This window comes from Esox lucius, chromosome 6 (genome assembly GCF_011004845.1).
Source record: "Esox lucius isolate fEsoLuc1 chromosome 6, fEsoLuc1.pri, whole genome shotgun sequence".
In the NCBI taxonomy this organism is placed as follows: domain Eukaryota; kingdom Metazoa; phylum Chordata; class Actinopteri; order Esociformes; family Esocidae; genus Esox; species Esox lucius.
In genome coordinates this window covers 4,800,742-4,944,920 of record NC_047574.1, presented here as the reverse complement: position 1 = coordinate 4,944,920, position 144,179 = coordinate 4,800,742, and the positions used below count along the sequence as shown (strand labels likewise).

The following is a 144,179-nucleotide window of genomic DNA, read 5'->3' as shown; positions in this document are numbered from 1 at the left end:
GCAGCCAAGCCTGGCCTGGGGATACGACACGGCCACAATCAAATAATTTGTGACATGTTGAGAGAGTAGTCATTGGTGCAACCGTAGGCTTTGCTGGTTTTATTTGAGTACCCTTTGGGCCTATCCCTGTGTTCTTGTCATGGGGCAGGCTATATTGTATTTACTTGAATTGAGTCAATTTACAAGGAACTCCGAAAGTGTTCTTTTGGTTGGTGCTCTCTCTCTTTATGGCTCTGTATTCCAGCACTTAATCTGGGATTAAAGTTCATTTCGTAGTGATTTTCTTCCAGACCTGTTCTGTAGCCAATTTCCGTTCCTGCAAATTTCCGGGGGGCTTTTGCCATTCAGTCCTGTTTTCAGCATCTGAAAGGCATTGCTCATTTGGATTCAGATTGGGTGTTTGACTTATCCAAACAACAACTTTCCACACTTTGGCAGTAACAATTATTTGGTCGCTACTGGTGGCGTGTTTGGGGTCAGTGTCGTGTTGCCTGCTGAAAGGGAGTCTAATTAGTTTCAGAGGCATTTGGTTTTTGTACAGTTCACGATACATCCATCCCATGATTTGTCACTGAACAGAAGTGAAACAGTTCCAGTGGCAGCCATACACCCCCGGCGTTATGACTCCTTGTACTATGTTTTACAGTTGAGGTGGTTTATAGGCATTTTGGACTTTCCTCTTTCTAGCACACTGGTAAAGGTTTATCTTTGTTTCATCAGTCCATAACACTTTGTATCAGAACCCTGCAGGATATTCTAGGTAGGTTTTTGGCAAACAATAACCTGGCCACAAAGGGGCCCAAATTACCAAATGACACATTAAAAAGAACAATCACATTCAAATAGGACGTGAGCACATGGCTTTGGTGTAGTTTCCCTGGCATTGTTTCAAAAGTAAATGCAAGCACTTTAGCATTTCTGCCACTAACCCCATCCAAGTCCTCACCATCCAAAATTATTTTAAATGTATCGTGAAGCCGTGAAGCTCAGCATGTCCCATTGTAGTAATGTTACTAATCTAAGCATTCTTCATGCATTATGTTCAAAACGTCTATAAGGGCCTTTATTGACACTCACTGTCAATTTCAGATATGTTTGGTTAATTTGGATACGATACATGAAAAATGTTTGGCCAGCGCAGTTGGATAAGATTTGTGCCCAAAAATGGAAACTGCCAGGAAAGGTATTCTGATTAAACCATATCCACTGACTGCTTATGGGGTAAGGACAGCAATCTGCCACTATCCCTTTAAGGTGTATAGTCTAAATGTGTAGTGGTGTACTTTCCTGTGTATGGTAGTCTTTTACATATTTCCTTTTGTAAAAAACAGTTGTCTATGTCTGATTTGTATACAATTTATGCATGATTCTGATATATCTTCATCACGATGCTCATTTTGACTTGCCTTGCCACTCATCTGGTCCTCTGGTTGTCAGGCACCAACTGCAGATGTGAAATGCAAATGAAAAGCCAAGAATAAAGACTACACATTGACAGCTATCTTGTGAATGGACTAACAATGCAAACAAGAACACCTGCTCAATAACAGACGGTGAAACCAATTTTCCAAAAACCGCTGAAACCATAAATGGGAGAACTCCTGTATGTACAAAATGTGGCTATCTGCTAGCATCAGATTGAAAATTACAGTATGAACAAATGGCGCAATACATATAAAAGACTGTTAACCATGCTATGGTATATTTAAAGTATTAATATTTATTGGGCAATTGTGTAATGACTGATTTTACATTCACTACTTGAATGTTTTGACTATATTAGTTTTTCAAATAAAACTTTTCATTCTGGCCAACTGTGTTTTTTTTTCTTCGTCGTACGTGTTAATTGTTCTGAAAATGTCAATTCTGCATGAACAACTGTGCTCAAACAGTCGAGGAAAACTGTAAATTCTGTGCACCTTTTAATGTTCCTCTACAGATTAAATCAAAGGCAAATGGTATTTTATATTTAAAATAGGATGCTATAGACATCAAAATTATGTAGTAGGACATGGTACCTACTGTACACAGCCTTTCAAAACATGCAAAATAATGCATTTATTTTATTTTATTGTGTAAGGTTTTCTTGGTTATTATGGTGAACACTATAAACCAAGTGTAAGATGTGGATGGTAGATACTTTTTTAAATAGGTTATTTAGGTTGTTTATGTTGCTTAGGTTGTTATTGTTTAACATGAAATGCTAGCCATATAAACCATAGGTATTGATTATTTATTTAATTAGTTGTTTTTCAAAGTTAAAATGAGAAGATTCCCAGGGAACATGAGAACTCATCAAGAGACTTGTTCAAGCAAATACACCAAATATTTTATGAATTCTGTTAAATAAATTCAGTTTTCCATGTTGCTGACCACATAATTATTCCTGGACGAAGTAACCAGTAGTTTTAATTGGCTGAACTTCCTTACCTTCACGATCTGGCCAGGGGCGGTGCTTTAATGGGCGCGGTGGGGGGCACCCATTAAAGTCTGTATTGTTTTATGATTCCATAATGCACCACGGGGGGGACAACATCAGATCATGCCGGGTAGCTAGCTAAAGGTCTGCGCTGTGGAAGACAGCTAGGGGAGGTTGAAACATTTAAAACTGGAACATAGGTATGTCTGCCGCTCAGAAGAGGAAAGAAAAGCAAGACATTCTAGAAACGAAACAATGATACGTGTCCCTGACAAATGTCTTTGGTAAAGCTTTCGCGCAGCAGCTGCATTTTACGGGTCGGGTGTGTCGACTCCTTCCACCTCATGATTATAACGCTGGGAATACCGGCGTGAAATCAGTTCACATGACTAACATCCTTTACAATTAGCCCACACCCATGCAGGCGTTGGACATTTGGGCAGCGGAATCAAACAACCAACAGTCTAAACCTGCAAATGTTTGGTTACTTATCAGGTTTGGTGTGTCTAGCATTGACTTTGCTGACGGCTACTCGGTTGAGTAAAACCTGTTTGGTATTAACGAGCCCTTACGGTCGGCCCAGCTGGATGCATGAGAATACTAACTAACTGTGAATACTAACTGTGAATACTAACTGTGAATACTAACTGTGAGCTGTGAGAATGTCTGCCTAATAAACATCAATGTAAGAGTAGCTGCTGTATAACCGAAAGCTAATGGAGATTTTCGTGACACGTTTTGTCTCCCTGCCTTTTTGCCATCATTGCCCTGTGCGCTTGTGCCCCAGTGGAATCCTCCAGTGTTTGGCACTCAGAAGTTTAAATTGCTTTCCCATTGCGTAATAATGCGTCCTTTCCCTTTGTGTGTTTAACAGAGTCGTCAATGCAAAGCAAGCACCCGTACCTCAGTGATCACAGGGATGTATGGCAATCATCCCTAGTCAAATAGTTGATTTCTCAAAATGCCTCTTCTGCGTGTAACTTAAGGCTGTGTATCAACACAATGTCAGGTACTCCATTGCTAAACTGACACTTAGAGGTGATTCAGTGCATTGTTCATGTTCTACAGTGTATGTGTCATTTTTCACGAATGAGGTCTCTTCAAAAGGAACATTCCCTTTTAATGCTGCATGACTGAAAAGTGGTAACTGATCTGTTAGAATCTGGACGGACCACGGCAAAGCATGACATCCTGCAACAGAGCAAAGTAACCCATCATCTGATTTCCGGGTCAACAAAGATTACTGAGTAGATTATACCGTGATGGTCGTTTTTATTGCGTACCAAATGTCTGTAATCAGACTCCAGTTTAAAACCTCATTTACAACAAACGGCACATCTTCAGTAGAGGTTAGACTGAGCCCTAACCCTAACTATAAGTCTATAGTCGTGTCTCGAAAAAGAAATTTGGATCCACACTTTAGCATATATTTACTCTATTTATATTTGTTATGAAAGGTAAATAAATCGCTGGAGGATGCCTTTGAATATCTGTACTCCAATCTGTGCCTACAGCCTGCCGTGATTGAAGCTGTGGTCAGGTGTGAACGTTTTGGGACTCTTAAATCACTGAAGTATGTCATATTTTTACACCTGACGTACCTACGATCAGATATTGATGGATATATTCTGGCACATATTTGAGTACCGAGTCCTCTGCGACTTTGTTGGTCGAGCATGGTACAGGCAATGTCAGGAGTGTGGGTCTGATTCCTGAGTCCATCAGTATATGGGTGCTTCCGCTAACTCTCGTCGGTTTGCCGCTGAGACCGGCTTCCAACCGGATTCAGTCAGTGCCTTCTCTCTCTGTTACTATCAGTTACTGCATTTGCAACGGGTGAGATCAGCTTGGAGCTTTAGGGAGCAGCAGACTTCAATATAGTCTGTGTTTGCTGTCATCACCATGGGTAACAAAAGAGGGACTATCATAGCATGCCAAATGGACAACTTTTCATCTCACTCAAGGCTTTGAGGACAACAATAGGGGGACAAAATACAATCACGATAGTGGTTTGATCTTCACTAGGATTCATGTCAAAAGAGCCATAATTACGGGCGCGATTCAATAGCTTTCCACGCTGTTCTCGAAAGAGACCGACTGGAATATTTAACATTGCTTCCTTTGGGAAATATTTACACTCAGTAGGAAGGGCTGATTATATCAATTTGCAAACTTTGAAAGGGAGTTGATTATTGGGTCTCTTCCATGATGACAGTACATCCACGGTGCACAAGGGGTAACTTAATGATGAGTATGAAAATGATGTGAATCCTATATTATGGCCTTCACAGTCACCAGATCTCAACCCAACTGAACATTGATGGGAGATTTTGGAACAACTTGACAGCTCTCTTCACCACCATCATGAAAACACAAAATGAGGGAACATCTTTTGGGAGAATGGTGTTCCATCCCCGGCAGAATGGATGCCAAGGCAAACACAAGCTGCCCTGGCCACACTTGGTGGCCCAGTAAACCTTACTGAGTCACTTTGTTGTTTTTTCCTTCAATCTTTCGTACAGTATATTTGGTGACATGTGTATCATTATTATGATCTGTTTACAGGAAATGCTGGCAGAAATTAAACAATAAACACATCATCAGCCAAATGCCATCAGCACGGAACATCAAACATTTACGTGCCCCAGTGTATTTGTTCAAAACAAGACTGATGTCAATAAAGATTGAAATGTGATTGCGTGACAACAATGGGTGCTTTGATTTTACAGTCATTTGTTGTTATCCAGCCAGACTCAGCCTGGTCATGCCCTTCGCCAATCAACCACCATTTAAATGTGCACATTTTCATTTAAAGGATAATTACATTACATTGCTTTTCACACAGTGAGAGGCAATGCAATTCAACAGCTTAATTTAGCTACATATAATTGTCGCTGCATTTTACTGGAAAATAGCTGTTATGTTCTGATTATATGCACAATCAGCCTCTCTCATTTTAGAAATGCCGGCCCTGACAATAATGTTATGCAAGCCTATGCATTGGTCTCATCTATGTATTTCTCATTACAGAATGCATTTTAAGGGACTTGACTGATATCACACTCATACCAGTTAACACCAAGGCCTATCTGCTATTTTCTTGCTCTCTCTTGGATCTTCCCACCGCATGAAAGCTTTTGTTGTTATAAATTGCAGAGGCACCAACCATAACCTCAGATTGAACAAAATGGATTTCCAATGTTAGACAGAAAAGAAAAAAACGGTTTGTGAAACCATCTTGTCGAATAGGAAGCGAAACCACTCTGGCCCGTGAAAGAAAAAAACTCTTACTCATTTAGTGATTTGCTCGACCATTCTACAGCACGTTGCTAGAAAATGCAAATTAACCGCACACAATCCGTGTCATAAATGGCACCTTATTCCCTGTGTACTGCACTACTTTTGCTCAATAACAGTGCTCTTTAAAGGGAATAGGGATCCAGGTGGGATCAGAGTGAATGAGATTTGTCAATGTTTCATTTGAGCCACTGTATATTTTCTCTCGCCAGACATAAACATTCACTGTGGGTACAAGGCTCACTTGCAAAAAATAACATGTTCTGAATGTGTTTTTCCCTGACTGAATAAAGGAATATAAACAAAATAATAAAAGACAATGAACTACATAAATAGGTCTGCTACAAAAATTGAGGATTTGCATTTCCATGACAAGCTATCAGATTGAATAGATGGCTTTAAATGGCTTTATAATGCGGGTCCTGGGTTGGCTGATAAGCTAAAGGATTCAAACAGCAATACGATAGAGAAAATGGGCGTTTCAAGGTATTTTCACTTTACCTTAGCTCTCCATAGGATGGATGATTCTGCACTTTTGGCTTTGTCCCTGCTGACAACTTATTCACTGTAAAGTGAGGTGCTTCTGAAGAGAACCCCATTCCATTTAGGATGTACCATACTCTTGATTAATGTCAGAGGGTTCCATCTCTCTCAGCACAATGTTAGCTTTGATGCAACTTAATGAAAATCTGCCTGGTTAGACTGATTACAACCCGAGAAAAAGGCCATTACGTAAACTATTCTGGGAGAAGCAACACTTTCAGTAATTTGAGTGTTTCTAGCTAAACAGTAACATCCAACAATTTTCACCTGTACAGACAAATTAGTTATCCACTTGAACGGACAGCCTTGGATCAATTCTCACCTACTTCTGCTATGCATGGATAAAATAAAAAATAGGGAGTACCATGAATAATAAACCAGTAAAGCCTTTTATCCACAGAAAGCTTATGAGATACAGTAAACCTGGTCAAATTTGTGTCGGACCTACTGAATAAGCAGAACACAGGCTCAAATACATCATCAAATATGTTTTTTCTCCATACTTAAGTATTCCATTCAAAATAAAACGTACTATATATATATATTATTTGAGTGAATGAAGAAGACTTCACAAATAAATAAATATATATTGAAATAAGATTCATGACCATCAGTACCATATTGTTCCTAATGGATTAGTCCATATCTGTCAGTCCCTGGATGATGATAAAATGCACCATTCAAGTCAAAAGCCACAGACACGTAGTCTAGTTCAACATGTGTCCTAATCAGACAAACACACGGAGAGTTATAAGCAATGTTCTTGTATATTACACATTCTGTTTTAAAGTGCCGTTTAGGTTCAACACACTGTACAACGTGAGAAGCTTGACGAATAGAACAGAATGAGAGCGTCCTTGTTGAATGTATCACATTTAGATGAATAGGAAAATTATGGCACAGAAGTAGAGCGATTCCCTTTTGCTATTCGCAGTCACGAATGAAGCAATTTGCAGAAGGCATCAATAGCACTCAACGAGGTGGTCTATGAGATGCACATGATAACTTTGAATCCATCCTAACGACGCCCAGTGAGATTGAGTGGAGTGTATGACCTCGATGCAGATCAGAATTTCGAAACATTCTCTCCATGGGGACCTGTAATTTGTAAGAACATTTTATATAATGTTATTCATGATGCACAATGTGCTTTAAAAATTAAAAATGAAAGACATATACAGTGCTGTATCCCAGATACTACTGCTCTGGGATTCCACTGAAGAATGCAGACATTATTTTACAGCAGTACATCCAATTGACTTTCTCTAATAATGTTAGAGAAACACCATAAAGTGTCCCTGTGCTTGTGTTGATTCTCCATGGTCCAATCATTTATTACAACTGTGACTGATATGATACTTTACCATATCATCACTACTGGCAGACGTAGTGTTAACATCTACTACTACTACACCTACTGCTAAATCTACTACAACTACACCTACTGCTAAAATCTACTACTACTACACCTACTGTTAATATCTACTACTACTGCACCTACTGCTTATATCTACTACTACTACTAGTAGTCCTAAAACTACTACTACTGCGACTAGTGATCCTACTTGTATTACTGTTAATTAAACTCCTACTACAAACCAACGTGTATGCCTTCTCTTGGTGAAATAGGGCATATTTGGATAGAGGAAGTATGGAAAATAACATAAAGGATTTTCTTCAATTTACACAAGTCCTTGATGCAATAACGGCTATGGACACAAATCAATCCATTGGGGCCAGCCTGCAATGGCCTGGTCAAATGAATTGTTTAGCATTGAAGACTTTTTGATTTAAAGAATCATTACTGATTTCAGGAATCATTACTAACATCTGGACTGTTGATTATGTACTACCACTGAATGGACATTTTTGAAAGATGTCAAGTCCACCTAAGATTCAGTGATAAATGGTAATTGTATAGATAAACGATTTGCACTCTGAAAGTTGTATTTTAATCTGCACCACCTAAAACCAAGCCATTTCAGATATATAATCTGAGTTTCAAGGACTACAGCAGTTACTATTAGATTTTAAATTAATGTTAAATGCAAAACAAAACAAAAAATCTGTGTATGCTCTAATTCTAAGAGCCATCACCGAGACTTAATCAACCTCAATACGACAACTTCCTCTGAATATGATTGTGTTTATAATGTCATTTTAAAAAGACGTTGCTGGATTAGCAAAGAAATTGAGATTTAAAATTAGATGCCATTACAGAAATAGATCCTGAAAGTTTTTATTAACAGTTGAAAATAAAATACACATTCTGCGTCATTTTGTTTTTTACTGGGATATAATTGACATGCCTGCAGCAGTTTAAACACTTAAACATCTAGATACTATTTTCCACCAAAACCTTTGTTTTATCACAGGTGACAACTTAAGGACTGTTATTATGTTTTGTATCAAAAGGTGTGATGGGTGTGTGCGTTTGTAACAGAGATGCCCTCTTTTATGTTAACTTACAAAGTCTTCTCGCAGAAACCTTCAGCATATCTGACGTCTGACAAGATAAAAACAACGACATAACATGAAAATATGAGATTGGATGCTACTAGATACACTGAAAGTTGCCTCGGAGCAAGGAACGATTTCCTTGAACGTCCTCACGCTCAATGACGGTGGCATTTCTTACAGAAACGAACATGGGCTTAAATGCCTTCTGACGATTAATTAGTTTAAAGCCTTGCCAGGGGTTTTGCTGGAGCTGAAATGTACCTGCGTCCAATGTCATATATTGTTCCTGTTGTTTAGATGTTGGAATCTGAAATGTTGGTGCTCGCCGTTATTGCAGTATTTTTTTTTACTGTGCTTTTATCTGAAAACAGGGCACACTTGAAATAGAGAACGTTCTCAATGGGTTTTCTCCCTCTGTAAAACAAGAATACAAAACAATTGATAATGCAGTCACTACTACTGCTACGGCTCAGAGTAGCTGTGTATTCAGTTTTGACATAGGCAATACAAATAGCTCAGTGAAATATACAGTATCCTGTGTATTTTATTTACCTGGGTGTATTTCACGCAGGCGGCAGATATCTTTCTGTCTGAGTCAACCCGGGTATCCGTTCACCCCAGGCCTCTCAGTCTAACACCGCAGCTCCACTGCTGACAGCTAATAAACAAATAAATAAAAAGTACTGTAAACACAAAGGTGAAGAGGCTATAGTACATACCCTTACAGCTATAACCATGCTGAATCAGGAAAAAGTCAGGATGTCAGGATGGCATAGTAGAGCATCTATTTGACATTACAGAAACACTACGACCTTCAGGGTGAGGGGAAGGGGCTGGGTACAATCATATGGTGGTAACGCAACATGATTACATAATATGACAAACTAAGGTGGTGCAACACAACATGATTACATAATATGACAACGTAAGGTGGTGCAACACAACATGACGGCAACACAACATGGCGACAACGCAACACGGCACACATCACGACGGCAACACAACACGACATGCCAAACACCGCACAACTGTTGTCACAGACAACAGCATGAAGGACAGGATAGTCCTGGAGAAGCTTCAGGAGTTCGAACAAGCCTTCAAGATTGAGTCTTGCAAGAATATGGCAATAGGGAAAAAAGTACCTGGATTTAAATATTTCTGCAGCTTTGTCCAGTCACTAACTGCAGCAAACTGAAAAGCCGAGCAACCCCGGAAGTATATAGCTTTGTGGACCATTAACATAATGATATAAAGCAGATGGCTGGACTGCTGTAGAGGATTGGAGTAGTTTTGTCAGATTGGGGGGGGGGGGGGTGAGGCCTAAAGAGGCATCAACCTGTGGCTCTTGCATTAGGCACACAAGGATTGCCAGTTTGTCTGGAGCATTGGTGGCAAATATGATTGGCTGAATGGTAGAGAACATCTAGGAGCTTGAAAGCTTGCCGGCCCGTCAATCTATAAAATACAACTCCATAATGTACAGTAGCATGGTAGGAAGTCCATCTAAATCAGAATCTGCTCAGCAGATCAGGTGAAGACAGTGGCATCTCCTGACTGGCTGAGTAGTAGTAACAGTGGACTGTCGCCTGGGAGACACATGTGGTTTGGTTGTAGCACTTCCTTAAAACCTGCTAACCTGTGTTTCTCAGTGTTTTACATCTTGTGTAATGACAGTCAGGGAAAGCCACTGTCCATTTGACTTAATCAGTCAGAGTAGACAGAAAAGTTATAATTATCTAATAGTTACAGAGGCACATATATGCATGTTGAGTATGACAAGTCATTTCAATCTAATGCAAATCATGTCTGCTTGGAATTTGGGGAAGTCTGGGGATCTTCAATGCTGCAAACATTTAGTACCCTTCCCCTGATCTGTGCCTTGACACAGTCCTGTGTCAGTCCTGTGTCAGTCCCGTGTCAGTCCCGTGTCAGTCCCGTGTCAGTCCCGTGTCCTCATGGTTTGGGTTTTTGCTCTATCAATGCACTGTCACCTGTGGGACCTTATATAGACTGGTGGGTGCGTTCCCAAATCCTGTCCAATCCAAAGTTGTAGAAACATCTCAAAGATGATCAATGGAAAGAGGATGGACCTGAGGTCTATTTCCATTCTCATAGCAAAGTGTCTGAATTGTTATGTAAATGTGTGATTCCTGGTTTTATTTTTCTTATAAATGTGAAAGAACTCATGTGTCTGAATAGGTTTCTCACTTATGCTGATGCGACATGCTTTTCCCAAGAAGCAATGCTTTTTTCAAAGCAGTTACCCTTTAAGTTCACAACAGCTCCTACCTTCTCTACAAACGAGTGATTGTATCTGATCGGATGCTACTCTGCACCCAACAATGACTCCCTTCTCCTGTTTATGAATATCATGCTGGAACGTTGAAGAGTAGAGAACCTAGTTGACATTTCACAGAAACCCTTTGACCTTTGACCTTTCACCCCAGGGTGAAAAGAAAAGGAGATGGGGAAGAAGGGTGAGAAGGCCTGCTTCGTCATTCGGGTGACTTCAGATGAGAAAACTGTGTGTATTACACATTTAACAAAGACAACATCTACTACCACTAATAAAAATATTAAAAATGAAATTACTTATTAACATACAGCACTAACCTACATACCTGTCCTGATCTTCAAACTACCATAGGATATTACCATAGTATTCCAGACATTGCTGTTCATGAGTGCACAGATTGCTCAATCTTTCAGGTAATTTTAGCTTCTACCATGTCTCCACTAAATCATTCAATATGATTGAATGGTTCTATGTACCCACTAATCACTGCCCTAAGTTGTGATAATATGTATAAATCATTCCTGAATGAAGCCGTATAATATAAATGACCTAATTGTCAACATCATTCAAATGTTTTAAAGGTGCTATCAAATTGAATGCACTCATGGATTTATTTTGAAGGTTATACTGTGGCTTGTAAAGACCATCTCAAATGTAGACTACTTGAAAATCCAGAAACATTATTGTATTTCATTTTGTTCAGATGGATCTGGTTCCAGGTATACAGTGGATATAAAAAGTCTACACACCCCTGTTAAAATGCCAGGTTTTTGTGATGTAAAAGAATGAGACAAAGATAAATCATGTCAGAACTTTTTCCACTTTTAATGTGACCTATAATGTGAACAATTCAACTGAAATCTAACTGAAATCTTCAAGCGGGAGAAATGAAAAGTAAAAACCTTACATATAAATAACCTGGTTGTATAAGTTTGCACATCCTCTTATAACTGGAGATGTGGCTGTGTTCAGAATAAACCAATCACATTCAAACTCAAATAGAAGTCATTACACACCTGCCATCATTTAAAGTGACTCTGATTAATCACAAATAAAGTTCAGCTGATTTTCCTGACATTTTCATAGTTGCATCTGAGAGCAAGAGCCAAGGTCCGCAGAGAGTTTCCAAAGCATCAGAGGGATCTCATTGTTGAAAGACATCAGTCAGGAGAAAGGTACAACATAATTTACAAAAAGAAAGCATTAGATATAGCACGGAACTTGAAGACAGTCATCATCAAGTTGAGAGAATATGGCACAACAGAGACATTACCAAGAACTGGATGTCCCTCCAAAATTGATGAGAAGACGAGAAGATAACTGGTAAAGGAGGCTTCCAAGAGGCCTACAGCAACATTAAAGGAACTGCAGGAATTTCTGGCGAGTACTGGCTGTGTGCTACATGTGACAACAATCTCCCGTATTCTTCACATGAATTGGCTATGGGGTAGGGTGGCAAGACGGAAGCCTTTTCTTAAAAAGTCCCCCAAAACATGTGGGAAAATGTGTTATGGTCTGATGAAACCAAGGTTGAACTTTTTGGCCATAATTCCTAAAGGTATGTTTGGGGCAAAAATAACACTGCACATCACCCAAAGAACACCATACCCACAGTGAAGCATGGTGGTGGCAGCATCATGCTTTGATGATTATGAATAGTTCCAAATACCAGGCAATTTTGGCAAAAAACCTTCAGGCACCCATTAGAAAGCTGAAGATGAAGAGGAAGTTTACCTTTCAGCACGACAACGACCCAAAGCACACATCCAAATCCACAAAGGCATGGCTTCACCAGAAGAAGATTAACGTTTTGGAATGGCCCAGCCAGACCCCAGACCTGAATCCAATTGAACATCTGTGGGGTGATTTGAAGAGGGCTGTGCACAGTAGATCTCACAATCTGACAGATTTGGAGTGCTTTTGCAAAGAAGAGTGGGCAAATATTGCCACGTCAAGATGTGCCATGCTAATAGACTCCTACCGAAAAGAAACTGAGTGCCATAGTTAAATCAAAAGGTGCTTTAACAAAGTATTAGTTTGAAGGGTGTGCACACTAATGCAACCTGGTTATTGTGAGTTTTAAATTTTTCCCCCTCAAAGATATTAGTTTGTTTTTCAATTGAATTGTTCACATTATAGGTCACATTAAAGGTGGAAAAAGTTGATTTATCTTTGTCTCATTCTTTCACATCATAAGAACCTGGCATTTTAACAGAGGTTTGTAGACCTTCTATATCCACTGTATGTCCTCAGTGATATTAAATGTGTTTATTATCTGAAATAGGAGAAAAACTTAATTTAGGGTTATTTTTTTCATTGCCTAAATCAAAGTATTGATTCTCATAAGGTTGTAAATTTTCCTCTGGGCTTAGTTGCTAGGGGAATATAGAGAATGTAGTAAGAATTGAATGGCAATTACATTCACCTTTCCCTCTAAAGGTACGGCACAGAGAGAACCAGATAGTCGTACTGTAATCATTTTACCCTTTTGACAGGATGTGTTGGAAAACAAACAAGGTTTCTCAAACCTTGAACTATCTGATTCGTTTTCAAAAGATTTCATTTTGTCAGCAATTCTAAACTTGTGGATTGTCACTTTCAGGAGTCAGACAGATATGCTGAAAATAATGTAATAAAATGGAGCAAGTGCCATCTGTTTTGAGAACAGCGTGATGCATAATTCAGCTTTTCGAAGACTCTCTCCTATCACCCACTTATAATTGCCCTTTTTTATTTGTGAAAGATCTTATCATTAACTTAGAATTAGCCTGAATGACTTCTATTACAGTTTGAGAGTTCATTTTCTCTCAAGCTGACCTCTAGTGCTCAGACTGTGCATTACTCTGTAAAAGGTTACACCACATCAAAACACCTGCTTAATAGTTTGACAGGACAGTATTTCAAAATGATCACATGTCCAAACACATCCAGTGGTAATGCCTCAGTAACCCAACGTCCCAGATGGCAGTCTATTCACTTCGCAGAGCACTACTCCAACCAGAAAATCTCTCCCAAAATAATGCCCCCTTGCTAACACTGCATCCGCAGAATTCTGCCATGGCAAAAATGTACGTTCTCAAGGCTTCTAACCAAACCAGAGCCTGACAGAACCAGTGCCAAAATCGACAGTTTAAACACCATCCTCCGGGGAACCCATTCACATCGCCTTAGAAAACCGCGAGCTTACTACAAGATAAAAGTGTCTCACGTTGGCCCTTGGTGACCGGTAAAAAGTAGCTTACAGATAGATGTACAACAGATCTAGAAGTCATTTGGCACCTGTTGAATTGTCACATCCTCTCATCCCTCTCCATTAGAGCATGTAGTGAAATGCCCCGCAAGCCTCTGGTATACATGACGCCACACTGGAACGGAGGGGCCATTTGGGACGTTGCATTATTACGCACACTTAACTATGGCATGCGCATTGTGACAGATCTCGGGTGAACGACCCGTTTGAATTTCTGTGTTCTGTTAAATGGACAGCTTGTTCTTGTTGTGTAAGTGTATTTGCATTCCGTCTCTCGTGGAGACGCTTCACCACTGCGTATCGGGTTTATTGTGATGAGTGCACGTGCCTTGCTAACTCTGGCAATGTACAAATGCCCCTGAGCACAATGTCTCAATTCCATTTGTAATAAGCACATCCCTTTTTGAAGAACACACACACATACATACACACACTGCACTATTTTTGACCATAGACCTATTTTATATTACGGTATAAATTGAGAGATTGCTGTGGAGTTGTTTTATATGGCCTTTAAAATGATAGACATCTTGGGTAAAGTACTGTGTACTTGTCTTGAAAGTCAAATGAAAACTAAGGCCATTTATTTAGGAAGTAGGCGGTTTAATAAAGCAAATATACAGTATGCATATATATATATATATATATATATATATATATATATATATATATATATATATATATATACATGAATAGAAACTAGACAAAGTTGACAAAAACTCCTTATGAACTTAAAACCCTCCTAAACAATAATTTAAGAATCTTAAAACTCAACTCGGGGCATCTCTTAAGATTGACAATTATGACCTATAACACAACCACTTAGCGTAAAACAAATAGTCAAGGGAATTATGTTATACCTTGAACAAAGGGAGTCAACTCAACTTTACATATTGCATAAGGAGAATAAGGTGTAGGTTCTGGTAGCTCTGACAAATACCAGAACATATTTCAATCCACTTAAAATACTGATTTAATCCATTATGTTTATTTTAGCTTTTCAGTTTTGTTAGTTATCCACGGGACAGATTGCCATGCAGTCTTCCCTGGAAAGTGGAGCATTCAGGCCAATATTGATGTGCTTTTTCTCTGTTCTTCTAATATGAAAATCTCAATGCCGCTCAGATCAAAGCAGAAATATTGCAGTAAACACTTTTTAAAAAGTGTTTCTTTTTAATCTAGCTCAACACACAGTGCCCTCCAGGATTTTGTCATTCTTTGTAAAGATGAGCAAAAAAGACTATGAAAAAGCTTATTTGTTGTATATCAGCTTGATCTTACACTTAAAATGTAAGAGGAATCAAATCTTTATTTAATTGAAGTCAAATTCTTCAAAGAAAGAAATAATGATTAGGCAAGAAATAAATATTTTCTTGCCTAATCAGTGCACCACAATTATTGGCACCCCTGCATTACGTACTTGGTTCACCATCTAGTTGCCAATAAAACAGCACTGCGTATTCTCCAATAATATTTAATGAGGTGGGAAACCACAAACTAGTAAGGGTTCTGAAAGCATTTATCCATTTCAAATCTCTTCAAAATCCTTTATCCTTGTTGGTGGAATTCTTTTCAGCTGACCCCGATGGTTTTAATGAGGTTTAGGTAAAGCGACTGGGATGCGCACTGCAAAAGGTTGAATCGGAGGTGAGTGAGCAATTTGTTTGTGTATCTGGAGGAATTCTACGACTCACTTTACTGACGCATGATCCAACTACAATCCAGTTTTTGCCTCCTTACACAGGCAGACAGTGGGGAGAGCAAATATTTGATACACTGCCGATTTTTCAGGTTTTCCCACTTACAAAGCATGTAGAAGTCAAATTTTTATCATAGGTACTCTTCAGCTGTGAGTGACGGGCCTGTTAACTTCAGATGGGCCTGGACATGCGCTGGCTTGAGCAGGGGACCTTGCGTGTGCTGCAGGATTTTAATCCATGACGGCGTAGTGTGTTACTAATGGTTTTCTTTGAGACTGTGGTCCCAGCTCTCTTCAGGTCATTGACCAGGTCCTGCTGTGTAGTTCTGGGCTGATCCCTCACCTTCCTCGTGATCATTGATGCCCCATGAGGTGAGATCTTGCATGGAGCCCCAGACGGAGGGAGATTGACCGCCATCTTGAACTTCTTCCATTTTCTAATAATTGCCCAACATTTGTTGCCTTCGCACCAGGCTTCTTGCCTATTGTCCTGTAACCCATCCCAGCCTTGTGCAGGTCTACAATTTTATCTCTGATGTCCTTACACAGCTCTCTGGTCTTGGACATTGTGGAGAGGTTGCAGTCTGTTTGATTAAGTGTGTGGACAGCTGTCTTTTATACAGGTAACAAGTTCAAACAGGTGCAGTTAATACAGGTAATGAGTGGAGAACAGGAGGGCTTCTTAAAGAAAAACTAACAGGTCTGTGAGATCCGGAATTCTTAATGGTTGGTAGGTGATCGAATACTTATGTCATGCAATAAAATGCAAATTATTTAAAAATCATACAATGTGATTTTCTGGATTTTTTTTTTTAGATTCCGTCTTTCACAGTTGAAGTGTACCTATGATAAAAAATTACAGACCTCTACATGCTTTGTAAGTAGGAAAACCTGCAAAACCGGCCGTGTATCAAATACTTAGTCTCCCCACTGTATATTATACACTGGCATGCATAGCAATTGTGTAGTTTGAGTAAACTATTCCTTTAAGTTCCCTTTCTGGGGATGTGATGGTGAAATTAAATTAAATCACTTTGTCAGTATCAAGGACACCTTGGTGTTGAAAATGAACAGCAGGCGCTGACAGATGAGACTAGAAACAAAATAGGAAAGGCAGACATCCTACCACACCAGTTCAGTCATAAACGGAAAATTAAAAAAAGACAGACAGACAGTTATAGACAAGGGCCGACAAAGAGAGTGATGGTGTGAGCGAGGGGGGTTGTAGAGTGCATGAATATCTCACAGCTTGTCATTTCTGCACAACAAATACAAAAGACCACATGAAGAGAAGCAACACGCAAGTGCGTGGCATTTGTTTAGAAAATCCAGAATTATAACTACACCTAAGGGACATCACTGACCTCACCAGGCCCAATATCCACTAAAAACCTGAGGCCATTGAGGGAATAAATCCGGTGTTTAAAGCAATAAATTTTGTCTTGCTGTCTTGTGTATCTGTGAGCATCTTGTTTTGTCTCCTCTCTGTGTTCTTTTCTTCTGTTTGTTTTTTCTGTTCTCTGATTTTTTTCGGTTTTTAATCATGAACTTGAACTGCATGTGTGAAGATGTATACGCAGGGCCCAGCTGTAAAAGAGATCTTGGTCTCAGTCCTTGTTGAAATAAAGGTTTAATAATAAAAGTTAAGAACAAGTTGGTGTTGAAAATGGAGGCCAGACTGACGCCTCAGATTAAAAACAGGTTTGCACAATTTCATTCATATTCAGAACATATTGTATTACTGTAATTAGCATGAAAACGAGAGAGAAAGCAAGAGAGAGTGACAGAGAGAGGGAGAGAGGGAGAAATGGGGACAGGGAGATACAGACGCATAATGGAGAGAAAGAACGAGAGAGAGAGAGAGAGAGAGACAGAGACAGAGACAACTTCAAGGACAGTAGTTGGCAGATGAGTAGAGATGTGAGAAAGCTCTAGGGACATATGGGTCTATATGGGGAGTAATGTGAACGTTACCATGACTCAAAGCTCTAGGGACATTGGTCTATATGGGGAGTAATGTGAACGTTACCATGACTCAAAGCTCTAGGGACATTGGTCTATATGGGGAGTAATGTGAACATTACCATGACTCAAAGCTCTAGGGACATTGGTCTATATGGGGAGTAATGTGAACATTACCATGACTCAAAGCTCTAGGGACATTGGTCTATATGGGGAGTAATGTGAACATTACCATGACTCAAAGCTCTAGGGACATTGGTCTATATGGGGAGTAATGTGAACATTACCATGACTCAAAGCTCTAGGGACATTGGTCTACATGGGGAGTAATGTGAACATTACCATGACTCAAAGCTCTAGGGACATTGGTCTATATGGGGAGTAATGTGAACATTACCATGACTCAAAGCTCTAGGGACATTGGTCTACATGGGGAGTAATGTGAACATTACCTTTACTCAGACATCTCACCTGAGGCAAACCACCTGAAAGTCCGAGCAGGCTCATTTGCATGGCGTACTGCAATACACACATACAGACACACACAAACAGTTCATTTTCAAAGTCCAAAGTCAACACTGTTGACTTGTGTCTTAGAAGGAACCATATTCCTTGTGATTTCATATGAGGACTCCACAGTAATGCACTATTTGAGGAATGAGCCCTGATGCAACAGTTCATTATGAAAACAATGATGATGCCCCTTGAATTATAGATCATAGATATAAGACGGAGGTGTTGCATATTTTATACGCATTTTCTAGCTATGCCCTATTTCACTCTGTTTAATCAGTGCACTTTGAGGTAACTGTACATCGATTAGGATCCTGACTTCTTTGCGAAGAAAGTTTATTGATCTATAGACGGCCCCCGTGACAAACCAGTGTGTCGTCCCATTTAAATGTTTTTTAAAAGTGGCATTTTAACACTTTTAAAAAAACTTCTACATCTAGAAATGCGACCTGTTTGTGTGTGTAAAAAACAGGAATATAAATGTGTGGTTTGAGCTATAAACTATTTTGAAATGAAAAGCTAATATTCTGACAAACACGGCAACAACATGATGTCCACAGGCCCAACAACAAAAGAGCTTTGGAAATCCTAGAACATTACGAATGGTATATTGACATCTCAATCTTTTTGAAATTTAGTGATTTAAAAAAATTTACTCTCAAAATCAGTTTTCTTGATATTGGTTTAATGTTAATGTGATACTGGTTTTACATTCTTTCCCACAGCATGATGCTGCCACCACCATGCTTCACCTGTAGGGATGTTTGTGTTGAGGCGTGGGCAGTGTTGTGATAAAATCCTCTTTCTTGGATCACCCTCCTATACAGGCCAGTTTTATGCAGAGATCTTGATTTAGTTGACCACTATACAATTCCCAGCCACTGACTCTATAGCGCCTTTAAAGTGAATGTTGGTCTTTCCATGACTTCTCTCACCAGTCTCCTTGTGGTTTGAGTGCTGAGTTTTGAGGACCGGCTTTCCTTGGCAGTGCCTTGGCAATAGCAACATACAACCAGGTTATCTTTACTTTTTAGAGTTAAATGTATTCAAACTTTGGACTTTTTTTGCCGGGGTGACGCAAGATCGCCATCAACATTCGCCACCCTGTCTTTAATAGAAGCCTTGAGGCAGTAGATTCAACGGGACATTTTATTAGATTTTTTGTATGAATCGTGATGGCCCTACAGCAATATTTCAGTGTATGTTAACTTCATAAAATTAGAGAATTGTAGGGAAGGCACTGTAGCGTTTAAAATAGTGCATAGAGTTCTGTGGTTTCTAACTCCACACGGTCGTAAAAGATGAGGACAGAGCAAACAGTCCTTGCTTTGTCCTCAGAGGACAGAGTAAAGCAACTTTGTATGGAAAGTTTAAATGTTTTTGCATTTTCTTTCTTGCTATAATCTATCTCTCTGTGTGTTTCTCTCACTTTCTCTATATCTCTGCCTGTTTCACTCTTTTCCTCCTTTTCCTTCCCACTCTAAGCCGTTTCCTCTCTCTTTTGTCCCCCTTTCTCACTCTATCCATCGCTTCCTCTCTCTCTCTCTCATTGATATAACACAGTGTTCTGTTTTTCCCATTCATGAATAATGCAGAGAAGCACTCCAGCTGACTCTGTAGCTGATGTCTATTTTGACAACCAGCTACAAACTGTCACCTGGATCTTTGATACAGAAAATGCCAGAATAGAGAGAGGAATCTGACAAACACTTCCTATGCATCCCAATGCATTTTGAAACTTAACCGTCACAGATTGTTTGCAATCAACTATTTAAATGTATTTTTTTTTTGCAAATGTAGATATTTTAAAACATTTTGTATACAATTAGATGCGTCCAAATCCATGCTATGAAACTGTAACCGCAAAATATTTTTAGTTTGCCAGTGATCATCACATTTGATTCATGCAGACAATGGCTATACCTGGATGGAGTCTTCTAGAACAGTGTTTCCAAATCCTGGTCCCAATTGGGTGCGCCTTTTTGTTTTTGCCCTGGCACTCACACACCTGATTCAAATGTTGCACTTACACGCTAAAATGACGTAACCAAACTATCCTCAGGTCTTTCATGTTTTTTATTGTATTTTATTTCTATTAGATGTTTGTAGGTACTATTTGAAGTTCCTCCAAACTATTCCATATGTTCCCAAATGTAGAAATCATTTTTTCCAGGGCACCACTGCAGGTAATGCGATTACAATTCTTATGAAGAGGACAGGATAATGATAACTCATCTTAGACTATTATGTACTGTGTAATGAAGGATTACGGAGTTTGATTTAAATACCATTAATGTGGTTAATTGTGTCTGGATATGCGTATGTCCCGGGAGGGTTTTAGGGAACATAAAAGCCTGTTTTTTGAATATGAAAGAGGGATCTGGCCTCCGAGGGCATGATATAACCCTACTTGACCTCCGGGATGGAAAAGCTTGCCTTTTAAAGTCTTGAGTTTTGTTTACATTTATAAATGGATAGCAATGTATACATTAGTGGTGATGAAAGCGACTGCTAATTGAACATACAAGTGATGATATTATACATGTATAATTATATATATTTATCAACTGTTTTCTATTTTACAGTAGCCAGAAGGGTATAGCAGTGCAGTTGGAGATTGGACTATGTCTCCAAATGGACCCTATTCCCTATGTATGTACGCTGGGCAGAAGTGCACTACATCTGCCTTATTATGCTTCGGTCACTTTACCCGGTCGTTGATCTAACAATGTCATTTTCCTGGTGTCAGGCCATTCACAATATGGCAAAATATTGATATACATGTGTAAAAATATTACTATCTAAAATATTGAATGAATTATGTGCACATAACGTTAATGATTAACGTTAACTTTACACGTATATTTTCTAAGAGTTATGGGCACGTTAAAGTTTTGATAGAATTTATTGAAGACTAAAGAGAACTTTTTGCTGTATTTTTGAATGGTCGGATAGAAGGAAGACAATCCCAACATATTGGTATCTCCCTTGAGTCCAGGAGTAAGAATATGGACCCAGTCATGGACTCTTAGGGCTGAAGACTGCAGTCAAGACAGATACAGTCTGTTGTGTTAATGCCTAGTTGCGCAAGTTAATTGGTTCCCCTGATCAAGTGCAGAGTGTGGGTGGTGTGAAGTGTTTGGATGGCGGGGTGTCAGTTATTGTAAGCTGAAGCTATAAAGTCTCTCGTCGTGTGGCCTTTTCAAACTGTAATTGGGGTGCAGAAAAGGACAAGCAGTGGATCCACTCATTCAGTCAGAGCCGTCTCTCTCTCTCTCTTTCAATTTCTTCACTCTTGATCACACTCCTATCCATTCTCTCTGTTTATCTCATCTTATCACTCTCGTCCTCCCTCATCCGTTTTCTATTGCTCTCAATTACGCGCTCTCCTCTCGCCACTCTCTTTCTCTCTCTCTCTTTGTCCCATTCCAAACCCATTCATTTTTTTCTGGGCTTTATGCTGCCATCTATTTAGCTTTTTTTTTCTTCCAACCAGACGCGGACTATCTTGAGAACAAATTAATAATAAAACCAAATAAAACCTAGAAGGCAGAGTGACGTAAGCTGCTTCGATGGTCCGTCTCTAAGATGGATTAGCTTGTGTGATGGTGACTGCGTGGGTCAGATGTTTTAATTCTTTGTGAGGGACCTCATTCATTATTGACTTTTTTGCATTCTTTTACAAAGAACGTTGCAATGAACTAAAAACATCCGGACAAACAAATAGGCAAATCGTGGTGACGCACAACAAGGGTTTGCAGAACCCCACCTTGAAAGGACAATCGTCGGCCCTCGTCACGGATGTGCCACTGCAGCAGACAATCGTTCTGAGATTCACTGCTATCAGCTCAAAACAGAAAGCAGCTCTGCTGTGTACCTGATCTCCAACACTGGACAAATTAGCTCACCGAAAACACTGTGCTGATGGCAGAGTCAGGATTTGGCACAAGCCAGTCTGAGTACATGGACCTCTCTGGCCTGGTGTCAACGGAACAGACTGGTGGACCTGTCCTGTCTGGGGTCAACGGAAAGAGGTAGTGGACCCATCCGGTCTTTTCCTGGCATACGTCAGGTCTCTTGATGGCGACTGAGCACCTGTTGACCACCACAGCATCTTTAAACACTGTTGCTAACCAACAATATAACCACAGAGCGCGGCCCCGGGTCACCGACAAGGTTCACTTGTGTTGTGGCATTAAAACAGCTGGGTACTTCCTGGAAGGTACAAAGCATGTATTTATTCATTTGTTGATATCCAGGTTGATGGAACTGGGGATGATGGATAACCGGGTTAGCCTGGATGCAAGCCAAACTTTTGATTATTTCAAGAGCCTGTGTTAGCTGTCCCTTTAAAGTGTTTTCAGATAACGGCATGTGGTCCGATCATGACAGTGCAAGTATTCTGTAGAACTGTACGGAGTGTGTCTGTGTGTGTGTTTGTGTGGCCGTTTGTGTGTGTTTGTGTGGGTGTTTGTGTGTTGTGTAGCAGTCGTAAGATAGAACTGCATTACTGTACGTCGCCTTGAAGCAACTTGTTGGTGGTATAAGGGGCATGTGCGAGGGTGTGTGTGTGTGTGTGTGTGTGTGTGTGTGGACAGCTGTAGTGGACTGGTCCGGCTGAACTCTTTTGGGCCCCGTTGTATTCCCAGTCCACCAGGCTGTCACCACGGTTACTATCTCAAAATGTCTCTACGGCTTGTGTTAATAATTCATCACTCTTAAGTGTCTTCATGGGTTGCTTCCATCCTGAATCACGCCCTACTCCCTCTGTAGCAGTGCGATTTCTTTTGCCAGGGTCCACAGAGCTCTGCAGAGCCTAGGGTGCCATTTGGGACTCAGTTGTGTTAATGCCTAGTCGGGAAGTTAATTGGTTCCCCTGATCAAGTGCAGAGTGCGGGTGGCGTGAAGTGTGTGGATGGCAGGGTGTCAGTTATTGTGAGCTGAAACTATACAGTCTCACGTCACACAGCCTTTTCAGACTGTAATTGGGGTGCAGCAAGGACAAGCTAGGAGGTAGATCAACTCGCCACACATGCTCTCTCTCGCTCTGTGTTTCTTTCAGTCTTTCCCCTCTCTTGATCCTGAGATAAATCCAATGAGCTTTTTTTTGCTCTGGGAACAACGCAAAATGTTTTAGGGTTTGATTGCCTGTCAAAGTACACACTTCTCCCATAAGGAAGTGTATAGTTAACTTAATTCAGTAGTTAACTTAATTCAAATGTTAATGCAATCCCACATTGCATTTCCATTTTCCACTTTTGCCGGCATTATTTCAGTCAATATCAAAATGTAAATGCAATCATGTGGTTTAAATGTTAATGACCTGGTATACACATTCACTGTCGATATTAAAATGTTCATGAAAAGCCATTTTGCATTTCATTTTCAAAGTCATGCCCGCTTTGTGGTTAACAAAATTGTTAATTCAAATGTGAAAAGTGAGAAACAGCACCCCCCTTTGCAATTTAATTTCCATGCTCTGATCCTGTTTTCCTTGCTTAATGAAATTTACACTGCATTGCAATGCAAACATATTTTCATAATGTACTCTCTTAAATTTGCCAACACTAATGGGTCAATATCATTGTTAGTGATCGCAGAGAATTCAGCTACATTTTCAGTTATCATTTTTATTCTGTCATGAGCATCTGACCAGGAAATCAAATTGCTTTCAATATAGTCTGCGAAATCCAACACTACTTGCACTAGCCCGGCAGTTCCCATTGTACACATGATTGTATGATTGTAGCCTACATATTTCCAGTTGGCATGTTAAACAGTGTCCTGCCTTCAGAGAATAACTGACCATAGAACAAGCAAATGCAATCGCATTGCAATGTCATGTTTATTAAGTTAGGAAAACAGCGTTAGAGCATGGAAACATTTGAATTAAGTAAACTGTACTCCTCCGTACTCCCGGTCAAAGACACAGCCACAGTATATTATTACATTACTTTTACTATAGTACATACAACTTTGTTGAACAGCGCAACAACAGGGAAATAAATGAAGATTCTGACACACAAACAAAAAGTGTGTGTGAAGTATATTAGACTGTTATGTCCAATTTGTGTGATGGATTTGGGTCGACTCCTCTCAACCGTTCTTACATATAGTAACGCCCATAACCAAGTCCCACTCGTGACACCTACCATTCTGTGGAAGAGTATATTGGATGTGTGCCACGATGGGAGTCCATTGAGAACAATATGCCCAACTGCATCTGGATTTAACATTATTCCAGTCTAATTTACTTAAAGACACAAACCGGGATTTTTCGCCACCCGTTGTGCGATCGTGTGTGTGCCGGTACGTACCCCAGGTCACCAAAAGCCCTCGTTTTCAAACTTTCATGAGATATGATAGAGATTCTCTTCGTAGATTATGCACACATGAAAAACATGAGTCCCAAACTGCATCTTCAAGGCAATATATTCCCATCTGAAGGGTGGCTGAAATGTTTGCTTCGATATATATTTATTTAGCGCCTAAGTCAAGCACACAACTAACATTGGTTTGGGCTAAGAAGCATGACAGTGAAAGCTAGAAAAGTAGGTCCAGAAGAGTAAAGGAATACGGTTGTATTCACAAGCTACACACAATGCATAGCGCGTCTGAAGCACTGCATTTTAAAAGGCGCCAGGGTCGTTAAGCGGGCAGTTTCATCAACCGCGCGTTGTTGCACCCAGGTGGGCTTTGAAGCGCGGGTGGCTGTTGCTCGGCAGAGCTGTCGCAATGAAAGGGTAAAAGTGTGACCACTCAACCAGGACGTGCGAAAATTAAATGTACACTGTGTCATATCTCCCAATCGATTACATTTCACAAAGTCAGCGTGTTCGGTGTGATGGAACGTTGTTGTAAGTAGTGTTGCAGTGCGTGGGGGAGGGCCGGAAAACCCCGTGACAAACAGAGGCGTTTTTACATGGAAAAAACTGCTGGGCCACAAACCATTTCAAAATATAGGATACATACCAGTGAAGCTACAAAACTCCCTCTTGCTACTGATGTGTTTATTTAACACATCAACAAACAGCGTGGCTCCACAAAACACTTTTAACGACAGAGCAGCTTGCTGCTACCAGGTGTTGTAGTACACATACTGGAGAGAGAGAGAGAGAGAGAGAGAGAGATAGAGAGACCTTCTTGAGTAATTGCTCTCCTTCTCTCTCACACACATGTAAAATTACCACTGTCACATTTACAAACCTAAATTAGGAAGTAAACCAAGCTCAGAACCAATGTGCCTACAGGGCCATACGCAAACAGCAATGAGCTCAACACCACTGAAGGCCACAACAAAGCAGAAAGACAACTTTTTAGGGATACAGATCCATTCTATGACAACAACCTTAATAGATAAGCATGGACACACTGACACTCGTCACCATCTATATCTATCGATCCAGCCCAAAAATATGACGAAGGCATGGACCAGCACCACAAAGGCAGGATGATAAAATATGCTTTCACTCACCAAGGCTGAGGGCTCACTTGAAGAGAAAGGTGGCACGGCGGTTTTCCTCTGGGCAAACTTTTCGATGTCTTTGGGAATTAAGTCACGTAGCTGCTGAATCAGCTGGCTTTCGATGGACAACATGGCCAATGCGTTGAGTTGAGGTTGTCCCATGATATTGCGAGGGAAGGATTTTACCCTCTTCAAGGTGGAAAAGTTCCTCTCTGACTCGGATGTTGTCATAGATGTTGTTATGATAATTTTCAGCAGAGTGACGGTCTCAGCAAAAGCCTCCTCTAGGTTGTTCTCATGGATGGATCTTAAGAGAGACAGGGTCGACTTACCAGTGTGAAGCTCAGTGTGGCGGTACAGAGTGGTTGGAACAGCTTTTCCTCATTTCCTAGAGGCCATAGATTCACCGCACAGTCAAGCTCAGGTGTAGGGAATGACAGGACAAATTGTGGGAAGACGGAGTTGTCAACCAGCTTGGCAGCAATCAGGCGGTCACTTTGTGAAAACCTCTGTTCCACCTGGGAGATGACTGTGTCGCATGCCTCCTTCATCACCGGCACTGTGTTGGTTACTCGTCGGCCTAGTTCGTCTGTTCCATCCTGAACGGTGCCAGCCCATTCATCAGTTTGCTTCCGCATATTCTGGACATTCTCCTTGAAAGGGGTGAGCGCACTGCTAATCCCAGATGCATCAATGTTCAGTTTTTGCAGAATGTTGTATAAAACATAAACTTCCGGCATAAGGAAGAAAAAGACTCAGAAAGGCTTGGTCCCGGAGTTATTTTGACAGGCCATATGCTTAACTTATGGTGGCCTCATCCCATCCTGGTTGTGTGCGTATGAGCTCCATACACAGGAGCAGCGCAGCACAGTTTTCCCTAACTGCATTGACAGTTCTACTTTTAAAGTTCCATCATACAGCGGGTGGCCTTGGAATGCGTCTCTGTGTTGCCTCAGCAAGTGCCGCAACACGTTAAATCTGCAAAAAACACCTTCAGGATGCTCATCAGCTGGTGAGCATAACAGTGGCAATGTGGGCATGTGGGTATGTCTCTTTCATTAGCGTCTTTACCCCTCAGACATTTCCACTCATTACAGCCGCACCATCATAAGTTTTAGCGATCAGCTTTTCTCCCAGCTTCAGTGCTTCCAGCACACCCTTGATGCTATTATAGAGGTCAAATCCAATTTTATCTTTGACTTCCACAAACTCCAAAAACCTCTCTGTCACTGTATTGTCAGGCAACATGTATCGCAACACAACCACCATTTGTGATTTACAGGAGACATTAGTTGTCTCATCTGCCTGTATGATACCAATGATGTCTTGTCCCCTTGCTTGGCCAGCTCCTCCCTGTACACTTCAGACATACAGTCAGTTAGTATTTTACAGCGCTAGATGTCACAGTGCCTCTGAAGTCTCGAATCGCCCTCATTTTCCACACAGTTTAAAACATGTTATGATCCGACTGAGAACGTACCTGTTTTCCTCCACCTGTTTGTTATGCTGCTCAATGGAGCACCAGTATGCACTGTCAACTTGGGCTGCGACATTTACCCTTCCAAGTAAGCCCAATTTCACAGCATTGTCCAGATGACCGCTGCTCTCATGTTTTGCAATCCTCTCAGAAAGATGTTTAAAATCTTTGTAACCCGTCCTCGACCAAGTACCATCTCCACCAAATAGCTGATATGGAAAACAGACGAGTGCCTTCTTTTGTTAAAACCACGGTTACTTTTCCCAGCAGTTTGAGTGTCGCTTTACTTCAAGTTTTTCCTCCAAATTAGGGGTTTCAAACCGGTGCTCGAGTATGAAATCCACTTTATTCATTTTCTCAAGTTATTTGGCGTTTGTGAAGCTAACAAGCTAGCTAAGACAATCTACCCTCCCCGCTCTTCTTGCCGACTAATGTTGGCGGCAGACAGACAGACAGCCAATCAGGTCTGAAATATGAAATTACACTGTAGTGGGGCTACCGGCTGTCAGCCCCACTTGTCATCAAATTTGTGTGATCTACATTGACCACACTAACATTCTGAGCATACATATTAATATTTTCACACGTACAATAATAGATAGTCAATTATAGGAAGTAATCTTTGAGAAATAAAAATAACATAATTTTGTTGCAGTTCTTTCTGTTGACAACAGGCGGGGCTGTGCCCCACCTGCCCCTAATGACCAGTCGCCCCTCTGTATTTTACACAACAAATCAAAATAATTTAATAACCTGACACGTATTTCAGCTGTCAGGTCATTCAGGCGTCATAGCAGTTATTCTGTTATCATATGCAGCCACTGGTGTATGTGTGTGTCTGTGTGTGTGTTCACGATGTGCTTCCCAAACGCCACCCTATTCCATAAACACTGCATTACTGCTAATCAAAAAAGGAGAACACTACATTGGGGGCATGATGCAATTTGGGACTGGGCCATGTTTGTGGAGATTTGTGGAGATTGTTAACTTCAAGTCATAAAAAAGTGGTAATGTATCATTAGGTCTTCATGGAGAGGCTGTGGGCACTGCTAAAAGCTCTTAGAGCTCAAATTTGATGTCTATCACACGCTCAAGTGGTTCAATCTTTACGCGCTTCAGTCTGAATTCGATTTAACGCATTGAATGCATAAAAATTCATTTTCCACGGTCTGCTCGAGGAGGCAGGGAACACTGACACAAAACATTGTTAATAACAAAATGAATGATATCGACAAAGTTTTAATTAAAATTAAAATTCCACAAATCAATACAGAGATATACTATGGAGGAATTACTGTAATAATATATTTTTTCTTCCACACAGAACAGTAGGCTAGCATATTTAGCCCGGTCATGTGTAACTAATGTTCAGCATTCAAGACAATGGAAGCTGCAGAGACAGTGGACTGAGAGTTATTACCATTGAAGCCCGTTGACTCAAGATAAATAACACTTGACCTGCAGAACTTCTGTCAGACTCACCAAAGTAAAAGACTCTTACAGTCATGACTGACACACACACACACACACACACACATCCAATGTTATGTGCGATTGCAGCAGGGTGTGTCAACTTCAGTGCATTCATCCAGAATCATAGACGTTCTTGGCCAGGATTCCGACAAGGTTGTTTCAGAAGAGCTACAAATGCACACAAGCGGTTGATGGCACGGCATTCCGCCCATTCTTCCTGCCGTTCTACGAAGTGGTTTGCTGAATCCACCCTTTTAAGAGCTGTAGACAGTGCCTCGCCAGACTCCCAAAGATAAAATAAAGAAGCAAGGAAATGGAGGAGGCATATTCACAGAAATAGACACACATCCAGAGGGTCGAATTTTCTTTGAAACGAGCAGGCCTCACAGAAATGCTGAAAGCAAATTGTCGTTGTTGATGGACTGGCTGTTTTGGTGGCAACAACAACATGGCAGTTTGGATCAATGCAACCTCCGAAGTGGTAAGGAGGCAACGGAACGATCAAACCAGTCGAAAACTGTGTGCCTGCGTCCCAAACCACAACCTATTCCCCTATAGACGGCATTCATTTGATGAGGGCCTGAAGGAGTGCACTGAACTAATAAGAGGGCTCTTTTTGGGAGACGACCTGTGTTCAACCGGAGCAGTCACTCTGCAATGATGTCTGACATGTAATAGGCTGTTTTAATGGTTGGTGATAACACTGTTCACACACACACACATAGAAAAACATTCCAGCACTCAGCTTCATGTGAATTCACACTTGGCTGTCTTGATGAATATACAGAATAGATCATCTTTCATCATCTCTCTAGTTTTTATTTTTTTAGTGTTGGTTTTAATGGTTTTGGCTGCAAATACAACTTTTTTACCTTTAAATTAAGTGTATTTATCTGTTTAAAGACCCAGAGGAATGTGCACATATACAATATTAATTCAGGATTACACAAAATGCATCCGATCCATTTTATTTCCAATTTTATCAAATACCACAAGCACAGGATCTGGTCTCATGCTCAGTGCACAGTGGGTTTATTAAAACGACAGGGTCGACTTGAAGATGTGGTCAAAAGGCAGAACGAGGTCCAAACACTCCAAAAACCATAGAGAGGCTGGAGCAGAGAAGGGAAATCTAGAATTTCAGTCTAAAAGGTCTAAAGCGAGAAACACTGGTTGGTTAACGGGGATGCCTACTATATCACTGGAAGAAAAGGCTTAGTAATGTGCTCTGAGGAGCAACAATATCTCACAAAGTGAGAGAACCTCCACTTAATGAAAGGGATAGGGGCAGAGGTGCAAGAAATAGGTGAAAAAAATTAAGGTAGTGAAGGGGGGATGGCTAAACTGAGCATAGATATACACAAAACCAGAACAGAAACTAAGCGTAGATATACAATCGGCTAAAACAGAAACCCAAAAATATAGAAGTATCCTTAAATTGGATCAGAAGAACATCAAAATACAAAACCAGAACCATAACTGAAGACAATCAGGAAAAGCAAAACAGAATCTTAGACTGTGCAAAAGTCTTAGGCATCTGAAAATCAAAATAAAGTCATTTATTTGGATAGTAAGTGTTTACAGTTTTTACAATCACTTTGGCACTAATTTCAGAACCTTGACGTCATTTTTCAAAACTCTAGACACAAAACTCACAACGAATGATCAAAATGCACATTTTTCAAAACTCTAACACTTTTTTCAATTGCTTGGATACAATACACATGAAACTAAGATCATTTGTTCATTTAACAAAAATCACCTGTTCAATATGACACAACTTAACATCAAAGCACTACTATTTCAAAAGGCAATTCACACATTACATTTCCGATGAGTGTCTATTCATTTCATTACAATGATCCAACTATCAATTGATACAACTGCTCAAAATGATAAGTAACTGTTGAATTACTTGTAATGTATAGTTGTATGGAAACAGACAAACAATATTCCATGTTTAGATCATGAAAGTTTCAAGATAACGAGATTAATTGTCACTTATTAGACTACATTATCTTTGGATGTAATATTTCATCATCATTCTTTATCAGACACCGTTTCTATGGTCCTATGTTTCACCTTTTCAGACTATTTGCAGTACTGACAGTACTGCACTGTATGGATGCAGGCCGTTCTAATTGCTTGCCCAATCCTGCCAACTCGTTACTGATGATTGAGTTCACATTGTGGAACGAGAATACAAACAATTGTTTGGGACTTGCAACAACATAGTGATACATAACATGGAGCCGGCAGGTGATCCAGGTCACGATGGAGGTCAAGCAGTGGTGGGAGGAAGACGAGGAAGACGTGTTGGTCAAAGGAATGGCAGGGGACCAGCACCCCTTCTGAGAGGTGGTCATGGGTCTCGTTTGAGAGGTGTGGTGGAACGTGGTAGAGGACAAGGCCACGGACCAAGACTGCGGCAGCAACAGCAAAGAGTGTCCAATGAAATCCAAGCAATAGTTGTAGACCAATGTCATAAATCATGGCATGACAATGACTGAGGCGGCTACAATGATGTAACCAAACCTCAGAAGGTCAACCGTGGCCTCAATAATCAGAACTTTCCCCAATGAGAACCGGCAAGTTGTCAGCATGCACTAAACATCCTGCTACTTTCAGTTGTCAAATGACGGCATACCAATGTGTATCACAGAGTAGGTGATGTGACCAAGTGTCTTCTTACTGTAATGTTCCCTGTAGAATTGAGACTAGACCAAATAGGGGAGGCAGAGGCAAAATTCATACTGACCAACAAGAGCAGGCTGTGGTAGATTTGGTTCGGGACAGAAATGATATTCGCCTTACAGAAATTCGCCAGCATTTCTTGGACAATGAAGACATGTTAAACAATGTGGAATCCATATGTTTGCTGACTATTGCATGCATGTTGAAAAGGCACCAGGTGTCTTTTAAACAACAATACTTTGTGCCTTTTAAAAGAAATACAGACAGAGTGAAGCAAATGAGGACTGAGTATGTTCAGGTACGTTCAGCTTCAATCATGGCTGTTGTAATAAAATTCCCTAAAAATTCTACATTGTATAGTAATCAGTAAATCTCTTTCCTAAATGTATTTTTAGAGGGTGATGGAGCTGGATGCTGATGACAACCATCACAAATTCATATATTTGGATGAGGCAGGCTTTAACCTGGCCAAGACAAGGAGGAGTGGTTGAAATTTCATTGGCCAGTGGGCAACCATGCAAGTACCTGGACAAGGTGGGGCCAACATTACCATGTGTGCGGCTATATCAGAAGATGGTGTGGTGGGACACAGACCTCATATTGGAACATATAATGCAGATCTCCTTGTAACCTTCCTTGATGAGCTCGATCAGGTCTGTAGAGCTGATGGCGTGACCCATGTCATTGTGTGGGACAATGTCAGGTTCCAACATGCTCATATGGTGCAATCATGGTTTCAGGCTCATGCACAATTTACCACCCTGTATTTACCCCCATACTCTCCTATCCTTAACCCCATAGAGGATTTTTTCTCCACATGGAGATGGAAGGTTCATGATAGGCCACCTCATGAACCAGTCTCTCTTCTCCAGGCCATGGATGACGCATGCAATTATATCTCGGCAGACCAGTGTCAGGCCTGGATTCGCCATGCCAACCTGAGGGTTTTTTCCTAAATGTTTGGCTAATGAAAACATCCATTGTGATGTAGATGAGAACCTGTGGCCAAATCCACAAGACAGAGTTGATGAAAATGTGGAAGTACAGTAATCACTCCTATGTTTTGCTTTTTACAGTACAAACAAGTAAGTTGAGGAACACTGCATTTGATGTTTTACAGTACTGTCTTTTCTTTTCTATTTCATAGCTAAATATTTTGATTTGATTAAAAGAAACCTATGTTGTGATTGTATGGTTTTTCATCAATATACTTCAGATATTGTTCAATGGTTCAACTGTGTCTGTAGTATTCTCTCTACTACTGCAGTACTTTTACAGAGAATTAAATGTACATGTAGTACCATAATGAAACATGTATCACCTATTTTGTTCTACAATATTTAATGATTGTACGAACAATGACACTGTGAAACTATCGGTTGCTTGTGTGTGGTTGATCTAAATTAACATTTCAATGGTATTTCACAATGAATTAGTTTTTTGAACCAATGATTGTGCAAGTGCAAGATTTCTTTAAAGATATGAATGCACAATGCAATGTTTTGAACATTGGACAGCCTGTGTTACAAGTGATGACCGTTTTGAGTTTTGTGTCTAGAGTTTTGAAAAATGACGTCAAGGTTCTGAAATTAGTGCCAAAGTGATTGTAAAAAACTGTAAAATAAATAAATGGCCTTAGAAAGGAAGCAAATAGGTACATTACTCCAGACAGCAAGAAAGGCAAAGATGCACAACTCCCAACAAATTTGAACAAAAGCACATATTGATTCCATTAAAACCAATAATTTCTGTAGCTTCACAAGTTGAGAAATTGATTCACACATGCGCCACATCGTCTTGACACCTATCAACTCAAGAAGGAACCAGCATTTAAAAGTTTCATAGTGTGTTTTTGCATTAGGCGGATCGCTCTGCAAATATATTGTCTATGGACGTTTTTGATTGTTTCCTTCCGATGTTCCCATCTGATGGTTTCCTTCTGATTGTTTCCTTCTGATTGTTTCCTTCTGATGGTTTTCCTTCTGATTGTTTCCTTCTGATTGTTTCCTTCTGATCCCTGTAGCAGTGAGCCTGACTATTAAAGGTAGTTAAGGATAGCACCGACAAGTGCAGCGTTTAACTTATAATGTCATCTCTGCGAATGCAGGATCATTGCCTTTACAGAGCAAGGTAGTTAACACTAATTGCTCCTCGGGCGCTCGTCATGGCAGCTCTCAGCACCTCTCCAATTCGGAGGGGTTGAGTTAATTGCCAACTCTCGTTAGACCGTGAGTGCAAACGGATTGACAGGCTGGGCAAACAGCTTTGGTTTAAAAAGCTAGGTTGTCAACATCGAATTGGATTGTGTCCCAGATGTGACATACCATACACAGAAGTTTACTTGTCCTGATGTCACATGACGGTTGCCTGTATAGCCTCAGTGAACATTTTGCAGAGCAATGAAATGGCTGGTGTATGTGTGGGACATCTCAGGATACTCAGCCCTTGAGACAGTTAACTCCTTGTGTAACTCATTGCATATTAAGTAGGAAAATGTTGTTATTGTGGCTAACAATGAGGTTGTTAAGGATTCGTTGACATTGCTGACTTAATGGCTAATTACGTTCAATAAAGGCCCAGGTAGTTACTTACGCACACGGTAAATTACTTACGCACACGCTAAGTTACTTATGCACATGCTTAGAAACCATTAATCAGTGATTTTTATGGTTACCTTCAGAAAAAGTTTTACTAAATCATGTATTAGTCAAACTGGCACGTAACATACAGTATATGTGAAATTACCGCCATGCTTTAATATAGCCTTCTCCTTATTTTTCATGGGCTACAAAGAGATACAGTTTTTTACAATCACTTTGGCACTAATTTCAGAACCTTGATGTAATTTTTCAAAACTCTAGACACAAAACTCAAAACGGTCATCACTTGTAATATAGGCTGTTCAATGTTCAAAACATTGCATTGTGCATTCATATCTTTAAAGAAATCTTGCACTTGCACAATCATTGGTTCAAAAGATTTATTGTGAAATACCATTGAAATGTTAATTTAGATCACCCACACACAAGCAATTGATAGTTTCACTGTGTCATTGTTCATACAATCACTAAATATTGTAGTACAAATTAGGTGATACATGTTTCATTATGGTACTACATGTAAATACATCCCTGTAAAATTACTGCAGTAGTAGAGAGAATACTACAGACACAGTGGAATAATTTAACAAAATCTGAAATGTTTTGATGAAAAACAATGCAGTACAATCACAACGTAGCAAAATAATTAGCTATGAAATAGAAAAGAAAAGACAGTACTGTAAAACATCAAATACAGTGTTCCTCAACTTGCTTGCTTGTACTGTAAAAAGCAAAACATAGGAGTGATTACTGTACTTCTACATTTTCATCAACTCTGTCTTGTGGATTTGGCCACAGGTTCTCATCTACATCACAATGGATGTTTTCATTAGCCAAACATCTTGGAAAAAACCTTTGGGCATGGCGCATCCAGACCTGACACTGGTCTGCCGTGATGTTATCCATGGCCTGGCCTGGCATGCGTCATCCATGGCCTGGAGTAGAGTGACTTGTCCATGAGGGTGCCGATCATAAATCTTCCAACTCCATGTGGAGAAAAATTCCTCAATCGGATTAAGGAAAGGAGAGTATGGGGGTAAATACAGGGTGGTTAATTGGGCATGGGCCTGAAACCATGCTTGCACCATATGAGCATGGTGGAACCTGACATTATCCCACACAATGACATTGGTCACACCATCAGCTCTACAGACCTGATCAAGCTCATCAAGGAAGGTTACAAGGAGATCTGCATTATATGATCCAATACGAGGTCTGTGTCCCACCACACCATCTTCTGATATAACCGCACACATGGTAATGTTGGCCCCACCTTGTCCAGGTACTTGCATGGTTGCCCACTGGCCAATGAGCTTTCGACCACTCCTCCTTGTCTTGGCCAGGTTAAAGCCTGCCTCATCCAAATATATGAATTTGTGATGGTTGTCATCAGCATCCAGCTCCATCACCCTCTAAAAATACATTTTGGAATGAGATTTACTAATTAGTTGTTATTACAACAGCCAGAACATACTCAGTCCTCATTTGCTTCACTCTGTCTGTATTTCTTTTAAAAGGCACAAAGTATTGTTGTTTAAAAGACACCTGGTGCCTTTTCAACATGCATGCAATAGTCAGCTAACCTATGGATTCCACATTGTTTAACATGTCTTCATTGTCCAAGATATGTTGGCTAATTTCTGTAAGGCGAATAACATTTCTGTCCCGAACCAAATCTACCACAAATCTCTTGTTGGTGAGTCAGAATTTTTCCCCTATTTGGCCTAGTCTCAATTCTACAGGGAACATTACAGTAAGAAGACACTTGGTCACATCACCTACTCTGTGATACACATTGGTATGCCGTCATTTGACAACTGAAAGTAGCAGGATGTTTAGTGCATGCTGATGACTTGCCGGTTCTCATTGTTCTGATTATTGAGGCCACGGTTGACCTTCTGAGGTTTGGTTACATCATTGTAGCCACCTCAGTCATTGTCATGCCATGATTTATGACATTGGTCTACAATTATTGCTTGGATTTCATTGGACACTCTTTGCTGTTGCTGCCTCTGTCTTGGTCCGTGGCCTTGTCCTCTACCACGTTCCCCCACACCTCTCAAACGAGACCCATGACCACCTCTCAGAAGGGGTGCTTGTCCCCTGCCATTCCTTTGACCAACACGTCTTCCTTGTCTTCCTCCCACCACTGCTTGACCTCCATCGTGACCTGGATCACCTGCCGGCTCCATGTTATGTATCACTATGTTGTTGCAAGTCCCAATCAATTGTTTATATACTCGTTCCACAATGTGAACTCAGTCATCAGTAACGAGTTGGCAGGATTGGGCAAGCAATTAGAAGGGCCTGCATCCATACAGTGCAGTACTGTCAATACTGTAAATAGTCTGAAAAGGTGGTACATAGGACCATAGAAACGGTGTCTGATAAAGAATGATGATGAAATATTACATCCATACATAATGTTGTCTAATTGGTGACAATGAATCTCGTTATCTTGAAACTTTCATGATCTAAACATGGAATATTGTTTGTCTGTTTCCATACAACTATACATTACAAGTAATTCAACAGTTACTTATCATTTTGAGCAGTTGTATCAATTGATAGTTGGATCATTGTAATGAAATGAATAGACACTCATCGGAAATGTAATGTGTGAATTGCCTTTTGAAATAATAGTACTTTGTTGTTAAATTGTGTCATATTGAACAGGTGATTTTTGTTAAATGAACAAATGATCTTAGTTTTATGTGTATTGTATCCAAGCAATTGAAAAAACTTTTGGAGTTTTGTGTCTAGAGTTTTGAAAAATTACGTCAAGATTCTGAAATTAGTGCCAAAGTGATAAAAAAGGTCAATAAAAGGTCATGGAATTGGTGTTGGAATGTAATTTTATTTGATCTGTGATAGTGTATATAAACTCTTAGCGGTGAATTGTCAGTGGTCTCTGTGAATTGTCAGCGGTCTCTTTGTGAAAACGTAAAGCGTGGGGCAGAGAATATTGCCATGACAACCAGGTCTAATGGCCTGATCGGAGAAATTACTTGTGCATCCCGAGTCCGGTCATGATGAAACAGAATCCAGTTCATAACAGGCAGCAATAGCTCTAATGCTTTTGATGCTATTTTCTAGCATGTTTTGGATTTCACATTTGCCCCATAGACTTGTCCTTAATTTGCAAACGCTGTCATTCTATTATTTCCATTGTCATATATTTCCATAAATTATTGGATGGACTTTTGTCCCATTCAAAGCAATATACAGACATAAATATGCCATATGTTGTCAAGTTACCTAAACATCATGGGCTGAGAATGAGTTAGTACATCATCTTCAAAGTTACTGTCTACATTAACATTGGTAATGAACATGTATTGTCTACTCAATAAGGGGGAAAAAAATCATTTTGACTCATCTTTGTGATAGTTGTCAGGAGCCTTCAACTTGAATAAGACAGGATGTCAATCCAATATCCATAATGCAATATTTATAGTCTGTATGACATCCTTCCATTTTAAGATCAGTTAAGTTGTCAAAGTTGTGTTATGTAATATCCAATTAAATCTACCTATGGTATCCTGCTTTGTTAAATATTGAAACAGTTTCCTTTTACATGAATATTTATGCCCATTCTATTATGTAAGTAAATTACAAGTTGGTGCCCTGTTTCAGATCTGATTCAGATGAACGGGACGTTAGATGCAGAGTTTAGATGTGAATATGCTATGCCAAGTGGGATAAAGCCATCAAAAATGTTGCTCTGAAATCTTGCCAACCCCAGTACCACACAGTATGTTCGGAAAACCTTTGGAATATGATTTGGCGTACGGCTCTCCTACTCCTACTGTCTATTTGGAAGTCTCTTACTTTTTCAAGAGTAAAGGTGCTCCATATTTTAGAAATGGAAATGGTTATGTCTTGAATGTCTGACATAAGGGATAGCTAATCCCATTGAGAAGCTAATGCACTGTCAGCCTGTTGAGTTTTATATCCTTTAATTAATTTAATAGCAGAAATCCTACAGATTCAGTCAAAGTGCTTATGCCCATCGCCTATGAAGCGCCGTTCATTTGACAAGAATCTCATGGGCAGATTTGGGGGCTTGCTCTCCCCTAGTGGTCCAGCACTCACTAGCAGTTGGGGCCCCCCTGGTTGTCAGGGGCCCTAAACAGTCGCTTATGTCGCTTATGCCTAGGGCCGGGCCTGCTCATGGGCCCTGATCAAAAGTAGTATACAGGGGATAGGGTGCCATTTGAGGCGCAATCACAGAATGTTTAACAGTAAAGGTGAGTGAACTCAAATCCACTTTACAAAATGTAATGGAGGAGAGATTAATGTATGCATACTGATGCTTCAGTGTCACATACATTTTTCCCTAGTTAAAACAATAATCAGAGGAACCATCAAAATATTGGTGATATGTATAAAATTCAGGCTACTCTTTTGGCACTGAAATATGTGGCTTTTAATAAAAACGAAATATCCTGAACAGCTTCAGTTCACATACTGTACATTTAAGTAGACTAACAATGACCTTGACATAGGTTCTCAGACTTGTCACTCTAACAGCAACGCTGCTTTCCTTTAATGCCTAGAATTAAGAGACATGTTATCTTGTTATAGAAGGAAACCAGAATTTTTTTTTACATACAGTACATAAACAAAACCTCATTAGGAGTTTTGCTGCAGGCATTTCATGAAGCGCCTCAACATTTTTTGCATAGTTTTCCAAACTTGAACTTGAAAATGCATTGGATGTTAATCATTCCTTTATTTCACAGTCTTACATTTCAAGCGTAATTCTTCCAAAACATTAACAAAAACGTGTTGTACAACCTGACAGAATTCCACATTTATTTCATGATTTGTCATGTCCCCTTTGTTTTCCTTCTAAATATTGTTTTTCAAAGCTCCATTATATGTCTATGAGGCAATGGTTGTCGACACATTACCTTCCATCACACAGCACCAAACCCATCCAAATTGCGATGTTTAGTGCGTCTCATTAGAGCTAATGAAATATCACAGTCACTTAGAAGAAACAAATCAAATATTACTGAAGCCATTAGTGCTGATGAATGCAATGCGTCAGAGCACATTGCACGCAAAGCCAATACAGGCAGGCGGGTGGGACAGGAATATGTTTCACTTTGGAGACTAATTTGTCAGATGTTCTGCTATCTTAGCTATCAGTTCTGGTGAAAAAAAAGACAATTTCCACAGTGACTTAAGACGATTGTGTGGCCAGTTAAACCTGCAGGTCTTCAGAGTATCAGGATTGCCGCATAGGAAATATAGAGAGTGATGGCCGACGCGTGGGAGAATACAAGGTTTTGTGTGTCTGCATGTGTATTGGGGGGGTCAGTGGTTTCCTTATGAGAGAGCGGGATTAAGATCGTAAGAGAGAGAGAGAGACAATAGATAGAGACTGGGATCAATGGAGAGTGACAGTATGGACGGATAGACAGACAGATGTGGTGTTATGAGTGTGTTATAAGTATCAATGGGATAGCTATTCATTTGCACCGCGGTCATCACACTAGTGAGCCTTGGGTCCTTTATTGACCTGTCTGGAAGTGTCTCCTACTTATGGACAGCCAGGGAAATGAGCAGAGCAATGCACACAGATAGTTCAGGCACAGGCAATGAAGCTAATTGTTTGGATTGCTGAATGACGTCGACGGTGATGGGTGTGCAGATTAAATGGAGATGACAAAGCAGAGAGTGTACTGTGTTGGAGATGGTCCATATTGATTGAATTTGCAAAACATAAAGGAATGGTGATCTAGTGACAATGAACGGGTTCCATCCTCTCTAACTAGTGGACGACTTGGCCGTGTTCCAAATGACAACTTATTTTCTGTAGTGCCCTTGGATCCCTGGTCAAACTGTAGAAGGGAGAGGAATAGGGCTCCATTTGAGATGCAGGGCTGTAAGCGCTGGCAACCTTTGTGCTTTTGCGGTGGCGGGTTTCCCGATGCTTTCAAAATACACGTGCTAAAGCTCTTACGCAAACCAGCCACGCAACTGTCATTAATCAAAACACTGATGTTCAATGGAAGAATAAATCTTCTAAGCATAAATTAACAATGCATTCATAGAAAGGGAGCAGGGGTTGCCCAGGAAAATAACAACAGTCATTCAGGAAGAAAGGCTCTGTGAAAGAAGCCCTCTTAGAGGGGAGGCTCACTGTTGCTCTGGATTTTCCCCAGACAGCACCACAGTCCTTGTCGTCCTCTACTTCTAAACAAGGTCCAGGGAGTTCTGTTTAAACTTGGGGCACTTCATCTGTAATTGCGTGAACATTGTTACATTAAAGAAAAGGAAAACACACTCCGGTAGCTTCACGAGCATTACAACAGCAAGCCGTCTTTAACAGTGACCAAGATGTAAGCTCATGTGCATTCGCGATACGAGCAATTCAGCAGAAGTACGGCATGTTTTCAAACCATTCTCTTCTCTCCCACTTTTGTTCTCTCTCTTGCTGTCTGTCACACCCTTTTTCTCACTGTGTCCTCTTTTAGCCACCCAAAGACATGCGTTTGTCTCTCTTCCCCCCTCCACCCTCACTGCTCACATAGTCCAAGGCGTTGAGGACCTCATAAGGGGGGTGGCGGTTGTGGAACAGGCCTTTGGACCAGATATATTCTCTCCAGAGCTTATTCAGCACCGTCACAGCTGCTGGTTCACCTGTCAATCATGACAATTTAGCATATTTATTTGGCCTGCCAACTGTGCCTTCTGTGGTTTGGCGCTGGTCTATAAACTTTGTTGACATAAGGGGGAAGACCGGGGAGCAAAATAACACTGTTAGCCTTTTGCTTATTACTAAGGAAATTATACTTGAACAGCTCCAAAGTATGTCGGTTATTTAGCTCTCCAGTTCTCTACATACTGTGCTTACGGAGCTGCTGGGGGGAAATAAAATAATGAGGAGTGAAAAAGTGTTTCTTTCAACGTCTTTGTGTGTCTGTTCATATGTGTGTCTAACTTGAAATTGGCGGTTGAAGCAATAACAAAATATTGTCCCCTCAAGACGTAATACAACTGTTGTTCCAGGTTCGTGATTTATTTCAGCTCACCCGCACAGGGGTTCAAACCAATAACCCTTTGGTTACTGATAAGATTCATTAACCACTGGGCCAAAGGCCTGTGCCTAAAATCTATTGATAAATGAACCAATTATAGGTCTAAAAACTTAAAAACTGATGTTCTTTAAACATACCGGATACTGTAAAAAGACAGCATGTTGTCATTATGACCCAAAGAGAGGAGAATCTGGATGTCCCGAAGGCTGACCGTCCCATGGAGCTTCCTGGAACAGCAACAATGCAACTGTTTGGGACGTGGCCAGAGTCTTACGGTCGGGAAAACTTGGCTTGTGTCTCAGTCTTTGGAGACAGGCCAGAGCGCGGTGACCTGTGCAGGACATTGGAGTGGTGCTCAGGCGGAATCACAGCGTGGGCCAATGACTGCCTTTCGGGAAGTTGCGGTCTCGCTTGTCAGTGTCAGGCAGCTATGGTAGCAATGGCTTCAAACCTCAGGGGATTCTTGATGCAATGGGCTGCACTAATTGCTTTGTGTCAGAATGCTGCAATTAGCCACATTTGGGCCAGTAACTCTGGTTACCTGAAAACCATATGTTCCACATATTGTGAGTCAAATGCAATAGAGTTTTTTGCCAGGGCTGTAAATGGTTGCTGCTCTTAATGGGACCTGTACGTTTCCCGGTCTGATCTGAGTGGAAACAGAAGCACACATACACAAAGGGTGTTGTTGAAGTGGAACTTGTTGTCCATGATGGTTCTCCAATGTTCTCAAAGTCACTGATTTGATTGGAGGTGCTTCTCATTTGACCTCTAAATGGAACAGGCCACTACTGAGAAGCTGATTCTGTACCAACCCCTCATACTGGTTTTAAAGTGTGTGTGAGTTTCTGCATGTGTGAGAGAGTTTGCAGTTAGTTTGATAAAGATGGTCTTGTAACCTAATCTGCAAAATCATTAGTCCCCAATTTCGTTTTAGTTAATGTTTGATACTCAGCCATTTACACAGCTTGTGCAAATGGCTGCCAAAAATATTCACTGCCAAAAATATGCAAAGCACAAATAATGTACCAGGATTACATAATCAAGACCCTTTTTCCTTTTCAGCCTTGGTGGTTCTTCCCATTTACACTGCAAATAAGAGTCCTCCTCCAAAGTCTCTGGCTTCTAAGCCTATGTACGGACACCAATAATACAACTATGTACGGACACCAATAATACAACTATGTACGGACACCAATAATACAACTATGTACGGACACCAATAATACAACTATGTACGGACACCAATAATACAACTATGTACAGACACCAATAATACAACTATGTACAGACACCAATAGTTGAATTATATTTAACGGTTACAATATAAACATGACTCTTGAATGAGTGTCCTTGTAAATAATGGCCCAAACTGAGAGAGTGAATGTATGTATTCATGAAACCAAGTAGGAACACAGTAATGGGGAAGAAAACGCCAGAAGTATAATTTTGCTTACTGAAAGAAGCGAGGTCACGTTCCAGGCGATTCTGTGACATTGCCAAGGTTTCACATAGTAATCGAGACTGAACAAAACACAGTATTTCTCTCATAGTTCATTGACCAAAATAGTTGGTCATATTTTCTGTATTCTCCTCATACAATGTTACTTTCGAGTCGGATTTTGAGTGAGTAAAAAATAAGTGAAAAATCCTAGAGAACACATGGTTTGTATATGGTACTGATAAGTCTTCCGGCTGTTAATTTCCCAGCCACGCTGTATTGTTCCAAAGGTTACATCGCAGAACAGGCTTCAGGTGCACTAATCACTTACCAGGTATCTCTAATTACTTCATGACAACACAGCACCTGTTACAAATTGGATTCTTTTGCATATTCTCACAACCATGTTTGTGGAGTCCAACAATCCGTTGAATAATTAATACAAATTTAATGGGCACAAGTGAGTGATAAAAAGGCCTACGTCTGTTCTTTTCTGCATGACAGACCAGTCCTTGGGAGGATAAAGTCTTGTGGAATTGTCAACCCAGTCTCCAAACATGCTAGCCTACAGCTAATAATACAGCTAATCCATTCTCAAAACATGCTAGCCTACAGCTAATAATACAGCTAATCCATTCTCCAAACACGCTAGCCTACTTCTAATAATACAGCTAATCCATTCTCCAAACATGCTAGCCTACTTCTAATAATACAGCTAATCCATTCTCAAAACATGCTAGCCTACAGCTAATAATACAGCTAATCCATTCTCCAAACATGCTAGCCTACCTCTAATAATACAGCTAATCCATTTCTCATAACATGCTAGCGTACAGCTAATAATACAGCTAATCCATTCTCCAAACATGCTAGCCTACAGCTAATAATACAGCTAATCCAGTCTCAAACATGCCAGCCTACCTCTAGTAATATGGCTATTCCAGTCTCCAAACATGCTAGCCTACCTCTGATAATACAGCTATTCCAGTCTCTGAACATGCTAGCCTACAGTTAATAATGCAGCTATCTAATCAAAGCATATACTGGAGGCATTGCAGAAATTAAACTTAACAAATGTTAACCCCACTGGCCGAAATTGCTTAGTTATAAAGCCAATGTTTATCTGCCTGTGGCATAATTGTGTTTGTGTGAGTGTGTATGTGAGCATGTGAGTGTGTATTTTAAATAGACTAGGTGAAATAACACTCCCTCCAGGATCATCAAGTCCAGGTCTGCGTGCCAATTCCATTCAAGTCGGTCTGAAGTGGGAACACAAAGGTCTCGACGGCTCCAGCCTCATGTTTTATTCCATGTCACCTTATTGTGTGATTGATCGTCTCTTCTTGACTCCAACCCAAATGGCACCTGGTTTCCTAATGACTGCCCTAGTTTTGACCAGAGGCCTGTGGGGCCCTGTCAGAAATAGTGCACTCTACAGTTAATAGGGTGCTGTTTGTGACCCCTCTCTCTCTTCCAGTCAATGATTAATTCACTCAAACGCTGTTTCTCACTTATTTGTGCGTTAGCGTGTGAAGATGATCAACCAAGTGGAAAGACATCTTCTCACTCTATTTTTTCGGCCTCACAGACAGGCAGTCGAGCAGACCCATTTCTTAGTGAGTGTGGGATTGCATCTGAATGTCCCACAGTGAGTGAGAAAGAAAAACATCCACCTCCGTCACAGAAGACATACGGCAATTGCCTATTAGAACGCAACTACCTCCGCCCTAGAAGAAACAAGGATAGTGTCTATTAGAATAGATGCACCTCTGTCCAAGAAGAAAGATGGAAAAAAGACAACACATGGAAGATGTCTATTAAAATACATCCACCTCTGTCCAAGACAACACAAAGAAGATGTCTATTAAAATACATCCACCTCCGTCCAAGACAACACATGGAAGATTTGTCTATTACAATAGCAGAGGATCTAGGATCAGTTTGACCATCTTAGATCAAAAAGAGAACAATCCTATGGACAGAGCCATGGGACCTGATCCTAGATAAGTAATCCTACTCTAATACACTTCATGAATACAGATTGTGTTACTGTATGCTACAGCAGGGGTGGATGTCCAGTCAACTTGACTCCTCAATAACAGCTCATCGCTGAAGCAATACGCCCATTCCCATCCTTACCACACTAAGAGGTAAACGAGCTGCAGAAAGCACATCCGAACGTCCTCAATTTCCGGTCCGTAAGTTTCTCCTGTAGTGACACACCGCCTGTGTTCCAAATGGTACACTAAATAGTGCATTACCACTGGTGAAGGGTAGTGCCCCAAACAGGGGGCATGTTTGAGAGGCGGTCCCCGAGGGCACCTCACGGTCTTCTCTTTATGCCTTAGTTAGCAGTTGCATGATTTCAAATGGAGACCTCAAAGTGTTGCTACATTTGCTTGTTAAGGAGGCTGTAATTGGTTGTCAACAGGGTTGATTTCCACTCTGTTGATTACCTTGGATTATGGGAAATAGTTTAAAGACAGAAATGTGTGTCCTCTGTAGGACAGGTCATCCATGCAGTCAGCTCCGCACAACACTAAGTCGATTGACAGAGATTGTTATTTAATGGCTAACCATAAATATTTATATTCTCCTTATTTCTTTAATGAACGTGAACAATATGAATGGTAGCTGGTGAACGCCATAGCTTAACAAATAAACATGTATCACTTAGCAGGACTGTCAAAAGTCCTAGACGACTTTGGAGACAAAAGTTTGGACATTATTCATTTCCTTTCATTGGGATACGGTGTCCTGCTGGAACCAGTTGGTGTCACCTGTTTCAAGGAGGACAGGGAGAGAGACAATCAATCCCACATGGGCACCCAAAAATCAGTTGCAACATCAAGGAGTTTTTCATGGTCAAAAAGTGGAAAGCCATTGACTGGCCGAGCCAATCAGCCCATCAGAATCCCACTGAGTCTGGCTTTCACATGCTGAAGACAAGACTGAAAGCAAAGAGGCCCCGAAAAATCAGCAGAAACAGAAGATGGCTTTGGTACAGGTCTGGCACAACATCAATATCATCATGCGTTATGTTAATCTGTCAAAATACCTTTTACACTAAAGTTGGGGAGGGACTATGCACAATATGTTTTCTAAAATGGTTTATCAATTATGGATGAAAACACCCTCAAAATAAAGCTGGCAGTCTGCGCGTCATCCCTACATCCAGTGAATGATTTATTATCCAAAGTGCTGGAATACTGAGACAAAAAATGTTGTCACTTTCCAAATATTTTTGGAGTTCGCTGCATAGTGACACGTGGGAATTTATTAGCATTTTTGGGCCAACAGCTCCTAAAGTAAAAGAGATGTTGGACTTTTATCATATAAAAGTTATATAACACGTGACTGTGAAATTAAATATTTATCAAATATTTATCAAATTACATAAATACTTGCTAGGGTTGCTGTTGGTCAGCTGGTGGAGCATGGCACCCACAATGCCAGGGCTGTGGGTTTGATTCCCATGGGGCGCCACTAGAAGAAAAACAGCATGAAACTATGTGCACTCCTGTAATAGTCTCTAAATAAAAGTCTCAGCTGAACAACTGGAATGTCTAAGTGATGCTGGTAGGGTGGATATAGTCAAACTCAGTAAACCGTCATTTTAAAAATGAAGGGCAAAGCAGTGAAGTCTGGGACCTGCAGTTCAGCTGATTCACTGTGATGTTGCTGAAAGCTCCCTGATGAGAAGAAAATTGTGAAACCCTTATCTAACATTGAGCTTAAAGTGAAATGCTCCTTTAAAGGTAGACACTAATACTGCCACCATTCAATCAATGGCGACCTATGTGCCCTCAGTGAGCGCGGGTGGCTTATAACTTTGTGTGAGAATATGATATGAGGATAATATTAGGTCGCCATATTTGACCCTAAAATCTTTTCTTTCTCAAATTTTAAAGAGTCTTGTAAGACACAGAGTACTAGTGCTAGAAAATCCATGAATGAGTCAGACATGTGATAAACCTCCATTGTCTCCTAGCAGATGGTAATGAATGATGAGTGATATGAATTCTGAATTTTATAGACTGTGTTTTTCAGTAAAAAGAAATAACAATTGAGTAATCCTCATTGTTATGTCAGTGGACAGTGGACTGGATTATTATGGGTCAGTTTTCCTAGCATTTCTCTGGGGAGGCATTTGCAGAAAAGAAAGGATGGACATAGGCTGGAGACTTACAGGATATTTGTTCACCTTCCTCACAAAACATCCTTATATTTTAATGTTACCCCTCTATATAGTTGTCCGTAGAGTTTATTTGAAATATGTTCTAAATGTGAGATCTGCAATTTCATGAGAGGGGTTCAGAGAGTGCGGGGTGGGGGGGGGGGGGTGAGAGAGAGGGAGGGAGAGAGGAAAATTAAGGAAGGAGAGGATGGATGTGAGACTGTAAGAGGAGGAGAGATAAGAGAAAGTGCATGATGAAGCAAGAGAGAGAGAGAAAATAAGGTAGACCTTAGACATTTTAAAATGATCTTCTCATGTTGCTTTGACTTCTTTGAACGAGATGACTTGACAGATAGTTGATGTCAGATGTCAGTCACAATAAATAAGATATGCTGCCCCAGAGGTTTTATTGTCTCGCCTGTGAGAAAGCACAGCGTCATCAGTCCTGTTTTAAACAGCTCATTCTTCGTGTAGAGATCCATCCATGGGACTCTTCTGAATAACAGCATTAGCCATTTGCGTGGTCACTTGCATGGGGCTAGGTGAACGTGTTCGATCATAGTAAGAGGATGCAAAAAATACAAAAGTAATGAAATCATCTGGGGATGTCTATCAGCTGCAGACACCAGGCAGTCATCAAACGCAAACGCAGCCAAGTATTAAATATGTAGGTTTATTTAAGTTTCCGTTTATTTGTCCAATTATTTTAGTCCCCTAAAATGGGGGGGCAATGTATACAAAGGGCTGAATCCTACATGATTCATAGTTTGTGGATATATATGCCCATAGAATTAAAGTGGTCACTCTTTCTGCACCTCTAAGCCATTGTTGAGTTTCAATTCCCTTGTGCTAAAGGGCAGAACCGAAACAAGAAACTATTTGATGACGTCATTAACCTGTTGATGACATGGAAAAGGTCATGCAGAAGTCAGGCAGACACTTAAGATGCTGGCACCCTAGCAAAGTATTGATGCCTCTCCAAATGACCACGAAATAAAAGAATGCATTGTTTCAATATTCCAAACCTATTCACTGGTAATAAATGTTGGGAAGCCGGTGCTCAGGAGATGGATTTCTGTGTACCAAGATAAGAGGCTAACCAGCTGCGGATGCTCCACTGCCTAACGATTATTCCTCTTTCTCTGCCCCCGCAACCTATCCCTGTCCACAATCTCCAGGACGGTGCTTCTGTTGTTGGCACATCACCGATTACCTGTCCCCATCTTACTCGATTTCTCTCCTCTGTACAGCTTTTATCCCTCAGCCCAGCACTGGTATTCAGGAGCTACACCAGCTAGCTGTCCCTCTCTTTCTCTTTCTCTTCCTCCTGCTTTTGTTCAAGAGCTACACCTGCTACCTCTCCCCCTCTCTCCCCCTCTCCCCCTCTCTCCCCCTCTCCCCCTCTCTTCCTCTCTTGGCCTATTTCTTCTGCTTGCTGTCCATCTTCTTTCCTCTGATCGTTGTTCCTCTTTGTTCTCCCCTCTCTGTCTCCTCTACCCAGCCACCCATCCTGGGTAGCTCATAACTACCATTCCTCTGTCTTAACCCTCTGTCCCATTCCTCTGTCTCATTCCTCTGTCTCATTCCTCTGTCCCATTCCTCTGTCTCATTCCTCTGTCTCATTCCTCTGTCTCATTCCTCTGTCCCATTCTTCTGTCACATTCCTCTGTCCCATTCCTCTGCCTCATTCCTCTGTCTCATCCCTCTGTCCCATTCCTGTGTCCCATTCCTCTGTCTCATTCCTCTGTCTCATTCCTCTGTCTCATTCCTCTGTCCCATTCTTCTGTCTCATTCCTCTGTCCCATTCCTCTGTCCCTTTCCTCTGTCTCATTCCTCTGTCTCATTTCTTTGTATCATTCCTCTGTCTCATTCCTCTGTCCCATTCCTCTGTCTCATCCCTCTGTCTCATCCCTCTGTCTCATCCCTCTGTCTCATTCCTGTGTCCCATTCCTCTGTCTCATTCCTCTGTCTCATCCCTCTGTCTCATTCCTCTGTCCCATTCCTCTGTCTCATTCCTCTGTCTCATTCCTCTGTCTCATTCCTCTGTCCCATTCCTCTGTCTCATTATTCTGTCTCAGTCCTCTGTCCCATTCCTCTGTCTCATTCCTAGGTCTCATACCTCTGTCCCATTTCTCTGTCCCATTCCTCTGTCCCATTCCTCTGTCTCATTCCTCTGTCTCATTCCTCTGTCCCATTCCTCTGTCTCATTCCTCTGTCCCATTCCTCTGTCCCATTCCTCTGTCTCATTCCTCTGTCTCATTCCTCTGTCCCATTCCTCTGTCCCATTCCTCTGTCTCATTCCTCTGTCTCATCCCTCTGTCTCATTCCTCTGTCCCATTCCTCTGTCTCATTCCTCTGTCTCATTCCTCTGTCTCATTCCTCTGTCCCATTCCTCTGTCTCATTATTCTGTCTCAGTCCTCTGTCCCATTCCTCTGTCTCATTCCTCTGTCTCATTCCTCTGTCCCATTCCTCTGTCTCATTCCTCTGTCTCATTCCTCTGTCTCATTCCTCTGTCTCTCCTATGCACATCGATACTCATCTGCTGAGGGTGGTCTCTCTCCTCTCCTGACCTTCTCTGCTTATCCCTATCTGCCTCCCGGTCTCTCTCCTCTCCTCACCTCCTCTGCTTATCCCTATCTGCCCCCTGGTCTCTCTCCTCTCCTCACCTCCTCTGCTTATCCCTATCTGCCCCTGGTCTCTCTCCTCTCCTCACCTCCTCTGCTTATCCCTATCTGCCCCTGGTCTCTCTCCTCACCTCCTCTGCTTATCCCTATCTGCCTCCCGGTCTCTCTTTCTCTTCACCTCATTTGCTCATCCCTACCTTTCTCCCTCACTCTCCTCTCCTCCTCTGCTCATCCCTAACTGTCCTTTTATCTTTCTCCTCTCTCTCACTCATCCTACATCTCCCTCTCTCCTCTTCTCCTCTACTCTTCTTGTCCCTCCCTCTCTCACCCTCAGCTCGTCCTGTCCTCTTCCCTCTCGCCTCTGGGCCGTGTCTTTCCCTCCTCCTCCACACCGCACAGTCTGGCTACCTGTCACCATCAGGATTAGCATCACGCTCCTTCTCTACTGCTGCTAAAGATAGAGATCACAGAGGGCGCAGCTGTTGGCGTCTGGCCCGAAGAGACCTGAGCAACCCCATCTCCTCCCTCTGCGCCAGGACTTTTTCTGCTCTGCTTCTCTCGTCTCCTCACACCTCTGCACAGTCTTCCTTTTCTACTCTTCTCTCCTTAGAACTATACTCAGTGCTCCCCTCTACACCCCTCTACACCCCACTACACCCGGCTCCCCCACAGTGGCTTATTTGTCTATAAAGGGACACTCTGAACTCGTACATTGATCTGATCCAGGGACAGAACTTCAAGTATACATTTTCTCTTCACTTTTCTTTTGCCATCTCTCTGGTCAACCTGGTCTCAGAAGGATTACGCAGACTATTTTACGTACATTTTAGCCAGGGTTTTTTTTAAGATATATTACGTTCAGTAAAATAACGTTAGAGTTGGAATGGAGGGAAAAAAACTGAAAACCCTGTTTCAAACCGGCAACTTTCCACATTACAAACAGGTGCGCTACCCAATGCTCCAGTGAGGAACCTGCAACCAGCGCTGGTGAGTGGTGGTGTCACAACATATATGTTTAAATATGTTTGAAGTGATTTTCTTTGCAATTCTAGCCCAAACCATAACCCTAACCTTAACCCCAGTGCTGTGATACCTAACCATAACCCAAACCCTAACCTGAACCCCAGAGTTGCGAGACCTAACCGTAACCAAACCTTAACCTGACCTTTTTTGTTTCCTAACCGTAGCCCAAACCGTAACCCTAACCTTGAACCCAGTGCTGTGATGCCTAATGTTAACTTTAACAATAACATGATTTTATAACATATTCTGGCGACCTTGGTGTTGCTTTTACTCTTCTGAGACATGCTTATCCAGTCTGGTGTTTGTATGTTATTTTACGTTTTAAAAGCGCTCGTAACATTTGATACGTTGTAATAGCGTTCGTAAGATGTGTTACCTTTGAATGATTTCGTAATGTATCCTATGTTTTGGTGGCGCATTGTAATGTAACCTAACGTAACGTCACATATCATACGAAATCGAGTGCCGTGGATTTTCGTAAAGTAGTCTACGTAGGTTCCTGAGACCAGGTTGCTCTAGTACATGGTGATCTTTGTCTCATCTGTGCGCAGTGTCTTTTTCCAGAACTCTGCAATCTCTTTCCAGAACTACGCAGGTGCTTTTTAGGCCATTTGTTTTTGTCACTAACCTGTTTCACCTTGCATTTCTACCTCTGTAGTTCTGCTGGAGCAGTAATCAGTGTATGGAAGTGACTGTAAAATCCACTCCTGCCTCCTGGATAGTGTCCCTTTGCTTTTTTATTATGACAGGCATTCTCTGGTCATCCACTGTAGAGGTCTTTCCTGGCCTATCATGTTGTCTGTATTTGCCAAACTCTTTCTTTTCCCAAAAAGTTCCTTTTGAATGTGAGTAATGTGTTGCTCATGACTCTGATTGATTTATTTTGATTTATCTGAATCATGATGGCTAGCTTTACATGCATAGACACATATTTGGTCTGCATTTGGAGTCTAGAGAACATTAATAGACTCCAAATACAAATGCATTGTTTAGGAAAGAAAACTATAAAATACATGTAAATGAAATACTGTATATAATACAAGCCGTAATCAGATAAAAAATTATGTTCACATCTTTCTTGTGCGCGTTTACTAACACTGCAAACAAACCCACCTGCCAAATACCAAACAGCTGTGAAGCTAACGGTCCAAAAAAACTTGGCACCCTAAAATGAAGGGACTACGTGCAAAACATGCTATCATTTCTAACTGGATTATATGATATGGATGCCAGTACCCAAAAATTAAAGCTGACAGCCTGCTCTTTTACCCCATGGTCAATTTATGATAAGTCCAATTGTCTACTGGATCCTCTACTACAATGGGGATCTGGCCAAAAAATATTGACCTTTATTTTAACAAAGAAATCAACTGAGACCAAGGTCTCTTTCACTGCTCTGTATTTCACCAATAAAAACCCATCCACAAAGGGGAATAACTCGTGTTAACAAAAACCAAAAAATCTCAAGAAATCACAACTGATAATAACAATTGAAGTCATTAGACATTTAAATTGTCTTATAGGCATTAAAATGTTTAACTTAAGATCTCTCTGAATGGCATTATCTGACTGTGGGGCAAAATATTCAAAAGTAGTTTTATCAAGTTCTGAATAGGCCTGTGAGTACTATATAAAGTCACTATAAATGAGTCCACTATATAAGGCCACTATGAATGAGTTCACAATATAAGGCCACTATAAATGAGTTCACAATATAAGGCCACTATAAATTAGTTCACAATATAAGGCCATTATAATATAAGGCCGCTACATAATCACTGGTGGTATGCGTAACATCTAACCTCCCACAGTGTTTAGAAATGAGGAGACAATATGAACCGTTTTTGGAATTAAGCATGAAAATGGGCAAAATTGACAAAATTAAGCCATTGAGTGAGTTACCAAAATAAATATATTTTGTATTTATTTAGCAGACGCTTATACAGAGAAACACTTGCAAGTTCATACATTTTCGTACTTCCTGTTTGTTTGTTTTCTTTGTTTTGTATAGTGTCCCTGCCCACATGGGAATCCAACATGGAACACTGGCATTGTAAGTACTATACTCTAACAACTGTGCCATACAGGGTCGAGCCAAGATAAATTATACACACAAAACAAATTGGATGAAAACTTCTCTCTTGAAATAAAAGTCTCTTGAATTATATTATGGGTAGAAATCCCAATTCATATCCGTCGTTCATTATGGTTGATGGGCAGTTTATAACAAAACCGTTCCATGTTGGCAATTACTTCAATGACTGTTTCACTACTGGGATAAATTCCGATGTGAAGTGGCAACAATGAAAAAATATATTAAATATATTCTAGCTGACATTGAATATCATTTTAAAAAATGGTGACATGTCTCTTTCTCTTTATCAAATTGTAGATTGTTTGTGTGTTTGTTGGATGTCTTCATTATTTTAAGAGTGGGCAAACAGGCGGGCAACACGGCTTCTGCGCAAATAAAAAATTGTCCCTTGAATCTTACGTTATTTTGTGGAATACGATTAGTCATGGCTAACTCATGTTTGATGGTTAGATTTGCGCTCAACAATCTCTACTGCTAATCCTTTGAGCATTCATAATATAGTGTTAATACCGTTGCAAGGGTGACCTCACAGACAGAACTGGTTCTTGGCATTAGTACCATAAGCAGTCACTTAAGGGCCCCCTACTGCTAGGCACCGCTATGGAAGGGGGCCCCAAATAAAAAAAAATTCAGGGCCTCCAAAAGGCTAGAGCCGGCCCTGCTCACAGTCTACCAGTACTGAATTATGTCATACCCATTTTCATCACCAGGCTGTGTACAAAATATAGACCGCTACAAGCCCATCAGGAACAGACATACCCCCCACCTCACTGCATACAGCTCTAATTCACCATATACACCACACTTTAGAGCTATATTCTTTCAAACGTATGTGCCCTCAAAGTTTGAAAATGACAGTTCAAGGTCAGAGAGAGCCTCTTCGTTAAATTTCATTTCCAACAGGCCCAATGTCTCCGGCTTGTGTTCCATTAATATAGTATGTTCCAAATGGCGCCCCATACCTGATAGCTTTGACCAGAGTCTGAGGTCCTGAGACAGGGTGCTATTTGGGACACAGACAATGTGTAATGTAATACTGATTTACATTCAGAATTATTTCTGTCTCTCTCCTCTTTATCTCTCACTCTCACTTTCTCTCTATTTTCTCTCCATCTATGTGTTCCCATCCTCCTTCTTGCTCCATTTCTCTCAAGTTATTTCTCAATTTTTCTCCTCTCTCTCTCTCTCCTTTTTTTCTGTCTCTCTTCTCTTTTACCAGTTAGCCAAGTATTGACAAGACACATGACAAGGGGTTTATATAGAATTACACATTTCCGGGCCTTCTATACACTCTGCACCCCTGATTTTCAAACCAGTAGCAGTCTGGACCTTGTCGGGTCAGATTTGAATACCTATGCACTAAAGAATGCATTATTCAAGTGGCTTTTACCATAACAAATATATTCAAAAATCTTTAACGTTCAAGGTGACCAGTGTGTTTTATTTACAGTAGACTCAGTGTGACTTCCATAAAGGTTAAAAATAAATCAAATGTACAAAACCTTGCTAGTAAATGTAGAAAAAGGCACAATCTTGTTTGACGGCTCTACAGCGGAAGCATTACGACTGAGACCATAGTAGAGATCATAGTAGAGAATATAGTAGAGAATACAGTAGAGATCATAGTAGAGATCATAGTAGAGATCATATTAGAGACCATATTAGAGATCATAGTAGGGATCTTAGTAGAGATCATAGTAGAAAACATAGTAGAGATCCTAGTAGAGACCATAGTAGAAATCATTGTAGAGAACATAGTAGAGACCATAGTAGAGATCATAGTAAAGTTCATAGTAGAGATCATATTATAGATCCTAGTAGAGACTATAGTAGAGACTATAGTAGAGACTATAGTAGAGACCATAGTAGAGATGATACAGTCGCAGAGATCATAGTAGAGAGACCATAGTAGAGACCATTGCACATTTTAAAGTTTTGTTTCATGTTAATTTTGCATGATATTTCTGGCTACTGGTTTTCTAGTTTGTTTCCTGTAATACTTTTGGTTTGGAGTGTTTACTAAGCTGTTTCTGGAAAGCAGTACATTTATTCTGATTGTACAGGGTGAGTAAATGTTAACTACTAATGACTTGCAGGAACTGTATCTTGATTGGACCCATTATTCACATATGGACAAAAACACTCCAGGCACAGGAATTCTGATTATTTTGTGTATTGTAATGATTTTAAATGCTTCCACTGATTAAAAGATTTTGAGCAAATCAAATCTGTAATGTATTTTTTTAAAGAGGAAAAATGAATCAAATTGTATCAAATTAAAATACAATACATTTACTTAAATAGATAGGGGTCAAATAGAAATGAGGACGAAAATGCTAATTGAAAGTAAGCATAAAGTATTCTTTGGTATGGGTTCCTTTTCCACAAGTAGCATCCGCACACTGGATGACCATTTGGAGTTACAGGGGACTTCTTAGGTTTCTAGAAATGTTTCAGTGTTTCTAAATCCGATCCGAACACTGTAGTTCTTATTGACACTTTTTGGGAGATGGATGGGTTGCTGCATGTGGTAAATGGTTTAGTATCTTAGTGTGAGTACATGAGCCCCAATAAGCCTTGCCCCTGGCTATATTAGTTTCATCAAACTAATACGCAATGCATCATCTTTTGACATGTTTCTTTTCTCGTCAGACTCCTAACATGAGAATTTGTGGGGTGTATAAAACCAAAGCGTGGTCCAATACTGCAGGGCTGAAATATAAATGGATCGACAACGCCACGGGAGTAGCACTGGGCTCTCACCGTTCATCCAGCGCACGCAGACCTGTCAAAAACACATCGTGTCCAATATTTCCCGGAGAAGCAGCAATACGTGTCGGTCAGATGCATTTCTCTGTGTGTTCCGGTGATCCCAGGGCAGTCACGTCCGTTGTTCTGTGTTGCCAGTGACAGGAGAACAGCAGACACCAGATGGATAGACAGCATTTACACTATCCCATGGAGACCTACTGTACGCAGAAGCAGGCCCTCCCCTATAGGGGGAGCGGGACCATGGGGAAAACACAAGCTGAGTGCTATAGATAGACCAACCTCTGTGACAATTAAAGTCAAAGTTTTTTCTGCTGTTGTTGTGGACGTAAATGAGGGGGAAATGATTGTCCGTGTGAATGGTACTTCGAGGGTGTATTTCACTAGTTTCCCGTACTTATGTCTTTCTCTTTCTGGTCTGTCTGTGCATCTCTCGATGTCTGTTTCTCTCTCTGACTCGTTGCCTGTCTCCGTTTGTCTCTGTCTCCGTCTGTCTCTCGCTGACTTGTTCTGTCACTCTCAGTCTGTCTATTTGACTCGCTGTCTTTCCCTCTCTGTCTCTTTATCACCCTCTATCTCTATCTTGCTATGTCTAACTGTCTCTTTCCCCCTCTCTAATACTTTTAAATTGAATTAAACTACATGATATATCTAGTATAGCGAGTAGTGGTGTTTAAAGTAGCTGTGATAAGACGCCCCAAACTGTCTTCATCTTAAATCTGGAGGACGACTCAACGGTGGGATACAAAAGAAAATGTTTTGATTGATGATGTGACCTGTAGTCATCTAACTAGCTGGCCCAGTGCATTCATTTATCTTAATATATATGCAGTGTATATTGTGACAGGGAGAACTCAGGGAACAGACACATGACAAGGGGTTCAAAGCCCCAATGGGCGTTTTATTAACGGAACCAGAACAAGCAGGGGGGGGGGTTACCGCTGGAAAACAAGCCGCTTGTCCAGGCTGGCCTCCTGGAGGCGGTGTGGGGGGTGCTGGACACTGGCAGTCATTGCCTTGGCAACCTCTCCAGCCTTCTTCTCCCTGCTTTCTGGTCCCTCCTTGACACTGGGCGCAAGAAACGATAAAGGAGGTATTTTTTCTGTCATCCAGGTCTTCCCCTAGAACTTCCCCTAGAGCATCGCCTTCAGAGGCTTGTATTTCAGCTCTTCTTCGAGCCTGCTCTCCTGGGCCCACTTTATACCAGCCAAGACGAGGTCCTGATGGGAGGCAGCTGTGCAGGCACTGCTGGTTGCTCCCGAAAGGTTCCAGAACCAGACAGCCTTCATTGGAGTCGTTGGTGCTGCGTCAATGCAGCAGGCAAGGCACCTTCGCGCCTCAAGATATAAAATCTGAAGTGACGGGACTAGAGGGCCTGGAGCTCCACAGAACATAGCTCAGCGGGCAAACCCTGATGAGGTACACCTGCAATCCTGATGAGGAAGAAAGAAGAAGAGGAAGAAGAAAAAGGTGTCATAGCAATGGGGGTGAACACTATTGCAGTCAATTATTTTCTGTTTTATATCTGATATTAATTTAGAATATTATGAGAGAATGGACTTTTTCTGTGATTATCAGTGGCAAAAACCTCTGATTAAATTAATGTTGTTACATAATAAATTGTGGAAACAACTTAAGGGGTCGAATACTTTTGAGAGCCATGGATGGATGGATGGATGGATGGATGGATTTTTTTAACTAAACACGTAAAATTTAACATGATAGAAACATGTATTCACAAGACTAGACAAAATTAGTCAAGAACTTATGGAACACCAGTTGAAGTCTGAGAAAGAAACACTATATCTGATGCACAAACACTCAACATATATGAATGACATAACTATGTCAAGTTGTCTTGATGGTCTTTATAGCTTTATTTTAATTCTTTGTTTAGTATATTGCTGATATAATCTCACCAAAATTCTCGCCTCGATACAACACACCGATACAATACATTTTAAGTTTGGTGAAAATAATTTCCGCGCTAACGGATAAATGACAAGGCTAATTGGCACGCTTGCTAAGGCAAGGCAGTATGTCAGAAATTTGAATAAATTAATGTCAACACAAACATCAACCTGGATGTGGAGGCAGATATTTGAAATTCAGACTGGGAAGCCATCGTCTCCGGTCTGAGCAGGTCCGTCAACAGCTATGAAAGGCATTGACATTCCGGTAGTTCTCTCTTTGTGCTACAAGGTACCATTACTCAGTCACTGCAACCCAGCGGTATGATTTCCTCTTCGACCTTACAATATCCTTTAGGAGGCGCGCCAAGGTAAAATGGATGCCATGCCACAGACCTGAAATATAACGGCTCAATACGAGGCTTTCAACCAGCCAGCGTTTCATCTTGAAAATAATCCTGGAAGGGCGAAGGGTTATGATTTTGCTTAATGTCATCCGTGCGTCAGTTCTATTGATTCTGCTGGCTTGCTGGCTGTGTCAATGGCCATATGATTACCAACCGCCATGTTAACCCTGCACTCAGGGGGCTAGGATCTCATGCCAACATAGAGCACTGGGTCTCTCTGGCGGTCTGGTCTGGTAGCCATAATAATGATGGCTGGACATTTCTATTGAGACTCTTCTATGTCTGCAAAACGTGCTTCTCGTAGTCCAGCAGCCTGTGAAAATGGCCAGCAGGAAATCAATGAACTAATCAATCATCAATCAAATATATTTCACAAATGCCTTATGTCAGCTGTTGTTTCCAAAGTCTTTTGCAGATGCCAGGCTTAAAATCCCAAAGGGCAGCAGTGCATTGGCAACTAAAATGCCCCTAGGAAATACAGCTTATATAGATGTTCACTTACCTTAAGAATTAACGAGAAATGTCACCTGTTTTTGCATGAGGCTTAATTTTCATTATTTTTGTGCTTGCTGTTTGTCCCTTAGACCATCTTAAATTACTTTGTTTTATTACATAGACAATTAGTTGTCTCATTTCGCTGACTCTTTACTTCCTGTTATGCATTATCATTAAATAAAATGATGGGATTTTTACACTGCCTTATGATCTCCCACTCATTCTAGCTCAGAAATAAATTTACGTTCCTGTCTGCCCAGACTAACTGGAGAATGTATGGGGTAGCTGAATAGTTTAAGTTTCAGACATACAATGTGGGATTAGCTAGTTGAATAAAATCAAAGCGTCCAGAACAACTGGCTTGCTGATGTTATGCAATTACCTGTTCGCCATTATAACACACAGCCAACCATTTAAATGATATTGCAATGCCATATTGTAAGTCTCACTGTAGCTATTAAATAAATAAAAAAATTCAGAAATGAACAGAAAGTCATGGCTTAATGGTTCCCAGAAGTTCTGCTGTGTCAAATGCAGTGCTAAATCCACAAACAGGCCCCTTGTATTTTGACACTGTTTGGTTTCAGAAATGTTCACTTCTGAAAAGTAACTTATCTTGGTTTCGTACACTCTAAAAGTAAAAGTTTATTGGAGTACTTTTACTTTGATACAGTGGGAGAACCATTATCAGTTCTTCAAGCAATAATGTAAATTGGTATTTTAATGAGCTATTTGTACGAGCTATTTATATTTGAAACATACAAACAACATAAAAATATCTACCCCAAAAGGTTTTTTAAATGGTTTAAGGAAACATCAAAACTGACTTAATTGCAGAACACTTTTTAACGTTTTTTGGAGGAACTCATATAAGTTTTCATTTAAGAGTGTACGAATCAACTGAAAAGCGATGACATCCTCGTTCAGTGGTTATGAAATCTATAGCTGTCCCCTGTTTTTTAAATATTCCACAGATACCAAATCTGATGAAACTTCATCAATCCTCTGAATAGTTAAATCAGTTATTTCAGTGCAGCAAAATTGTGAAATGTCAGGGGCACCTTTCATTGAATCGTGTTTTGTAACATATTTGAAATCCGATGTCAAGTTGCATCAGGAACGATTTGGTAGAGCAGATACATGATTTCCCAAAGAGACATTTCCATGTGAAATGGAAGATTGCAGAGATTGAAAGTGAAGCAGCTTTCTGCTTCTTTTCAAATATGATTTATCTTGGATGTACCCACAGGAATGGAGAAGTAATGGTTACATAAGATCAAACATCTCCTCATCTGACTGGCAATTTACACATCCAATGATTGACTAGTTGATTGATTGGTTGATTTGTCCATTGAAGGATGGACAGGTTTTATAATAGTGTCATATATATTTTCATTATGCCCAGCCTTTGGGTTGGGTGCATTGTCAGTATAGGAATAAAAAGTTCAAACAATTAGGTAATTGTCATCATTTGTGACAACTGCGACCTCTGCTGGTTCACCTCCCCCTGCAGTGGGCGGGCCCCAGCGGTCGACGTCACCGGCCTTCTGACACCACCGTCTGCTCATCATACATTTCACCTGTGTCCCGTTTAGTGCACCTGTTCCTCATCATCGCTGTTTCCCCCCGGTATATATGTTCCCTCTGCTCCCCCTGTCTTTGTGTGTGATTGTCTCTGTCTATGTAGACAGAGCTGTGCGACGCTTCGTGTATATAGATCCATTTATACGTGTTCACTCTGGATAGAAATAAATATCCTTCTACCACGCCATTCTCCTGCTCCTCCTTGTTCCACCCACCGAAGCCGTGACAGAATCACACACCAAACTACAACAAGGATATGGAGCCTGAAGGAGCCACAGGCGAGGTCGGTGTTGCGGAGGCAGTCCAAGTACACTCAACAATGCTGGCCAGCCTAGGCGCTGCAATGGACAGCGTACTGAAAGCGGTGCAGCGCCTAGAGCTGAGCCAGCGGAACCCCGCAGCACCGGCCGTCTCTACGCCTTCCCAAGCCACGCCGCCCAGCACGGGAGCGATGGCCATTCCGCTACCCAGGGCCTACGACGGGGCGGCGGACCGCTGCCAGGGTTTCCTGCTGCAACTGGACATCGCGCTCCAGGCTATGTATCCTGCGCCGACCGAAGCCCAGAAGATCTCTTCACTCGTCTCCTGCCTGTCCGGGAAAGCCCTGGAGTGGGCCACCGCCGTGTGGAACTTCGAGCAGCCCACCCAGGGCAGCTACGCTGAGTTCACCCGCCGCTTCCGAGTCGTGTTTGACCATCCGCACGAAGGGAGAGAGGCGGGTGAACGACTGTTCCACCTACGGCAGGAGACGAGATCGGCGCAGGAGTTCGCTCTGGAGTTCCGGACCCTGGCAGCGGGATCGGGGTGGAACGAGCGGGCTCTGATCGACCACTACCGGTGTAGCCTACGCGAGGACGTCCGGAGGGAGCTGGCTTGTCGAGACGTGTCCCTCTCCTTTGACCAACTGGCGGACATCTCCATCCGTCTCGACAACCTGCTAGCTGCCCGAGGACGTCCCGGTAGAGGCCCGCCCGTTCCACCCTGCCAACCCGTCACCGCCGTCCCCGTGGAATTGGGGGCGGCTGCACTGCCGGGCAGACGTCGGGGAGGGCAGGTGCGGAGTGCCTCCAGGGGGCAACGAGGCCGTAATACTGCACCACGCCGCACCTCCCTCCCTGAGGCAAGAGGCGACAGGCAGGGCACTTCCGCATCACCCCAGGTAGCACATGCACATTCACCACTAACCTCTTCCCTCTCTATGTGCACTGTCCCTGTTAGGTTCCCCGGCTTCCCGCGGCTCTCCCGGTGTAAGGCGCTGGTAGACTCAGGCGCAGCCGGAAATTTCATGGATAAGTCTTTTGCCCTGCGGTCACGCATACCCCTCCAGGCCCTCGACACCCCCCTGCCCGTGAGAGCTCTAGACAGCCGGCCACTAGGGTCAGGTCTGGTCACGAGTTGCACCGTTCCCCTCCTCCTGGTTACCGACAACCGACACAGTGAAACCATATCCTTTCACGTAATCGACTCACCCACATTCCCAATCGTTTTAGGTTTCCCCTGGTTGTCCCTACACGACCCCGTCATCTCCTGGTCTAGTCGACGTCTGTCGGGGTGGTCGCGGAAGTGCCAGGGTAGGTGTTTGGGTGTTTCCGTTGGCTCGACCTCGGTGGAAAGTCCAGACAGTGCGCCCGCCGTGCCCATTCCCCCCGAATACAGGGACTTGGCTACGGTTTTCTCCAAAGCCAAGGCTGCTGTGTTGCCACCACACCGGCTGGGGGATTGTGCGATAGACCTCGTTGACGGAGCCGCACTCCCGAAGGGTCACGTGTATCCACTGTCTCGCACCGAAACGGAGACTATGAACGCCTACGTTACGGAAGCGTTGGAACAGGGATACATTAGGCCCTCCAAGTCACAGGTCTCCTCGAGTTTCTTTTTTGTGAAAAAGAAGGACGGTGGTTTGCGCCCGTGCATCGATTACCGAGCGCTGAACAAGATCACCATTCCGTTCCGCTACCCTCTCCCTTTGATCTCTGCGGAGGTGGAGAGGATGCACGGGGCCCGCTTTTTCACTAAATTAGACCTCAGGAGTGCCTATAACCTGGTGCGTATCCGGGAAGGAGACGAGTGGAAAACCGCTTTTAGTACCACATCTGCCCATTACGAGTATTTAGTGATGCCGTACGGGTTGATGAATGCTCCTTCAGTCTTCCAGTCCTTCGTCAACGACGTATTCCGGGACTTGTTGTGCGAAGGAGTGGTAGTGTATATTGATGACATCTTGATATTCACTGCTACCCGCGCCAAACATGTCTCGTTAGTGCGCAGAGTGCTGGCTCGACTGCTGGAGCATGACCTGTACGTGAAAGCCGAGAAGTGTCTGTTTTTCCAGTCGTCTGTGTCCTTCCTGGGATATCGCTTTTCCAGCACAGGTGTGGCGATGGAGGAGCCTCACATTGACGCCGTGCGTAATTGGCCGACCCCAACCACGGTTAAGGACGTGCAACGTTTCTTAGGCTTCTCTAATTACTACAGGAGGTTTATCCGGGGCTTTAGCCAGGTCGCGGCTCCGATCACCTCCCTTCTGAAGGGGGGGGCGACCCGGTTGCGGTGGACCGTGGACGCGGAGCGGGCGTTTGTGGAACTGAAACACCGTTTCACCACCGCTCCGGTCCTGGCCCATCCCGACCCGTCGCTCCAGTTCATCGTGGAGGTGGACGCGTCCGATTGTGGGCTCGGTGCCATCCTCTCCCAGCGGACGGGGTGTCGTAACACGCTCCGTCCCTGTGCCTTCTTCTCCCAGAAGCTCAGTGCGGCGGAGCGGAACTACGACATTGGTGATCGTGAGCTGCTGGCCGTGGTTCGAGCTCTGTCGGCGTGGAGGCACTGGTTAGAGGGGGCTAAACACCCTTTCCTCGTCTGGACTGACCACCGGAACCTGGAGTACATGCGGGCAGCGAGGAGGCTGACCCCTCGCCAGGCAAGGTGGGCTATGTTCTTCACCCGGTTTGTGTTTACTCTCACTTACAGGCCGGGGAGTAAGAACGTCGGGGCTGACGCGCTGTCCCGCCAGCATGACACGGAGGAGAGGCCAGTGGATGATGCTCCCGTGCTCCCGGAGTCATGCATCGTGGCACCGGTGGTATGGGAACTGGACGCGGACATCGCCAGAGCGCAGCGCGACGAGCCCTCTCCGCCCACATGCCCTGAGGGCCGTACGTATGTGCCGGCGTCTGTCCGCGACCGCCTCATCTACTGGGCGCATACATCTCCCTCCTCCGGTCATCCTGGCATCGGGCCAACAGTGCGCGCCCTGGCCGGTAAGTACTGGTGGCCCACTTTAGCCAAGGACGTGAGGGTATACGTCTCTTCCTGCTCGGTGTGCGCCCAGAGTAAGGCACCCCGGCACCTACCTGTGGGCAAGTTGCACCCCTTGCCCATTCCACAACGGCCATGGTCCCACCTTTCGGTTGATTTTTTGACTGATCTCCCCCCTTCCCAGGGCCATACCACCATCCTGGTCGTTGTGGATCGGTTCTCGAAGTCCTGCCGCCTCTTGCCTCTGCCCGGCCTTCCTACTGCCCTACAGACCGCGGAGGCCCTGTTTACACACGTCTTCCGGCACTATGGGGTGCCCGAGGACATCGTGTCTGACCGGGGTCCCCAATTCACGTCTAGGGTGTGGAAGGCATTTATGCAGCACCTGGGGATCTCGGTCAGCCTGACCTCGGGCTACCATCCCCAGTCCAACGGGCAGGTGGAACGGGTCAATCAAGAAGTGGGTAGGTTCCTCCGGTCCTACTGCCAGGACCGGCCGGGGGAGTGGGCAGAGTTTCTGCCGTGGGCGGAATACGCACTGAATTCTCTGCACCACTCCTCCACGGGCGTGACGCCTTTCCAGTGCGTCCTGGGCTACCAGCCGGTCCTGGCGCCGTGGACGCCGAGCCAGACCGGTACCCCTGCGGTGGACGACTGGTTCCGGCGGGCAGCGGGCACATGGGAGGCAGTACAATCCCGCCTCCGGCTCGCTGTCCGCCGTCAAAAGACCTCTGCAGACCGCCACCGCGGGGAGGCCCCGGTGTATCGGCCGGGCGACCGGGTCTGGCTCTCGTCCAGGGACCTGCCCCTCCGCCTGCCCTGCCGGAAGCTGGCCCCGCGGTTTGTGGGGCCTTTTAAAGTCCTGAGGAGAGTCAACGAGGTGACATATCGGTTACGCCTTCCCCCCGACTACCGTATTAACCCCTCGTTTCATGTGTCTCTCCTCAGGCCGGTGGTGGATGGTCCCCTCCAGGGGTGTGAGGTGCGGGAGGTGCCCCCTCCCCCTCTGGACATCGAGGGGGCCCCGGCGTACTCTGTCCGCTCCATCGTCGACTCGAGGCGCCGGGCGGGGGGCCTCCAGTACCTCGTGGAGTGGGAGGGGTACGGCCCGGAGGAGCGGAGCTGGGTTCCGGTGAAGGACGTCCTGGCTCCCGTCCTTGTCCGCGACTTCCATCAGCGTCGGCCGGACCGCCCTGCTCCGCGCCCCCCGGGTCGGCCCCGGGGCCGGCGTCGTCGCGCGGCTGGGGCCGCGCGTCAGGGGGGGGGTACTGTGACAACTGCGACCTCTGCTGGTTCACCTCCCCCTGCAGTGGGCGGGCCCCAGCGGTCGACGTCACCGGCCTTCTGACACCACCGTCTGCTCATCATACATTTCACCTGTGTCCCGTTTAGTGCACCTGTTCCTCATCATCGCTGTTTCCCCCCGGTATATATGTTCCCTCTGCTCCCCCTGTCTTTGTGTGTGATTGTCTCTGTCTATGTAGACAGAGCTGTGCGACGCTTCGTGTATATAGATCCATTTATACGTGTTCACTCTGGATAGAAATAAATATCCTTCTACCACGCCATTCTCCTGCTCCTCCTTGTTCCACCCACCGAAGCCGTGACATCATTTCTACAGAATAGTTCTGGATTCTGCAGATTTTTTTACCATGGTTTTACAAGTCATGAAATGTGCAGTAAAAAAAAAAAAGGCAAATCTCCCCTGAATCACAGGCCATGCATACAGTAGTTTTTTTTTACAGTAGTTTTTCTTACAAGTGATACAGGCTTCATGATCATGCACTCTTAGAAAAAAAAAAGGGTTTGAGAACAGTTCTTTGGTTGTCTCCATAGAACCCTTTTTGGATTATTTTAGCCATCATTAGCAATCATACTGTATTTCTGTGGGCCATCTTTCTTTGTAGCGAAGGTTGTGTGTGTTGTTGTGTGTCATTATACAAACGTTGCATTGTAACTGATAACAAAAAATGTGGGTTGTCACTCAACTTGCTTTTATTAGGTGCCTTTCTCAAATGGTGGTTGTGTGTTTCATCCTAGGTGAATGTCTTTTTTTGTTGTTCGGCCCTCAGACAAGGCAGTACAATTTCCTAATAATTTTACTCTCCGTTTTATCATCTCGCTGCCCCCCCCCCACCCCAATCATCCACTTCTCCCCAAAATCTCCCTCCAGCAGGCAGGGGCACCAAGGTCGATCGTTACCAACAAAAAAAGCCCTGCCACCTAAACAGTTTCTTTCCCTGTGCTATGGCCCTCGAGAACCACAATCTGTCCCACCGAGACCAATTAGAATACTCTCAAAATCAAGTCACACCTCTGAACTGTTAACCAGCTGAACTGAACTGCTTTTAATCTCCCTGTATCTACAGTAGACACACTGTAACAATACTGTAAATTAGTACATCCACTGTACATCCATGCCTGTCATGTTATATACTTCTGCCTAATGTGGGAAATTAAGTAAATGTTTTTTATTCTATCGGTACGTTAGATATTACAAGGAGAACTATCATGGACAGTAGAATTCTGAGCATGTGTAAGCAGACTGAGCCATCAGAGGTGATTTTGATACTGGTTCTGATATCCCTCAGTCTCAAGCCAAAGTCTCCTTGAGCCAGCCTGGGGTAAACTAATGGACTCCCAGGAAACATGTTTCGAAGTTTTAGTTTCTTTTAAAACCCCTGAACCCTGCAGGATAGTTCAGTATAGGACTGGCACATTCATTACAGAGCTGTTAATATGTAAAACAGCCAAGGTCTCCACAGGTTTTCAATTTACTAACTTCATATCCTCCAAAAAAGGAGGTTCACTTTAGGCGAATTACTCCAAAAGGAGAGTGGTGCATACGTGTTATTGTTCATGTATTTCAGAGGTGTATTATCTGGGGTTTGTCTTGGTTGGTCATTAATCTCCTGTATGCACCCCAGAGATTGACAGTGTTCAACAAACCCCGTAGTTCACATTAAGTCTCTGCAGGCAGGACAGTATTATTTGCATAAGTGTTATCCCCTGTCATTCGTTTGAACCCCTACGTAAGCATGTTGGATTTGCAGTGCCAAGTCGATAACAAAGTTAATTGCACTGTAGAATCTTCCATCAATTCTCATTTCAATCAGTCTAAGATCAAGTGGGTCTCCACATTCACTTAATCGAAAGCTTTCTGAATGCAAACAAAACAAACGGGCTAATGTGTTTCTGAAATTCTGGCCCAGATTATTGTAGGGAGTGTAATAAATATGGTCTATTTGTGCTTTGGTTCTCTAAAAGCTATTCTGTTCATCAGCATACAAACCAGACAGATAATAGATATTATAACTCATCTTATTCAGAATGCAGAAGTATGATATACTCTCTACAGCACCAAATAATGAGAGTAATCCCTCCATCGTATTAGCGTCATTTTTGAATGATTTCGGGAACAGGCTTGATTGTTTCATGCAGATCAACCACCATTCTCAAAAATATGCCTGGACGAGGGCAAATAGAATGAGTTTAGGCGACTTAAAACCGTCATTAGACTTCTTAATTGAACATGCTTTCTTTGGTTACGTCCGCTCAACTACTTCAACAGCCTCCTCCAGGGGACCGCGTCTCTGACAATGGTTAGTGGCGTCACAGTCCTTAATTTCCTCCTCCAGCGCTCTTTTATAAGACCACATACTGTATTTCTTCCTCAGAAACTCATTATCAAACATTCCAGGACTGTCGATGACGGAAAATTAATGCGCAAAAAACACAACTCTCATTACCAGTTTTCTCAGAACGATGTAGGCCTGACTGTAAAGTGTCCGGTCTCGGCACGGCATGCATGTGACGTCCAGTGGTTTCCCTCTCTCGTTCGGAGCACAGACACACCTGGTCCTTGTTATACCTCACACCTGTCTTACAAATCCCTGCTCGGCTCCTTCCTCCCTCTTATGTCTTGGCATTGTTTTGGATTTTATTCCTGTGTGACTTTGTTCTATTCCTGTCTTATTTTAGTTTTCTCAGGTTTTTTGTGTTTTCAAGTCCTCTGTCCTCCCTGTGCTGGGGTCCTGCCGCCTGCAAGCAACGTAACATAAAGTTTCCATTTTCTAACACTTTTCTTACCCAGAGGACTTTTAAATCTGTTGTAAGTCTGTGCTTTATAATTAATGTTGAGTTTAAAATTTATTTCTCAGCTCTTCTGGATTTTATTAATTTTTCCCTTTTTCAGACAGCCTCATCTGAGAATATAAAGCTTCTTATTTTCTCGGTACAGAGGGATTTCCCCACTTTTATTGCATGTATTATCAGATTTCTTGGACATCCAATTAGAGCACATTACCGAACGGGACACACCCGGAGTCAATCTTCATATTTGCATGGTCTTCATTTAGATCAATAAGCCATGGTTGAGCATTACATATCATTTTGCTGGTGAGAAAGTTATCTGGTAGGTCTGGTAGAGTCATTGCTAATCACATACATTAGAAAGCCCTTCGTTAAAAGCCTCCAGACAGGATTGATTCCGAACCTGAAATGTCGGACCCAGCACGGAGCGTTCAGGTGTTCACCAAGTTTTTTTGCTGGCTTTGGGGTTTCAGGCTGAGTGATGGTATACACACCAACTGTGACCACTGCTGATGTACAGTAGATATAAAAAGTCTGTTAAATGCCTGTTAAAATGCCTGAGTGGTTATTATAAGGTTTTTATTATTCATTTTTGCCCCTCGAAGTTTTCAGTTTGTTTTTCAATTGAATTGTTCACATTATAGGTCACATTAAAAGTGGAAAAAGTTGATTTATCTTTGTCTCATTCTTTTACATCACAAAAACCTGGCATTTTAACAGGGGTGTGTACACTTTTTATATCCACTGTAAAACATGCTTTACAAAATAAATTATAAAGCAGTCGATAAATGGACTGTTTGATTATGGTATTCTATAGCAAGCATCACGTATGTAAATGTTATCATAGGAGAACCTCGTCTTTGTGACGTCCCCGTCCCCCCCACCCCATAAAATATGTAGCCTACATGCTGGAGGAAAATGTTGATGTACATGCTAGGTCTACATTGTCATAATGCGCGATCTGAATAATTATAGATGAATAGATCAGGGGCTATTTGTTTTGGGGGTGGTGGTCAATTTGAGATCCGGGACGATTCATAAAAGATCTGAGGCCTAACGACGCCACTGCTCAAATATATTTTTGTGCATACAATGCAGTTGTAGATATTCTTGTCAATACATTGCAACTAATGAGAACGCAATTACAGAGATGCAGTGAACAACCCCACTGTTCTTCAGCTCAGGAGTTATGAAATTATAACCTGCACATGTTTTTCCCTTAGAATAAAATATTAGTTACAATAAAATATAAGTTAGATTTTGTATTTATAGATTGAAAACATCTTTTAAGGTTGTATAATGTAGTTGTTTTTGGTAAACCCTTCGGGGCGTCTGCCTATTGTGGATTATTGTGTTCGTGTTTCGCCTAACTAATCAGTTTATGCGAAGTAAATCCATGTAAATGTGATTAATCTCCGAATCCCAATTTCAGCGTGTATGTTTGTCCATGTATCGTGTTTTACTTCATTGAATTGTTCTCCCTGTGTTTTCATGTAACCCTAACCATTCAGTCCGCATCACTCATCCTTTTTGATTCCCTCTGTGGTGCCGTCAGGCATCAGAGCTGTCCATGGGTGTACCTCAGAAACACTAAAGGTCCTTAACAACATTTGCTGTGGATGTATTGCATGGCAGTTTATACTGATTCGGTAAAAATATGTTGACTCCACCAGCCATCTAATTCCAATTTTCTCAGGCTAACCTCTCTTGCAAAGGACCTTCAAACCTGTTCAGAAAATGATTGCTCTGACCAAGGACAAAATGTCAAATCGTAGGGCCTGCATTCTGAACCTCATGCTGGGTCCATGGGAGCTACTTAAAGTTCTATTCTAAATCTGACCCTGTTCACCTCTATGACAACACTATTCTGTGTACAACTGGCACTGTGTTAACCCCCCCATACGAGATAATAATTACAACAGTCAACACGCTTTCTTGGACTTGCGACCTACAGTGCTCTCTAACATGTCGATGACGTGCAGACGGTCTGGGGATTTGAAAGGACTTGAGGAGTTTGTATAAGTTGCAATGGCTTTATGGGTCCATGTGTTTTCCGAGTGTATAGGTTGTACAGGCCATTGTGTGCCCTTGGCTGGGTCGTGATTGAAAATGGAATTGGTTCTCAGCTGACTAATCTGGCGAAATAGCGGTGAAATAGATTGAATAAAGAGGGTGTCAGTTCATTGGCTGTCCTGTTCCTTCCTTTACGTCCATGCAGTGAGCGACTTTTTAATCGGCTTGCTTCATTTATTTGCATAATCTTACACCGGTTTCGTGTTAAGTTATGTACCACAGCTCAGGGTTTTTCAGCATAACTATTACCTTGAGAAAATGTTGAGCGATCTTAACCAAAATATATCCTCGAAGGGGTTTTTAGTGTTTACTTGAATGTGTTTTTTATTGCAAGAGACCTGCTCACACATATTGGCTACCCACCCCCAACCCCACTTCCATCTGTAAAAAATAAAATGTGACTCTTTCATGATCTGCAGTGACCTTTTCATTCACTGCACTGTGTACTTTGTGCAATTGCGGCAGGGGCCTTGTCCACTGTGGACTGTGGTGGAGCCAGACGCTCATCCACATGCCCACTTTCTCACACCCTCACAGCAGGCAGCCCGTTATCAACCTCAAAACGTCATCTTGGGGACGTTTCTGCTGACGATTATAAAGTCAGCGAGGTGTGGGTTTCTCAATATGCTGTTTTCAAGGAGAAATTACAAATGTCACATGGTTGTGGTTTTCAATAAATTATCCTAATTGCAAATTAATGTCTTGTTGACGTTTTCTTCCCAGTACAGTCCATTCGATCCGACAGGAGGAGAAACATTGCGTTCAGTTTGTGGTACTCTAAAACATCCCAACTCTAAAGACTCATGTAAGAATGCAACACAGAATCAGATGGTGGAGTGGTTCTTTACACAGAGCGTACGTTTAATTAAGAATCCAAAAGGCATAAACAGTAGTCAGGCAGACAATGGTCGATACACAGAAGATCAGAACGGTGAAAGTACAAAATCTGGCAGACTCAAAAACAGGGTCGGCACTAAATAGGTAGAAAACTAGTCAGTACCATGGAAAATCTAATAACTAGAGAGCACTCTGCAAAAAAGATTAGTATGTCAAAAAAGATTGAATACAAAACACTACCTCACAAAGAAAATAGTGCAACAAACTAAACTAAACAATTAATGAACCATGTGGGTGAACAGGTTTTTACAGTTCGGGTGATTGGGAACTGGGAAGTGAGCTGTGTTCAGGAGGCAGAGGATGAGTAATGAAAGGTGAACTGGGAGTCGTTCTTACAACTCCAAAGTAATCTAGCGTATCGAGTCGAAAATTTGGCTAAGCCCTGAGCGACTAGACTGTGAAAGCTGAGAAGACAGAAGGGCAGGAGCGATAAGGTCCGGGACTCACCGCAGCAATTGTTGGCCTTGCAATCACCTGGTGTTCATTTTACCTCTGATGGCTAACTCCCCTCATGCTGCGCTCGTCTTTTGTTTTACTGACCACATGGGGCGAGCGCTTAGCCTTCAGCTGCTCAGTCGTTAGACCCTAATCGCGCCCTCTGAGCCAATTGGATAATTGGAGAAGAAACCACTGGTACAAGTCAACAAGGGCGGTCAGTGGGTGGGGGGGGCATTTGATTTTTTGCGCATGCGCGGAACCACTACATCATCTGCATATATCGTCCGCTGCCGAGAACGGCCCGTGTGAACTCGATGATGATTGGGACTCATCTGATGGAGGCGTTAACTGCTCTAGCATTTGAGCCCAAACCGAACTTCTATATGTGCGCTACCCTTTAGAGGCTGGGGAGGGAGAAGGGGGGAATGAGGGATGGGGGACAATAGGGAGGGAAAAGTAAGCGTAGAGAGTGTGAAAACTGGAGGGTGGAGAGAAAAGAGGTGAGGGACTGAAAGAGAGGTAGGTGGAAATGGAGAAAGAGAACAGGACGATAAACACGAGGTAGAGAAAGCAAGCGGTATAGAGGATAAAGTAAAAACAGCAAGAAGAAGGGATGAAGAGAAGGTGGAGAAGGGGGGGCGGATGGATGGAAGAGATTAAAGGAGATGGGGGGGTAAAAGAACAGTGCAACATCTGACTTTCTGTGTTTTTATTTTATTCTTGTGCGTGTTTGTAGGTCCTTCCACTGCTGATTATTCAATTACTTGCTTAATTAATTATTTTTACCCCTTAATGAATTCACACAGGGCCACACTGGTTTAAGAGAGGCCACAAATTAAAACGATAGTTACTTTCGTAACTCCAGTTCTATGAGTGGAGCGTCGCCCATAGGGGCTTCGCTCCTATTGGTTTACCCCTCTGCCAATAAGCTGTCACTGAAAATGTAAGGAGGGGATGACGGCCTCGGGGGGCGAGGTTGAGCCGCATCCGGTCCCTATGCGCCCAAAGACCAGTCACGGCAATGTTGAGGACGGCGACGCAGCCGACCCCCAGGTCTCCATGAACCCAAAGCCGCAGGGGGGGCATGATACGTTGACTTCACCATCCTCTGGAGGGACTTGCGATCATTAGCGGAGCAGCTGCCTTAAAAGGCAGTAGTGCAGCCTGAGAGGATGCTGTCAATGGTGCACCTGTGAAAGTTAGTGATAGGTTTTATGACATGCCAAACTTCTTGAGTCTCCTCAGGAAGTGCAGGTGCTTTGGGGCAGTTTTCACTGCAGAGTCTACTTGCCTGGACCCGGTGAGGTCATCTTTGATGAGCACACAGAGGAACTTGAAGTCGACTCTCTCCACTTCAGCTCCATCGATCTGTATGGGGGCATCCAATTGCAAAGGCTTCAATGCAAACATGCATTGAACAATCAGGACACAAAAAAGTATTATTAATTAAGTGTTTATTGCCATCCAAGCAAAAAGGATTGATGTAAAAATGTCACATTTAGGACACAAAATGAGAAATTTTAGGAAAAGGGATCTGACTGAGGTGGAGTTTGGATTTCTGAGGACCGTCAAGTTAAACTGAGCAACAATTGGCCTCAGAAACACCTTTAACTGCACTTTTGTAACCGATCTGCATCATATTATTCACCAGACAGATGAGCAATAACTCACATTAACATATGTAGCACAGTGGTAAACTTAAGCATTGGTTGGAGCAGAGCTAGTGTTGGCAGGGCTAGTGTTGGCTACCGATTCAGCCTGTTAGCATAATCACACGTCACATACTACACAATGCCACTCAACAAAACTGAGGTTTAACTTGTAATTACTGTTTAGCTCGCTCAGTGCTGAATCACTGTGGTCGAAGACATGAGTTGCTCTGTCTGCACAGAGTACTTTCCTGGTGGGAAAATCTGAGGCTACAATGGATTCAGCCGTAGTGAATTCTGTCCCACCCGGGAGGGAGATTAGTAGTTCCGTTGACTATTGAGTCTTGAAATAAGCTGGCGGTGTGTTGGGAGGTGGTGTGATAGTGGTGGCAGAAGGATGCCAGAGGAAGACTACTTGATTCCTGTTTTTGAGACTCGAGACTGACGAGGCTGCCCAAATGTCATTGAGAAATTGTCTGAATATCGAAGTGGGCACGTCTCTAATCAGATTTGTTTGATAGTTTCCCACAGAAAGAGAGAGATTGTGTGGTGTATCAATCAATCCCCAAGCTGAGGTCTGTATTTTTAAGTTGCACCGGAACTAAATTCCTTGATGTTGCTTTGTGTCCGCACACCCACAGAGCAACAGTCTGATGCAGTTTACCCAAAAACTCCATGGCATTTAATGACCAAACATAAATTCCTGACAATACGTTGCACTTAATGTAAACTGTAGACCCTCCTTGTTTCCACTTTAACACATCTCTGATAAACATGTTGCTGTCCACAAACATTCCACAGAGCTCCGCCCCTTTGACCAAGTAGAAATAGTGGGCTTAGTATTTAGATTATTCACAGGAAAATGCATTCCTTGCAGGTAACATGTTTTCAATGACAAAAACCTGTTAATTTCAAGCCAATGTCATAAATCCTCTTCCTATCAATGTGTCCTGTTCATAACCCGTGAATGTCCCAACAATTTACATTGAGGTTATCCAGCGATATACAGAATGTTTTTGTCGTTCCCCCTCCGTCAGGCTAACATTCCCAGAGATTCACTGCAACATGATGTCAGAGTAAAACGTAATCCTGGGCTGTTTCTGCAAAAAGAGAAACTTCATAATATATACAGTACCGGTCAAAAGTTTGGACACACTTCTCCATTCAAGTAAGTCTGTCCCAACTTTGTTCTGGTACTGTACAGTTTTTTCTCATATTTGATCAAATGTACCAGGATGAAATTTTTCTGTGATATCAGGTTGCACTCAGCGTCTCAGGGCAGCTGTCTGAAAGGCCTTGATTGCCTGACTCAAAGACCAACAGAGCTGAAGTGACTGTCCTTGATGTCATTTGATTTCTCTCCATCTCTGCTGTACTCTGCAATAAAAACAGAGCCAGACGGTATTTCAGAACAAATAGGGCTATTTCAGTTCACCGGGAACAGTACAGCATTGCCTAATAGATGTCTGACTGAACCTGCGTCCCAAATGCTAGCCCAGCCCCAAGCATACAGTGAACTTTTACCAAAGCACCCATTTGAGCATGGCTCTCAAACCTCCATTTGAGGGATCCCCAGCCATCCCGTGTTCCATCTATTCCAGAGCTTGCACACCTCATTCAACATATCAACCAATCATCAACTCCTTGATTATGGAGAATCGGGTTGAGCTAGTTCGGTCGCTATAGCTAAAGTGTGAATCATCCGGTGGTTCCCCAGAGATGTCTAAGATACACTAGCCTATGGGACCTGGTGTGAAGTGGTGCAGTGTACAGGGGATAGGGTGTAAGTTTGGGTACCCGGGGTCTGGCCTGGGAATCGGCAGTAAACCATCAGCCGATTACCTGAGCAGGACAGTCGGGCCGCTGTGGCTGTAGGCCCTCACAATATTAAGTTGCGATCTGGCAGTTCATCGAGTGGATTTTAGCTGCTCAATAAACTAAACCCTCCAGCTTATGACCGGGAAACACTGGACAATGGTGGCGGTGAAGTTTGTGAGTGGGTGGATGAGAATGAGTGATGGACCCACAGTGAGCTATGCATTAGCCTGTTTTTCAATGCGGTTTATATTGGCATTTTTATATTACGGCCTATTAAGTCCCCGTTGCTATTAGCTATGGGTCTCCTGCATCATAATAGCTACAATATGCCATTACTCACTAGGGCATCACACGACTCATGTACGGTGGCTTTGTCATTGATTAAAATGATGGATTGTGATCCCCACATGTCTCAAAGTGACGCGCCGTAACACCGACGCAACATGATCTCTCCGGGTCTTTGCTAGCAGAGTAACACAACAATACAGATCGAATCAACAGCCGATCAATACACAGGCTCCACCGCCAGGTACCAGGAATATCTGAAGAAGATAATTAAAGGTAATATACTTTAAATATTTATACCTTCTAATTACACATTTAATTCATGTATTTATTTATGGGCAAAAAAGAGCAACAAATGGACCAAATATGGTTTATTCAAAATCAGCCTGTAACTTAATTTTGGATGTACTGTTTCAGATGTACCTTCTTCAGGTATGATGACATGATTTAAACCGCTGATGTAATCACCAGCAGGTATAAAGCATTGACCTTTGGATGACCCTCGTTTGAAATCATGTGTTTTTTAATATCCCGCCGGTTAACGAACCAATGAAAGGACAGACTCCACTGTCTTACTTCTTTCTAAGTAATTTTGAAACAAATGACTTAATAGGTTTACCATTCAAATAAAAAGATGAGAACATAAGTCCACCCTATGTGTCCTGGTGAAAAATAGTGTACTTTAAAGGGATTAAGATGCCAATTGGGACACAGGGAGTTTTCTGGACACAGTACAGTTTCATGGATTCAGCACACATTCTTCCAATTTTAGACATGTATTGCTCACATTAACTCTCTTTTAGTTTGAAATCCCTGATGTACGTAATTTAATTTAAATTCTGCTCCTCTTCTCCAACAACATGAAGTATTCGTCTGCCCTTTCAGTGAGCTCCTTAAAGCAGGTTCAAACAAGGTTGTGTTCCAAATGGTAGCCTATTCCTCATGTAGTGAAGTATGATTTCACCAGGGCCCTTGTGCTCTGGTCAAAAATAGTACACTATAAAAGGAATAGGGTGGCATCTGGGAATCAGCCAAGGTCTTTTGAATCTTCAAAAAAAGAACCATGTTGTAGACGTACAAGAAAATCTTCCTGACTATATATTTTCTATCCACCAGACCTACTTTGTTTTTAATAGTTTAGAACAATTGAGTTGTTCCTGGGCTAGAGAAAAATACACGTATATCTGTATGCTATAAATTGAATGTCAGGAAATACCTTTGCTTGTTTGCACGCAACCTGGCGTTTGCTCATTAGCGCACACTGTAGCAAACCATTTTGCTACGGAAGCAAGAGCTCATAATGGACAAATAGTTCCTTCCACGTTTCATGCTGATTGCTCTGTTTGGTGAAAACACCCCCAGAATCTTGTTAATTTCTTCTTGTCCTGTAAATAAATTACACAATATGGCCCTAAAAAAGATCTTTAGGAAGCTCATCAATATGCATGTTGTCTGAAAGAAAATGCATCAGCAGACACACAAGCTGTGTTCAACTTCAATAACTCAGGAAACCACTAACTGCTAGATCTGTTTACTCTGCATGTAAGTTCCCTTCAATGTTCGGTCATTTTGGCTAAAAGGCTGTGTCATTCGGAGAGAAGCAAAGGTAAAAAAAGTGAAGTTGTCTTCAAATTTGAATAAGAAGATGCACTTTATATGTCTTTAATGACAACCAGTTCCCTATATAAGTGCATTGTGTTCTACCAGAGCCCTACCTGCCCTGTTAAAAAGCAGTGTACTATGAAGGTCATAGAGCACCATTGAGGACAGAGCCCTGGTCTGACTGATAATTAAACTATATATCTGACAGTTGGAACGATCACCTTAACAACACTCGATAAACGCATCAGGACGGGGTGATTTGAACTGAGTAACCTTTTAATGGTGTCTGTGTGTGTGTGTGTTCGTTTGTGTGCCCAGGTTTTACTATAGATTGGGGACAAAACGTCTCTGCCAGTAAAGTATAAGAAAGATCAGCCCTTGTTAGGACATTTCGACCAGTCCCCTTGAGCAGTTATTTTCAGCTCAGGGGTTACAAGTGGGGTAACATTTACAACTGGTTATGGAATACAATTAGGATTAGAGTCATGGTTAACTCAAACCTGCACTTGAAAGTGTGTGAATGACCACCGTCCTCCCGTGGATTGCGTCCCAGGGTAATATTACCGCTTCCTTCTTCTCTCCCCCCCTCTCTTGCCCCCTCTCTCCCCCCTCTCTTCCCCCCTCTTTTTATGGAGGCGAGAGATTAGAAGCACGCGGGCACATCGCAGTTGACTGCGTGAGAGAAATGGTTTGATGCATCACAGTCTGCCGGGGCCTTTAAAGGTTAGGATTAGGGAAATTAGAAATGGAATGGGAATGTTTTGGCTCTGCACATGGGTAGTGAACAGAGAGCGTGTGCGTATGTGTGTGTGTAATTATACGTTAGGTCAAGAAACATCCCATAGCCTTCAGTAACTCTGCGGTTTAGCTTTGCAATCAGCCGACAAAAGACAGCGTGACAGGCTCATTATACAAAATCGGTATTTACTTTCAGCAAGCAACTCATAAGTACCTGGGTATTTTAGGAAGGCGTTTCATCCACAGGATGTTGTGTCTGAACAGTGTAATTGGGACTCAGGGGTGACAAGCTCTCGTACATATCAATGAGTATCACATTTACATTCGTATATTTCAGCCATTTATCCGACTCTTTCATCCTGAGCGACTTCCATACGTCTTTATTATTTATGTTTAGTGCCCATTTACCTGTATATATATTACACAGTTACGGGGAAGCTGAAGGAGAGGGGATGCGTCCCCACTCGTGCCGGCAGTTGGCATTTTTTTGACGGCGCTACGAGGTAAGGTTGCGTTAATGAGGCGGTCATGTGCATTTGGGAGGCAGAGGTCCTGGGTTCAAGCATTGGTATGAGTCGGATCTGGATGACTCACACAGGCGGTAGGACGTCATCCCCAGTGGTTCTCAGGTGGCTTCCAGAGATTGCGACCAGGACTAAACGATATAGAAAGTATTCGTTGTTGCTAGTTCTCCACTTACTTCATGGCAGTGCCAAATAAAACTGTATTTGATTTACAAACTTGTGTTCATATATTTTTGGTAATTTATTTTACCTTTATTTATACAGAGCCTAAAAACTACTGTAGCTCTCCTTTACAGCTGAGCCCTGTGTGACAGGAAAGAAAAAACATACAAATTTAAAAAACACAATTATGAAAAGAGTCACAATGAACAATAAAAAAAATATCACCAAATAAATGCCCTATAGACACCAAAACCCCTACCTCAAAAAGGTTACTCGACAAAACACAGTAGACAAAAGCAGTTTTCCCCATCTCTGAATTCACTCGCAATATCTCTAAGATTAACCAGTCTTAAGAGTGGATTTGATAACTGCAAATTTTCCAATTAACTTTTGTAGTCAGATAGTTTGGAAGTTAATGTATTAAAGCCTTATATTTTTGTAGCAGTAATTAAATGCAAAGCTGCATGGTGGACTACATCTAGGGTTTTAGTACTGATGTTGAAGCATGCAAACTGTATATAGCACATCTACATAATCTAGTTCTGACATAGAAGTGGCTTTTTCAATTACATGATGAGAAGACACGCAATGTGTTTCTATGGAAGAAACCAATTCTAATACTCATTCACTTCAACAACTAATGTGTGTTTTGAAAGAGATTTTCATCCAACCAAATCTCAAGATAGAGGACATGTTCTACAACAGAACTGTCAAGGATGATTTTTGGACTTAATAGCATATTGTTGTTTTACTTCCGTATGTTGTTTTTTTGTGGTATAAATTAGACTACGAGTGATTCTTGTAGAAGAGTGCTTGACATGAAATAGGGCAACGAGAAAGACTATATGGCTCTTGCCAGTCCTCTGAATAGAAAATACCATTGTGACTATTTCCAATTAATGACATTCAAGAATCAAGACCACAGCTGTCAATACATGACAGTATAGGCACCACCAAAATCTACACTGAATATCCCTTCTTCAGTCTGTATTCATTAGTGTTGTGTTGTTTGGTTGGTTTGCATTCATGAAGAGAAGATACAGGAAAAATTATGGAGGAATATTGTCAGGCCTGGGGGGATTTAACATTCTTTTATCTCTAACAAGCAAATTGAAAATAGCATAAAAATCGCATTGAGCAGCAAACAAGCTTCCACTAGCAAGAGCTTAGACATGCAGCCAAGTATAATTACCTTTTCATTCTTCAATCATCCCCAATGTTAGGTAACAAACATCTAACAAATTATTTTTTTAAGCATTAAGGTTTGCTTGTTGCTATATTATTTCTGATTATGTGTTTCTGTTATCCCGATCAGTAGACCGGAGAGCAAAGGAGGGAAGTGAGCCAGAATAGAAAAGAGAAAAACACCTCTTTGTAATGGCCATGAGAAGTTGAGCATCTTAACCATATATGACTAAACACTGCTCTCTGCTGGTCAGATCAAGGTGGTACCAGTCAGCTCCAAAATAGTTTGTTTTTTCCAGTACTGCCATAGCTGTGATTCAATTCCATGGCTATGTGATATGTATGCTTAGGTAAAACAAAAGATATGATTACATTTTAAATTGCCAGGCTTCAACTTTGGATTTAGCAATGCCAAATTGATTCCTACACCTAAGAGAGGGTTTTTATTGGTATATGTCAGGGCTGCCTAACCCTGTTCCTAGAGATCTACTGTCCTTTTACGTGAGACCGTTGTTTCAATACAACAATACTTGAACAATAATGAGCTGCCTGGTCAAGTTGCCAGAAAGAAGCCTTTACTGCGCCAATGCCACAAAAAAGCCCAGTTACAATATGCCCGACAACACCTTGACACGCCTCACAGCATCTAAAACGCTGTAATTTGGAGTGACAAGACCAACATAGAGATTTATGTTCACAACCATAAGCGCTATGTTTGGAAAGGGGTAAACAAGGCCTATAGTGAACAAGTTGACCTTCCAGTGGTTGCAGCAGAAAAAGGTGATTTTTCTGGAGTGGCCATCACAGTCTCCTGATCATAATATCATTGAGCCACGCTGGTGAGATCTTAAACGTGCGGTTCATGCAAGACGACCAAAGGCAAAACAAATGGGCCAAAAAGGTTTTGCCAAAACGAATGGGCATCTATACCACCTGCAAGAATTTGGGGCCTCATAGTTAACTATTACAAAAGACTGCACGCTGTCATTGATGCTAAAGGGGGCCATACACAGTAAAGAACTAAGGGCATGCAGACTTTTGAACAGGGGTCAGTTTATTTTTTTTCTTGGTTGCCATGTTTTGTTTTAAGATTGAGACATTATTTGTGACCTACAGTTGAATGTGAATCCCATGAGAAATAAAAGACATGTTTTGCTTGCTCACTCATGCTTTCTTTATAAATGTTACATATATTATCAATTGTCCAAGGGTGTGCAGACGTTTGAGCACAACGGAATATGTTGTTGTTGCCTGGGTTCAGTAAACACACACATACAAGATATATACTTCTAGTGTATATAGTGTATAGTGTATAAACATATGTAAGCCAACACACGCACACACGTTCTGGAGTTATATAATTCATGCAAGTGTCTAACTTATTGAAAGCCTTGTAAGACTTTGCAGAATGTGTGCACAAAGACCAACTAAAGTTTTAAAAAACTACATCAATTAAAAAGAGCTCAAGCAAAGAACATGAATCATGGCAAGATGGACTGACAGAATAGTTTAATAATTCAAAAATGAGCATGGCCTAATGGCCTTGTCCCCAAATCTGAGATAGGTAGAGAAAGAGAGTGAGGAGAATGAGGAGGCGATAGAGGGAGAGACAAAAGGGGCAGGAAAAACTGAGGGACAGTGGCATTTAGCTCATGTATATCTATTGACCTTGATAAACTTGAAAGTATTTCACCCAGAACAGTAACAAACTATCACTGTAATCATACATCCATTTACGTCAATGTTCCTCTAGTGACACTGCATATACATTTTTTCTGTTTCTGACAGAGTTTAATACCTAACGACTGCAAAACTTGGTATTTAAATAGTAATAAATATACAGTCTGTCAAAATGGACACCCTTTAATCAATCAATCATTAAAATGTATGTATAAAGCCCTTTAAATATCAGTAGTTGTCACAAAGTGCTTTTACAAAACACCCAGCATGAAACTCCAAGGAGCAAGCAACAACAGTATTGAAGCACAATGGCTAGGAAAAGAGAGGCTGAAATTTAGGAAGAAACCTAGAGAGGAATCAGGCTCGGAGGGGTGACCAGTCCTCTTCTGGCTGTGCCGGGTGAACATTTTAAGAGTACAAGTGGTATTAATTAATAAATGCATTTGGGCTGTGTTTAGAGTCTATAAAACAACTTCATCTGCAGCACAATCAGGAGGACTTTGGACAGAGGCAGCAAAAAGGATATTGAGCTTGGTACTCGGGAGTTGTGTGCCAAGACCTCATGTCCTCCAAAGTTTAAACGGACCAGGAGACAGGAACATTTTAGAGAGTGCATTTTTTAGGTTAACAATGATTTACAGTGGAGAAGGAGAACTGACCCTATTCCCCGGCCCAATAATATAGCAGCGTAAAACATTGCGGTTGAGACAGGGGGGGTCCAGTGATACTGTGACCCTATTCCGGGGAGGGCCCAACAGGCAGGAAGTCAATCCACCCACATTGCCAAGCATCTAACAAAGGGACACCAACCAACCTTACTTCATACTTTAGTTTAATTGCAACACATAATTGGAAATAGCAATTTATTTTAAATGTATTTTAAATGTATTACCAATCACGTATTGTCAGACCTAACAAGTTCAATAAAGGAAAGGTTTCCAGGCATACACTTTATGGTTTTATGAGGCACAACCTAACATTATCAGTCCAAATTTAAAAATCAACTACTCTTGCTCAAGACAAAAGTGGTTGGCACCACTGTGGTGTTAAACATTAGCGGCACCAGGAGGTTGTGACTGGGGTAGCTAAGACGGGGCTGGGTCCATGCCAAGTAGAGCTGATCACTGGAGGCGGTTTGGAGTTGAGTGAGGCACCTCCTCCACGAACACTCGACCTGCATTCCTGAATCATTCTTGAGGGTACTAATGGGATCACTGGGTACCCCGTCTCGCCCCGGCGTGGCGCCACCAAAGGTGTTGAAAAAAATGCAACAGTACATCAAACTAATTAAAACCACAATCACATTTTCAAATACTAATGTAATTTTAAATCCTAACTCACTCAAATGGTGAGTGTTGTTTAATTGTAGCAACACAATGGGGCATGAGGAAAAAGAAAAAGAAGAAATTGAATTAATGGGCAGGTGAGGCAAAAAGAAAACAGGCACACTTCTGTGAAACCCTATCGTATAATATTCCATTGGGAATATTCTTTCACCCCTAAAAACTAACTTTATTAAATAACCAAAATATTTGTTGACTCTAGCAATTTATTTTCCTTTATAGTATGTTTCCTCTTTTTTGTGTGAGCATTTAGGCATTGATCTCCCCAATGTTTACCTGTAGATATGGTTGAGAAACACTTGAGTCTTGTCCTAGACTATGTTTATCAATAAAATATAGATGTGTTTCACAGGCTCAACCAATTTAATGTTAATGTCTATGACAATGCCACTAATTGTACTGCATTGAGTTTGTTTTGAGAAACCTAATGCAATTTGCAATAAAATTGAAAGGTCAATACGTTCAGATAATAGTTCACTTTCCCACGTCTGTATGTCTTGTAGGCAACTGTCCAGGAAGCTGCGCATAAAGGGTGCACTTCTGAAATACTCGAGCGCTTCAAATAGACTTTTGAAGCGTCTAAATGACGTCACTGTGTCATGTCGACTGTCAACGTGCGCCATTTTGGATTGAAAAAAAATCACGGGCATTTCTGGAAGCCCTTATTCACGAGTCTAATCACTGTTTCTTTGTAATATCCTGCACTGAAATATAATCCTTACAACTCAAATCACCCTCGGAAGACCCCCCAGAGACGCCAGTTCTGTTGCAGAAAGTGGCAATGGCAGGTAAGGTTGTCAACTTTGTAGGCGGGGGCCCTGCACTGTCCTCGCATCAGCGCGGCCTAAAAGCATTGCAAGTTTCTTGGCTAGCAAGCAACCGATAGCTACAGTGCCCTCTTAGAATGTGTACCAAATCAAACTCTACTGTTAGATAGCTAGTTGTTATGTTGAAGTACACATTTAAAGGTAGGAACTATTGCTCGGTGTCTCTGCAGTACCTGCTCGTATTTTCTTGCTAGCTATATATTCACGTTATTCATGTGTCATGTTTTGTAGGTGTCGGAGGAGGGAACGATTTCCAATGGTGCTTCTCTCAAGTGAAGGGAGCCATAGACGAAGATGTTGCGGAAGGTAATGTTTCCATTTCAAAATATATATCTTAATTTCTGGTCTTAGTAGGTCAGCCTTTATTGGCCTAATCACTTTTGTGTTTTAATGTTAGCTAGTTAGCATAGTTACCAATGCAGATTGTTGTTAGTGAGCTACAGTAGCCTATGTACCTACCGGGCGTTAGCCTAGTGCCTGAACTGACTGAGGGTAGCCAGCTAATTTATGATAGCTACTTGGCGAACCTGTTAGGTAGTTAGTTGTGGAGGATGTAATGTATTATGTAGAAGTCAGCTGTGATTCTGTCTTGCGACGTCGGTCAAAACAAGTTTGTTAGCTTCATCTGACTGAAGTTTCAGCCATCGTTACGTTACTTGAGCTAACTAATTCGTTACTGTAGATCTTGCAACGCTATGTTGCCCGTGTTTGCGTAAGAGACTCGTATTGATGTCTGGTTCTACACCCTCCTGTTATAGAAGAAGAGGAGGAGGTGGTGGTGGTGGTGATGATGATGATGATGATGATGATGGTCTGTAAGGTTTGCAGTGTGATGATTGACAGGTATAGTGATGCTGGACTATCTTGTGGCTTGAATTAAGTTTGATTCATAGGGTGTTTTCCCTCATTGTGCTCCTACCTACTAACTATACTCATTCTGAATGAGTCTTAAGTATTAACAGTGACATATTGGTCATTTAGTGGACATTGTTTCCCATTTTGTACTGGTCCCCAGCAGGAATTAAACCCGCAGCCCTGCCAGTGCTAACACTATGCTAAACCAACGGAGCCACACTGATCTAACCAGGAAATACACATGTCCATGCCTGTTCTGGGCTCACCCAATGGCAAATGCTCTGCCACTAATTCTGAAGCTGTTCGTAGTTTGGGACTCTTACTACCATGTCATGCCGACAGATTTCGTTTTGAATCCGGTTCAGGATTAAGCGTTTTGGTTTTTGACGGAGGTTATGAGTACGTGTCTGTCTGCCGTGGATTGCTGGAAGGCAGCACAGTTGGCCGAGCATCCCTGGAGAAAGGGGCATGCTGAGCTCCGATGCTGCTGTGCTGTCAGCTGGAGGAAAGCGCCCTGTTTCCGGCTTCTCTCCCCCGCTCACTGCTGCTTTGTTATAAATAACCCAGTGGCCCACTGCCTGGGAGTTGTGATGCTTAAAGTGACACACACACACACACACATCTATCTCAGCGTACATCCTGTGGCCTCTCTATTTGACCGGCATGTCGAGCAAACCGGGCCTGTGCATGAAGGTGCAGCCTGATTCTTAGACTACCTGGGGAGGTATAAGAACCTCTGTTTATTTTTTGTTCTGGTGCGAAGCATTTTACTTTTTTGTCCCAATGAACGTTCTACTTGCTGTGTGACTCGGTTCTCCCTGGCCGCGTGCCGGTCGCAGGGCGGTAGTATAGGTAGTGTTTATGTCTTTCAGTGCTGGGTCAGCTGCATCCTTTTACCAAAGGACCGTCTTAGGGCCTCTGTATTGGCTATAGTGGGTCAGCCTCAGGCCAGAGCTGTGCACTGGCCCGGGGGAAGTGTTTATGTGCGTCTATGCACACAACCCACGTTCCTTAGAGACATTCTTTCTTGGATTTAATGGACAATAAAGAACATCTTATCTTATCTGAACGGCTATATAGCTAGACAGTCTGCTGTGAGTGAACTAGTCACTCCTGCCTCATATTACTTTGTTCACTCAAGTGTGTCTTCAGAAAGTATGTCAGGTGTTTTATGGCGCCAGCTAAAAGTGAAGCCCCAATGGCAGAACTGTATATTATATTTGTAAAAAGTTACACGCTTCTAATGGACTGATCGTAATGAGAAGGAAATAAAGTTTTAGACTTAGTGTCTTCTGCAGAGTTGTCCTTCTTCCTACAAAAGTTTAGAATGGAACATGCGGAGTAGCTAGGTACTTTCAGGAATTTATCTGCAATGCCCAGAGAGTTGGCAGAGTTTACTCTCACTATTTTGTCATTGTGGAAGGTCTGACTCTTTATTGTGATGATTTTAGGTGAGTCGGGTGTTCTACTTTATCTCCGGAACCGTGGTCACATGACCTGTTAACGCTGTTAATTGTTGAAGACAGATGTTCGTGGACGACTGACATGGTCAGTTTGTGGTGTTAATGCTGTAGTACACACTTCCTGCTGCTGCCCGAGTTCCACTGTCTCGTTCTGTTTGTGGTCGTGGTGTTGTTGTCTTTAGTTCTTGAGACATTTAAGTGCATCCGATATGGCCTGGCTAGCCGAGTTGTTGCATCAAGGTAATTGCGCGTGTCTCGAAGAGGGACTGGCATTACTCATAACCATTCTGTCTTCTCATTAGGCTATGCCCCCCAGTGAGCTGTCAGTGTTGTTGCATTGACTGGTGAAGTACAGTGTAGCGCCTGAAACTGTTAAGACCGGTAATGACAGGGTGAATGTTACATTAGGGCCCCTGTCTAATAAGATTGACAAGCCCCACTGCTTGTCTATCACACTGTAATTTAAAATGTTTTGGTTTTGTGTCCCAGATGTGACTGTGTTTGGTCAATGTTATTAATTCTGGTGTGTAAGCCTTTATTGTACAAGGGGTAAGAATATTAATATGCCCCTGCCATCCGTGATCATCAATGCTATTGTCGATGTTCAGTTGTCTGTTATTAATGTGAACATGTATTTGACTCAGGTTCTGGATGGTTTAACGTCATTGTGGTGTTGTGTATTTCTCAGCGGACATAATCTCAACGGTTGAGTTCAACTATTCTGGAGAACTGCTAGCAACAGGAGACAAAGGTGGTAGAGTCGTCATATTCCAACGGGAACAAGAAGTCAGTTTACCATCAAGTGCACATCTAGTATTGTAAAAAAAATTACAATCAGATTTTGTTCGTGTAACGCATTTTGGTTGTTTTTTTTTAAGGCTGGTCTACTAATAATTAATTAAACATTTTATTTCAGAGTAAAAATCGCCCTCACTCCAGAGGAGAGTACAATGTGTACAGCACTTTTCAGAGTCACGAACCGGAGTTTGACTATTTGAAAAGTTTAGAAATCGAGGAGAAAATCAACAAAATAAGATGGCTACCCCAACAGAACGCTGCTCACTCTTTGCTCTCGACAAACGGTAAGTGACAGGCACCCCTTTATTTATGTATGGGTGATAGTAAAATTACGTACATTACTTTGTAAATACTTCTGCTAGATTTTGTCGTGGTTATGCAGTGGCAAGCAACATGTAACATCTTTGTCAACTGCTTAGCCCAGTCACAGTGATGTTACTAGTTAGTTAGACCCCTTCGGAACATAATGATATAGAAGTCAATATCTGCATATGAAGTGGTTGCTGGAAAACGCCTTTCAAGTACAGTTCAAGCTGAACACAGACTGAGCGTTTCATTATCCAAATAATTCTCATGGAAAAATACACATATAATTGAGGTATTGTTTTATTTCACAAATATGGACAGTCAATATTTTTGGCATTAATTAGTTGACAAAAAAATTCATGCAATTCAACACAGCCTGGGAACTTTAAACAAGCCTTGGTATTATTTTAAGAGTCAAAAATCTCACCGTGGTCCTCTCTGCTAGTGATCGTGTTTCTAGCTCAAAGCAGTGGGATTCCAGTTGCTATGGTAACATGCCAGAGTACCTGCAGTGATGACACAGAGAGGGAACTGCCTCGTGATAGTTGAAGTAAGAAATATTAATCTGCAAGCACACGTTGTAATTTGAGGAAACCTTAAGTGTAAATACTTTGTAACTGGCAACCTAGACAGACTGTTCGGGTTTATTCAGTATGCCCATAACATCCCTTGGCTGATTTGGAGATCTGGAGATCTTCATGATATATAAACATTATGTTGACCCCGTATCTCCATTGATAAGTGCTATATAGTACTGATGTGTTGCGCACAGGTTCCTGGTTTTGCAGAAAGACCCACATATTTATGGGGAATGTTTTTTCACCCAGTAATAGAACAGGCGTTCACACACATTGCCAGGAGTTTCATGACTTTTGTTTCTGGAGGTGGATCTCCCTTTTAAGTCAGTGTTGAGATTTCAACAATACCGTGTACATTATTCCAAGGTAATGCATATTGTCTGAACTCAGCATTGAATTGTACGATGGGACCAGCTTGACCAAAAGTAATGAAATCCGTGCTGAAGTTGACACACGTTTTCACCGACAGACAAAACCATCAAGCTATGGAAGATCAGCGAAAGGGACAAAAGAGCAGAGGGGTACAACTTGAAAGACGAGGACGGGCGTCTGAGAGATCCTTTTAGAATCACATCGTTAAGGGTATGTCTGATCTTGTTGAGCGCAATTCACTTGGTATGGAGGAAGACCGGTTTAATTCACTCCAGCCTCACAGCTTCTGTCCCACCCACCAAGGATAAAGAGCAGCTGTCAATGAAATGCATTCATTTCTGTGCTGTTTTTAAACAGCTTTAGAAATAGCATTTTCATATAATCGTGTATTCTGCCTGTAACAAAGTTGATGTCTGACTTGTGATGTACAAGCAAATAAGTTGAATGTAAAAAATAAAATGCATGTTTTCTCAATCCTCGAAACCAGTGGTGAAATGTAAATTCAATACAGATTATAACCTAATGCGTTTGTGCAACCTTCTAACTCAACAAAACGCAGTCTCTTGTCCATTTGACAGGGGCAGGCAAGTCTCTTGTTGTCCATTTGATGGGGGCCGGCATTACACATAAATTGCTTTGCCCCAGTAAATCATGTCTATCTCCCCATTAGACTTTCTGGATCACAAATGTTATCTTGTGGTCGTTACAAAATATAAATTATTGTAAATAATGATAGGTAGTATTTTCTGGACAGTTCTTTAATTTACTGTCCAATCCAGTGTTGTGGCTGTATTCAGATAGAGGTTAAGCTCAACTCCTGCAAAATATTTTGTAAAACCAACATATTGTCAAGTATGCTAACATATTTTTGCTTAGGCATACTTTCAAGAGTCAACATTTACTTTTTTTTCTGCCAACAATATCAGTGTCAAAAAGCAAATTAAATAACACCATATTTATATATGTGAAAGTACACCTCATGGATGTTGTTTTTTGCATATTTGAGAAATTTGAACTATATTTATATAGGTAATCTAAATTTACATATCACATACAAAAATGTTGAAACCATTCATGCTTTTAAATTACAGGGAGATTACATTTCCTTATGTAGAAAACATTAGTACACCCCTGAAATTAGAATTAGGTGCAACTAATTACATAGTCATTAGAGAGTAAATTAGGAGTGTCCAGCCTTTCATAAAGATTACAAACTTCTGGTTTGGACTTAACCATAGGGGTTTATGGGAATGCATCATGCCAAAGCTCTCAGATTATTGATGCCCATGATTTGCTTAAAGGGGTTATAAAGCCATTTCCATTTTAAATATATTGTTCCACTGTCCGACAGATCATCTACCCTCTGGGGTCCTGGTAGATGAACCGTCGTACGGTGGAACAGTATCAAGAGTGGACCAAAAGCAAACCTAAAGTGGATATAAAAAGTCTACACACCCCTGTTAAAATGGCAGGTTCTTGTGGTGTAAAAAAATGTGACAAAGCTAAATCATGTCAGAACTTTTTCCACCTTTAATGTGACCTATACCGTGAACAATTAAATTGAAAAACAAACTGAATTCTTTGAGGGTAAAAAAAAAAAAGAAGAAAAAAACTGACAATAACCTGGTTGCGTAAGTGTGCACACCCTTAAACTAATACTTTGTTGACGCACCTTTTGATTTTATCAGTCTTTTTGGGTAGGAGTCTATTAGCATGGCACATCTTGACGTGGCAATATTTGCCCACTCTTCTTTGCAAAAGCGCTCCAAATCTGTCAGACTGCGAGGACATCTCCTGTGCACAGCCCTCTTCAGATCACCGCACAGATGTTCAATTGGATTCAGGTCTGGGGTTTGGTTGGACCATTCTAAAATGTTAATCTTCTTCTGTTGAAGCCATGCTTTTGTGGATTTGGATGTGTGCTTTGGGTCCTTGTTGTGGTGAAAGGTGAACCTCCTCTTCATTTTCAGCTTTCTAATGGATGCCTGAAGGTTTTTCTGCCAAAATTGCCTGGTATTTGGAACTGTTCATAATTCCCTCCACCCTGACTAAGGCCCTGGTTCCAGCTGACGAAAAACAGACCCAAAACATGATGCTCCCACCATCATGCTTCACTGTGGGTATGGTGTTGTGCAGTGTTGTTTTTGTGCCAAACATATCTTTTGGAATTATGGCCAAAAAGTTCAACCTTGGTTTCATCAGACCAAAACACATTTTCCACGTGCTTTTGGGAGACTTGATGTTTGTTTTTGCAAACTTCAACCGGGCTTGGATGTTTTTCTTTGTAAGAAAGGCTTCCATCTTGCCACCCTAACCCATAGCCCATTCATATGAAGAATACGGGAGATTGTTGTCACATGTAGCACACAGCCAGTACTTGCCAGAAATTCCTGTAGGCCTATTGGAAGCCTCCCTGACCAGTTTTCTTCTCGTCTTTTCATCAATTTTGGAGGGACATCCAGTTCTTGGTAATGTCTCTGTTATGCCATATTTTCTCCCCTTGATGATGATTGTCTTTACTGTGTTCCATGGTATATCTAATTCTTTGGAAATTCTTTTGTACCCTTCTCCTGACTGATATCTTTCAACAATGAGATCCCTCTGATGCTTTGGAAGATCTCTGCGGACCATGGCTTTTGGTATGAGATGCAACTAAGAAAATGTCAGGAAAATCCTACTAGAACAGCTGAACTTTATTTGTGATTAATCAGTCACTTTAAATGATGTGTGTCATTACTTCTATTTAACATTAGTTAGAATTGGTTAATTCTGAACACAGCCACATCCCCAGTTATAAGGGGTTGTGCACATTTAAGCAACCAGGTTATTGTAAGGTTTTTATTTTTCATTTCTCCCCCTCGAAGATTTCAGTTTGTTTTTCAATTGAATTGTTCACATTATAGGTCACATTAAAAGTGGAAAAAGTTCTGACATGATTTATCTTTGTCTCATTATTTTACATCACAAAGGGGATGTGTAGACTTTTTCTATCCACTGTACATCAGAATATCACATAGTAGAAACATTTTGGTGGGGACTTGAAACAAGCTGTGCCTGTCAGATAGCCCTCAAACATTCCTCCTGGACTGTGAGAGACTGATGAAAACTTACAAGAAACTACTGAATTAAGTTATTTCACCCAAATCGTTGTCTGTGTCAGTTGTTATATTTGGTTATCGTTGCTGGTCTGTAGTGTTGAAGAGACGCTTGCATATCTGCATGTGCAAATATGTAAAAACTAAAAACACCAGGAGGTGTACTTCATTTTTCACATGACCGAGTTGGCATTTAACAGAGTCAGCTTGCCATTCTTTTTGGGGCATGTCGCCAATGCTGATAAACAGCCGAGGCACAACTGTTTTTCTTAATCCAACCACCGGAATCACACAATTGAGAGCAAGTTGTAATGACCTCTTAAAAATTGCACTGTTTAAATGTCTGTACTTTTTAAAGCGCATAGTAAAGGATGTTTTTGCAGGATAGTTCTCTTGGCTCATGTGATGTCATTCCTTCTAGGTTCCCGTGCTGATGCCTATGGACCTAATGGTGGAGGCTAGCCCGCGGAGGATATTCGCTAACGCGCACACATATCACATCAATTCCATTTCAGTAAATAGTGATCATGAAACATACCTTTCAGCAGATGATCTTAGGATAAATCTATGGCACCTAGAAATCACAGATAGGAGTTTTAGTATCCTTTTTGTACATTTAAAGGGGGGGGGGGGGGTATCTATATATATATCTTACATCAGATTATATTGGCAATCAGATTTTATTGCTAGTGACCTTGGTGAGGTGTGTACGTGTGCATGCAGAAAACTGTGTGTGTGTGTGTGTGTGTGTGTGTAAAAGAGAGTATGTAAAAAGTGTGTGTGTGTGTGTGACATGCTCGTCTCTGCGTTTTGTCTTTGTGTGTGGAGGTTCTTGGGAGGGGGGCTGTGGGCAGATTACCGGCCATGTCGCGATTGTCCCGTTCCTTGACTACACCCCCCCCCCAGACATTGTAGACATAAAACCTGCCAACATGGAGGAGCTGACGGAGGTGATCACCGCCGCCGAGTGCCACCCGCACCAGTGCAATGTGTTCGTGTACAGCAGCAGCAAGGGAACCATCCGCCTCTGCGACATGCGAGCCGCCGCCCTCTGTGACCGGCAGAGCAAATGTGAGTCTGGCGCATTGTAAGTTTGGCCACAGCTGCCCACGGCAGGGTGGCGCATATCGATCTGGCCCCTTTACCTTTTCTGTACCTGGCGAGGGAAAGTTGCCAGCGAGTTGAAGCCAGTACGCTGTTCAGAATGCCCAACTTTTATCGGAGTCAAACCAGGAGTGAAACCGGGAGCCCTCCACACAGTGTTGGCGTGTACAGGTCTTGTGTACAGGCTGCTCGTCTAATTTCGTTGTTTATTTGTGGGCTGGATTTCATATTGTAGTTGACGTTCTCGTGTTTTTTGTTGTTTTCAGTGGACAGACATTATTTGAGCTTATACAGACATTTAACATTTATATTATTTTGAGTGGGATTAGTGCCTGTTTCTCACACAGCGTGGTCCTGTATGGCTCAGGTTGCCATCAATGCAGGGACCCATCCTTACAATCAATGTAACTGCTCAATGGCTTTTACAAACTTTGTTCGGACTGGTGTCCGATGTCTTGTTTACGGACTGGTTCTTAAAGCCTTGCGTTTGCGGACTGGTTCTTAATGCCTTGTCTTTTTGCAGACTGGTTCTTAATGCCTTGTGTTTTTGCGGACTGGTTTTTAATGCCTTGTGTTTGCGGACTGCTTTCCCATGTCGGCTGTGTGTCAGTCTTCGAGGAGCCTGAGGACCCCAGCAGCCGGTCTTTCTTCTCTGAGATCATCTCGTCGATATCGGACGTGAAGTTCAGTCACAGCGGCCGTTACATGATGACCAGAGACTACCTGTCTGTCAAGGTGTGGGATCTGAACATGGAGAACCGGCCAGTTGAAACTTATCAGGTACCCACTGGCTGCTGTTGATGTTGTGTGTTAATAATTATTGCTTGTTAACCCCGTTTTTCATATTTAATAGTAGTTATATGAACACGGCCATAAACAGTATTTTTTTTAATCAACAGAAAAGGCCAAATAAATAAATAAATCTGACCTGTTTTTATTTTCTTGGGGGTTACAGGTGCACGAATACCTCCGTAGCAAGCTCTGCTCACTGTATGAAAACGACTGTATCTTTGACAAGTTTGAGTGCTGCTGGAACGGTTCTGACAGGTAAGGCCAGACGCGCCATTCCCCTAGATTCTTTCAAAGTGAAGTGAGCCCCCCCCCCCCAAGAGAGTAACTAGCCCCATCCGCATTATCACTCTCACCTGCAATTTCATTCCTACCCCTTTGGTAGGAATCTTCCTTCACACTAGATTACAAATTTGCACCTTCTAACGAAGTGCAGTATGCCTTCAAGTTTCCCAATCCTTTACGTGTGTATTTCAGTACTCACAACATCTCTATTTCATAATAGGCACGATGATCAAATGTGTTTTTAGGGCACTTTTCAAAGGATGTAATTCACCACCTCTTGCTCTTCTGCGCAGCGCCATCATGACGGGCTCGTACAACAACTTCTTCCGGATGTTTGATCGTAACACGCGGCGGGACATCACGCTGGAGGCGTCCAGGGAGAACAGTAAACCGCGGGCCGTCCTGAAACCCCGGAAGGTGTCGACCGGGGGCAAGAGGAAGAAGGACGAAATCAGCGTGGACAGCCTGGACTTCAACAAGAAGATCCTGCACACCGCCTGGCACCCGAAGGAGAACGTCATTGCAGTCGCCGCCACCAACAACCTGTACATATTCCAGGACAAGATCAACTAAACGTAAACATCCATCTCTAGTCCCCGAACCGTTCCCCCACCCCTCCCGAAACCCAGCCATCATACCTACCTTACCACGAATGGACAGAAGTCTTGTTCTTTGCATAGTTAAGCGTAGTCGTTAAATCTGTTTAAAGAAAGAACAACAACAACAGCAGCAGCAGCAGCAGCAAACGGCCTTGTTTCTGTCCTCCCTAATGAAAGAAGAAATGTGATACACTAGTTTCAATGTGTAGCCAGCCAGATGTCTGGTCACCTTCTGGAGTTGAAGACAGCCTTGTTTCTTTAGTGTCTGAGGTGTTGGTTGGAGTCTTCTGACGTTTTGAGGGAAGACAGACGCAGGAACCGCAGGTCAGCCCGGCCTGACTGCTGCAGAAATATGGATGGACTCAACAAAGAGGCCAAAAAAATGTTAGTGTATTTATTTCAGAGTCTGAGCCTTGTTTTTCTTTCTATGATTTGACGACCAAAATTATGGAATCAGGAGGAATGACGTCGTGTGTCGAGATAAATAGTCTCTTAACTGTAAATCTGGGCCTTGGAGAAACTGAAATGAAATTAGCTTGATGACTGGAGTTGAACATTTTCGGTTGGTTTCCAAAATGTAATTTCCGGGTTGTCTAGAAACTCCAGTGTTCATGCAATAAGCCAGAGTTTTTGGAGAACCTGGGAATTTGGGGAAGGTTACTGGACATGTTGGCGCTCTCTAGATAACATTCCTCCTCCCTGGCTGTCTCAGGCCTTGCTGTTTGAACTTTTTAGCACTTAAACACAGGTCTTCAGTTCGGTCAGTGGACAGTTGATTTTGTTTATTTTTGTTGATATTTTTTTTTTTTGTTTATTTTATTTCTCCTTTTTTCTCATGCATAATAACATTTACTCACTCACTGACTATATACCTGTATATCACACCGTCTGGTGTCAACCACTTAATAAAAGTAACGAAAACTACAACGAGATGTGTTTTTACAATATCGAATGTATCTGAGGTTTCTTTACTGCGTTCTACTTGTTTACATTGAAATGACGACCATTTTCTAAGACACCTGATCATGCGGTTCTCCCTTATCTCGACGGTCACTACTCATGAGATGAAATGTATTGGCTGTGCTGCTGTGTTAGGCTAGTCGTCGACATGGCGTTACTATACGTTGCAGTCCAATAATTGTTGATGAGGAACTCCAGCTTTAATGCACACTCACGGTTGAGGGGGAACTGGTCGTTAAGTAACACCCTAGGTCTACTGACAATGGTTAAGTGGCGTAATGCCATCGGAGAGATGCTGTAGGGAAGGCTGCTGTACTTCATTTTGGGTTTTAATGTGGATGCTAAAATCGGCATGCAGTAGCGAGGAGCCTATTTTGACCCCGCGTCTCATACCCTAAAATCTGTTACCTCGTTACCTGCGTTGATCTGAAGCACCTAGGCGGGTGAAAGTCTTTTTATTTTTTACCCGTCAAGTTTTTAAATTAAAGTCTGTAGAGGCGGAAGATGAAACGAAGTGAATCAAGAGTGAGCAATAGGCTGTGTTTGTATGTGCCGCCTAATTTCGATCTTTTTTTTTTACATTTTTTTTATTTTACCAGTCAGATCGGCTTTTATGCCAGTTATCCGGGAACATTGAAATTTGTCCACATGTATAAACACAGCCAGACCCAACAACTGCTGAGGACCTCCTCAGAAGAAACCGGACATCTGTCAACAAAGTGTAATGTGGAACATACACGCACCCATGCAACGGTCAGAACATCACAAACAAATTTATGGTTGAAAAGTACAACATTGTGTAGTTAAGCTCGTTAAATCAGGAACTTTTTAGGGGGGACTTAAGTATTCAGTTGAATGACCCTGTTCCTTGTTGAATAAAAATGCTAATATTGTGGAAATGTATACATCTTTTGATTATTTTTGACCAAAGTTAAATAAATTGTGTGTTTACCTGAATAGGAGTTAAGAGTTTTTACTACTTGGTATGCTAGACCTGAAGAGTAGGTTTAAAAGACAATTTTGTCATTAGAAACTACTGAGAACACCAGTTAGGAAATGGCCATTTTAGATAAATGATGACAGTAATATTTTCAAGATGGGACCGTTTATTTTTTAAGTTACAGTTCAAACTTAACAGTTTTCTGATTCACATACACTTGGCATGCTGAAAAGCTCTACAAGACATGCAGAAACAAAGATCGTTCATCCCTATGCAAGACTTTCAAAACATTGTGTAAAATAATCATTATCCACAAAGCTCATAGTTGCACTTTTCATTCTTAGAACAAAATATTAAAGCATTGAGAGAATATTGAACTTCATAATTCAGTGAAATGTAAGCTAAATGAAAATTATTTAAAATCCCTCAGTTGCTAATTTATTTGGATAAATCAACCCAATCAGCACATGTACTGTAAATGTCAATGGCGTGAAAAAACAGTGAATTTCAAAGTCATGCGGGCAAAATAAGGCAATCAAATAGCTACCAATTATAAAACAGCAGTAGTTGGGGTTTGCATTTCGCTTGACAAATAACATTTACTTTGTATGCATAAGTCTAGCAGTACACATCCATTCAGTAAATGTGTGTTGCTGTCCCCGAAAACAGAATCCTGAGTGAAGAATAATACCCTGACCAGCCAACTGAAAATACAGGCGCTGACAGAACATCAGATGATAGAATTGTGTTTGTGACCTAATAAGGGCTAATGTAGGATAAGACATAAGATACGATACCCTACTCTACCTCATGTCTCCAATAGTTCTAAAAACTATTTGAAGATTTTCTATTTCAACTCTTTGTAATCTCAGACTGTTACCTTGTTTAATAATTAAGGCCTAGCGATCCAGGTGTAGAATCAGTGTCTGAAATGTATTTTCATTCAATGCTTAAATCCTCTTTTTTTTTTGCAAACCAAGACATTTGACAAAGCAATCATTACTTCATCGTGTATTTGGAAACACAGACCCCCTCCAATGTAACTTCCACGATTATGATCACTCACGTGGCCATGAATTTAAAATCCACAGGACATTTCTGAACCACCGTCAGACCATCTCGTACCCATCATCAACTGCCTGATAGGTCTGCTACAATGTCTCAACTCGGAGCAAGATAGACATGGCTTGAAAGTGACAAAGTGAAAATCAGCTGATCACAACAATGGCTACAAAACGACCATAAGATGGTCCCCCTAATCGGACATAGAACACAGGCAGGAAGGAGGAACACTGGGGTCTACTTTCCAGTGAAACTGGTTTTAACAGCGGCAGTGGGAACTAGGGGAAAAGCCAACAGTATTCACAGGGGTACAATAGGGCGCGTGAGGCCTTCCGCCAGGAAAAGGGATCTGTGGCCGAAACGGCACACTGAGTCCTATGTGATGCGTTATTTTAGTCCGGAGCCCTGCGGCAACTGTGGTTGAAAGTAGTACACTTTATAATGAACAGCGTGCCATTTGCCACTGTACCAGCCAGGGACTGGGGAAACATGACAGAGCCTATTTCTAACTAATAAGCGTCACTTCATGCCTAGTAGCTGTGGCAGATGGTAGTGGTGTTGATGCGAAAGCAATGTCGTTCCAGTTTTGTAGGGACCTCCTTCTCAGATGGTACTGGTCACGGAGGTGGTTAGGCGTCTTCCGATGTACACACTGAAGACCGAGGGGGAAATAAGTCCGTTAGTACACTCTACGTTTCGCAAAAACTTTATTTCGTACAATTTGCACAACGTGGAACGTTTCTTATTTCCATTTTTCTGTCGGCGAACTGGGCTTTTTCACATTACAGTCCCCTGTGTATCGAGTTTACAGCTCAAACTCCGATGGGTCACCGAAGCAGAAGACATCTATTCTTTCCACAGAGAACAGCAACCGGAAAAAGCAATAAATCTAATCTGGGGATTTAGCTGTAGAGCTGAATATTCTGAACACACTGAAAATCTGAGAGGGTTATCCAAAACAGTGTTTTATAACAGTTGTTTATTATGTGTGGTTTTCCAGGTATGCTGCTTTTTTTAGCCTTTTATTAAGAAATAGTAACAGTTATATTAACAGTAATAACATCAATGAAACTGGCGTATTTCATGTTCATCAGCTCTTTTGATACATTTGTCACAACCCCCCCTTTAATAACTCACCCCAGGCCGATGGCAAGTACGTGGGATATGAACAGAGAGGGGAGGAAGACCTTGAGGAACTCAGCAGAGAAAATGCCACCTTTCTTCATGACACTGGTGTTTCTGATGCTGAGAGGGTTGGCACGTTTAGGATGCTTCAGAACAAACTCCCTGAGACCCAGAAAGAGACCATGAAAATACATTAGAAAGGTACATTGCAACAAGTGGTTTGGCTATCTATTCTACTATATAATTCTATAAAGTAGAATTGAATGGATTTAATGTAATACTATAAAGTTGAATTTAATAGATTTAAAAACTCTGTTAAATTCAAATACATGCTACTTGTTTACTTGCGCGGGACGTTTTCAGGTCTACTCGACCAATCCCAGATCCAGTCTGCATTCTTCTTCATCAGGTTCTCTATTTCACGCCTCCTTTCTAAGTAATCCTCTTCTGACTGAAAGAGAACACAGAACCTTTTCATCGATCAACAACTTAGAAACGGGTCTTTTGCTTGGCTCTCAGTCTGTCCCGAAAATGATTTAATCTATTGCAAAACATAAATATTATACGTGTTTTATAACCTGTGACAGTCTACATTGTGCTTCAACAAACACCACCCCATGAAGGGTTAAGGGGAGGTCAATAATGAAGAAAGGTCAGGTGGCCTTTCGGGGTAGGAGCTGCTTTATTGACCAAGACAAGAGCGGACAAAGCAGACGCCAAAGCAAACAGATGTCTGTGAGGAATATCTTGTATGGTTCCTTCATTTTGCCAGAATCTGCTTGCTTAAAATTGGTTACAGGACAAGTGTAGAGATTCAGTTGACAGACTGACCATATTTTGGTATACTTTCAGACAATAATTATGACCTCAGTGCTGTTGGCATAAAAACACAGAATATGCCCTTCTATCTCAACCTTGAGAGAGCATCTCTTGCGATAAGATTCATGGATTCTCAAGACGTTGCTCGTTTTAGAAGCACATGCAGGATGACCTTGCATATGATAACTTTCACTGTCCATTTGAGCTGACAACAATAAAGTTTAAATGAATAGACTGGAGTAGAAATATTGGACTATGAATTATCAAATGGTTGAAAAGAGGCACAGTTTTGTGTTAAAATGTTGTTCTAAACCTTTGTTGCATGAAACAACAGCAAGAGCCCAAACTCTTGACTGACCTATGACCTCAGTGGCTTAGCATGCTACACTCTTGACACTTCCTCACACAGATGCTAACATTACAATATTACACTGATCCTATACTGTCACCGCAACTTCATACCATAGATATCATAACATCATACCTGTGAGCTGTTTTTCTCTCCTGAGCTGTGCACCTCCGAACCCCAGCGGTGCAAAGGAGTCTGGGGTCTTGGAGGACTGGTGGAGAGAGGGGTGACAACATGACAAGAGGGACAACACCTCCGACTGCACATCCAGCTGGTACAATCAAGTATCAAGACGCTTGTGTGTGTTAATACCAATGAAGGATTATCAATAAGCGATGGTGAAGCTGGTACGTACTGCCCGTTTTCCCCTCATCTCTTGTGTCCTCTGTTGGGATAACTAACCCTGGCTAACGCAGGTGACGTCAGCCTGATTTGTCGCATGATAGCCTGTGATGTGTGTGATTGGCTGAGTGGCCAGGCACCTGTCACAGGGCACGCTGCCCCTGGAGCTGCTCCTCCCTGACTCACGCTGGGCATCTAACAACAGCCTCTCCAGGTCTGCCCCGCCTTGAACCGCACCGGACCCGGAAATCAGCTCACTCCCCTGGGCTGGGATGGAAGGAGACCCGGTTGCCAAGTCCCCAGGCAGGATGGAGGAAGGGCCTGCCGTCGGGTGTCCACCCCGGATGGAGACAGAGGCAGCAGACCCGGGGCCAGCCGCCTGGTCTTCGACCACCCCAACGGCCACATCCCCGGGGGAGCCTTGACTGCTGCCGTTGTTAAAATGCAACTCCACCCAGGAGCCTTAGAGGAGAAACATGTCACATGACATTACGACCTAGGCATTGAGAGTCCTGCTGCATTGTGGGCGCGATTTAGAATGTCTGGGTATGTGTCTGTAAGTGAGTTTGTTTAACCTAGATAACACAGAATTGATCAATGTCTCGTTCTTTAAATAGCCCCTGGTCAGTGCCCACAGCAGCCCCACTTCCTTTTCTTTCGCGTGTGTCATGTTATCCAATAGGAACGCGACGTGTTCGTGCCTCCGCCCATATATTACATAACCGAGAAAGAACAACAGGGCCGAATCTGGGTTTGTTGTGTTCTTTATCGTAGCCGCATCGGGTAATGCTATAAATAGCACCATCGCTGCATTTAAGAACACTCATTACGAGCAGTGTGCCATGGTCAATGTGGACTTTACACCAACCCAACTACCCAGTAGCTGGCATCGCTGGGCATAACCTACATGTTGACGGTGTGCCTGCCTAATGTAGGGCAGACAGGAAAGGCATGGCTGAACGTGAACTGCGTCGTCTAACACCGCAGAATAAATACGGTTGTGACACCGTAGCAAAAGCCTAGATTCATCATATCGTTAGAATGTGTCTTCAGCGCAACACTTTAACAACACAACGTTAACAGTCACGTGGACTTCAGATATCCCCAAGACGATAGCATACACCGTTGAAGAAAACAATATATGATAGCCTGTTTAATTAACAGTATTTAACATGCATATAAGAGACGGTGATTCACTTACCCTGTAAATTTTCCTCCGTGACCCTTTGTTTCTCTCCTGACATGTTGATAAATGATGGACGCAATGCTTGTTCGATCGAGTCGAGCAACCCTAAATAATTGTATGAATCATGTGATAATGAATTAGAAGATAGATCATATTGTTCTAACACCTCTGAATTGGAAGAGCGGTTTGGACCGTGTGTAGCGCATTCAGAGTAAAAAACAACAACTAGACAACCAGGCGACCAAAAAAAACGCACCAGCTGCGTAGCCTATTGCTCCATGAATTTCATATATGGGGCGCGTTCAGAAGGATGTTCCGTTTTGGAACGTTCAGATAAAAATAGGCTTCGTAGAACAAAGCTGCATATCTGAACCGAAAAGAAAACAATCACGTCCGCTCAATTTATGGCATTTCTATCTGTGGCGTTTGAAAACGTTTTCTATAGAATATGACTGGACCAAGTTCCTGCACGTTATGTTACTTTTAATTGAACGAAACTGAGCTAAATGATCACTTGGAAAAGAAGGGTTGGGTGGTAGTGGGGTGCTATACATTTAACAAAAAATCCATAATTGGGTGGAGAGCAAAGTAGGATAACCGAGGCTAAAACCAACCTAACTTCCTAGTTCTGAGACAGGTGGTCAGAAAATAGCATGTTCTCCTCACCAAAAAAACATAATATCTTTCAGTTGGAGGACTTTGGTGTCAGGTCATCATCTCAAAAATACTTCTAAATATTTATGAGGCCGTTTTTGTTGATGGTAGTGTTAGGATAAGGTCCGTTAAAGATCAAATATATTTCACTTTGGGGGCAAAATGATTCGGTAAAGTTGTCTAGCTTTATTTGAATAAATAATTAGGCCTAAGTGGATTACTAACGTATTAAGAATATTGAAAATATATTCATTTGTAGTCATTATTTGCAGGTTGGTTGCATTGTTTGCAGGGTTTTCTGCCACCAAGTTTGACGTCAACTTGAAAAACGTCCGTTCCTTCGCGGTCTTGAAACTGGGCTACCCTGATGGGTAGTCTATACTCCACGCGGAACCGCTAAAGATGCATACATCCACTACACTTTGAAGAGCACCGATGTGAATTGAAATTGGTGAGTAGGCCAAATGCAATGGGCATTGGAAATTGGTTGGTATACGTAATTTACCCGGAATGTAGCTGTACCTGTTGTCTATATCCTCCACTACGGGTTTGTGCGTTGGTTGGGGAACGACAAAAAACGATGCTTCGAGCCTCACCTTACCACACCCGCCAACCCAGGCCAAACCACAGGGATAATTTAGGGCTTCGTGAGGAGAAAGCATGTTCTAGCACGGACAAATCGCCATAAAATGCAAGTGCAATTGTAGTCAATCGGGTGGGACTTATACCTCCTTTGGCGGCTCCTCCTGGGGACTGGGTTGGTCATTGGCTGAGCTGGATGAGCCAGAGATCGCGTCTCAAACTGGAACATAATTAATTATAGACTCATAGAAATGTCCTGTAAATCGTGGAGATGGGTGTAACGGCCTTGCCCACAGAGGTCAAAATGACGGGAATCCCAAGATGAGATCTCTTTACATCTCTACGGACGAAACGCAAGGGTCGTTTGAATAACGGACACTAAGGTTTTTGTTGTGAATGAACGACTATTTTGGTGAATGTTAGAAACCGACTCCTATTGGCGAAAGAAGCCGTTCATTTGGTTCATTCGTTTCCTTAATTTCCAAGTGGAAACAACAATTACTTGCAGATAATGTGAAAACATATTCACTAAAGAGTGTACATCGGCCCTGCAGCATCACTAAATAGTTTGGAGATTGTGTGGGCTAGAGTTGTGCTCCTTTCCAACAGGGTAGCAATAAATAAAAAAGTAAGCAATCTACTTAACACGACAGACAAAACCTATTTCAACCTGCATTTCTCGCTCCTTCTTTTGTATTCTTTTTTTATCGCTCCTTAATTTTAATCTTTATTAATATTGGATATTTGCCCCTTTCTCTTGTTTTGGGGTTATGCATACGCATTTAAACGAACAGCCGTTCAGGAGACAAATGAGACAATTCTTTCAGGTGAAAAGATCCAGAAGAGCTGTCTCATTGAAAATACTTTGAATGGAACTATTATTTTATGGGGAGACATCGTACAAAACGCTTTACAACGTAGCAAGCAAACTGAACTCACCTCCTATGTGTGACGCAATTCCCTATACTGTTGATCTAAACTAGGCTTCACCTGATTGGTCCAGCGAAGGATTAGACGCCATAGGGCTGAAACCAAACAATTGCTTGTTACATTACACATATAAAAAAAATGGTATTACTGCTATTAAACGTCTCCGCTATGTACACAATATTGAATCTAAAAACGACATCATCAGAAAAAAACGACACAATATTGAATCTAAAAACATGAATCAGTTGTTAATTGAAACGGCTGACGTAGACCTGTAACACATGCTTTATTATGCAGTAGGCAAATGCGTCGACATCATCAGAAAAAAACGGAAGTAGGCTGTTGATGGGATGATTGATTCAGGAGCTCCGATGCACGCACGGGTCAGTTTTCAATGTACTAGCCTATATATTCTACTCGAAGTGCGGGATGCTCGTTTAAATGTGCCATTAAGCACGCGATTAATGACCACTGAAGCTTCGTTTGATGTTTCGTTTAAAAAATCTAACTGGAAATAGAGATGGAATCTCCTCCTCATTGTGCACACGTAAAAATTGCGCCACGAAGTCCAACATGACGGGAAAAACATTTCTAAATAAACATTACTCATGTGATGTTAATTTCTAAACAGCAGATGTCACTACTGTGCACTGTTTAAAAGCTTTGAGTAGTTGACAGTTTTTCGACGCAACCCTGAAAGGTTTCAGAAATCTTCGTTTGCCCATCACTATTCAAAATCATATCTAAAGTTTACCACTAGGAGAAGCCACCAATAGAGCAACATAGAATTGTTAATTCAATAGAATAACGTATTTCTGAAAGATCCACATCAAGATAATCACATTTACGTGATCAGTGCTTTCTGCCGCCCTTTGTCATGACGAGAAGCTGGTATCAGTGCATCCACCATCGCCAGTATCTAAAACAGACCTCTCGTTAAAGGATCTGTTTACGGTGACGTCCCAGAGTTGGGCTCAGTTACATTTACATCCCAGTCAATTCAGAAAGTAGACCACATAATAATTACAAATGATCCTCATTGCACAGCACGTCATTTGCATTTTAATAGTAATTTCTGTGACTTCTTGAATTTGCAACAATTTAAAGGATGTTGACCACAACACTGGTACATACAATATTTTTAATTCCATAAACATTTCATTACTGCAAGTCGATTTCCACTCTTTTTGCCATGCTGGACATGCCTGATCCCCCATTTACCTTTCACTTTGCCTTTAGATTGTTCACGTGGTTGTTTGAGCAAAAATATGAATTGTCCTCCACAATACTCTTTGAAACATTTATTTTAAGAGCTTATAGGGGATCCCCCACAGTTTCACAGTAAAATTCACTCCAGTAACCCTTTTTTGTGTAGCTTTGACAACGCCCAAGTGGAGAGAAGAATGACACTGCAGTGACCAGGGGGGCGGCCGGAGCTGTGGGGGGCGGCCAGCCGGTGATGAACACATCCCCCCTGAAGGGGCGGCCAGCCCACAGACAGAGCATCCAGCGATAAAGAGCACTTCGCCTCACCAGCCAGAAGGGGGAGACGCAGAGCACACAGCATCACTATCCAGGCAGGCCCCGGCAGCAGTAGCAGCACAGCTCCCTATCCGGGCATGTGCTCGTAGCGCACACACACACACACAGACGCGCACGCATGTTTGTATATGTGTGTGTGTCGCACATGAAGCGACATCCGCTACCTCCTATCCTCCTATTCTTTCTCTCCTATCCTCCGCTCCTCCTCCACCGCTTCTCCTCTCCTGCCCGGCTGCCTGATTTCCCCCTCTCCACCAGGGAGGGAGGGGTGTTCACGGTAAGCATCGCCATCCTGCTCTCCTGCCTTCTTCGTCTTTTAAAAAAAAACGCTGCGCCGAAATGTGTTGCCTCTTCCTCTTCTCTCCCATCCACATTCTGCTACTGTTCCAGAGTTAGTGGGCGCCGCCGGGTTGCGGGGGCTAGAGAGACCGGTTTCCATGCTGCCACTCTTCCATCTTTATCCTATTTTCTGTTAGAAAAGAGGGAGGGAGAGCGTGGGAGAGAGAGAGAGAGAGAAGGGGAGAGAGAGAGAGCTGAGAGCTATGTCAGGGGATGCTGTAGCTGAGGCACAGCTAGCTTTACGTTGGAGAGACTAGTGGATCAGACATGCACCAGTCTGATCTGGGTTTGTTTTAAGAGCGCTTAGCTCGCTTCTGAAAGCAGAACATGGGCATTCTAGCACAGTGGCCCGGCTAATGCAGGCGGGGGAGCAGACTGACTGTGTTCACGTCAAAAACTGGATCATGGTTTTAAGGTTGGTCCGGCGCCACCTCTACGCTGGTTTTTATTTACTGTTTGGCTGAGCTAGAGAGGATGTCAGAGGATGCTGCTGGGTGGAGTGGTTGCAAAGCGGTTGGTGTCTGTGTCAATGTTGTGTCCCTCTCGTTTTGCTTGTTGCTCTGCAGTGTAATTGTATTAACTGGTTAACGCTGATGTGGGCCTGGTTGCCTTGGTTGAACCGACTAGTTGGTAGAAGTGGCAGTGTTCATCTCCTGGCAAAACAACATGGACCCAGCCAGCCGGAGACGCGCGTCTCGTCACTACTGCCGAGGCCCGCCGGAGCATGATGTAATTGTTCTACCATGTGGCAAGATCAAAACTGCCTGCAGAATGACTGAGGAGACCGTGCGGCACAGAATGTTTTCCTGCGCTGCCGTGTGCAGGAAAACACACAACAGGCTTCTGGCATGTTCAAGCGCGCTAAGACATTGACAGCTGCTGGGTCACCGTAGGGTCCCCGATATCTCTAGACTTAGGGTTGCATGTCAGATTAGCTTGTGATGCTCGTATCGACGTCCTTCACCCACTTTTGGGGTGCACAGGGGGTGTCGGGATGGAGTGGGGATACCTTTCTCACTGTCTCATTCACCGTCATTAAGAGAAGTCTGGACTGGGTTAGTAACTGGAGATTTTTTTATTTCAAATGTGTGATTTGTTACACTGCACTTTCAGAGGGATGTCCATAACTTAAAGTCCCCTGGCGAGGCATTAGTGTTTTTGTCTTGTTCTATATCAACACCCACTCCCCTGTAGGTATATTTCACAAACATTACAGACCTACCACATTTTATTGGTTCACTTTGGTGACAGGGACCAAATAACAAACTGTAATGAGGAAAATGTAATGAGGAATAGTATTGTCTTTATTGAAATAATACATTTTCATTATATTTCTGTGCCTTCCTGCAGAATAATGTGTACATTTCTGTGCACATTTATTTTGCTTATACAGAAAACCTTTTTTCTGATTTATTCTTTTGATTTAGAAGAATACTAAACATTTAGATGCCATGTCAAAATCCTTATTTGTAGGAATTTGTTTAATTTAACCTCAATGACTTATGGTGCCCTAGGAATAAGCTGGGTCTGGGAAAAATGTTAGGGTCATTAGATTTAAAATATATATATATATATATATGTATGTATATATGTATGTATATATATATATATATATATATATATATATATATATATATATATATATATATATATATATAAGTTAATCATTCCTATCCTAAATCCATGTCTGACTAGGCCTATACTAGGCCAATATTTAAAGTCAATAGTACTGAGTCAGTGAATATCTGAATTTGCCTGGGACCTGCAAGCTACACATTTCTTTTCAGTTTGCTGGGCGAAGTAAAACAATAAATCAAAAAGTAGCTGCAAATTGCGTAGTTATTCTGTAAAGTACAGTATTTGCAGCATGTATGTCATATATATCGCACATCATTTCTCTGCACATGACAAACTAGAGTCATTAAGATGTTCTGGGACATCAGGAGGTTGTGTCATGATGCCCTGTTTTCTGAAGCTTAAGGGTTTCTATATTGCTGTTTCTCCTGCAATAACTCATGACCCATCAAGTTAACTGTACCGTGATGGCTTTATTAGAGAGGGGCTGACAGGACAACCACATCCACTGTATGAATCCGTGTCTCTGTAATAAATGTTTTGGTTGAGTAGATCTAGGTCCTTAAGCTGTCATTCATTCTGTCATACAAATGCATTATACATTCAGTGGGAATTAAATATTGTACAATTTTCAACATTCTTCATGAAACATTGAATTTGTCACTGTCCAGGTTCGTAGTGGACATGTCATGGGGTTGGTCTGTTTTGCGATTGATTTGTCACCTGTTAGTAAGACATCGGACACATTTTTGGAGCAATTACACAGAACAGGACAAAAAACAATGTTCGACAGGGCAGACAGGAACAGAGGGCTGCGTGGAGTCATAGGAAAAAAATGCTAAAACATGGAAAGTTCCCAGGAGCACAGTGGGTTCCATCATTGTCAAATGGAAGACGTTTGGAACAACTAGGACTCTTCCTTCTGACCTAACTAACAAGGCAAGAAAGTCCTTGGTCGGGGAGGTGAACAAGAACCCAATGGCCACACTAACAGAGCTTTGGGTTTTCTCTGCAGAAATGGGAAAAAGGGAAAATCTGCCAGAAGGGTAACCATCAATCAGATCTTTATTGTAGTGGGTAGATTAAAGACAGTCCTGAGTAAAAGGCATATGAGATGGAAACGATTCTCTGGTCTGAGGAGACCAAAAGGAAACAATCAGGCCTGAATGCCAATCACTATGTCTTGGGAAGACAAGGTATTGCTCATTTTTAGTCCTTCGATCATCCTTTAGATGATCTAGAACTTGATTAGAGTCATCCCGTGGCAAATGTAATTGATTTGATGTGATTTAAAAAGGCCCACATCTGTCTATATAAGGTCCAACATTTCACAGTGCATATCAGAGCAAAGCACAAACAATTCCATAGAACTCAGTGATTGTGACACATTATGTTGAGGCATAGATCTGGGAAAGGTTATAAAAATAATTGCTTGGCCTTTATGTTAGAGTGGCTAGATGGAAGCCAGTCATGAGTGAAAGGCATATGATATGCTGCCTGGGACTGAGAGCATGAGGAAAAAGATTATCAGTGTTGATTGAGACCAAAATATAATTATTAGTGCTGTGCATGGTGAAAACATGCTACCACTCATTACCTGGCTAATACCAAACATTCTGTGCAAATCGAAGCATAGTGGTGGGAGCATCATGCTATGGGGACACTTCTCCGTGGCAAGGACTGGTAGACTGGCCTTTTAAAGACTTTAAAGGTTGTACTAGGTTATGTTCCAAGTCAGCATGTTTCTATTACAAATCCAATAGCCTATTGTATTATGTTATGGTCCACAGAGCCCTTTTTCTCTTAGTTTCTGTCGGATAATAGCCTGTACCAACTGGGATATTCCATTCACTTTAGTTCAGTTACGAATTCCTTTTTTTTCTTTGCTGCCAGGGTAATATGCTTCCGAATGCGTTTGTAGTTTAACATGTGTAATTTTAGCTGGTAAAATAAAATAGTATTGAATAAAATGCTTCTGCGGAAAAGTCACATCTGTTACGTGGACGTGATTACAGCTGCTCATGCCTGGTGGCCAGTAAAGACAGGGGTGGTGGTGCACTGACCTGGACACAGTCTTTCTGAGACGGCGCTCTTTTCCCAATGTGTTAGCGCACTGCTTTAACCATAGGGCTGCCATAAATTTGACTCATTTGTGATGCGTGTACAATCTGTCGAAGAAACAGCAGAAGGAGTCCATGGTGGTACAGCTCGGCCTTGGAACACGAGAGGTTTCATGTCCACGTGTACTGGAATGTTTGACAGGTCTAACTGTGTTGCACTGTCAAAGGGAGCTAGCTAGTATTCTCTTGAACATCGGACAAAAACATTTCTTCTCCTTTAGGATCATGTAAGTTCCTAGCTTTCCATGGACAATACAGGCGTCATGTCTCAATTTGGTCTTCCTGTTGTTGCGATGGAAACCTGTACTCGATTAAAATATAAAAATGGATGAGTTTAGAGATTTCCACTTTAAAGTGTCAGTCCCTTTAAAATAGGATAAAAAAAAACAGTATCAACCCCTTCAAAGAATGTCAGTTACTTATAATTCATAAAACGGTTAACATTTCTGCTTTGCTGCCGGTTTACATTTCAGCTGTGTGGAACTGGCTCAAGTTGAGTCACGGCATCTGCACTTTTATTCATCATTTGCGTCACTAAAAGTTGTGCTTTCAAATCTTTGTTCTTGAATGTCACTAAGGTGCTCTTCTGTTGTGGTGTGAGCGATATTCCTCTCCACATTGTGGTGGTGAGAGAGGTTATTACTCAGTGTGGCCTATATAGCTGTACAATATCACGGTTACAGTGTTACAGTCTTGGAGGGTCACAGATAATTTCTCACATGCCATGGCCGGGTTTTCTCCACTGAATAAAGTGAATAAGACTGCCTCTCCCCCTCTCCTCCTGCCCCCCTCTCTCTCATCTCTTGCTCTCCATTCTACTCCCTCCATTCCTTTTTTCGTCCCAGTCCCTCTGCCCTCTCAATCTTGCATTCTCTCCCTCCCTCTCTCGCCTGTTCCTGCGCTGTCAGTGTAATGGATGAGTGCTTATAATGGCTGTTTTCCTAGAAGATGAACCAGGGAGAAGTGCGGGCAACGCTGTTAGCTTGTTAACTGTTTGATGTCTTTACATAGTGATCTGGTGAAATAACGTGAGCGTCCCTGCCGCTGAGGTGACGAGAATATGGCAAACCATCACTGTGTGTGCTTTATCATTTTTATTTTCGAAAAGGCTGCATAAAACTGGGCTCAATAAAGTGGGCCACAACAGCACACCAGAAGGGATACTGCAGATGCCGTATCATATTGTGATCGTCTTGTTTTCGCAGAAGTTGTTTTTCGGGGGGAAAGCTTTATACTACCATATATGTGTTTGCTGGCATTTCATTTCAGAGGAATTAATTAAAATCTATGAACTGCTCCTGTGGTTTTCAAACCTCTTCTTGGTGCCCCTTAATCGACCCTTAGTATTTGTGAAATGTCTTTGGGTCCCCTTGAAGAGGTTTGTTTTATTAAATTCGATTACTAATGCAAGAACCTGTCACCACAGAAATATTTCCCAGTAGTTAGTTTTTCTCTCTCATTCTCTTTCAGTGATGATGTGAATTTCTTAAACCATCTTCAATATTCTGTTCATCAGTGGTTCTGTCCTGTATATTCAAAACATTTCAAAGGAATTGCACCTCTTTCTCCTAATTCCGTCGGTCAGGCCTGAACTGGATTATCTATAATTCAGATAGCGTGCTGGTCAGGGAGACGGAGAGAGAAATTGTGAGAGAGGGGGAAGAGAGAGGCAAGAGAGAGAGTGCGAGAAAGTTGTTGCTCGGGAAACGTGTGACTGTATTGGATTTCTGAAAGCCAACCCAGAACAAAGTGCCTGTGTTTCATTTAGCCTTCATTTACTCGGGGCTGTTCTTTCCTATCGAACATAAGGGACTGAGAATATGAAAAGTCTGAGGATTATAGATAAAACTAGGACAACAAACTGCGCCCATAGTCAGGACTGAATATGTTGCCAGTGGAGAGGTTCATACAGTATATACTTGAAGTGGATGAAGCGGATCAGTGGCTTGTAGTCATGTTATATCATCGATTGTGGGAACAGGTAGCTCTAACCATCAGATGATCTGACCACAAACAAATCCTGGGCTGGCAAGGTAAAAAACATATTGTTCTGTCCCTGAGCAAACAGTTAACCCGAATTGCTCGCAGGTGGTTGCTGTAAATGGAAATTTTTCCCGGACAACGTATCTGATAAAACATATTTTTAAATCAGCATTAGTGTAACTGCTGAATACTAACCATTAGAGTAGCTGGTACACCCAATAAAAGGCACAGATGTTTGAATACGCTCGAATCGGCAAGCCATGTGAATATTATTCGCCTGGTGAAACCAGCCTGATCTAATGCGAGCTTGCATTCCCTTTCAGTTCACAGTGAGCTCTGCGAAGTCGGCTTGCCCAGGTTAAAAGGTTATTACGAGGGAGGGTGACAATGAGAAGAGGATTAGAGACTTGGGCATTGACACAGTGTTGGATAAGGCTTTGAAAGGCTCCTCCCCTCTCTTCCTGATGTTCATACCGGACTAGTCATTTGGCTCACGTTTTTATCAAGTGAGCAGTGCTCAGGGATTTAAGACAGCGTAGCAAACCAAAGTTTCTGTCCAACTTGTAATGTTCTTTACTGATATGTTGTTTTTTCTGTGTTGTTTTTTTCCAGTGGGCCAGAGGATGCAGCTGAAGACCATTGGCTGACCAAAGGCCGAAGACACTAGTCGGTTCTCAAGTGGTTCCCTGGTTCTGCCAAAGGGGGGGGGGTGGGGGGGTGCTTGGGCCCTTGGAGCTTTACCTCCGCTGCCTCCGGGGCCTCACCATGTCCAAGAAGGGGCCTGGGGGGACCGGGACTGGGGGCCGAGGGAAGATGGAAAGGTCCGACACACTGAACGCTCTGCAGGCAGCCAATGAAGAGCTGAGGGCCAAACTCACAGACATCCAGATAGAACTTCAGCAAGAGAAAAGCAAGGTGGGAACTGTACATTTTCTTAATTGCACTGATTTAGCTCAAAACAGCCTTGTAGAGGGAATTTTTACAGTATGTCTCGGGAACATGCGGTCATCTCACCTACAGAAATGCGTTTACTGTAACTCGGACACTCAATGGCTTCATTAAAACAAGCAGCTAGCCAACTACCCAGCAGCTAGCAAGCTGTTGTTTTGTGAAGTGGCTGCCTCAGGCGAGACAGGCTGCAAATTAACTTTGATTTGATGATCAAGACATCAGAAACACGTGTCTATTCAGAGCCGTGCCTTGCAATGTTTTTATTCCTTCAAGTCAAAAGAAGACAAATCCTTCACCAAGGCCACTCCCACTAAGGTCAACTTTGAAAGGTTGTTCTGCCCGGCTCGTTTAAGCTTTAAGGAATATCAACGGGCAGAAGGTTCTCTGAACTGTAGACAGTCTTTGTGACTGTTGTTGCCGTGGTTTCGTTGGGCTCAATACATACTTTTGTCTATTATGTCATCCCAATTGGAACCCTCTTGCCTAGAACAGTGCCCAACTTCTGACCACTGAGTCTCTGAGAGCTGACCCTATGCAGAGGAGGCTGGGCTGTGGGCCATGCCTAACGGTGTGCCCAGAGGGCACGGCTGACATGTCCATTTTCATTGGCCGTGAGTGTTGATTGAGAGTTTGGGGAGCCTAAGGCAGTGGTTCCCAACCAGGGGTACTAGGACCCCTGGGGGTACTTGGCCTCTCCACAGGCGGTACTTGAAAACACTCATGACACCATAGACTTACTAGTGAAATTAACATGAAGTGGTACTTCAGGGGTACTGAAAGCAGTGCAAAAACATTTTGGGGGTACAGTAACTGAAAAAGGTTGGGAGACACTGGCCTAAGGCAATACCGGGGCCATGACTGACATGCCGTGTCATTGGCAGCGTGTGAAGGCTTTGCCCGTGGGTGGGACTGGAAGCTCAGAGCTGGAGCTAACAATGGAGATGCGCTCTTCGACTGGCTGTCGCTCAAACTAACTGAGGCTGTTGTCAGACAGAGGGTTCGTCCTAAATGGCAGCCCTAACTGTATACGTTTAGTGTGTTACACCAGAGCCCGATGGTGGGTTTATTACTCAACATGTATTCCCTGTTATAAGGATGTTTAAGTGTCTGCTGTCCACGTGTAAAATGTTACTGTACGTGCGCTCGCATGTAAGCCTGAGAGGAATGACATGTGACATGAGGATTGTAACGCCACTCCAGCCTATGCTGGTGTCACGGCGTACGTGGATGTTCGACACGTGCCCCTGTGAACCCATGGGACGTTCAGAGTTACAGGCGATTATGAATACAATTTCAAGGGAAACCTGACCGTGTTACTCGGTCCCAAATGGCACGCCGCACGACTTCTGACAGGCGGACTGCGGGAAATAGGGCGCCGTTAAGGACGCCGAATAAGCAGCGAACAGGTGGTTCTGTGAAGTGGAGTTTGGTGCTGAAAGACAGATGAGGTACGAATGTGGGAGATAGAACGTTGGCAAATGAGAGTACTCTCTGGTGTTCCCGTCCACCAATCACCTTGCAGTATGCTGTGCTGTCCTTTACTGGGCTGGTTGGGTGTTTGGCAGACAATGGATAGTGTGTGTTTGTGTGTGTGTGTTTTCCTTGTAATGACACGGTTTATGACCTCGATTGCGTGCCCCTGGTTCTAGTTTCAATAAACTGTGGAAGAGACTTTTGTGGGCCCTCCATCTCGTTATGCTGTATGTGACGAGGAACGCCACTTCCGTAACATTTACTGACATATTGAACGTTCCTTATCGCTCCCAGTAGAGTATTGATCGCTGGGCTGAATGAAAACATGCGTTCTCCATGCGTCCTATTGGGATTGTAAATGTGTAAAAATACAGCCTGGAACGTTCTCGATACTGCGTGTCTTGATTCCGGGTCTGATTAGATTATCTTGTTGTTACATTAACGGAAAACAGGATTGGCCAGCCGGAGACGTCTCTGTGTTGTGATCAAACATCGTCCGGGCCCAGTGCAGTGACTCCGCATCGGCCCTAATCACCGGGTCTGATCTGTGACTGTGAGGAAGGCGGCACAGCAGACACTCCCAAGGGTCACTGGATTCGCCAGCCCGTCCTGCTGTAGTAACCCGCAGATCCGCTCTGCAGCTACCCGCCCCACGACCCCATGGCAACCGTTCATTTCAAAGGCAGCATTGTGAACTCTGGCGTCGGGACACTGCTGCCTGTATGTGTGTGGCGGCGAGGGCACCCGCGGTTCTCGTCCACGTCATCGGGCCCACCGGATGAGTAATGCCCCTTTGCTCGGCACGTGTGGATCTGCCAACACGGGCCTATTCAGAGCTGTTTTTAAACCTGGTCCGGTGTGTTCGGTTGCACCCCTTCGGTCTCCATTCATTGTACACCTGTAGAATATATAAGTAATATTACTTATTAAGTATCAGTAACTAGTAGTATTACTCATAATACACACACACAGTGCATTCTTTTTCATACCAGTCTCTGTGTACCTTTTGGTGACCGGATACTTCCCCTCGGCTGAGACATGTAGATTTCTTTCAGTAAAACCTTCCCTCAGACTGTACTGTCTGTAGGCTCCACGGCCTGGTGGTCTTCAGTAGTTTTGCGTAATTAATATTACAGACGACTGGATCACATTAGGATTTGGGTGGGGGGGGGGGGCGTGGGGGGCGGGTTGTGTCCTCCGGCTGTCAACCTGCGCCGAACCAACCCTCTCCCAGAGCACCTGCACTGCTTCTCTCTGCTGCTTTGCCCGACAGTAATATCTCACTGGGCCATGATGACAGCTAATCTGTAATCTCATTTAAAATGGAGGCCTCTCTATGTTTCTCTCTTTCCGTTAGGTCTTTGGTTGGTTAGGGGTTTTCAGTTTTTCCTACTAGGTAAGCTTTGATCTCAGGAAAATGCTTGTTGCCTGCGTCACCACTTGTCCGTCTGTCTTTTTGTCTGGGTGACTTGTTGACTCACCGAGATATAATTGGTCTTGACTTTGATGCTGCCGAGGCTCTTACAGGGCTTGGAGGTCCAACCATTACTTATCCTCCTCCATGCTGACAGGCTACCTTTGTTTTAGCAGGGAAACACCCACTGAGACTGCAGTTCAACCCCTCAACTGTAAACACAATCAGCAGCACAGAATCACAGATTATAGAAACGCACATACAAAACACAATTATGAAACACGACCCTAGTATAGAGGTCCTCAATCAGCAGTCTGAGGCAAACCAGCTCTAAAAGCATTGCAGTTATGTTGCATTACATCGGCCTTCCAGGAAGAAAGACTTGACACCAGGAAGAAAACAGAGAAGGAAGCACTCCAATCTTTAGACCAATACAGACACAGATTCGTGACCTAAGTTATATTATATTAAATGTGCCAGTGGGTTTAATTGGTTGTATTTTTAGGTTGGCCGTGGAGAAAATAAGTCCCTCGCTCATCTGTTGTTTCTTCTTGTCAGGCGTTTCACACACGGGATGAGCTATAGTGGCACATTCGAGGCAGGGTTTTGTTCATGCCACGGGGCTTGTCCTGTCAGTTAGAGTTAAAGTGGTGGAAGATACTCTATTTGACCCCAAATGAAATGTTGCGGGTTACCAGGCTGCGACTGACATGTGGTGGGAACTGTATGTTTCATGGCCTAACCTGAACTACAGCTTGGAATGGCCCCTAATCCAGAGCGACGGCATTCGGAAGACATTCCCGTGGTCGTCGCTGTAACGCACTCTGTCCTCGTCAGTCTAAGGAACACCCGTCAGGCGTAATGCGTTCTGAGCGGCTCCAAGGCCGCGGGTGGGCTGCGATCGTGGCGTTGTGTCTCTGTGTACAGGCAGGGGCATTCACCGGTGTGTGGGCGTCCAAACCCGGGCCTCGCCCTGCCTGGTGTCTGTCTCCTGGATAGAAAGCTGGACATAGGGGCTGAGGCCTGTCCGTCCTATTAGTCTGATGGACGTCGCTGGCTCATGTTTAAAGACTTTGGTGCTTTGATTCTCTCTCTCTTCCTCTCTCTCTCTCTCTCTCTCTCTCTCTCTCTCCCTCTCTTCCTCTCTCTCCCCAGGTCAGCCGGCTGGAACGAGAGAAGAGCCAGGAGGTGAGACACGAGCAGCACAAGTCCACAGTGCTGGTGACAGACCTGAAGGCCAAGCTCCACGAGGAGAAGACCAAGGAGCTGCATGGCCTCCGGGAGACGCTACTTCGCACCCACGAGCTGGAGCTGATGAGGGTAATCAAGATCAAGGACGGGGAGATCCAGAGGCTGCAGGCATTGGTCAATGCCCTGAGAGACGGATCCACGGATAAGGTACCAAGCACAGACACCCAGAAACACACACAACGACCTTCTTGAACCAACGACCCTCTGGTCAGAGATCCGCCACCTCCGACCTCTCCTCCCTCCTGGTCAGGTGAAGACGGCTCTGTTCGCGGAGGCGCGGGAGGAGGCGAGACGCGGGTTCGAGGGGGAGCGGAGCAGAATGCAGCAGGAGATCTACGAGCTGAAGGGTGTGAAGAGGCAGATGGAGGAGGCTCTGAACATGGCCGTGCAGGCGGATAAGACCAAGGCTGCGGAGATACGCTCCGTCTACCACCTCCACCAGGAGGAGATCACCCGCATCAAGAGGGAGTGTGAGAGGGAGATACGCAGACTGGTGAGAGGGACATTCTACAAGTCATCACACACACACACACACAAACATACACGTGCAGGGCGCACACACACCCGTCACTGCTTTATCAACTGCGCTTCTGAGTCAGAGTACCATGTGTAATGGAGGGTGGATGAATGTGTGGTGTGTAATGGCCTTTTAAAGGAGCAGACCACAGTTTTAATCAGCTTTAATGGGCGCCGGTAAGTAGAGATCAGTTTACCTGTGAGGACATCTCCAAGGCTCCTAGTGCCCATTAATGTGTCAGCAAGAGTTTGAGACAGACTTCCAAGGGGCGCCCTATTCAATACGTAGTGCACACTTAAGCCCTATGAATGTAGTGTACCATTTGTGACACACTGCTTTTGTGTCAGACTGACCGAGTATCTGTTGAGTTTGGGTCACTCATCTACATTTGTGACATGCCTATGTGTTCGCTTCTGCATAGCAATAGCCTGGCGCTGTCCTACGGGAGATAACACTGGGTGGCAAAACCATTCAGAGATGACTCTGGTTCAGTGGAGGATGTTTTTGTCTTCCTTATCCAAAGGGAAATCTCTGCTTGCATTTAAACTGTGGGTGGTCCCAGTATCCGAACCCGCCATCTTGGCGTTACAAGCGCCATACTAAATGAAACGATACACGGTTGAGATGAGAGGTATTAGAATAGAGCATAGGTCTTTAGGATGCTATAGAACAAGGGACTAGCTGGCACGTTCGCAATGACTGGGAGTGAATGGTACTGTAGTAGCACCAAATCTTCAGCATCAAAGGGAAAAGCCAACACGGGACCACTGTACTGAAATGCTTAGCGGCACACAGCATATCTGCTTGACTGTCATTCTGTTCATATACACCACCGTTCAAAAGTTTGGTAGAAATGTCCCTTGTTTTATGTCCCATTTTTTTGTCCATTAAAATTACATACACAGGCCCATTATCAGCAACCATCACTCCTGTGTTCCAATGGCACGTTGTGTTTGCTAATCCATCATTGCTAATTGATCATTAGAAAACCCTTTTGGAATTATGTTAGCACCACTGAAAACTGTTGTGGTGATTAAAGAAGCAAAACAACTGGCCTTCTTTAGACTAGTTGAGTATCTGGAGCATCAACAATTGTGGGTTCAATTACTCAAAGTGTCCAGAAACAAAGAAACTTTCTTCTGAAAGTCTAACAAATACGTTAGAGTGTCTAGTTTGAGAAACAGATGCTTCACAGGTCCATAACAGGCAGCTTTTTAAATTGTACCCGCAAAACACCAGTTTCAACATCAACAGTGAAGAGGCGACTCCAGGATGTTGGCCTTCTAGGCAGAGTTCCAAACAAAAAGTCGTATCTCAGACTGTTCAATAAAAAGATAACATTAAGATGGGCAAAAGAACACAGGACCCTGGACAGAAGAAGATTGTAAAAATGTGTTATGGACAGACAAATTTACGTTTGAGGTGTTCGAAACACAAAGAAGAACATTTGTGAGGTCTCCTCTCTCATCTCATCTTCATCCGCTTATCTGGTATCGGGTCGCGGGGGCAGCAGTTCCAGCAGGGGACCTCAAACTACCCTTTCCCAAGCCACATTTGCCAGCTCTGACTGGGGGATCCTGAGGCGTTCCCAGGCCAGTGTCAAAATATAATCTCTCCACCTAGTCCTGGGCCTACCCCGAGGTCTCTTCCCAGCTTGACGTGCCTGGAACACCTCCCTAGGGAGACGTCCTGGGGGCATCCTTACCAGATGCCCGAACCACCTCAACTGGCTCCTTTCGGTGCAAAGGAGCAGCGGCTCTACTCCAAGTTCCTCACGGGTGGCTGAGCTTCTCACCCTATCCCTAAGGGAGAAGCCAGCCACCCTTCTGAGAAAACCCATTTCAGCTGCTTGTACTCGCAATCTTGTTCTTTTGGGCATGACCCAGCCTTCATGACCATAGGTGAGGGTAGGAATGAAAATTGACCGGTGTATCGAGAGGTGAGGTGAGGTGCAGACCAAATGAAAAGATGCTGGAGGAGTGCTTGAGGCCATCTGTCAAGCATGGTGGAGGCAATGTGATGGTCTAAGGGAGATTTTAGTGGTGGTAAAAGGGATGTTGAAGAAGGGGTGCTATCACTCCATTTTGCAACGCCATACCCTGTGGATGGTGCTTGATTGGAGCCAATTTCCTCCTACACAGCTCCAAACTATGCAAGAACTATTTAGGGAAGAAGCAGTCATCTGATATTCTGTCTATAATGGGGTGGCCAGCAGAATCACCGGAAAGTTCCAAGGACACAATTATTATTTAAATTAAAACTTATTATATCTCACTTTGTCAATTACAATATTTCCTATTCATTTCGCTATATGTCTTATTCAAACTAATTTCACACATGTATTCAAGGAAAACAAGGACATTTCTAAGTGACCCCAAACTTTTGAATGGTATTGCGGATGTTTTCAAATTCTACAGTCTGCATGTAACTGGATTTCCTGCTAGCCAGTCATGTTTCCAATGCTAATCCCATAGAATCTGATGATTTTAATGCTTCTACCTAGAACTATTAAGCTGTCTTAAACTTGTTTTGGTTGTACCTTGGTGCCATGTTCTACACAACTGAGCTATAGCGGGAAATGATCTATCAGTGGAAACAGCATGTCCTTAGTTGGATCTTTTTTCTGGATCAACTCTCAGAGTGGTGGACTCAAATGAACACCTGCTGTGTTACAGCATCCCCTGTTGCAATATATTTTGCAGAGTTGTATTTCGGCTGCCAGGGCCGGTTGTCATGTTTAGTGTGCCAGGGCCGGTTGTGTTTTAACAGAGGTTTTTGTGTTGTTTTAGACACTACAGTGGGGAGAACAAGTATTTGATACACTGCTGATTTGCAGGTTTTCCCACTTACAAAGCATGTAGAAGTATGTAATTTTTATCATAGTTACTCTTCAACTGTGAGTGACGGAATCTAAAACAGAAAATCACATTGTATGTAATTTATTAGCATGTTATTGCATGACATAAGTATTTGATACATCAGAAAAGCAGAACTTTAATATTTGGTACAGAAACCTTTGTTTGCAATTACAGAGATCATACGTTTCCTGTAGTTCTTGACCAGGTTTGCACACACTGCAGCAGGGATTTTGGCCCACTCCTCCATATAGACCTTCTCCAGATCCTTCAGATTTCGGGGCTGTTGCTGGGCAATACGTTCTTTCAGCTCCCTCCAAAGATTTTCTATTGGGTTCAGGTCTGGAGACTGGCTAGGCCACGCCAGAACTTTGAGATGCTTCTTACGGAGCCACTCCTTAGTTGCCCTGGCTGTGTGTTTCGGGTCGTTGTCATGCTGAAAGACCCAGCCACGACCCATCTTCAATGCTCTTACTGAGGGAAGGAGGTTGTTGGTCAAGATCTTGCGATGGATGGCCCCATCAATCCTCCCCTCAATACGGTGCAGTCGTCCTGTCCCCTTTGCAGAAAAGCATCCCCAAAGAATGATGTTTCCATCTCCATGCTTCACGGTTGGGATGGTGTTCTTGGGGTTGTACTCATCCTTCTTCTTCCTCCAAACACAGCAAGTGGAGTTTAGACCAAAAAGCTCTATTTTTGTCTCATCAGACCTTCTCCCCTTCCTCCTCTGGATCATCTAGATGTTCATTGGCAAACTTCAGACGGGCCTGGACATGCGCTGGCTTGAGCAGGGGGACCTTGCGTGCGCTGCAGGATTTTAAACCATGACGGCGTAGTGTGTTACTAATGGTTTTCTTGGACTCTGAGACTGTGGTCCCAGCTTTCTTCAAGTCATTGACCAGGTCCTGCCGTATAGTTCTGGGCTGATCCCTCACCTTCCTCATGATCATTGATGCCCCACGAGGTGAGATCTTGCATGGAGCCTCGTGGGGCTGCTGGCCTATTGTCCTGTAGCCCATCCCAGCCTTGTGCAGGTCTACAATTGTATCCCTGATGTCCTTACACAGCTCTCTGGTCTTGGCCATTGTGGAGAGGTTGGAGTCTGTTTGATTGAGTGTGTGGACAGGTGTCTTTTATACAGGAAACGAGTTCAAACAGGTGCAATTAATACAGGTAATGAGTGGAGAACAGGAGGGCTTCTTAAAGAAAAACTAACAGGTCTGTGAGAGCCGGAATTCTTACTGGTTGTGATCAAATACTTATGTCATGCAATAAAATGCAAATTAATTATTTAAAAATCATACAATGTGATTTTCTGGATTTTCTGGCTGCTCATCAGTTCGGGGTCTCCTTTGTCGTATTTTCCGTTTCATAATGCGCCAAATGTTTTCAGTGGGTGACATTTCTGTAGTGCAGGCAGGCCAGTTTAGCAGCTGGACTCTTTTACTACGGAGCCATGCTGTTGTAATACATGCAGAATGTGGTTTGGCCTTCCCTGAAAAAGACATTGTGTGGATACAAAACCTGTATAAATTGTTCAGAGTTAATGGTGCCTCCCGGGATGTGCAAGTCACCCATGCCATGTGCACTAATGCACCCCCATACCATCACGGATTCTGGCTTTTGAACTGTGCGCTGGTAACAAGACAGATGTTCCCTCTCCTCTTTAGTCTGGAGGACACGGTGTCCATGATTCCCAGAAATAATCTTACATTTTGATTAGTCAGCCCTCAGGACAGTTTTCCACTTCACTTCAGTCCATCTTAAATGAGCTCGGGCCCAGAGAAGGCAGAGAAGGTTCTGGATCTTGTTTATATATGGTTCCTTCTTTGCATGGTGGAGTTTTAACTTGCATTTATGGATGCAGCCATATACTGTGTACACAGACAATGGTTTTCAGAAGTGTTCCTGGGTCCATGCAGTGATGTCCACTACAGAATTGTGTCTGCTTTTAATGCAGTGCCACCTAATGGCCTGAAGATCACGGCCATCCAATATCGGTTTTCGGGCTTTGTCCCTTGCATAGGATTTCTCCGGATTCTCTGAATCTTTTAATTATATTATGTACCGTAGTGTATGAGATCCCCAAACTCTTTGCAATTTTACATTGAGAAACATTATTCTTAAATTGTTGGACTATTTGTCTGTGCAGTGGTGAACCCCTCCCCATCCTCACATAGGACAGGCCCATCCTCTCTGGAATTATCTTTAATACACAATCATGTTAGTGACCTGTTACCAATTGAATTAACAACACAACTTTTCCAGTCTTTTGTTGCCTCTGTCCCAACTTTTTTTAAATGTTTTGCTGGCATCAAATTCAAAGTGGGCATATTTTTCATGAAACAATAAAAAAATTCTGTTTCAACATTTGATATGTTGTCTTTATACTACTTTCTATTGAATATCGGGTTTAAATGATTTGCACATCATTGCATTTTGTTTTTATTAAAATTCTACGCAGCGTCCCAACATCTTTGGAAACAAGGTTGTGTAAGCTATTTTGCATTTGCTGTGTTGAACAATCTGTATATAATTTGTGTTGTTGTATTAGCTATGTGTTATTAGCTGTGCTGACCTATTTGTATTAAATTAGCTTTGTTGTGTTATCTGTGTTTTGTTATGTGTTGTATTAGTTATGTTGCACTAGCTGTGTTTTATTAGCTGTGTTCCACTGCAAAGATGTTATTAATCTGCAGGTTCATGTTCCATCCTGTATCTGCACAAAATAAACAAATACGACTTTTTCATACAGGTTCGGCACACGGTATTCAAGGGCATAGCAAGGTGAATGCTGGAGACATGTGTCTGTACTTTGATTGTGGTGAAACACTGAGCTAGCTGCCACCAAGGAGTTAAAAGGGGGAAGGGAGAGGGGAGCTCCGGGGAAAGGAATATGACATCAGCACAGCCTGGAGGATGAAAGGATATGCAAATAAGCAATTAAAGCAGAATAGATTGACTGGAAGACAGAAATGTTGGATGGACCACGCTCATGGCCTCCTACCACGTGCTTTGTGTTGGCTCTCCAGACTGCTTTGTTATGAGTTGCATGGAAAATGGGCCCTATTCAGTATTTAGCGCATTACTTTTGACCTGGGCCTGCATTGGGTATTAGCATGCTCTATTACAAGACGCTACCAGCTAGCTAGCTGCTACAGCAACATTTATTAAAAAATACTGCTATTTCACGGTTTCAGATAATTGGAAAACATGGTCATTCTTGCAATTTCCAGAAAAGTGTCTGTTTTGGGTGAGATGAGATTTTAATCCGAAAGATGTGATACGTACACTCAAGTGTTAAGAATGCAAAACCAGTTGTATTACTAACAATATGGTTTATAGTCTGTGCTGCAGATATAATTGCATTAAAGAAAGAGTGAACTCTGACCATTAAGGTCATTTGAATGGAGGAAGAGGAACCTCGATTTGTAGCGAAAGTGAACAAGCGAAAAGAAAAAGCTGTTTTGTGTCCTAAAATCCTGTAGCCCTCAGGGATGTACAAGGCCTGTCGGAGTGGGCATTAAGCCTAATTCAGATGCCTAAAAGTACTCCTATTCTTCTGCGGCATGGCTGTTAGTATTCTGTGAATGAATACTATCCCCATAGCTTTTCTTTTTTAAAAGCTATGGGGATAGACTTAAGCTTACATCATCAGCAGATATGTGGGTAATTTGCATGGTTCCTTGAGGTTGAGGTGTGTAAGCAGTGTTTTCCTTCGGGGTGAAGGAGCACAGGTGTTTCTGATTAGGCACACCGGCCTTGTCAGCAGTTCGTGAGACCCCTGGAGACCCCTGGTAGGGTGCTGTCGTTAGCAGTGTATTCTGGGTAGAGGATTGAATTAGCTATAATAAAATAAAATCCCCTGTTAGGAGACTGTCTGGGCCCTGCCGAGTTTGTACCTGTAATTATGCTTTCCAATATCCTCACCTCATGTTATGTAATCCGGCAATAATGAAACACGCGCTCCTGTTTGCATTGCTCTCATCATTGCCGAGGTCTGTCAAGTACAGTAAGGACCTTCTAACCCTTTTGTAACAACATTCGCTAAACTGTGTCTCACTAGATATACAGGAAAATGTATAAATACAAAAACTCTGCAGCACGTGCACAGAACTTAAGCCGGCGTGTTGTGAAATGTCAAACACAGCCTATAAACATTCTATTCTAGCCCAGATTTTAGGCTGTATTTTGCTGATGATGACTGACTTATGGCAAAATGTTTTTCAATCAGATACTGCCTGCCAGCAGCTTGTCTGTACTGTATGGGACAATCTTGCTGTGTAGTGTTTCTATTGTATGCTCACAAATGACTGCCGATGCGATCCCAAGATCCCTACGCATGATCCCAGAAACAAACTATTCCGTCATGAGGACGGACTGCAAGATCATTGTTTGTTAGGGGATCCTAATAAATGCTAAAGACTGAATTAGCATCACGACAATAGATTATGCACGGTTCGAGACATGCGATATCAGATGTAATACACTCATACACCAGAGGATGTAATAGGATTAGTTCTTCTGATAGATTGGTTTAGACGGGTAGACGAGGCCCTAGTCACAGACCACAGAGCCGTGGGTGAGGAGCGGAGCAGCTGTGTCTGGGTATGACGATATCTGTCTGGCTGAGGACCGTAAACACAACTGTTTTCACGACCCACATGCCAGTGATCTGTCCTGTCGCTTGTTCGCACGTCTCCCTGGATTTGAAAGGGAAATAACTGGTAAAATAATCCACTGTTTTGACGTGCTTGTGAGACTGGCAGGGGGAAAGTGGGGGGAGTAGAAAGACAATTCCATATCAGAATCGGATTTATTCTTTAGACGGACCCAGATTTTTATCTTGGGGTTTTTACTAGTGTCCTGTGGTATACAACATATAGGGACAGAATACAGCAAATCTCTGTAAAGTTGCCTTATATGTAAATACAATGGGTGGTTGGCATAAGGGTTAAGATGAGCCATTGGTATGTCTAGGTACATCTATCTACCATCAGGGAGACATGGGACATTGTTGGTTCCCGGTTAACCGTTTTGTGGTGACTGTGTGTTGTTGAAATAAATGGCTCAGGCCTCTGCTGCCCTCCGACCTGTTACGGCCAGTCCTGTTGCTACGCCAACATCTTAGCATCACCTTCTCTTGTGAGGAAAATCGCCGGAAAATTCTGAACTTTAGCGTGCGCGTAACACGCAGAATTACACTTGTGGAAGTACGGTTGTCGGATGTGGGAGTAAGAAATACAAGGAGAACACGTGAAAGAAAGTGTCTACTTCCCTTGAATCTGGAAATTGTGTGGATGAGCCGCCCCACACATCCATCCTCAGTGTCAGCTGCTGGGATGCAGCGAAATCTGTCTCGCACTAAACCCAGTGATTGAAGCCAACTGACAGCGTGCCAGACTCCCACAGTCGTGTCTCACCACTGTCCCAGCTAACAGGGTGCACCGCCGGGCTTCTACAGGTCACTGGGATTTTCTGAACATCAGCGAGGATTTTCCATTATCCACAAGGCTATGTCTTGTCATTCCGGAGCGGCAGGCCATTGAAAAAGTCCCTTTATAGATCTCAATGTCCGTCGGCCAGCAGCCCCGCGGTCAGCAGTGTCAGAGCTTTGTGTTGAACGCAAGAGGGGCGGCTCGCCGGTTGGGAACATCACATGGATGTCACAGCAATCTCTCCCTCTCATGGTGGAGTGGATTTCCTAAATCAACTGGAGAAGATTTCCTGGTGTTTTTTGAATCAGTCATTGCTAGTACTAAAAACAGCATAGATTTTCACTTTATCCATATTTATAAAGTTGTAATTACATATAAAAACAGGCCATTTTCATCAAGGTTGAAGGTCACTGGGAATACGCCCCAACTCACGGTACACGTCTTGCTGTGTTTCCCACTTGTAATTCCGACTTGGAGGTCAAGTGAAATTTCCCACTGGGAACAAGGAGCTTCCAACAACACAGAAGCACCTTATCATTTAAGCCAGTGTTTTTCAACCCTGCTCCTCAAGGCACACCGCCCTGCATGTTTTAGATCTCTCCCTGCTCTGTCACATGCAAGGAGCAGGGTTGAGAAACACTGATTTAAGCTACTGTCTTGGACATCTAGTGACAGGCGATTGAGAGAAATGAGAGGACATGAGACTCATGCATTTTTTGGTATTCTGTACATCATCGGTCACCTGGTTTCCTTTTCTTTCACTTAACCATTGGGTTCCTTGTCTATTTATTTTGTGTTTTTCAAGATTTCTATTTTATATTGCATTTAATGAGTTACAACATGAGTGAAACGGTTTTCCTTTCCGAACATAGGTAACCAGTTTTTCTGCGTTGGATTTGTGTGGGTGTATCCAAACAAAATAACGGTGTGTGATTAGATTAGATACAACGTTATTGTTCTCTACAGTACTTGGACTCTACAGTACCATACAATGAAATGTAGTTTTCGTCTAACCAGTGCAAATAGAAGAGAGCAGAAAATGTACTTACGAGTATTAAGCATATGTATGTACAAGTGGAATTTATAGATGTGCAATTAATGCAAATGCATTACATATGACTATTCTAAATGTGCAATGGAAGCAAATATAGGAGGGCAGGAAATGTACAGGTATTAAGTATAATGTATGTACAAGTGGTATAAATAGTTGTGTGGGTACAAGTGGCAAATGTCATTCTGAATTTGTAGTCCAGGCAAACTGAGGGTGTAGGGTAGCATGTGCAACTGAAATGCAGGGAAAGCAGCAAGTACGAGTATAGTAGGTACGAGTTATTTAAAGAATAGTCACTTTTCGCAGTGCAATTTTCATAGGCCATTTACTTTTTCTAATATATTTACCACTCCCTAGCTTGTATTGTGCAGAAATTCATACAGTATGCCGATCTGTTAATAATAATTAGCTTCAGGTGACGTTAGCGTTTGTGTAAAAATGTGTTAGTTTACCAGGAGTGGTTGAGTATCGCTCAGAGAAATTCCAGAATTTATTCCACTCTCTTCTGCACACTAGTGAAGGTCAGGTTTGTGTCCCAAATCCCACCCTATTACTTATGTAGTGCACTACATTTTGACTAGTGCTACATGGGGAATAGGGTGTCAGTTGGCATGCGGACCAGTGCTGAAAACCGTATTTCCATGCAGAAAATGTGCAGGGAATGTTAAATTAACCCTTTGGCGCGTACGATCACACTGGTGTGATCAATCTAGAGTGGTCCCTGGAGCGTACGATCACACCGGTGTGATTAGAACGTCATGTTTAGAACGCACCATTAGCATACCTAGCTACAAGTAACGTAACAATGGCTGGTAAAACCGCGCTATTATTTACTCACATTTAGCTCAAACAGTGTTTATAACTTTATTTCCTGATTGTAATTGTTTCAAGACCATACTATGATATTAACCAGGTAGAAAGCATTAAAATCGGGACAAGAAGTGTTAGTTACGTACCAACAGACAGCCAACACTAATGCACAAAAACGAATTATATTAGCGACTACTACCGATCAAAACCATTGCAAAAACTTTCTAGAAGTTACGTTCCCCGTTGTATGCATTTTATATAGTTTATTCATTTTCACTGCACTGAATAACTGGTCACGATTTGTTAGCTAGCAGGCAGCTGACGTTTGCTAGCGGTTAGCTGACGTTTTCTAGCTAGCTACAGTAATAAATCAACCAACTTTTGCAGCTCTTAGAATTCGAGTCAACGAGAGAAGCTTGCAATGCAATGCATGTAGTGTTCCTTACCTAGCAAGGTGACTGTTCAAATGCTGGCGTGAGTTCAAATGCTGCAGAGTACTGAAGTCACGTGCAAAAAAACTCACGCTGGGGGGTCGGTAAGGAATATTTGAAACTCACGCGTGAAAAGGTTAAGGTCACTTCCTCTGAGTGGGGGAGCCCAACATCAGGGGTGACTGAATCACTGAATAGCTTAATGACATCACAGAGACGGAACCAGTCCTGAGTGTGTTTGAGAGTCACAGAACAACATCACAGCTGTGATGGCCTTTGAAGGGGGTGAGAGGAGTGAGACTGAGTGGGCAGAGGGTCACATCCTGAGCCGGGTGAGACGAGCGGAGCCCTGAGGTAAGAGGAGACGATTACCCACAACGTGCCTCCCCCCCAGGCTGACAAGAGGGACTGTCCTTATTCCTGCTGTCATTCCCTCCGGAAGGGATCGTGGTTGATTGCTCCAAGGACGGGACCAATCAAATACCTGCATATCGGAACACTGACTGTGTGATTACTGTGCTTTCACACTTGGACGACTGTGGTCTGTGCTCTCGTCCCCGGATGAAGTCACAGTGGAGGCCGATGGCCGACACCGACCGGGGCTGCTCTTTGGGCTCCAGGGACCTCTGTGGAATTTTAGTCCAACGGCTGATTGCCTGCAGTTTTACCCACTGCTGTGTGTAGATGGGTGACACAGCAGTGTGCGTTGCCTTCCTCTAACGCGGTCACGGTGGACAGATGAGAGCTTCATGAAAGTAATATCGTCCAGATTGCCTGCCGCAGATCCCACCTGGAAGTGGTGTGGAATATACCATGTCTGTAGTACGATGTCACACGTCTGCCTAAATGGGCGACCGCTTTCTCAAGTGTAGTAAGTATGCGGCCATTTTTCTCCCTCGTTATTTGGTTCCCGTGCTGGGCATTCAGCTCCTGACATATTTCGTCCTCTGGCTGTGGGACTGTTCTGGAATGTTCTGAATAGAGACATGCAGACCTACAGAGCAACTAGGACCTGTAGATTTCTCAGGACTTTGGTGGCAGTACATGCAGTAATTTCTGAGAGATTCATTTGTGGTGTTCTTGCTGAACTTGACCTTTGTCTGTGTCTTGCAGCCAGGAGGATCTGGAACATTAGTTGACCGTTGATTAAATCTAAGGACTGGAGAATTTGGCTTGGCGTCTGACAGTTCTTCCAATCAGTACTTACAGGAATCAGGAAAGGAAGCTCCTGCTCTGTGATTGGCCAGCCACACCAGGCAGGGCTTGAGTCTGTCCTTGCCAACAGGTTTCCATGGCGATGTAGCCTAATGCGTGATGCAGCTCGGTGCTTGTTTGTGTGTGCATGCGGGTGGTTTCAATGTGTATACTTGTGTGGGAGTTCGTGTGTGTGTGGGAGTGCGTGTGTGTGTGTTTGAGCTCTTTTCCATGACGTTAGTGTGTGGCGTGTGGTATGTGTGTGCTGGCGCGTGGTGTGTGTCAGGGCACCTCAGTGTGTTTCGGTGTGTGACTGTGCTTCTGTTCTCCCTGTACTGTGCCCCGTAGATGGATGAGATTAAGGTAAAAGACAGAGCGTGCTGTGTGCTGGGGAAGGAGCTGGGGGTGCAGGCTGGACACACCCAGAGGCTCCAGCTGCAGAAGGAGGCGGTGGATGAGCAGCTAGCCCAGATCAGGAGCAGGGAGGCAGGGGCAGGGGGACACCTCCACAGCCCCAAGCGGGACGCTCCTTATGCCAGTGGTGCAGGAGACGGCCCGGAGAGCCTCGTAAGCAACCTCTCTCCCTGCATTCAACTTCCACTCCTTAGTTGCTTTTAAATGTTGGCCGGCTTTAGCTCCTCATTTTTCTCAAGCGCTCTGGTTGCCTCTTTGCACGTTCTTTCCTGAGCTGCTGTTATGATTTTATTTTTACTTTGTACACTTCTCTGAGCACATCCTTTCACTGCTTTTATCCAAGCACTGGCACCGCCCCTATTCTTTGTCTGTGCCAGCTATGCTTATTTTTACCAATTCCTAATCACACATTAACAGTGGGTGGCTTGCTTTTGATTTTCTACTGTCTGTGATGTGAATCGAAGCCTTGGCAAACTGTTCTTTAATTTGTTCTGGTTTCTCCATAGTTTCCTCCCTCAGCTCTCTTGCTGCTTTAGCTTTTTAAAACGCAATACTAACCTGTTTGGATTTTAGCCTTCAAGCGTTTCTTTAGCCTACACACACTAACATCCCGCTCGCCCAATGCTTTGCTTTGATTTTCCAACAGCAGATGCTCTGTTAAAGACCAGGATATCTGATGGCAGGCGAACAAGATTCTCCTGTTGTAGGTCGACACATTGCATGTCTGAAACCTGAACTCACAATGAAACTCCAGTAGCTTCGCCTATCTCTCAGAGCTCTCGTCCTCTGCATCACTGTCTGCCCCCCCCCCCCCCCCCCCAACCTTGCCCTAGCTTAGGAACGCCAGGGACCTCAGAGTCTAAGCCAGGGGTGGTAAAGTGGATTTGCTCCAGAGGCCATATTCAGTCTTGAACAAGGCCCAGAAGATGTGATTTATTAATTTTTCTCTCTATCTGTCTTCTTAATTATATTCACTAATGGTTATAGGGCTGGTTGTCCCAAAGCCCATAGTGTAAAGGGTTTCCCTTTCTCTCCACAACAAATTGATCCAGAAACTTGTTTTGGACTCAACAGTGCCTTGCAAAGAGATTCAGACCAAAGCTTCCTGCCTGTTATTAACGTGCCATTTTACATCTCCATTCCTGGGCTGCAGTGCCTTTTCCCCTGTGGCCCAGTAGAATGAAAAAGGATTGTTTCCCTCTACATGTTGCTGTGGGCCATGCTGATTTTCTAAATTTAGATATGATTTGCATTTGGTGAAATTATTGTTTTGCCGATATACGGCACCATCCGTGTTGTACCCTCATTCCGTTGAAACTACTGACTGAAGAGTCAAAACCTTGGAACGTTAAATTTAGATCATACTCATTTCGATTAAATGTTATACAGAAATGTACAGAATTTAAATGTTTATATTGTAGAATCAATCAGTCAATAAATAAAATGTATTTATAAAGCCCTTTTTACAACAGCAGTTATCACAAAGTGCTTTACAGAGACACCCGGTCTTAGAATGATGTCTCCTGCACCACTGAATAAGACATTTTTGAAATGTTTATTAATGGTTTTGGTCCATTCTCTCTTTGGGCCTTTAAAAAAAGAAAACTCATACTTTATAGGATTGAGTTCATACATTCATACATGTATTTTTATCTTGTTGTCTGTACTCAAAGGTTCGCTATCTGTCTGTACTTTCAACATCAATCCCAACCTGTGTCCTTTTTACCAATCCCCAGCCTGTGACTTCCTTCTTCTACAAGCACTTCACCTGTTCCAATGTTCACGCTCCCGTGCACTGACCTAGATGTACGCACTGCGGAGACAAATTATTTCCTAGAAGGCTGTCTTTACTGCATATGTCTTAGTGTTGAACAGTTAAGCCCTTCTCCCCTGTATCCAAGCGCCAAGACTGACTGGCATGGTCAGGGTTTATTCGAATTGAAGTTAATCCAAGTCAACAGCTGAAGAAAGTATAATTTTTTCCCCCAAAAGTTAGCAACACAAATCACTTTCTAAATTGTCTGCCTTCAATTTGAATTGGCCCCAACACTGATGAGTAGCAAGCCAGGCTGAAATTTTGAAAACGCCTGAGATTTTAGTCTGCTAAAAGAATGTCTTCATTTTCAGGGCAGAACATGTATGTATGGCTTTTTATGCAGTTTATTTTCGTACTCTGTAAGAGTGAATGTGTCCATGGAAAAAGTCCATGGAACTCAGAAGAGTCCAGGTGTATTGCAATGCATTACTTTACATCAAGTTTTCACAGTAAAGTCAATAGTGCTTTAGATAAGGTGTGTACAGCAAATGGGTCTCTGTGGGTGTAGGCCTAAGTACTGTGACAATTTAGCCAATGTCATGTGACAAAGCAAGATTTTATCTTGCATTTTAAGCACTGCCAAGAAATTTGATTCACCACAAAAAAAAAATCTCTGAAAAAAAGTGGGACTGATTGATTAAGAGCTTAAAATAAAGGTTCAAATCTAGCTCATGTGACACGATTGATTGCTCTTTCCTACAGGGGTGTGGGAATGTCTTTTGTGCGTTATCCCCAGTTATCTGCAGTTGTTATGTGTTTCAGGAGCAGCAGCTGGATGAGAAGGACGCTCGACGCTTCCAGCTGAAGATTGCTGAGCTGAGTGCAATCATCCGAAAACTGGAGGACCGCAACGCTCTTCTGTCAGAGGAACGAAATGAGCTGGTGAGACATTCTGGCATCTTCTAGTCAGGAGTATCTTGCTGCTACACTAGGGTGTGACTGTGTGTCAACCATTTATTGAAAAGTTGAGACTTCCACAGAAGAGAAACAGATTTCCGTCACAAACATCAATGTGCTAAAGCCAGGATTCATGTAATGTCTAATTGTTGACATTATATGATAGCTAGGGTATCTGATAGGTGACAATAGCATATCTCCTCTTGTGACTGCATTTTCTTTAGCGTATTGCATCGACTGTTCAATGTTACCCATCAAAGGAATTGCCAAAACCAAGGCTAGCACTATTACGTCAAATAAAACAATTGATTCTGACGACAAGAAAAAGGTACTGGCCATAGGGTTAGGTTTTCCACATGAGCCCTAGTTGCTCTGCATTCATTCAGTATTTGAAAAGCAGCCTAAGATACATTAGAATAAATCACATATGCACATCAAGGTTGAGAAATAAGGAATGGGTGTTGGCATGATTTTGTTATTTTATTATTCTTTTTCGAATACTATTCCGTTACCCGAAATGAGTGGGTGTCTGTTCTAATCTAACGTCGGCTCAGTGGCTGTTAGTGTGAGAGAATACTGAGCGCTCATATGGAGGAACCAGTGTGTAGACATGCAAAACACGGCTAGAAGCCAATATTTATTAACACATAACATTGAGTTTATTGTATGGAGAAGTCCGGAGAAGTTAGTCGGGTAAGCTAGCCAGCTATATGCTATAACTCACCGTTTTCTGTTAGATGCCCCAGCCTGAATTTAGCGTTTTGGAGAGAAATCATTTTAGTAGGTAACAATTAATTAATTCTGTGAATATTTTTAATCTTCGCTTGAATTAGTTAACTTTAGTCCACTTGCTAACAGTACAGGTGCTGGTCATAAAATTTGAATATCATCAAAAAGTTGATTTATTTCAGTAATTCCATTCAAAAAATGAAACTTGTATATTATATTCATTCATTACACATAGACTGATATATTGGGCCACCACTCCGCAACGACATTTGATTGAAGAACAGAAAGAAAAAAAAAACACGTGTGAAGGATAGCATGCCATACAAAAGAAATGTGTATTGTGTGTATTATCGTATTTAAAAGTTCTAGATTGAAATTGTAATTGTAGTGTTTAGAAAAAACATGTTCACAAATTGGTCCGGGGGTTGTGGGGCGGGGGCAACAATAAACATAGTTGTAGGCTACTCGAATACCAACTCAATTTTGGTTATTCAAACAACCGTGCCTGTCGCAGGTCTCTTCATATTTGAAGCAAATGTACCACTTCATTCATTAAACTTACATTTGTTAGCAATTTTGGTGTTTTAGCTGATGCTCTTATCAATAGCGATGACCTTTATGACTGCATGCTTTTCTGACCTGGACCCCCATGGCATTCACAACCTATGGCATGCAAGTGCTGTGTGCTATCAACTGACCTCCATGGGTGTTATTGTATGTCCTTTATATATCATATATTGCATCTCTTTCTTATACTGAGCTTTGAGAGAAAGAGGTATTACTTTGAATCAGAGGTGTATTGGACAAAAGCTTTTGTCACAATGCTGGGTACATTTTCAAATAGACCTATGAATGCTTTAAAAAAAAAGAAATTTAGCTAAATAATGACTTTATTCATCTGCTAGTCAAGAACAATACTGAGTGAATGTTTGCGTGTGTTTGTGTCTGTGTGTTAAGCTAAAGCGGCTGAGAGAGGCAGAGAGTCAGTTCATGCCCTTGTTGGATAAGAACAAGAGACTGTGCAGGAGGAATGAGGAGCTGGCCCATGCATTCAGACGTATGGAGAACAAACTACGCTTTGTCACACAGGAGAACATGGAAATGGTAAAAGGCGCACTGACTTTTGTCTTCCTCATAGAACACAGTGTTTCCTGCACAGCTGCTTAAGCATTTTCTGATATTTCTGAACTTCTGAGGTACAAGAAAATCGGCATATTGCCCAGCCTGCAGTGTTCAGGTCTATTTATGTGAGGGATCTCTTGTTGTGTTCTCACCATAGCAATGGAACTTCAATGTTCCAGTCTAGCTCACAAAAGCCTTGACTGCGACTGATGTTGTATTGGCTTAGGAACAATACCATTAGCTAAGAGTAAAATAGATTGAGACACATTTTTCATAGAAGCACTCTCTTTGACTTTAGGAACAGCATACCTCAAGGTCAAGTTTCCTATTATCAGTTCTGACCCTGCAGAAGATGCTAACAAATATTTATTCAGAAACTGGTTTAATTGGTATTTTTTCCTTATTTTAACCTGGATTATTGGCGACTTACACTGTAAACAAGATTTGTAGTTTTAGGATTGTTATCTTCACGTATGTTAGTGACACGCACAATAGCTGAGGCAACACCAACCCAAATTTGACTTGGCTGAACGGAGCGTCTTGCAAATGAAATCCGGGATTTACCAGAATACTCTTATTGGCCTCAGTAAGAACTATAGGAGTCGTCTGGTACTTTGTTTTCACAGGTAATATCTCAGCTGGTTCAAGGGGACCTGTTTTCCTTGTTCCTGCGCTGTTCTAAAACAATACATGTGTCAGCACACCATCTGTATACTGAATATAAATGTATTTGAACATGTAGTGCAGTAATGTTTTTGATTAAATTGATCTTTTGGAATAGCTCTTTTGCATCACATTTGGTGCCGGTTTCGTATGACCTTAAACAGAATATCTGCATTTTTAACCCGCTCCTTTCTTCTCCAGAGAGAAAAGGTGGGTACTATAAGAAGGCCCAGCTCTCTAAACGACCTTGACCAGAGTCAAGAGGAGAGGGAGATCGAGTTCCTCCGACTACAGGTGTTGGAACAGCAGAACATTATTGACGACCTGTCAAAGGTACATGACAACAACACCCTCGTCTCTCTGTCCGATGCCGTCTCTCGCTCTGTCTTGATCTGTCCCTCCGACATTTTGATTCTCTTCTTTCTCTCCTGTCCCTCCTCTTTCATTCGCTAGCGAATACGCTCACTCTCACAGTCGCGTTAACCAGAGGGCTTGACATTCCCAGTCACATACAGAACAGAACAAGTATTTGATGCACTGCCAATTTTTCAGGTATTCCCACTTAGAAAGCATGTAGAAGTCTGTGGCTAGGCCACTCCAGGACCTTGATATGCTTCTTAGTTGCCCTGGCTGTGTGTTTCGGGTCATTGTCATGCTGGAAGACCCAGCCACGACCCATCTTCAATGCTCTTACTGAGGCAAGGAGGTTGTTGGCCAAGATCTCGCGATACATGGCCCCATCCATCCTCCCCTCAATACGGTGCAGTCGTCATGTCCCCTTTGCAGAAAAGCATCCCCAAAGAATGATGTTTCCACCTCCATTCTTCACGGTTGGGATGGTGTTCTTGGGGTTGTACTCATCCTTCTTCTTCCTCCAAACACGGCGAGTGGAGTTTAGACCAAAAAGCAAAATTTTTGTCTCATCAGACCACATGACCTTCTCCCCTTCCTCCTCTGGATCATCTAGATGTTCATTGGCAAACTTCAGACGGGCCTGGACATGCGCTGGCTTGAGTAGGGGGACCTTGCATGCGCTGCAGGATTCTAATCCATGACGGCGTAGTGTTTTACTAATGGTTTTCTTTGAGACTGTGGTCCCAGCTCTCTTCAGGTCATTGACCAGGTCCTGCCGTGTAGTTCTGGGCTGATCCCTCACCTTCCTCATGATCATTGATGCCCCACGAGGTGAGATCTTGCATGGAGCCCCAAATCGAGGGAGATTGACCATCATCTTGAACTTCTTCCATTTTTCTAATAATTGCGCCAACATTTGTTGCCTTCTCACCAAGCTGCTTGCCTATTGTCCTGTAACCCATCCCAGCCTTGTGCAGGTCTACAATTTTATCCCTGATGTCCTTACACAGCTCTCTGGTCTTGGCCATTGTGGAGAGGTTGGAGTCTGTTTGATTAAGTGTGTGGACAGGTGTCTTTTATACAGGTAACAAGTTCAACAGGTGCAGTTAATACAGGTAATGAGTGGAGAACAGGAGGGCTTCTTAAAGAAAAACTAACCGGTCTGTGAGAGGCGGAATTCTTACTGGTTGGTAGGTGATCAAATACTTATGTCATGCAATAAAATGCAAATTAATTATAAAAAAATCATACAATGTGATTTTCTGGATTTTATTTTTAGATTCAGTCTCTCAGAGTTGAAGTGTACCTATGATTAAAAATAACAGACTTCTATATGCTTTTTATGTTGGAAAACCTGCAAAATCGGCAGTGTATCAAATACTTGTTCTCCCCACTGTAAACTGCTGATTTTAATCAAATGGAATGGATTTGTACTCATATAACAGGGTCTGGAATTGCAACAGCTTATATCACAGTATACAGTGTATGCTGTTCAGTCATGTGGACGTATTGCATTATACATGTATTTTTTTATTCATTTCCTAGGCGCTGGAGACTGCTGGATATGTGAAGACTGTGATTGTAAGTGTTCAGGTCCTTCTGTCAGGTCTATAAACATAGTAGAATCCTCCTAACACCAAAATCTCCTGCGGTGTCTCGGCCTGTCGTGGCCTCTGTGTAGTGGGTGAAAGTGGTTAGCTAGTTCAGAGGCAAAGTAACGAAATGTCTGGGGTCCCCCAAGGGGGACGTTTGAGAATCAAAAGTAGGTGCATAAACCCCTCATTACAAAGGTTTTTCCTTTCATTTGTCACCCGTCGGTATTTGGGTCTTTATATTTTTATATGTCCACTTATGAACGTTGGGTTGAATGTGATTATGACACATTTAAATTCAGAATGATGTCTGAAGAAAAGAGGCAGTCCCATCTCAGATTGTGGTGTGTCACAGAAACAGTTGTTTCCTTCAGTGGACAGTTGATGGAAAAGGTTATGGGGCAAGATAACAGTAGTCTCGAGAATCGGTCTATACTGTTACCGTTCTGAGATATGCAGAAATGAGATACCTACTCTCGCTTCATCTCTCTGTGTTTATCGCTGAATCTGCTTGTTTTCTCATGTTTTACTTGTCTCCTCCAGGAGAGGGACATGCTGCTGAGGTACAGGCGACAGGGAACCGGAGGAAGGAAGAAAGCTATTAAACCATGCAAGCCGGTGGTGGAGACCTTCTTTGGTTATGATGAGGAGGCGTCCGTAGATTCAGATGGTTCCTCCATCTCCTTCCACACAGACAGGACACCCTGCACTCCGGACGATGACTTGGAGGAGGTGCGAGAAGGAGACGGGTGTTGTCTATCCAGGGGGGGTGTGACAGTGAGAGGGGGAGAGAGAGAGGAAAGGAGAGAAGGAGGGAGGGAAGGTGGGAGAGAGAGAGAGGAGGGAGGGAGAGAGAGGGAGTGAGGGATGGATGGAGATGGAGAGACAAGTGAGAGACAGAGTTTTTGTCACTTGATTGCTCCCTAATGGTTGGTTGGGATATTGGGTTGGTCGTGAATTATGAATGTTTTTGGGAGTGTTTCTTCACTACTGATTTGCTGCAGTCAATTATACAAGTGTAAATATGCAACACAATGTGCTCTGAGGATCAATAGTCTTATACATAATGTGCTGTTTGTGATGTTGTGCTTTAGTTACCATAGTGACTGACAGCAATAACCTCTTAATAGCCTCCCTAGATCAAATCAAATATTTATTTTGTCACATTCTATGTAAACAACAGCTGTGGATTATCACCCCACTAACAAAGCAGAGGTAAAAGAAAATAAAAGTGAACCAAGAATACAAACACGTGCAAAAGGACAGAAACAGAGTAACACAACAGTGTCTGTATTCACACAACGAATGAAGAATAACCGACGATTGAATACTATGGGGGTAGTGAGGGGGCATTGCGTTGGCGTGTGGGTTTTAGCTGGACCACAATGTGAAAAGTTAATAAAACTGACCACGCTTCCTGTCTTTGTGCCGGCCTGCCTGTTTGTCTGTCTGTACGCCTGTCTGCCTGCCCGCCTGCCCGTCTGCTGCTCCGCCTGTCTGCCTGCTTGTGTTTCTCCAGGGTATGATCAGGGAGGAGCCGGAGATGAGGTTTCGCCAGCTGACAATGGAGTACCAGGCTCTCCAGAGAGCGTATGCACTCCTACAGGAGCAGGTCGGCGGCACGTTCGACGCAGAGAAGGAAGTCAAGGTATCGGGGTGCTACAACGTGACCGCGGTGACGCCGTTGTGTCCACCATTTCAAGTACCGGGCCATGATCACTCTGCCTTCACTGGCGTAGTTTAATGTTTGAGTGAATGTTTTATTGACGTCGGTGGGATAACCTGAGCGCTGAGCTGTGTGGAAAATCGTTGGTCTTCTCTGTATGTGTATATTGACTGTTGCTCTTTCCCCTTCACAGACCAGAGAACAGTTGCACGCGGAGCTCCTTCGTTACCAGACCAGGGTGCAGGACCTGGAGTGTGTTCTGTCCCAGCAGGGCCAGGTGCAATGCCTGACAACACATGCACATGCGAACGCACACACACAGACAGGAAACCACACAAGACACACACATTTACATACGTGCACAAACACATAAACCCATACATATACAGAGTATGTATGTACATAAACACGTAGGCAAACACTGTTCTATTGCACTGATTAGTGTTTGTGTGTGTGTGCGTGTGTGCGTGCGTGCGTGTGTGCATGTGTGTGTAGGATATGAAGTGGATTGAAGAGAAGCAGGCCCTGTATCAAAGAAATAAAGAACTTATAGAAAAGGTATACACAGGGTATTTAATTCAACTTTTATTTTTACAGCGTATTCTTTTGTGGCCAATAACTGTTTCCTCCTGTCGTCGTTAGATCAAGCACATGGAAACAGAGGAATCACGTTTGAAAAACGATATTCAGGACGCCAGAGACCAAAATGAACTCCTTGAGTTCCGGATCCTTGAACTTGAAGTGAGTGGGGTATTATCAGTGTGCTGTGCTGTGTTAGGTAATTAAACGAATCCGGTATTACGTCTTACAGACAGTCTGTTGGTCTGGTCCCCCGATCTGTTTCACGACGAGTCGACTGGACAGGAACCAATCAGTCAGGGATAAATCATATTATATGTGCTAATGCTGAATCACAGTGACTAGGGAAAACTTCCAAAGGCTCGGGCTCCTGGGGATGTTTTTTTCTTCTGGACCTCAGGAAGTAGTGGCAGCAGGTAGCCTAGCTGTTAGCGCAGCAGAACGTTGTTGGATCAAATCCCTGAAACAGCAAGATGAACAACCTATAATTTAGTCCCTGAGGCAGGTAGCCCGTAATTGATCCCAAGATCTTGCTGTAACTGTAAATGTAAATTTACCTGTTAAAATAAATGCTAATTAAGAGGCAAATATGGAACCAGGCTTCTTCAAAATGCCTACACACACTGAGTGTATTTCCGCTGTCACCATGTAGGAGCGGGAGAGAAGATCACCAGGCATCAATTTCCACAACGTCCACTTCTGTCATGGTCTGAGTCCCCTGCAAGTTTACTGTGAGGCTGAAGGAGTCACAGTGAGTATGTCTTATTTTATAGATCAGTGATATAGGACTGTACTAGGGAGGACAGTCATCCTGAATTATTGGAGAAATTGATATTTCTGTTGTTTGGCCAAACACAAGGCTAGCTGAAGCCCAGGCAGGGCTAAGGGAATTGTCTGGGGTGCAGGTGTTACGGGTCAGTTTGGATTAGATGTAAAGATGAGCACTGGGGTGTCCTGGGGTGTATGGACCAAACAGAACCAAAGACAAGCAACAGAAGCAAACAAAACCTAACAGAATAAACAGAGCCAAACAGAAAAAAAGAAACAGGAAGTGACACACCTGAATTTGTTCAATGTAAACTCCTGCTTACATGAGTTCACATTGCAGAACGTTTCCCGCTACAGCAAAGCCTCCCATTTTGCAAAACGTTCATAGCAACTGTTCACCAAGGTCCGTGTCATGCCCTTGATGTTCTTTCACCCCCCCCCCCCCCCACCCCCCCCCCGGCAGGACATCGTCATCACAGAGCTGATGAAGAAGCTGGATATACTGGGGGATAACGCCGTAAGTGTATGTTCATTTCCTATGTACATGTATGTACATGTATGTGTGTAGTGGACTCCGTCCCCTAACATCAACGGGCTCAGTTGTCCACCCGTCAGTCTACTCTCTGTTCATTTAACTGCTGTTTGTCTGATACTGAGTGTCAGGGTGTCTGTGTTCCCTATTTACCACGCAGAACCTTTCCAATGACGAGCAAGTGGTAGTTATTCATGCCAGGACCGTCTTAACCCTCGCAGAAAAGGTATTTGGAAAAGTTTAAGTCAGAGTTAGTCTCGTTAGTCTCGGTTTGGTTTCAGTCCCGGCCTTGATCTTGAATCCCTGTCTCAGACTTTGCACGAGTCCAGGAGTTGAGAAAAAATGAATTGATGTTTTATTTTATCGGCTTAACGTTCTGCTTATTTTGTTATGTTCCCCATTTAGTGGCTTGAGAATATAGAGGTCACCAAAACAGCTTTATCACAGAAAATGATGGACATTGAAAGTGAGAAGGTAAATGGCTGATCTGCATTTTCATTTAACGTCTTCCTTTTTTAGCATGTTGCTCCAGTTATTTAATGTATTGCTGATGCATGCATGTGTATGTGTGTGTATATATATATATGTTTTGTTGACTGGGAAGGACTATATATGTTAGCTGGTCTTTAAAAGGTTGTGGCCATCAAGGGGCATCGATCAGAATGCAGACAAGATGTTCCTTTTAGATAATATATTAGAATAAACGTTTCAGCTTGTATTTGTGTGTGGTTCTAAAACAGAGATACAGACATAAATCAGTAAATGAAGACTATATAAATGCCAAATAGTTATTACATGCCTAGCAGGTATATAATAAACAAAACTAATTTGCAACAAAACTATAATCAAATTATAGTTTTGTTATATAACTTAAATGCAGTAGTACACTCTCTGCTTGTTCAAAGATTAATTTTTGCAAATACACTGCAACAATACCCAACATTCTAAATAGAAAAACATAATTATAAGACACATAATTCCTCCTTAACGTAAACAACGTTACACATTGTGCAAGAACAACCTCAAATATTTCAAATGTAGATATATAAGGCTTGCAAAGCAACACCTACATTATATATATATATATATATATATATATATATATTGCGGTCTAAAAAATTAAACATGCGGGCAGTGCAAGTCTCCGCCATTACACAATAACAAGCAGCAACGTGCTACGACCTCATTACAGCACAATATACAAAGCGAACAACAATATCCGTTTTACTTACTGGTAGTTGCACGCACACAATTGTAAGAACTTAGATATAATTACAGTAACACTATATAATATCTATAATTCAACTGCACAGTCTTGCAGCGTCAGCTCCCTCTTCCAAACTTTCTCGAAACTGAATTTAAAACTATCTTCCTCAGCGAACAGCCGAGCGCAGTGGCGCTCCTGATTGGCCGATTCTCAAACAGCCAATTTACCTGCCTGAAAGGGTCGTCCTTTGTCACAATATATATATATATATGCTTCCATAAAAATAATAGGCAAATAGCAATACGTTGTGGGTGGATCTACATTGTATAACTTACAGGTAATACCTTTAGTAGGAGTCTTTAGCCAGAGACTAAATCTGTTTATCTTGTGTGTGTTCGTGTTATTTTCAGCATCTCTTTAGTAAACAGAAAGGATATCTGGATGAGGAGTTGGACTACAGGAAACAATCCATGGATCAAGCACATAAGGTGAGAGCGGCAGATTCAGTCACGTCTTTATTACAGTTCTGTCTACCTGTGTGTTCAGTTGAAACATATCTGAGGCAGATGCAGCATCCAATTTGAACCGGTTTGCCATTGCCACCAAATAATACCACAGCAAAATGATACAGTATGTGTATTTATTTGGTGATTATTATACATTTTGTAGGAGTTGAGTCATCGATTCGCTTGTCTCAGAAGTTCCTCGACTAGGGTCATTACATGAGTATTAAGTGTCTGCGGGGATTGTCCTGGGCATATATCCCTTGTGTCTACAGAGCATCAGTATACAAAGCAAGGGTCTAAAACAGTTAACATCAAGGTCTGTTGCTACTGTATTACAAGGTGTCCATGAAAGACCATTATTACAGCAGGCTAAGTGGTCCTCAGAACACGTCACTGTGCAGGCTCCCAGTCCCCCCTGTTTAGCAGGAACTCTGCCCTCTAGTGGCCGTTAGGTGTAACACAACTCCTCCCTTCCTCTTCTTTCTCCCTGGCCTCCCTCTCTCCTGTCCCCCGTCCCCTCCCTCCCGTCCCTCTCTCCTGTCCCCCGCCCCCTCCCTCCCGTCCCTCTCGCCTGTCCATCTCCATTCCTCCGTCCTTCCACCTCCCCGCCCTAAGCATATCCGTCCCTCTCTGCCTTTCCATCCCTACCCATCTCTCTGTCTCCCCACCATTGCGCTCCTCCCTGTCTGTCTCCTACCCTGCCCCCCCCCTTCAGAGGATCTTGGAGCTGGAGGCGATGCTGTTCGATGCCCTGCAGCAGGAGGCCGGTGCGAAGATGTCAGAGATGTTGTCAGACGATGAGAGGGAGACTCTCCGCCGGGCAGTGGAGCAGTGGAAGAGAGGGGTGATGGCGGAGCTACGAGAGAGGGACTCACAGATCCTCAGGGAGCGGATGGAGCTACTACAGCATGCACAGCAGGTGAGTGAAGGGACAGTTATCACTGTATCTACAGTACGTGAGTGAAGGGACAGTTATCACTGTATCTACAGTACGTGAGTGAAGGGACAGTTATCACTGTATCTACAGTACGTGAGTGAAGGGACAGTTATCACTGTATCGACAGCAGGTGAGTGAAGGGACAGTTATCACTATCTACAGTAGGTGAGTGAAGGGACAGTTATCACTATTGTGATGGCAATTTCTAAAGTCCAAACTATTTACGAAAATGGTAGGTAAGACAGAGGAAAACTCAAATGCACAATAATCAGTTTATTCTTGCAAGGAGAGAATACACAGGTTACCAAGTAACAATGAATAATCTCTAAAGTAAAACAGGACAAGCATCATCATTTAAAGGAGAGTAAAAAGGGGTGTGGTAATATGTATGTCAATAAAACACATTCACATGGTAAACCTTTTCAACCTTTTAGGAGTCACAATGTCTGGACACCCAAGGATAGACCCTAAAAGTGTTATACAGATTAACTAATTTACGAGTAACTAATCCACTAGTGCCGGTCAAGGATGCTGTTCAAGGATGTCTCCCTGAGACAAACACCAGACCCCACTCTACCTACATTCCTTTACTTATCTAAACATGGGGACTCAGTCCTTTAATCAGTAAGAACACATCAGTGGAAGAAATTTCCCTGACACTATCTACAGCAGGTGAGTGAAGGGACAGTTATCACTGTATATACAGCAGGTGAGTGAAGGGACAGTTATCACTGTATCTACAGCAGGTGAGTGAAGGGACAGTTATCACTGTATCTACAGCAGGTGAGTGAAGGGACAGTTATCACTGTATCTACAGCAGGTGAGTGAAGGGACAGTTATCACTATCTACAGCAGGTGAGTGAAGGGACAGTTATCACTGTATCTACAGCAGGTGAGTGAAGGGACAGTTATCACTATCTACAGCAGGTGAGTGAAGGGACAGTTATCCTTGTTTTTACAGCAGGTGAAGAAACAATTGATTGTGTTGAGTCTATAGATTCCACACACAGCAGAGAAATGTTGATTATTACCGTGGATTCTCATGGCATATCCTGCAGGTAAAGATAATGAATTGTTAATACTGAGTCCATAGCACGAACAGACGTTGAAATACAAATAAATATCTGGTGGACCTGATTCCCTGTAAAGTTATCCAATACTCAGCTTCCCTGCATCAATACTGAGAATTTTATTTGATCATCTTCATACTTAATCCTTTATCTCCTGCTGTCCTTAGAGAATCAAAGAACTGGAGGAGTGGATAGAGACACAGAAACGGCAGATAAAGGAACTAGAAGAAAAGGTAAATGCAGACAAGGTGTTCATTTAGTCAGTGAAAGAGTACTGTATTATTTTCTTTAATTGGACTGTTCTCTTAGTAGATTCATTTATTCAGTTGGAATCTGACTTGGAATAGAAATGCTAGTTAACATCGCTGCTCAAGATTGCTTTGTCATTTTTCGTCTGACAAAAATGACTCTCTCTCTTCTTTGTTTTATCCTCTTTTCATTTCTTCAGTTTCTATTTTTATTTTTGTTTTTTTCTTTAGCTTTTATTCTTTGGTCATAGTTCTGCCAGAAAGCCAGAACAAGTATGTATTTTATCTAAATGTATTTTCTATTGCTTTACTTGGTGAATTAAACAATGAATGTGTATAATCACAATGATAATAATACATATCTGCCCATAGGTTCCCACTGTCTTCAACATTTGGATTAAGAGGATAGGTTGTGAGAGACTTGCCCAAGGCTTCTCTACATGGGAAAACCAGTCAACCAGTCTACTATGCTGCAACACTAACTTGAGAGAGGCCTCTGTGACCATGTTTTTGACAGACGGAACAAGTGTTTTCACGTCAAGTTACCTTAAACCTGACGTCTGTCCCTCGTTGGGGTGACATTATTGATGTCCTGTCGTAGGACTCTAAAAGAATTCCTCTCTTTCGATGAAGATTTCAGTGGAATTTAATGACTCTTAAATGGACGCATTTTGTGTTTTTTTTTTCCCTGCTAAGCAGGTGGTGCTCTGGTCGCTTCCCTTTGGAAGCATTAAGAAGAGGATAAAGATAGATAGATGGATTGATTGATTAATTAATTGATAGAAGTGTTAATATGGCTATAACCAAGTCGGATTCGCCCAGAGTAGGGCTTGAACAGAACCCAGTACCTAAGCCAAGAGATCCGAACATCTTCATGAGGTCACTAGGTGTTGAGTTAAGGTACATTGGAGAAGTGAGAAATGTTTCCATCAAACCTACCTTTCAGACACTCCAATGAAGCTGAGGGTTTTCTACAATGGACACCATACCACTGTTTACACTGTTTGACCACGTTGTCATAACTCTCACAAGGAGTGAGCCTCAGCTATGAAGACACAAATAGAGCCCGCCAACTTTTAAAATCATTACGTTTCAGCAAGTGTCCCCTCTACCAATGGTTTCAAACGTGTCTAGTCCAGCCATGCTGTGGGACCTCGTAGCTCCTCAATCTCAGTGTTTGAAATGAAACCAGAAGCCAAACTGTGGTACTAATATACACTATTATTATTTTGGTTTTTTTATGTAAAAGGGGCAAAATATTTTAAATACATTCCTCCAAAAGGGAAATAAATGAAATGCAAAGCATTTTCTTTTTTGACAGAGTTAGGAAGGTGCTTTCGATTCTTTTAGACTTTACTCAGATTATGCAAATCTCGTCTAACCCCTTGGTGCTTGGGAGAGGTCGGGATTGCTTCAGATTGGAGTCTTGGTTGGTGCTGAATGTCCTGATGATACAAAGACCTCCCGTGAAATTGCAATGACTCATGTCACGTGAAGGAAAATAAAGTAAGAAAGATGTATTTTATTCATTGTTGCCCTTAAATGGGATAATGCCCGCTTTTATTAAATACTAAACCTTCATTAACAAGCACAGGTGCACACACACACACACACACACACACACACACACCCATTAACAAGTCTGGATGTACATTCAAGCACTCACTCGCATGCAGGCAAGCGCACACGTACCCACTGAAGTCCGAATGAATTATCAACCCTGGACATATTCTGAAAAATCTTTATACCACACTAAACTGCCCTGGAAAGGTCAACTTTAACTATGATTGTAGTCAAACATATTTTATCTTTTATATTGGCTGGGTATATTGTCTGATTCATGCAGTATTTTGTTTGCTGACACAAGAGGCCACGATATCAGAATATGTTATGGATTATCTGAAATTGCTGTCTGTCTATACAAAATTACTTTCATGTCAGATTTTCCTCTTCTTTTTTTTTGACATGGTTACTGGGTTCTGCCTTTTCTAGGGCAGAATAGATGAAAAAACTCCACCACAAATAAATGCACAGGTAAGAAGAATATCATATGGATGCTATGACACTTGGTGTCTGGAAATTAATTTATTTATTATTATCATTATTAACAAATGTTGAATATTGTTTATATTTTGATATATTATTTTTTTTATATCCAAGTGATGTTTTTGTTTGATTAAAGTTTAACGTGTAAAGTAAAAGGCTCAGTTTTCTGTGCGGAGAACAAACAGTAGAGGGAGCCGCAGTACAGGAAAATAAGCTTTCGTTGCCATAGCAATACAGACGCCTAGCTAGTGCTGTTGCTTCTATTCAATGCATTTGTTCCCTGTAGGACTATGGGCTACTAGCTGTGCGAGGGCTGTAAGAGAAATAGAAGGGGGAGTAATGGAAGAGAAATAAGACTGGAGGAGGAGGAGAATTGTCCTTGTGAAATATAGGCCTGCGCCAGAGGGCATCTAATAGACAGCCACTCAGGAACAAAAGAACAAAAACAGTGACCCCAAATGCCCTGCCTTCTGAGACTAAGGTACAGTTTCAGCCCACAGCCATGGTGACTACTGATGTTATCTCTGGCAGGCATAGTAAGTGGATCAGTGGAGTGGGAGTATGCACTTCCTGCTGTATTCAAAGCCAGACGTCCTCGG

At 42.6% G+C, this 144,179-nt stretch overlaps 3 protein-coding genes and 1 long non-coding RNA gene across 18 annotated transcripts; 2 read left to right on the top strand and 2 right to left on the bottom strand.

Moving 5' to 3' along the window:
• Positions 1-76,990: 76,990 nt before the first annotated feature.
• LOC109615858 lies at positions 76,991-78,540 on the bottom strand. The gene is made up of 3 exons (XR_002196858.1): positions 78,455-78,540; positions 77,351-77,403; positions 76,991-77,231 (listed from the first exon to the last, which is right to left on the bottom strand). It is a non-coding gene; the product is annotated as an uncharacterized LOC109615858 (long non-coding RNA).
• Positions 78,541-82,075: 3,535 nt separating this feature from the next.
• On the top strand, positions 82,076-93,488 carry ppp2r2d (protein phosphatase 2, regulatory subunit B, delta). The gene is made up of 10 exons (XM_010869114.5): positions 82,076-82,258; positions 82,529-82,603; positions 85,304-85,401; positions 85,532-85,697; positions 86,767-86,879; positions 90,186-90,363; positions 90,671-90,835; positions 91,479-91,648; positions 91,824-91,915; positions 92,236-93,488. Exons 1-10 carry the CDS (start codon positions 82,252-82,254, stop codon positions 92,513-92,515), a joined length of 1,344 nt encoding a protein of 447 aa, XP_010867416.1. The 5' UTR covers positions 82,076-82,251; the 3' UTR covers positions 92,516-93,488.
• A 1,101-nt stretch (positions 93,489-94,589) lies between these two features.
• bnip3 (BCL2 interacting protein 3) lies at positions 94,590-99,779 on the bottom strand. Its single transcript, XM_010869124.5, has 6 exons — positions 99,340-99,779; positions 98,279-98,600; positions 97,932-98,007; positions 96,973-97,079; positions 96,641-96,790; positions 94,590-96,155 (listed from the first exon to the last, which is right to left on the bottom strand). Exons 1-6 carry the CDS (start codon positions 99,380-99,382, stop codon positions 96,107-96,109), a joined length of 747 nt encoding a protein of 248 aa, XP_010867426.2. The 5' UTR covers positions 99,383-99,779; the 3' UTR covers positions 94,590-96,106.
• A 3,433-nt stretch (positions 99,780-103,212) lies between these two features.
• Positions 103,213-143,666, top strand: jakmip3 (Janus kinase and microtubule interacting protein 3). 15 transcript variants are annotated; one of them, XR_004575816.1, is made up of 24 exons: positions 103,213-103,309; positions 109,662-109,964; positions 114,043-114,285; positions 114,389-114,631; positions 126,783-127,001; positions 129,427-129,546; positions 131,248-131,394; positions 132,277-132,408; positions 133,975-134,010; positions 134,565-134,753; positions 135,541-135,669; positions 135,881-135,964; positions 136,183-136,245; positions 136,330-136,428; positions 136,919-137,017; positions 137,498-137,557; positions 137,727-137,792; positions 137,972-138,040; positions 139,184-139,261; positions 139,995-140,198; positions 141,454-141,519; positions 141,766-141,807; positions 141,907-143,040; positions 143,527-143,666. XR_004575816.1 is itself a non-coding variant. In XM_034292857.1 (23 exons), exons 2-23 carry the CDS (start codon positions 109,815-109,817, stop codon positions 142,111-142,113), a joined length of 2,739 nt encoding a protein of 912 aa, XP_034148748.1. In that variant the 5' UTR covers positions 103,213-103,309; positions 109,662-109,814; the 3' UTR covers positions 142,114-143,665. The 15 variants fall into 15 exon arrangements, 14 of the variants coding, with proteins under 14 accessions (XP_034148748.1, XP_034148744.1, XP_034148747.1 ...); XM_034292857.1 differs by having other exon boundaries at positions 129,433-129,546; positions 141,907-143,665; XM_034292853.1 differs by having other exon boundaries at positions 141,907-143,665.
• The last annotated feature ends 513 nt before the right edge of the window (positions 143,667-144,179 follow it).

Excerpts from the sequence above, each read along its gene's own strand:
- bnip3 (XM_010869124.5), bottom strand. The coding sequence starts at position 99,382 with ATGTCAGGAGAGAAACAAAGGGTCACGGAGGAAAATTTACAGG. Across the intron at positions 97,080-97,931 it reads GAGAGAAAAACAGCTCACAG|TCAGAAGAGGATTACTTAGA; the intron begins GTATGATGTTAT and ends GTTCTCTTTCAG. Across the intron at positions 96,156-96,640 it reads GTACTTGCCATCGGCCTGGG|TGTGTACATCGGAAGACGCC; the intron begins GTGAGTTATTAA and ends CTCGGTCTTCAG.
- jakmip3 (XM_034292853.1), top strand. The coding sequence starts at position 109,815 with ATGTCCAAGAAGGGGCCTGGGGGGACCGGGACTGGGGGCCGAGGGAAG. Across the intron at positions 136,246-136,329 it reads ATAAAGAACTTATAGAAAAG|ATCAAGCACATGGAAACAGA; the intron begins GTATACACAGGG and ends TGTCGTCGTTAG. Across the intron at positions 140,199-141,453 it reads TACTACAGCATGCACAGCAG|AGAATCAAAGAACTGGAGGA; the intron begins GTGAGTGAAGGG and ends TGCTGTCCTTAG.
- ppp2r2d (XM_010869114.5), top strand. Across the intron at positions 86,880-90,185 it reads TTAGAATCACATCGTTAAGG|GTTCCCGTGCTGATGCCTAT; the intron begins GTATGTCTGATC and ends CATTCCTTCTAG. Across the intron at positions 90,836-91,478 it reads CTGTGACCGGCAGAGCAAAT|TCTTCGAGGAGCCTGAGGAC; the intron begins GTGAGTCTGGCG and ends GCTGTGTGTCAG.